The sequence below is a fragment of the Sminthopsis crassicaudata genome, chromosome 5, assembly GCF_048593235.1.
Source record: "Sminthopsis crassicaudata isolate SCR6 chromosome 5, ASM4859323v1, whole genome shotgun sequence".
In the NCBI taxonomy this organism is placed as follows: Eukaryota; Metazoa; Chordata; class Mammalia; order Dasyuromorphia; family Dasyuridae; genus Sminthopsis; species Sminthopsis crassicaudata.
In genome coordinates, this window is record NC_133621.1 from 127940067 (window position 1) to 128084245 (window position 144179).

Genomic DNA, 144179 nt, shown 5'->3' on the forward strand with positions numbered 1-144179 from the left:
ATTAGAGAGCAGGAGGACTATAAGACTGGAATGTTGCACATGCTAACAAACTGTCAGATTCATTTTGTTTCACTTGGTAATTTGAGATCAAGGTCTGCCTTTTTTTGTACCCTCTGTGCTTATCATGATTCTTGTCACATAGTCGATATGAAATAGATGCTTTTGGACTGAATGGATACACTGAGAAGTAAGGGGGGGATACTAAGAAATTAAATAAAAAGGCATAATTTTTAAGACAATAACATAAACCCAAATATCTGAATGAATTGATCTGGTGAATGGTATTTAATATTTTCCTTTGAAATTAAAAAAAAAAAATCTGTACTTAGAGAGTATAGTGCATAGAATGGATAGCCTTGGAATCAAAGAGACTTGAATTTAAATTCAACTTCAGGAGTTTACTTGGACAAGTCACTTAACCACTCTGCCTCAGTTCCCTCCTGTGTAAGATAGGGTTAATACTTATACCTATTTTCCAAGTTGTGATTAGATAATGAGATATTTTGCAAACTTAAAGTACTGCATAGAGGTTAATTGTGTGTTATTGTTGTTGCATTCTGGATATGTTGGTGTTCAATGGGGATCCCAAAACGATTGGGATTTCAGACCAGTGTCACAAGGTGTCTCAACAGAATTTGCAGGCTCAGACACATCTCCAAGCCAAGAGGCAAAATTTATTATAATTGCAACTCTAATTAAAGTGGGTAAGGCAAAAAGACAAATTTGTATGGAAAATTAAAGAGACTAGGTACTTCATATCACTGATATGCTAATTTTATAGTTTAAAGGTAAAGTTGAAGAGCAGTCTGGTTCTGATTTTGTGTGCAAATAATTCTCTGAGCAGCACTGGCCAAGGACGAAGAACCTTCCAGAGGTATGTTTTTAGGCTTGAAATATCACTAGGTCAAGTGACAGGCACCCAATTTTGTTCTGCACCTGTGTCAACTTTAAGCACCTCATTATTGTTGCTCTCAGAAACTCTGTTATCAATGATCAACATGGTTAACTGATAGCTAGCAATATTTGTGGGCTCAGCATCCTGCTCATATAGAATAAAGTAGGGCAGGATAACCCAGAAGGAGAAATATGTCATTTCCAATTACATCCCTTCCAAGGCTAGGTGGCTTCAAGGCCACTGCTATATTTTTCCTAGGAACTACACCACATCACATCCATAGATTGGGCCATGGATCAGTGTTTGGCAATAACTGTTAAAAACAGAAATATACTTTTCAAATTCACATATAACAAAGCTTAGAGGATAGGACCAGGGTACCAAGAGAGTTCTTGATGGGTTAAAACATTGGACCAAATATAAAATAAAAAGTAATAGTGATAGTGATAAATATCAAATCTGAAACAGATTTAAAAAATCCATTTCTAGCTGGGGGAAGGATAATCAGAGAGCATTTTGTTTTTTACTGGAGGCAAACTCAAAACAGTCAACAGTGTGAAAAGGCAGCCAACATAAAAAGCTAATGAGAACTTGGATTGTGATAAAAGCAGCAAAAATATAAAAAATATTATAGTCTCTCTAAACGCTGCCCTACTCACTTCATAGCTATTCCTTTGCATTGAGTTCTGGATGACATTTAAAAATTGTTGCATTGGTTTCCCTGCTTGATCTCAACTTCACAAAACAAAATGGCTCTCCAAGGACAAGTTCATCATTTCTAAACTCACCATCAAGCTGCTGTTAAGCCTTGATTAATTCCACCTCTTTCAGCCTCCCCTCTCCTCTGATTGGAGGATTGGAAAATGGAGAACTATACTCCTCCCATTGCCCTCTTTTATGGAGGACAGAACCTGACCTCTCATATCACTCCACTTCCTATCTGATGCCCTACCTAGTTTCAGTCCATGGAGCAAAATGTGCCCATATTGGTATTTCTGATGTCCCTTCTCCTTGTCTCCTGACACTGCCCTCCTGCCATTTTCATGCCTCCATTTTTGTGTTGTCTTCCTCTTTAGATTGTAAATTCACTGAGGACAGGGACTGGTTTGTTTTTTTGTAATTGTATCCCCAGAGCTAAGTAGAGTACATTGCATATCATAGGCATTTACTAAATGTTTATTGGGTTGGATTTATCGAATTATTGTAATGCTATTGGATTATTGTAATATTAGTATCCACAGAAAGGCAAACAAAATAATAAATGGTTAAAGGATACAAATAGACAGTTTTCAGATGAAGAAATTGAAACTATTTCTAGTCATATGAAAAGGTGCTCCAAATTACTATTGATCAGAGAAATGCAAATTAAGAAAACTCTGAGATACCACTACACTCCTGTCAGATTGGCTAAAATGGGGGGAAAAATAATGACAAATGTTGGAGGGGATGTGGCAAAACTGGGACACTGATACATTGTTGATGGAGTTTTGAATGGATCCAACCATTCTGGAGAGCAATTTGTAATTATGCCCAAAAAGTTATCAAAATATGCATACCCTTTGATCCAGCAGTGTTACTACTGGGCTTATAAACCAAAGAGATCTTAAAGAAGGGAAAAGGACCCACATGTAGAAAATATTTGTGTCAGCCCTTTTCATAGTGGCTACAAACTGGAAACTGAGTGGATGTCCATCAATTGGAGAATGGCTGAATAAATTATGGTATATGAATGTTACAGAATATTATTGTTCTGTAAAAAGTGACCAGCAGACTACTGGGCTTATATCCCAAAAAAAATACTAAAGAAGGGAAAGCAACCTGTATGTGCCAAAATTTTTGTGGCTTTTTGTAGTGTCTAGAAACTGGAAGATGAATGGATGTCCATCAATTGGAGAATGGTTGGGTAAATTATGTTATGGAATATTATTGCTCTGTAAGAAATGACCAGCAGGAGGAATACAGAGAGGCTTGGAGAGACTTACATGGACTGATGCTGAGTGAAATGAGCAGAACCAGGAGATCATTATACACTTCAACAATGATACTGTATGAAGACATATTCTGATTAAAGTGGATATCTTTAACATAGAGAAGATCTAATTCAGTTCTAGTTTATCAATGATGGACAGAATCAGCTACACCCAAAGAAGGAACACTGGGAATTGAGTGTAAACTGTTTGCACTACTGTCTTTCTACCCAGGTTACTTTTACCTTCTGAATCCAATTCTTACAGTGCAACAAGAAACTCGGTTTTACACACATCTACTGTATGTAGGATATACTGTAACACATGTAATATGTATGGTATTGCCTGTCACCTAGGGGAGGGGTCAGAGGGAGGGAGGGAGGGGAAAATTCAAAAAAGAAGTGGGTACAAGGGATAATGCTGTAAAAAATTACCCATGCATATGTAATGTCAAAAAATTATAATTATAAAATTAATTTTTAAAATAAATAAATTAATAAATAAATTTTTAAAAATTTAAAAAAAAAAAAAAAGAAGTGACCAGCAGGATGATTTCAGAGAGGACTAGAGAGACTTACATGAACTGATGCTGAGTGAAATGAGCAGAATCAGGAGATTATACATGGCAATAACAAGACTAAATGATGATCAATTCTGATGTACATGGCTCTCTTCAACAATGAGATGATTCAAACCAGTTCCAATTGTTCAATGATGAAGAGAGCCATCTATACCTACAGAGAGAACTGAGGGAATTGAGTGTGGACCACAACATAACATTTTCACTCTTTGTTATTGTTTGCTTTTTTTTGTTTGTTTTCTTCTCAGGTTTTTTTTTTCTTTCTAGATCCTATTTTCCTTGTGCAGCAAGATAACTGTATAACTATGTATACATATAGTGGATTTAACATGTATTTAAACATATTTAACATGTATTGGACTACCTGCCATCTAGGGGAAAAGGTGGGGGGAAAGAGGAAAATTTGGAACAGGTTTTGCATGGGTCAATGTTGAAAAAATTACCCATGTATATGTTTTGTAATTAAAAAGCTATTTAAAAAAAAGACTTAACTGAAATATCTGAGCACTTACATTCTACTAGGAATCAAAAGTAGATTCTTAGGGCTTTTGAAACTACTAAAGAGACAATTTCTAATGCAAGCCACTGATTAGCCAAAGTCAGCAATCTGATAAGATTTGAAAACCAGCTTTCCATAATGAAGAAAGTTTCTTTCCAAGTTCATTTCCAAGATAATTAAAAAACTGAATCAAATTTCTAGGAATAACTGATAGTCAAAAGATATGAATAAGTAGTTCTCAAAGGAAAATATCCAAACAATAACCATATAAAAAATATTCCAAGTCATTATTAGAGAAATGCAAATTATTGTGACTGTGAGATTATACCTCATGACCATGAGATTGGTAAAGTAAAAAAGAAAAAAATGCTAGTGGGAAAAAAAATGGTGGGAAACAGGTATATTAATATATATTGGTGGAGTTGTGAGCTGGTCTAGTCATTCTAGAGAGCAATTTGCCAAGTATACCTCAATGTCTTTGAATCATGAATACCTTTGACCCAGTGATATCTATTCTAAGTTTATATGTGAAAGGGATCAAAGAAAGTGTTAAAAGAATACACATGAATAAAAATACTTATGAACACTTTTTGGGAGGTGGGACAAAGAAATGGATGTATTCATCAATTGGATAACAGCTGAACAAACAATGGTATGTAAATATATCAGAATACAATTCTACCCTAAGAAGTAATGAAAGATGCTTCAGAAAGATGCTTTTCAGAGAACTTGGGAAGACTGGCATGAACTTATGTAGAGTGAAGGAAGAAAGCAGAACCCAGAAAACAATTTATACAATGATAGCATTATGAAAACAAATAATTTTGATGCACTTAAGAAATATTAACAATGCAATGACAAAGCATAATTATAGAAATGCAAGTGACAAATTAAGGAAAGTAACAGAAAGGTAATGAATTAAAGATGTAGAAAAAATGTGAAATTTAGATTATTTATTAACACTAAGAGTTTTAATTATTGAATTAATATCTATGGATACAAAGTGGAAGTAATACAATAGAATTTGTAAGAGTTTAGGTTCCTTAATTTTAAGGGTTACAATCTATTCTCTTCTCATGAAGGAGAAAAGGAAAACAAGTAGAAGATGAATCAAACTGGTCAAATGTTTTGCCTAGCAGTATGTGCCTTTATTTAAAGTGATATCTGGCATGGGACTCTCCCAAAAAAAATTGCTCAATTTAGTTTTTTTCATTGTTTACATTCTAGGGACTCATCTTGAAAGTCAGTATGATTTGGCAAAATGAAAGCTCACCCTCAACTCCAGCATCAAATCACAGTCTTAGTTTAGTTTGTGTCATTGCACCTTATATAGCCAATTACATAAAAAATTGCTCTGAATGTCAGATGCATCTCTAGCTAAGAAGGAGCCATTCACCTCCTTTTAATGGTATTTGCTTTGTTAACAAATTGATCATGCTCAAAATCTTGGACTTCAGTCTTTCTTTGTTGCAAATTTTTATTATGACAAAAAGACAAACATCTTTAGGCACAAGCAATGTAGGAATTGATTTGGTTTGGTTTTCATATTTGATATGTTGGTTTTGTTTTTCTTTCAAAGAGGGGAAACTACTAGGAGGAAGAGAAAAATAATTCTTGACAATAGAAAAACTAAATAAAATGAAGATTAGGAAATGTTTTGCTATTATATAAATTGTTCTCCTAATTCTGTTCATTTTACTTTGCATAATTTGATATGTCTTTTCAGGCTTTTTTTTTTTTCTTTCCTTTTCTAGAATTGCCATTATCGCTTCCTTTCAAACAGAATAAAGGTGTTGGTTGAAAATCACAATAATCTGGGTTACAGTTAGGTGTGTAGATTAATAGGAGTGGGACAGAGGGAAAGGAAAGGCTGAGAGAAAAAATAAGGGAGGGATTCATGGTAGAGACATATTAAGTAATAGCAAGGCAAGTTAAGAAGCAGATTTAAAGAAGAGTTTACAGGGATAGGAAATGAGATATATGGAAATACTACAAGAATCAGAAAAAAAAAAGTAGGACTAGTAATCATTGATTCTAGACAAAATCAAGCTAAAAGATTCAATTAAGAGAGAAATAAACATTATGTCAGCCATATTACTATTGTTTTAGATGTATGTCTATATATAAGTAAATGTATATGAATATATATATCTATATATGTCTTGAATGTATATGGGTAGGTAGACATGTAGTTCTGTGTATGTATATATATATAGAATATGTATATGTGTGTGAATAGGTATGAATATTTATATATATATGTAAACATAAATATGTATACATTTGCATATATATGTATGTATATGTATTTTTAAAAATAATTTTATAATTGATTCCTAATTTTCTGTCCAGAAATTAGACACTATATAATATGCATATAATGATAGAGTACATTACTTGCTCACTAGGACTTCTAACTAGCCAAGTCATAGTCCAAATATATTTAGAGTACTGGATCATGGTGCTAGATAGTAGAAAATGTTGTGGAACAGTAATATACCATTTAGAGTAATGTACCAACAGTAATAGACCAATATGTCACTTAGAGACAGTATTAAAATTCTACAGAAATCAAATATGGCAAATATAACGGATAGAGTACATCCTTGAAGAGATATTGACAGGAAATGGCACAGGTACAACCAATAACATATGTACCACCAAATTTATACACTGGGTTACAAACAGTCCACTCCTGAGACCAAAAAACCTAGAAGATGACCTTACAGTTTTGGTTGTCTGGAAAGGAGAAAGAGGAGGAGGGGAGAAAGCAGGGAGAGAGAAGGAAAAGGGAAAGAAGGGAGGAAAGGAGGAAGAACAGGGGAAGAAGATTACAACAAGTAGTAGCAACAGCAGTTGCAGCAGCCAGTCATCAGGGTGGGTATGAATCAGTGACCCTGGAGCTGAAATGACAAATCAGTGTGAGCTAGTGGTGCAGAGGATGCATTTCACATCTATGTAAAGGAGAGGAGAAAAAAGAGTGGAAAAGGCCAAGGTCACTTAGATAATAGCCTGTAAAGTTCTCCTTTGCAGAAATTTCCTTATGATTTGGAGCATAATATCAGCACAATAAAATACTGCTAGCTTCTATATACCTTAAAAACAAAGCCAACTTTGATGATCTATCCTAATGGAAGCTTGCAACAGTATGATATAAACTAATATTGAGAATAAGTGTCCCTGTTGGATATTCAAATTAGATTTGTTTTTCCTTAATCTTTTCTATTTTAATCATTCTTAATTCATCCATAAATCATCTCGGAATTCATCAAAGTCCCTCCTAAAATGTAGCATTCATAAGTACAATATTATAGACAGAGTCCCATTAGCCTAGAGTTGAATGAGACAATTATCCTCTATGATTGAAACATTATTATTCTATTATTATAGCCTTAGAATATGTTTAAATCTTTTGCAATGAACTCCTTCCCCCCATTAATAACAGTATCAATATCGCAATTTACATTCTGCAGAGTCTGGGTTTGAACTCAGGTTTTCCTGGATGAGGCTAGTTCTTCCCTCCCTATGCCAGGCTCTCGTCTATACAAAGGCAGTAAAGGGGAAAGGATAATCGCAAGAGAAACATAGACTGCCTTTGTCTCAGGGGGTCTATTAGGGCCCTGAAGACCTCGTTTCCATGCTGGGAGCCTTGCACAAGAGACTTGGGAGACTATTTAGTAAAAAACCGAGGCTCGGAGAGGACCTGCTTTATCCACCGTCACAAAGGAAAGCACCAGAGTCCTCGAGCTCACCCATCCTCATGGTGAGAGCTAACCGACCCTACACAAGCGCACTCATCCATGCGTGACTTGACAGTTGGGTCCACCCTCGTGGCCCCCGATCTAACTGCGTTCTCAGTTCAGTTCCCCTCCAGGAGTTGCCGGGGTTGCCACCGGCTCTAGGTTTCAATTGGTTATAACCTCCGGCTTCGGGTTATTGACATTTCCCTCTAATTCTGGAATGGAATCTAGGCCTCCGAGCAGGCTGAAGCGCCAAGAAAGGACTCCCTCGCGAGTTCTTTCCACGGCCCTGAAGTCTGTCCCCAGGATGAGAAAGACTTTGAGCTTCAGCAACAAGAAAGGGCAGTCTCCATCTAGCTCCTTCGCCAATCCTCGGAGGGACTGCTGGTTCCCAGAGTCCGACACCAACGCAGGATATCTCATTCAGGACAAGGACCTCGAGAAGCGCCACAAAGCTGCCTCGGTCGGGGATGTGGCGAAGGTACAGCAGCTGCCACTAGTCGGAAAGTACGACGTGAAAGAGCTGGATGAAGTGAAACAGTAAGAGCAGGGGTTGGGGGAGGGGGAAAAGAAGGAGGGCCCCCTTGGAGAAGCCTAAGACATCCCCCCCCAATCCCTGCACGGGGGTGTGTGATCTCTCCTTCCCTCTCCCCTTGCCCCGGTTCCCCCCTCTAACCCTATAGCTTTTTATTGACAAAACATATGCATGGGTAATTTTTCAACATTGACCCTTGCAAAAATTTCTGTTCCAACTTTTCTCCTCCTTTCCTCCACTCCCTCCTCTAGATGGCAGGTAGTCCCATATATATTAAATATGTTAAAGTATGTGTTAAATACAACATATGTATATATGTTTATATTGCTGTCTTGCTACACAAGAAAAATCAGATTTAGAAAGAAGATAAAAATAACCTGGGAAGAAAAACAAAAATTATGCAAAATAGTTTAAAGAAACCTGGCTAGTTTATAAATTAAGGAATTCAATACGAACCCAGAGGAAGCTGAGCCCACCACTCCAGCCTGTGGGGCTATTGTAAGTGTTCTTTTCTTTCACCTCCCTCCACTCTGATGCCTGATGTGGTTTATGATGGCACCAAAGGACATGATTTGAGGACCAAACTGATGTATGTGATGTAGACACTACTTGATGGGAAACACGAAAAGGTGGAGTTTGATCATGTGAAGAATTTACAATAGCCATTCTCTTTGACAAAAGGTAGATTTATTTAGGAGAAGGGGTTATAAAGTAAAGGGATACAATATATACCTGGAAGGGTAAATATGAAACAGAGTGGAAAGGCATATGAAAGACAAGTACTTCAGCAGAACTCACAATTACCCAGTAAAAAGGGATCAGGGGCATGTCTTTAGCTGGTAGGCTAAATCCTGAAAGGGACTTAGCACCTTAGCATCTTAAAAGAGTTATTAGCTAAAGATGACAGGAACAAATAATAATGAATGTTGGAGGGGATGTGGGAAAACTGGGACACTGATACATTGTTGGTGGAGTTGTGAAAGAATCCACCCATTCTGGAGAGCAATTTGGAACTATGCCCAAAAAGTTATCAAACTGTGCATACCCTTTGATCCAGCATTGCTGTTATTGGGATTATATCCCAAAGAAATACTGAGGAGGGGAAAGGGTCCTGTTTGTGCCAAAATGTTTGTGGCAGCCCTTTTTGTTGTAGCTAGAAACTGGAAGTTGAATGGATGTCCATCAATTGGAGAATGGTTGGGTAAATGAAGGTTATGGAATATTATTGCTCTGTAAGAAATGACCAGCAGGAGGAATACAGAGAGGCTTGGAGAGACTTACATCAACTGATGCTGAGTGAAATGAGCAGAACCAGGAGATCACTATACACTTCAACAACAATACTGTATGAGGATGTATTCTGATGGAAGTGGATGTCTTCAACATAAAGAAGATCCAACTCACTTCCAGTTGATCAATGATGGACAGAAATAACTACACCCAGAGAAGGAACACTGGGAAGCGAATGTAAATTGTTAGCACTACTGTCTATCTACCCAGGTTACTTAATACCTTTGGAAGCTAATACTTAATATGCAACAAGAAAATGGTATTTACATACATATATTGTATCTAGGTTATATTGTAACATATGTAAAATGTATGGGATTGCCTGAAATTGGGAGGAGGGAGTGGAGGGAGGGGGGGATAATTTGGAAAAAATGAATACAAGGGATAATATTAAAAAAAAAAATTATTAGCTATAAGGAAGAGAAGTGGGATTGGGAAGTTTAGTGGAATTAGAGGAGATACTGCTGCAGTTCTGGGCTAAGGAACCAAATGATGTGGTTAGTGGCAGTGCAGAGAATAGTGGGAACCCCTCTTTGGTTGGCACAGGTCTAATGTGAAAGAATTCATGAACCTGAAATATTAAACTGGCAAAAAGGAAGTTTATTGTTGGCACTACAAAAGACAGCTTCTGCTAGGAAGACTGACTTCTGAGTGACAAAGTCCTGGCAGAGAGATAAAGGTCCTAGCAGAGAAATCCTGACAGAGAGATAATAAAAAGGTTTACCACTAAGAAGAGAATGTCTCTTCATAGTGGGCAGGGGTCCTGGTAGGCACCTGGGCCAAGGGAAGAAAGATTCCTTGGCCTGGCGTGATTCCTACTTCAGGCCTCTGCAAATTATGAATTTAAAATTGTGTGTTTTTATAAGGAATCTGAGTCTGAGGTTTCAATTGAATGAGATTCCTTCAATGTTGTTACTGCCCCTAGGCCTAGATTTCCAGTTGAATGAGACCACTAAGTGGTCCCGAGCGAATTTTCAGCTCAATAAAAGGTGCAGCTAGTCCCACCAAGATAACACAATGAAACTACTTCATCTTGATTCCTTGAGGCAGGCCTCTCCTAGAGGAGAGTTTCTCCCCCCTGAAGCCAGGACACTTTCAGGGGTCCCTCCATCAATATCATGTGGCATGAGGAAAGAGAAAAAGACACCATGAGGCAGAGTGCTGTGGCAGACTGACCCAGAGGAGGGATGGTCTATAAATAGATTTTATGAGAAAATTTAATCTCAGGGACACGACTGGGATTTCTGACATTGGCAGAGCAAGATGAGAATCTGTCAGACTTCTACAAAGGGTGGCTCTCAGGACTTTGGCATAATTTGGATTTCTGACTGGATGACCTCCCCAGAGGGTGGGACCATAGAACTACACAAATTTCAATCTGAGCCTTCTTCCTGCTAGCTTCTGGGATTAAGTTTGATCAATTCCTCTGCTAACCACACCTAACATTGAAGACTTTTATCACTGTTTACCCTCTAACTCCAAGTAAAACCAATCTAGATAAAAGTTTTCACCTTATCCCTTCCTTTCTACACACTGGAATTACCAGCTTTGGTTTTAAAATTGATAGTACTTTCAAATAACTTAGTTTAACAATCATAAAATTTTTCTACTACAATTTTGGATTTTAACATCAAGAAAATAACTTCCAGTAATTTAATTAACCATTATGAGAATATTAGAATTTTCATGATAACAAAAATTTTCTTAACTGTAACTTCCTCTTAAAGTATTCCATTAAATAAAATGGTAGGACTGGTTTTGAACAAATTTCCCTCCCACTTTTACTTGTTTTGTTTATACTTATGACAAGCCAAATATCAGTTCTGTAATCTCAGAAAGAACTAATTTCTTCATAGATGCAGATGCCAAGATTTGCTTTCCCACACTATCAGTTTTCAGGAGGAAAGCTTGGGTTTTCCCTTTCATTCACTTAAACAAGTGTCTTTATTTTGGGGAGAAAACAAGAAAATTCTTAAAATTCAGATAGAATATAATCTATTAGAAAAAATGGTTAGGAGTTTCTTATAATTTACATTGAAATTTAGTTACAAAATACACAAATTAAATATTAACTTAAAATAACCAGTGCTTTAGTTTGTGAGATTTCTTACTTTCTAACTAGATTTCTAATCCCAAATATTTATGTGTTTATGTGTGTGTCTTGAGGGGTGAGAGATACCCAACAGTGATAGGGGTCTCCAGGCCTGTGTCAAGGATTTTGTGAAAGAATTCACAGTCCCAGTCTACAAGCCAGGTTTGTGGCAAAATGGGTTTATTTCACCTACAAATCCTTTCTCAGTTCTTGATTAGGAAGATAGCAAAGGCTTGAGTCCAGAATCTTGTTTTTTATTTAGCCTTCTGTGGTTTGGGACTAGGGAATTTTTAGGGGCTAATTTCCAAATCAATAAGGGTAGTGATTGTTTCCCAGACCAAGGTGATTCCCAGATCATTTTGTGGGAACCATTTAGCTTTCCCAGGGGAGATTCAGATGGGTGGGGATCATTTTTAGGAATTTCCCCAGGCCAGGTGACACACCCTCCACAAAGATCAGGAGGTCACAGAGTCCTATTATATCATGTGTATATAAACCTTTTCTTTCTTTGTGAGCCAGGAAAAGGATTAAGTGCCAGTTTTATTTTTAAGTGCAGACCTTCACCTTGAAATTTTCACAGGTACAGCTTCTACCTGTCTCCTGGGTCCCAAAAGTGTGGTGGGTTTTTGTTTGTTTGTTTGTTTGTTTTTTAAGTAGCTGCAAGCTGCTTTTCTATTTTTCCAGTTATCACACTCTCAAATCCTTTGTTCACACAGTGTGAAAGAACAAATTTATGTAACTTTTTTGTTCTTTGCTCTTCTCATTCCTATATACTTCCTTTTTATTTTCTTTCTTTCTTATTCTGATTCACCACTCCTACTTACTTCTGCTTGCTTTTTCCATCATATTTCAAATAATATCCTATTAATTACCAATCAGATAAGTTGAATGTATTTTCAAATCATCTCAAAAGAAAATCAAAATTATCTCACACATTTACTTTAACAATGGCAACATATGGTGGTCACATCTAAAAACCCATATATAGTTATCAAGTATGAAGCTAAGTTTGCCTCATGCCATAGCAATTTTACAGTCATCCTGTGATCCTTCAGAACAACCCTGAGAGATGGTTTCAATTAAATACAAGGTAATTTCAATTTCCATTCTTTTACAGCAAGCAGTGATTTAAGTGTAAGAGTGAGGTCCTAACTATTCCCCAGAACTCATTAAAATATTACAAAAGGCTTGACTACTTCTTTAATACATTTTTTTCAACTGAAACATAGACGGGGTTTACCAAGGACAGGCTGGCTAATTCTTGTTGCCGAAGACACAGGCAGAGGGAAGAGAGTGTTTTACCTAGAGAATTTGTCCAGAGGAGTGAGAAGCCCTGGGCTTCAAAATGGAGGTTGGACACTGAGATCCAGAATCAGGTGGGCACTAATGCCCAAAATTAGAGGGGTTGGCACCAGGGAATAGGAGGGAGGTGTAAAGACACCCTGGATACCTTAAAATCAGCTGGAGTCAGAATAAGCAAAAGTCCTTGATCTTTATTCTTGTTCTTTTGGGGTAGCAGTCAGGGGAAAGAGGTTGTACTAGGGATATGAGCTGTCCTTAAAAGAATTTTACAGAGTGGTATCCTAAAACTTATTCAGATGTTTCAGAAGGAATGCTCTTGCCATCTTAAAATGATTAATCTCAAAACCTCCATAATCTATTAAGATGTTTTTAACAATTTTTTTTCAGTTTTAGCTTTATCTTTGTAGCCTGGATTATAAGAACCAGAGGCTTTCCTTTTCTTTAGTAATGCTAATAAATCTGTTAAGCATACCTCTGAATTTTCATTTTTTTTTTTTTTTCCCTGTTTGGCTGCTTCTAAAACTTTTCAAGGCAATTGAACCCAGCTCATTGTAGACAGAAATGCAAACACACACTGAGAAACAGGACAGATCACTGAACAAAGCATGAATTTTAAATCTTTAATTGGGATACCCATTAATGGGACTTCTTTCTGATCTTTTATAGTGAACTGAAGTCAGTTTTCATTCCCCTTTTTAATTTTAGGGAACATAAGGATCTCCAGTCCCTTTATCATACTATGACTGATGGCTACTATCTAGCATTCTCAGATCATGGAGTCTAAACCAAATGAGAAATAATCTCCCTTGAGTTGTCTATAAAAGAGATCCAGTATATTTCAAAGAAATATACCTCGTGAAATTTCTGGGATTCCCAAGGGCTTAACTGGGGTAAAGAAGCAGGACTTATTAAAATCAGGGTAACCTTATTTTTGTATCTTTAATAAAGCTGTACTTTTTTGAGAGCATATGAGGTATCAGAGAAATGAAGTGCACAGGTACCAAATGAAAGAGCAGTTTGAAATTAGATGAATTCACATGCGATATTCATCACAATCACAAAGGATACCGTTTATTAATGTGAAACAGTTCATGGAATCAAATATTATCAATCAAGGGTAAATCATATATGATTAAGTGTAAGAAACAAAATATATTGCCAAGAACTTCATTGACTCTCTGATGAATTCAGGAAATTTTGCTATTTTACATTCTTGTATGAATAGGTGCTTAGGTTTTTAGACACAGTTTCTAAAATGCAAAGGCAGGGTTTTATTTCTATTCTGAACTCCAAGTCCCTCTCCTGATTCTCCACTAATTGAATATTATAGAACTTACAGAATGTGAATCTCCACTCCTCATTATATGGCCAGGCCCTGCTCTCAAGGAGCTGGTTCAATTCATTACTGCTCTATTGGAACTGATTTGGTTCATCTCATTGTTGAAGATGTCCACATCCATCAGAATTGATCATCATATAGTATTATTGTTGAAGTATATAATGATCTCCTGCTCCTGCTCATTAAACTCAGCATCAGTTCATGTAAGTCCTTCTAGGCCTTTCTGAAATCATCCTGCTGGTTATTTCTTACAGAACAATAATATTCATATACTACAGTTTATTCAGCCATTCTCCAATTGATGGGCATCCACTCAGTTTCCAGTTTCTGTCCACTACAAAGAGGGCTGCCACAAACATTCTTGCACATACAGGTCCCTTTCCCTTCTTTAAAAATCTCTTCGGGATATAAGCCCAGTAGTAACACTGCTAGGTCAAAGGCTATGCACAGTTGGATAGTTTTTTGAGCATAGTTCCATTGCTCTACAGAATGGCTGGATGTATTCACAATTCCACCAACAATGTATCAGTGTCCCTGTTTTCCCACATCCTCCTCAACATTCTGCATTATCTTTCCCTGTGATTCTAACCAATCTGACAGGTGCACAGTGTTATCTCAGAGTTGTCATAATTTACATTTCTCTGATTAATAATGACTTGGAGCATCTTTTCATATGGCTAGAAATAGTTTTAATTTCTTCATCTAAGAATTGTCTGTTCATATCCTTTGACCATTTATCAATCGGAGAATGGCTTGATTTCTTATAAATTAGAGTCAATTTTCTATATATTTTGGAAATGAAGCCTTTATCAGAACCTTTGACTGTAAAAATGTTTTCTCAGTTTTTTGCTTCCCTTCTAATCTTGTTTGCCTTAGTTTTGTTTGTACAAAAACTTTTCAATTTGATATAATCAAAATTTTCTATTTTATGATAAAAAATGATTTCCAGTTCTTCTTTGGTCATAAATTCCTTCCTCTTCTACAGGTCTGAAAGGTAGACTATCCTATGTTCCTCTAATTTATTTATAATCTCATTCTTTATGCCTAAGTCATGAACCCATTTTGACTTTATCTTGATGTACAGTATTAAGTGAGGGTCAATGCCTAGTTTCTGCCATACTAATTTCCAATTTTCCCATCAATTTTTCAAACAATGAGTTCTTATCCCAAAAGCTGGGATCTTTGGGTTTGTCAAACACTAGATTATTAAAGCTATTGACTATTTTGTCCTTCGAACCTAACCTATTCCACTGATCCACTAGTCTATTTCTTAGCCAATACCAAATGGTTTTGGTAACTGATGTTTTATAATATAATTTAAGATCTGGTACAACTAGGCCACCTTTGTTTGATTTTTTTTTTCTTTAATTCCCTTGAAATTCTTGACTTTATGTTTTTCCATATGAACTTTGTTGTTATTTTTTCTAGGTCATTAAAATAGTTTTTTGGGGAGTCTGATTGGTTTAGTGCTAAATAAATAGATTAGTTTAGGTGGTATTGTCATCTTTATTGTATTTGCTTGCCCTATCCAAGAGCATTTAATATTTTTCCAATTGGTTAGATCTGACTTTATTTGTGTGGAAAGTGTTTTGTAGTTTTGCTCATATAGTTCCTGATTTTCCCTTGGCAAATAGATTCCTAAATATTTTATACTATTGGTAGTTATTTTAAATGAAATAACTCTTTGTAACTCTAACTGTTGGATTTTGTTAGTGATATATAAGAATGATAATGACTTAACGTGAGTTTATTTTGTATTCTGAAACTTTGTTAAAGGTGTGGATTATTTCTAATAGCTTTTTAGTAGAATATCTGGGGTTCTCTAAGTATACCATCATATCATCAGTAAAGAGTGATAATTTCGTTTCCTCATTACCTACTCTAATTCCTTTAATCTCTTTCTCAACTCTTATTGCCAAAGCTAGCATTTCTAATACATATTAAATAGTGATGGTGATAGTGAGCAATGTTGTTTCACTCCTGATCTTATTGGGAATGGTTCCAGTTTATCGCCCTTACATATGATGCTCGCTGATGGTTTTAAATAGATGCTACTGATTATTTAAAGGAAAAGTCCATTTATTCCTATACTCAAGTGTTTTTAATAGGAATGAATGTTGTATTTTATCAAATGCTTTTTCTGCATCTATTGAAATGATCATGTGGTTTTTGTTAATTTGGTTATTAATATGGTCACTCATACTAATAGTTTTCCTAATATTAAACCAGCCCTCCATTCCTGGTATAACTCCTACTCGATCATGATATATTATCCTGGGGATGATTTTCTGTAGTCTTTTTGCTAATATTTTATTCAAGATTTTAGCATCAATATTCATTAGGAAGATTGGTCTATAATTTTCTTTCTCTGTTTTTAGTCTACCTGGTTTAGGTATAAGTACCATGTCTTTGTCATAAAAGGAATTTGGTAGGACTCCTTCATTCCCTATTTTTTCAAATAAATAGTTTATATAGCCTTAGGGCTAATTGTTCTTTAAATGTTTGGTAGAATTCACATGTAGATCCATCTGGCCCTGGGGATCTTTTCTTAGGGAGTTGATTAATAGCTTGTTCTATTTCTTTTTCTGAAATGGGACTATTTAAGCAATTTACTTCCTCCTCTGTTAAGGAGGACACAGAGAACAATGACATGCTACAACTAAATTTCAGGTTTTTAGTGATCCTATGATTTTTAATGTTCCTGTGTTCATTTGCCAACTTTAGAGGAATATAAAAAATAAGAAGTGAGGTTATTCTAGAGGATAGACCTATTCATTGCTTCTAAATCAAAATTTTCTTTTCTGCTAAATTGAATTTTGGTGTGCAAATAGTTGACATACCCTGTTCTATTAAGTCATCCTTTACAATGTAAAGCACTTTTCAACAACTAAAACTTGATGGTTGCCTTTTAGAAATAAAACTACTATTTTTTTTGTTTCTTTTTAAAAGATTCTCTGACAAACCAGGGGCTGATGATTCCTGGCCAATCACAGATGAGGAAGAATTAGATTTTACTGAGAAGGTAAAGTTTACTTATGTAATTTTTTTTCTACTCTTAAATTTTAGTTTGGAGGGTGCTTTGTTTTATTAAAAAAAAAAAAATCTTGTAAACATATTAACTGTTGTAATGCCAGAGAAGCTGAGGCAAGATAGAGATTAGAGGTTTTTAATATTTTATTAGAGGGAGAGTTTGGACTAGCTGAGCCATCTTAGCCATCTGGGTGAATGGGATTATTGTCTCAAAGCATCCAACAATGAGTGAGGGATTCCTGAGACTCTTAATAGGGTTCCAGCAATCAGGGAAACAAAGGCAAGAGGGGAGAGAGCACTGGTGAGCTGGAACTCCAGGAAAGGACCATAAATTCAGTTCTGACAGGTTGGAGATAAGGAGCAAGGATCATAAATTCTAGGAGCCAAGATGTCTGAGGCAGAAGATACCCAAATTTTTGAGATGAGCCATGTGGAGTTTTATGACTCTTTGGAATGCTGGTGGCTAAGTCCTAATTATTTCAGTCCTAATGGCCAGGAAGGGGGTTTGTAGGTAGACTGAGGCTAAACAATTCAGGGAAACTGAGGCATAACACTATCAATAAAAGCAAACAAAATAGAATTTTAATAACTTTAGGATTTAACACTAAATTGTGTGGGATGGGTTCTAGACCCCCTTTCCCAAATTAACTAATTAGAGACATCTTCAGGAACAAAGAGAAAGCTTTTATTTAATCCCTGCAAGAAGAGGCCCAAGCACACCTGGGAATTATCCCAACTCTAGCCATGTGCTCCTAAACCTGATCAGCTGGAAGCAGAACAGCTGGGTAAATAGGAAAAGATCCAAGCCTTTTCATTGGATAGACTAAAAGGACGTAATCATCCTTGATACCAGTGTTGTCTGTTTCCTATGGATCATATCATTTCCTGTTACTTCACTCTGCATCCCAGGGTTCAAGATCTGGGAATGGGAATCATGTGACTTAGGCCTAGTCTCATAAACTTAGAAAACTTCATCCAATCAGTTCCATTCAAAATGAATTGAAGCATTTGAAATGAGTTAAAAGCTAATAAGTTTTTATTCTGTGTCAGGCTTTAGGTTTCTTTCAAATTACCTCGCCTCTAGCTTTGTTTTTTTAACTGAAAAATGAGATGAAATAAATATGTATACAATGGTTTTTCTGCTGATATCTTTGCATCACTTTCCATATTTCTTTGTAGCTTTGTATTTATCTGGGTGCTGGAAAGAATATCATATGCCAATGTTGAGGAGAAAGACACCTCAACAAGATTAAGGCACCCCTGGTTGGTGGTATGGGTTTGGCAAAAGAATTTACACATTCAGTCTCCAGTTAAAGGGCAAAGATTTATTGTGCTGCCTGACAGCAGGCTAAAGTTCCAAAGAAGTTTAGCCAAGGGGCAGAAGCAAGACGAAATTATGCTGCTGCTTGATAGCCAGCTAATTCCAGGGGAATCTAGCAGAGTCAGAATCAAAGCGATAATTGTGATACCAATTGAAGCTCACTAAAGTTTTAGGGGAAGCTAGGAGAGAGTCAGAATCAGGGAGATGACTTTATGGGAAAGAGAAATAAAGATTAAATTGATATGCTAATATTGTGGTTTAGAAATACAATTGAGGAATGGTGGGTGTGTTCTAGTGCCCATCCTTGAGTTCTACAGCTTACTGACCAACAACATCAGGACTGAATTAGTGCTATTGGCCAGAATTGTTTGTGGCACTCCAGGTCAGATAGCCTCAAGGTTTTAGGGGAAGCCAGAGTTGTTTGTGTCACTCCCAGGCTGGGTTCTCAGGCCTTGCCATTTTCTTGCCACTATGATCTTTGAGGTAGGGGGACTGCCTAGATGATATTTAAGGGACTGTTTAGCTCTTAAACCTATGATACCATTCCATAATAATGCTATTCTCTAAATGTTGGGTTGAGAAGTTGTTTCCAATTTTTTGCTCTTACAAATAGAGCAGCTATTGTAATGCAGGAGAAACTGAACAAGATAGAGATTATAGAGTATTCAATACAGAATTTATTAAATGGAGAGATTTACAGGGACCAAATGGATCCAGGGTTGGTCCCAGGGCTGAAGGAGACTATTATCTCAAAGAATCCAGCACTGAATATTGGATACAGAATTCTTTTATAACAAAAACAATGACATAATGGGGGAGGTACCTGGATGTGGCTGACCTAATGGGGAGAGGCACCTAGGATGACAAAATGGGAGGTACTGGAAGGCTCCTGATATTCTAATGATGTGTAAAATGGATAAAGACCTTTATCTCATCAAACATTAAGAGGGAATGAGTATAGCCTAAGTTCTAAGATATAAAACTTTTATCCTAACATTAAGAGGGAATGATTATAACCTGAGGCAGAGTAACTGAATAGGATAATTAGGGAAACTGGGTCAAGACATTAAAAGAGAACTGTGGCACAACACTGAATATTTTTATATGGCTAGGTACTTTTTTCCTTCCTGTGTTCTTTTTAGGATGAATTTTTAGCAATGGAATCATAGCAATGAAATAAAAATGGTATAGTGTAATATAGCTTCTAGGGATATAGCAGTAATTTTAAGGTCCCCTGACTTTAGGGGACTTTTGTTCTCATAATAAGTCAGTAATTCTAGATCTAAGAATGCTATTGTTCTGTCAATGACCATAAAAGTCCTCTGGCCTAGGAATATAATGATATTTCTTCCCTTAGACTTGGGGGGAAGATATATTAGTGATGCTGATTGTTCTAACAATCTGTCTGTCAATGATTTCAAGATTTCTGGCCTTAGAATAGTGCCATAAACATTGCTGTGTGTTAGTCAGTGATAAATTCTTGAGACCACTCCTTGGTTCTCCCTCCAGGCCATAAAATTAGCATATATACAACATGAATAACTAGATAAATGTGTCTCTTTGCTTCTGTTTTTTTGCTAAATTTTCTTGGAATTTAGCCCACTTCAATTGACAGTAGAATAAACTTTGCCCCTTGACTTGGAGATGGGTTCAAGATTTCCACATAGGTCTATGACCTCCAACCTTTTGGGGTCCCTTTCCAATCTGAACAAAAAGATAGGATAAATTTTATGACTCTTATGTGCATTTGTACCAGTGGTATAGTAGAATTTCCCACAGCTCTACCAATTTATGATTTTGTAATTTTTTACCCTCTAGTTGATATAATAAGCTTTATTTATTGAGGTATTTTACTAAATTTAAAGGTAAGTATCAGATATAGTTGAGTGGGATAGCAACCCTTAATATCAGAGACTCTCAGAGAAAAAAACCTTAAAAATAATTAAGATCTCATGAGAAACAACAGTGTACATGTAGGAGTAGGAAGTATATACTGCAGATAATGGATTATAGTCCTCCACCTTTCTGACCTTTTCTCCCATGAGTTGGAAGTCCAGGCCTTAAACTCTAAAATGTGGAAATCTACCCAGAGACAAAGAATATTAGCCAATGATACACTCTTATACATATTAGAAATGTAATGCTATTCGAGGTGAAAAGGACTGGGGGAACAAGAGGGAAATTCATGTATCTAAAAGATAAATGAACACTTTTTGCTTTGGGGGATAGCATAACTTGTTACTGCAAAATTTCAAGTTTAGCTTGAGGCTTCATTATTATGAAAAGTCTTCACTCAGTTTATACCATTCACAATCAGTCTTCAATTTTTCTGCAGATAATATTCTTAGAAAATGACCAGATGGTCAAAAACTTGAATGTGTATACTTTGAACATATAGGAAATAGAGCATTAGGTTCCCATGACCACTAAAATCTATAATCTTTCACTAGGGATGACTGATCATACCATTTCAAACCCAACTTAACTTCCTGCCTTTTAGACTAATTTTCTGCCATCTTTCCTCCCCCAAAGTGGATCCCTTCCCCTTGATCCTTTTCAGGATTCCTTTTATTTATTGTTTTCTCATTAGAATTTAAGCTTCTTTAAGGGAGGATTATCTTTCCTTTTGCTTATATTTGTTTTCCCAGGACTTAGCATAGTGTCTGAAATATATTAAGTGATTAATAACTATCTTTTCAAAACAAATCTTTTGATCCCAGTATTGATTGCAATTTTATTGTTACATGATTTGTAAAATTTATTTTTAGAATTTCTGTTTTTAAAAATAAACTTCTCAGGGTAGCTAGGTGGCACAGTGGATAAAGCACCAGCCCTGAATTCAGGAGGACCCGAGTTCAAATCTGGTCTCAGACACTTAACACTTCTTAGCTGCATGACCCTGGGCAAGTCACTTAACCCCAGCCTCAGAAAAAGAAAAAATAAAATAAAAATGAACTTCTCATTTCAATGTGCCTAATCTACTTTTTAAAAGGTTCTTTGTGATAGAGATAAATTTATATAATGTTCTTGTTCAGAAGGACCCTATGAAGCTTACACTTCATTTTGGAAGCATAATTGTAACATAAAACTAGGTTTTAAAAGCAGTTTCAAAATTGCAAAGGAATTCATGGGGCACTCTTTAATCTACAAAGATAGCATGAACAAGATCAGGGAAGTGCCTAGCAAATACCAGGTGTTCCACAAATTTACCTGTTGTGTCTGTAAATTACAGATTAATGTATAAATTAAGTCTTGGATTAACCGCTACTTATTTCATGAAATCTTCCTTTATCTCACTTCTTTCCCCTTTCATATATGGAAATAAACTCTCTCTCTTTTGATATCCATTAATAAGTTAATTTGCATCACATTTCCCATATTTATCACACTATTTATATTATAATTATTGGTGTAAATCTTAATAGCTCCTTGGTTAGAACTGCTCTCTCTTTTTTTAAACCTCTCATTAAATATAGTAGAATAGCTTGCATATAAAAATATGAGTTGAATGAACTTTTTTTCCTAAGTGAATAGGTAGAAATGACAAGGGGAGCCCTGAAACTCTTTTTCTCTTTCTCTGACTTTGGAGGGAACACTAAGCTCTCCCCTGAGAGGCCCACCCCAGGGAATCAAGATAAAGTGGTTTCATTCTGTTATTGAATGGGACTAGTTGAGTCCAGGACCACTATTTCTTAGCCTGAGCTGGAGATTTCTATCTAACTCTACTGAGTTGGAGATTAGCCCAGAGACACTCATTCAATTCCAAGATTATTCAGATTCCAGCTACCACTGCTCCTAGTCTCCACCAAGAACAAGCTTCCCTCATCCCAATCCCTTGCACCCTTGCAGAGGACCTAACATACTATACCAAGGAACCTTTCTCTCCCCGTGGCATAGCTGTGACTCTTTGCCCGCTGAAAGACATTCTCTTTCAGCATTATTCCTTCTTTATCTTTCTCACCTATTTTTCTAACAAGACCTTATTCACCTCTCTGTTGGGATTCCTCTGCTAGAAACCTTCTCTGTTGGAGGATTTCTCTGCTACCCTGCCACTAAGGAAGTTAGCTTCCTAGCAAAAGCTGACTTCTCAGTTCTAATAATAACCTCCTTTTGCCAGTTTAACTTTTTGGGTTCATTTACAAAGGACCTGCGCCTCCAGAAGGGGGTTCCCACAACTCTCTGTCCTGTTCCGAACCTCATCATTTGGCTCCCTGACCGAGAATCGAGGGGAGCCAAACCTCATCAGTATTAATAATGAGCCATATGAGATTAATAAAAAATAACTTACATTTACATAGCATTGGTATATTATAGACAGTGTGTTAAGCACATAATTATTATCTCATTTGATTCACACAATTTTGAGAAGTAAGTGCTGCTCTTATCACCATTTTACAGATGAAGAAAGTGAAGCAATTAGTAGGTAAATAACTTGCCTGCTGGGTCACACAGCTAGTAAATGTCTGAAGCAGCAATTAAACTCTGATCTTCCTGACTTCAGGGTTGGTGCTCTAAGGATTATTTTTGTTCAAATAATCCATTTATTACCTTTATAGAATAAACTGAGTTTTATTTGATAAGATAATTTTGGGTTTCTTACCTATATTTTTTTATTTAGTAAATATGGGGTTTCAGTTTCATTGTCCCGAAGTTCTTGTAAGTTTGCTTTGATTCTATTACTTGGTGCATGATGTATACATTTATGGCTGCTTGTAGTAAGGAAGCATTATGATATGGTGGTAGTGACTTTGGGAAATACAAAGGTCAAAAGAAGAATGAAGCAGAGATGGAAGGATGTGGTGATGGTTTTTTCAGGATATAGAAGATATGGATATGTTTATAGGCAATAGAGAATGATCTAGTAAATGGGAGAAAATAAAATTAAGTGTTAGAATTGGAATGAGATGGGTGGGGGGTGGAGGGTGAGAGGGAGATCTATTAGAGAGATTGGATGGGACAGGATCACCTGAACAAGTAAAGGGTTCAACTTGGTGAGGAGTAAACCCACCTCACTATGTGAGGTAGGGATGAAGGAGATGATGAGGTGAGGAGAAAAGAGGGAGTTCATGTTAAATGGCCTCAATTCTTTTTTGGAAAATGTGAAACAATTTTCTTAGCTGAAAGTATGGAGGAAGAGGAAACCATGGAAGGTATGAGAGAGGATGAAAAGGTATAGAAAAGCTGCTGTGGAAAGTGGGTTAGTGACTTGATAAGAGAAGAGTTGTAGGATTTCCTAGAAGTAGTGAAGATCTAGTTGAGGTTATCTTAATAAATTTGTGGTGGTCTCAGTCAGAATGACTGAATGATTTTCTAATTTCTAATTGGTTTCCTATTTAAGCTTATGCATTTTAATTAATGTACTTAAAAACATTTCTTTGAGTAGTGATGCATAGATTTTATTAAACTGCAAAAGAGGCCTATGACACACACAAAAAATGTAAAAGTTCTTTTTAAATCTTTGTTTTAACTGTATTTTTTTCTTCAAGTGTATGTAATAGTTGATTTTTAAAAGCAATTTATTAAAAGAAATAAAGAGTACATAATACAATACTTATTATTAAACAGCTTTTCCTAGACCCAGATAATTTCTAGAGGGTAAAACCCAGTTGTCCCAAGTGCATACACAAAACACAAAACGTTCAAATAGTACAACACAGTTTGTAGTTGATATTCTGATGTGAGATCTGAATCAAGATCACAGCTTTTTCTCAGTAGTGCAATGCAGGCATTCAGGATTTTGTGTGAATTAAAGTTTTTGTGGTCTCTATATTTTCTATATTTTCAGTTTAGTGGCCTCTTGGTTAACAAAAGCCTTTGATTTCTTTCTGCTGAAGATGTCAAAAAAAAATGAATGAATCCAAAAACCAAATCTAGAAACAGAGGACCCTGACATCAGCATTTCTCTAGTTTCTTCACTCTTGAAACCTCTACCTAGATGTCTCTTCCTCCCTTTAGTTTTAACAACAAAACAAGTAATTCAGGATAATTTTTACACATAAAGAATCTAAAACTAATGATTAAGATACTTTAACTTTCTTTGTTATCAGTGGTGATTTACACTAACATACTAATTTCTAAAACCAAGTATTTTTCAATATGGCAAAGTTTTGATGTAAAAAAATACTTCTTAGCGTATTGATTTTTGGTGAACAAAATAGTTCAGAATATTTTGTTTTCCATGTAATGATCAGATTAAATGCATTACAATAGCAAACCTCAAATAAATGTGAACTATTAAATATTAGTATTGATAATATTCTTATCACTTTTTTTTCTTGCAGAAGCCCTCTGATTTGAACTTAACCAAACTAATAAATGCTTCTCAGCAAATAAGAAAAAGCAGTAAGCTATTTTAAGAACTTCCACTCATATTATTAATTATTGCCTTGAAATGATAGATTTGTTCATGTACTCTTTTATTTGTTTTTAATATAGTGGATGAAAAGAATAGCACAGTGAGCACAGAACAAATATCATTTCTTGGGCACCATCAGTCAACTGTTGAAAAAGAAGATATGGCAGATTCCCTTCCTAAGCCTTCATCCCAAGCCCAGAGCTCCCCTCATCCTGTCCATCCCTCATCTGGCTCCTTTTTGAAGCCTTCCTGTATGATATCCACTCTTCTGGCTATTGATAAGGTAATTACATTTGTTATGTAATGCTATGTTTCTTATCTTTTTTTCCATATTTGTTCATGCTCTGTCCCATCCTCTCATGCTCATGACCACTTCATGAAGATGGGAAGGATTCTAGAAATGAGAGTCTTCAAAACTCAAATCACAGGAAAATTCATGGCTAATTTACATATCGAAGATAAAACATTGATAGGTCCCAACAATTCTCTCACAACTTCTAGAAGAAGAATTAGAAATCACTCAAGAGCAAGGACTATTAGAAGCTTATGAAGATGAAGTAGCAGAGGAGGAAGAAAGTCAGGAAGACATGGAAGAAGAGGAAGAATTCAGTCAAAATGGCCAGAGTGATATAGATGGAAAAGAAGAATCAGAACATATAGTTTTAGAGCATGAAGAAGAAAATCAAGGTAAAGATGATTTTTTAAAATGGAAGGAAAAAGAGGGTGTGAATAATCATCAGAATCTCAATCTTCCTACTATTAAACACGATAGGAATGAAGTTGAATGTAAAATAAGAAAAGCAAGTAATGAACACTTCTACAGAATTTCTTGTGTTAATTATTAATGATATTTATGGAAACTCAGATGCCACTTCTCAAGGTAAAAAACAAACAAACAAAAAAAAAAACAAAAACAAAAAAAAACCCAGAATATTTTGTTTGGTTAACAAACCCCTTATTATTATTACTATTTTTTTAAAGAAGTACAAAATTTAAATCTAGAATGATCATTCAAATCGTGATTCAGCTCCTTAATTTTAAGTTCTAAAACTTAGTTCTATTCTTATAGGTAAATTAAAGTAAGTATATATGTGAAAAAAAAAATAATTTAGGCCATAATAACTTTTATTTCAAAAACTTAAGTATTGACTACCACATATTACTACTTAAATGTATAAAATTGATGAAAATGGAATTTTTTATCATAAAGTAAAAAAAAAAAGTTCACTAATAATAGAATTATAAAAACAGAAGGAACTTTGAAAGATTCAAGCCACATGTATATTTATGCTTATTTAAAATGCATCTGTAGCATCCCTAATATTCTATTTTTAAATGGAAAAAAAATGATTCCAGAGATTTTTCATCAAAACTTTGTAATTTTAATCTGAAAAGCTATAAAGCCCCAAAATGGAATTCCTTTATTTGTGACTAATTTTTAGCTTATCTCTTTTTGTTCTTTAAATGGACACTGAATCTGTAAGGTAACTACTAACATGTAACAGAGAAATTTAAATCAGAACATGAATAATAATCTATTGTAATTCTGTATCTTTTAATCTTATAAAATTAGATCTAGTTCCAAAACTTTAATTTGTTACATACAGTAAATATTATTAGCAACATTGCATTATGACCTCATATAGAAGTGAAAATGTAGTATTCTCAAATTCCAAAATTTTATTTCCAATTTCTCCATTATATTTTAATAATTAAGTTCAACAATTTACTGCATATTTATAAAATATATATTATATTCAAGATATTTTATTAATATGGCATTCAGAAATAACATATTCAGTCAAAGCCATTATGTACTTTATAATTTGAGAATCTAACAGGTGATTGGAAAAATCTTATTCTTTGCATAATTTGATTGTTAACTCCATCAGCATCTGGCACTTGTAGTTATGGTTGATGGGTTTGCATTATTTCTACTAGCAATAAGGTAAAGAAAAATTTTGGAGGACATTGCACATGTCATTCTCATTAATTATAGGAGGAAGAAATGAATGATAATGTATTAGTTGATGAGGAAACTAGAAAACAAACATCTCATAAAACTCCAAATATTCCTAAAGAACACAGTACATCAGCAAAAGGTTGGGTTAGAAAAGGTAAGTTATTATTTTCATACTTTTTTTTTTTTTTTTTTTTTCTGAGGCAATTGACTTGCCTAGGGTCAGACAGCTAGGATGTGTTAAGTGTCTGAGACCAGATTTGAACTCAGGTCCATCTGACTTCAGGGCTGGTACTCTATCCGCTGGGCCACCTAACTATCCCTTGTGATTTTATCATTGCAAGAAATTCTCAATGAGAAATTTTCTAGCAATGCAGATTAACAACTGTTCTACAACTGAGTCTTTCTGAGTATTCGGAAGCACTAAGAGAAGCTCAGTATCTTGTCTATGGGGTCACTGCCAACATATTAGAAATGGGACTGCAGGGAGAGCTAGGTAGCACAGTAGATAGAGCACCAGCCTGAAGTCAAGACAACCTGAGTTTAAATCTGGTCTGATACAATACTTCCTAGCTGTGTGACCCTGGGCAAGTCATTTAATCCCAATTGCCTCAGCAAAAAAAGGTAAAAAAGAGAAATGGGATTGCAGGTGTGCCTACTTCCAAACTGGCCCTGTATCCACTATGCTGTGCTATCCCTCAAGCTGTACAATATGGTTACAAAATTTTCTTTTTGTAAAATGCCACTGTACACCTATAAATTCATTATATGTCATCTAATGATGAAGGATATTAAATATGAACAATGTTTCTTTTTCTTTTTATCCATATTAAGTGTCTTTGGGGGGGAAATTCTATATTCTCACATAAAATTATCACTTGGTGCCTAAATTTTTTCTTTACAGGACCCTCTTTTGCCCATAATACCAAATGTTGCTCTTTTAATGTTTTGGTCTCCTAGAATTTTTTCCATTGTTATTTTCATTTAATTTTTTCTGAATATGAATAGACATATTTGAACAGTTTCATGTTTTCAGTAGCACATGTTCCAATTATTAATTTATTTTATAGATAGAATGTCAATATCAGTATTGGAAAAAGAAGAAGATACTGAATCTTCCCCTTGGGATTCAGAGGTATTTTTATTAAGTTACTTTGAAGTATAAATATTGATGTTTCATTTCAGATTTGCTTATCTATTTATTTATTTATGGTCTTTTAAAAAATCATTTTATTGATTTTTTTAATTAATTTTATGATTATAACATTTTTTGACAGTACATATGCATAGGTAATTATTTACAACATTATCCCTTGTACTCCCTTCTGTTCCGAATTTTTCCCCTCCTTCCCTCCACCCCCTTCCCTAGATGGCAGGCATTCCCATACATATTAAATATGTTATAGTATATGCTAGGTACGATATATATGTGTAGAACTGAATTTTGTTGTTGTCGTCATTGTTGCAAAGTAAGAATTGGATTCAGAAGGTAAAAATAATCTGGGGAGAAAAACAAAAAATGCTAACAGTTTACACTCATTTCCCAGTGTTCCTTCTCTGGGTGTAGCTGATTCTGTCCATCATTGATCAATTGGAATTGGATTAGCTCTTCTCTATGTTGAAGATATCCACTTCCATCAGAATACATCCTCATACAGTATCATTGTTGAAGTGTTTAATGAACCCCTAGTTCTGCTTGTTTCACTCAGCATCAGTTAATGTAAGTCTCTCCAAGCCTCTCTATATTCCTCCTGTTGGTCATTTCTTATAGAACAATAATATTCCATAACATTCATATATCATAATTTACCTAACCATTCTCCAATTGACGGGCATCTATTTATTTTCCAGTTTCTAGCCACTACAAAAAGGGCTGCCACAAACATTTTGGCACATACAGGTCCCTTTCCCTTCTGTAGTATTTCCTTGGGATATAAGCCCCGTAGTAGCACTGCCGGGTCAAAGGGTATGCACAGTTTGATAACTTTTTGGGCATAATTCTAGATTGTTCTCCAGAATGGTTGGATTCTTTCACAATTCCATCAACAAGCATCAGTGTCCCAGTTTTCCCACAGCCCCTCCAACATTCATCATTATTTGTTCCTGTCATCTTAGCCAATCTGACAGGTGTGTAGTGGTATCTCAGAGTTGTCTTAATTTGCATTTCTCTGATCAATAGTGATTTGGAACACTCTTTCATATGAGTGGAAATAGTTTCAATTTCATTCTCTGAAAATTGTCTGTTCATATCCTTTGACCATTTATCAATTGGAGAATGGCTTGATTTCTTATAAATTAGAGTCAATTCTCTGTATATTTTGGAGATGAGGCCTTTATCAGAATCTTTAACTGTAAAAATGTTTTCCCAATTTGTTACTTCCCTTTTAATCTTGTTTGCATTAGTTTTGTTTGTGCAAAAGCTTTTTAATTTGATGTCATCAAAATTTTCTATTTTGTGATCAATAATGATCTCTAGTTCTCCTTTGGTCAGAAATTCCTTCCTCCTCCACAAGTCTGAGAGGTAAACCATCCCATGTTCCTCCAATTTATTTATGATTTCGTTCTTTATGCCTAAATCTTGGACCCATTTAGATCTTATCTTAGTATGTGGTGTTAAATGTGGGTCCATGCCTAGTTTCTGCCATATTAATTTCTAGTTTTCCCAGCAGTTTTTGTCAAATAATGAATTCTTATCCCAGAAGTTATGATCTTTGGGTTTGTCAAATACTAGATTGCTATTTTTATTCACTATCTTGCCCTGTGAACCTAACCTATTCCACTGATCAACTAGTCTAATTCTTAGCCAATACCAAATGGTTTTGGTGACTGTTGCTTTATTATATAGTTCTAGATCAGGTACAGCTAGGCCACCTTCATTTAATTTTTTTTTCATATTCTAGGCCCTTCATTCTTTTAATGTGGACGCTGCTAGATCCTGGGTTATCCTTATTGTGGCTTCTCCATATCTGAATTGCTTTTTTCTAGCAGCTTCCAGTATTTTATCCTTTGTCTGATGGTCCTTGAACTTGGCCATTATATTTCTTGGCACTTTGATTTTAGGGTCCCTTTCAGTAGGTGATCGATGAATTTTTTTTCAATGCCTATTTTATCCTCTGTTTCTAAAATGTCTGGGCAGTTCTCTTTGATAATTTCTTGGAAAATAGTGTCACATTTTTCAGGGAGTCCGATTATTCTCAAATTGACTCTCCTGGATCTGTTTCCCAGGTCTGTCGTCTTTCCAATAAGGGTTGACAGTCTTTTCAATGGTTTTATTTTTCTGGTTTTGCTTGACTACTTCTTGGTTTCTCCTTGAGTCATTCATTTCTACTTGTTCGAGTCTAATTTTCAATGATGTATATTCTTCACTCACTTTTTTTATATCTTTTTGTAATTGTCCAATTGAGTTTTTATCTTCTATGGAATTTTTTTCCATTTCATCAATTTTATTTTTGATAGAGCTGTTTTCTTTTTCCAGCTCACTAATTTTATTTCCCAATGATTTGATTTCTTTATCCACTCTGTCTTTAAATGTGTGAGATGACTTCTCCAGGCTCTCTTGCCAAGCTTCCCTTTCCTTTTCCCATTTCTCTTCTAGCTCTCTTGTGAGAGTCTTTTTGATTTCCTCTATGAGAGTCCTGTGTATTGAGGAGCAGATCATAATACCCCTTAGGGGATTTCTTTGGAGACAATCTGCTTTTAGTCTCCTCAGTATTTGAAGTCTGCTCTCTCTCCATACAGAAGCTGTCAATGGTTAGAGCCCTTTTAAATTTTGTGTTCATTTTATGAGAGCGGGAATCGAAGAAAACAAATTGACAAGAGAAACAATTGGTCTGCTTGAGGTGGGGGATGGGGCTGGATGGTGTTACTGGGCTTCCTCTACAGACTGTGGGAGACTGCAGCAAGGCACTAACAGGACAGCGATGGCTGTGCTGGGTCTGAAGCTAGCTTTCTGGGGTTTTATTCTTCACCTCCGGTATTTACACCTTCTTTGCTGCTCCTGGCTTGCTGCCAAGACGGAACATCTACACTGTGGTAAAGGTTGTTTTGCAGAAACAGAAGAGATCGCACCCCTCCCCCCTCCAGTCTGAGCTGAGTGAGCTGCCTGTCTTGCTCTGGCTGCCTGCCCTCAGTCTGTGCCCAGTCTGTTTGTCCCCTCCCCTGAGCAAACATAGACCTTCTCTGGTGAATTTCAAGGATGTCTTCTCTTGGTGATTATTTGTGGGTTTCTTTTCCGGTCAAGCATTAATTCCGAGGCTTATCATGAAGTAAGTCCTGCAGCTGTCTGCCTCCTCGCCGCCATCTTGGCCAGAAGTCCCGATTTGCTTATTTATTAATCACTACAATAGCCTGAGTGAAATTAGAATCGGAATTTTAGAACTGGAAAAGACCTTAGAGATAAGTCCAATTACTAATTTTACACATGAGGAAGAGAAACTCAGAGAATTCAGATAACTTACCTCTCACAAGTAGTTTAGTGACCAAGCCAAGTATAGAATCTAAGGGTCCTTACTTTCAGGACCTCACACTTTTAACTCAACTCCCATCTTATCGATTTCAAAATGTCATAGATTAGTCAAGTTAGTCATTTAGTGAACAAATATTACAGTAACATATACTGCTCTAGTTAGTAAGATATGTTCCAGCAAAGAAAGAGATTTTAGGTAAACATTTAGTATACAAATTTCTCTACTACATGAGTAGCTTAATTTTAATTGAGAGGATAGGACATTGATTTTATTCTTAATTGTTAGCAGATTTTTGTGCAACTTATATGTACAATTCCTGAGGCCAATTCAAAGGAAAATGGCAGAGTAGATTGTATTTAGTTAATCAGAAAAGACATCATGAGAGATAATAATTAAGGTATAATGACAGGATCAAATTGTGATTGGCAGAGAGGAAGGAGGAAAACATTCCAGGAGAGAGAATAGGCAGATAGAAATAAGGATGCTTGCAAGGAATGTAAATTGTGGAGTTTAGCTATGACAGCAGTATAATTTATTTTCTATAAATAAAATAGTTTTTGAGTTGAGGTCTTGAATGAATACCTTTAGGATTTGGGATTTGATTTGCATTTAGGAACCATTGTTGTTTTGTATGCATTATGATACTATTTTTAAATGTATTTTAGGAAAACCTTTTGTGATCAGTATAGAAAATTATCTGGAACAGATGTACCTTATAAGCAAAAAGATGTGGTTTCAATAGGTGTAAGATGATAAACTGGAGTAATTGTGGAAAAAAGACAAGTTAAACAATAATTTGTTTATTTTAGAGAAATTGTATTTCATCATGTAATGATTACTTAGCCACATAAAATAAAGGAGATAAATGATTTTTTTAAGCCTAAGAATCAGGAAAAATGTAGAATCACGAATAGAAATGAAAGAGTTGGGGGGCTTACATGATGATAGACTAAGGTAACTTTTTAATATATTAGGTCTCAGGAAACATTTCAGTGGAACTTGCTCATAGATTGCTTGAATTTTCGGAATTTGAGAATAAAGTCAGATTGTTTTCCATATCTTCTGGCAAAAGGGTATCAGAAATCTGTTTCACACTAGATCCTCTTGTGATTGAGATCAGCAGAGTTGAAGGGATTAACTGTCAGCTTTTATATTGAAAATAACCAAAGGCAGATTCATGAAATGTGAAGATAAGAAAAGAGCATTGAGTATGCTTATGCTTATTAGTGTATGTAAAATGTAAAATGGAGGGGCAGCTAGGTGGCAGCTAGGTGGCACTGTGGATAGAGCACTAGCCTTGAAATCAGGAGGACCTGAGTTCAAATGGGGGGGGTCAGACATTTAACACTTCCTAGCTGTGTGACCCTGGGCAAGTCACTTAACCCCAACCTCAGAGGAAAAAAAATGTAAAATGGAGAATGGAGACTGTTTTTTACATTATAAAAAAAATCATGATCCACAAGAGTTTTTGAGGCCATTATATGTATTAAAGATATCAAGCATAAGGACAGGAAATTAGATGAAGAGAAAAAAAACATAATCTAAGTGAGAGACCTCTAGAGAAGATGATAATTATATTAAATATCCAATTGTCAACAATTATTCAGTATAATAGGTATGGATTGTGAATAAGCTAAAATTTTTTTGCTTGTGTAATGTTTGGAGAAATGTCATTAGGGAGAATTTATTCAAGATAGTTCCAAAAGACTTGTGATGTAATGCCAGAGAAACTGAGGCAAGATAGAGATTAGAGAGAGATTTATTTGAAAGGGAGAGATTTACTGGTTCCAAATGGATCCATGGTTTGGTCCCAGGGCTGAATGAGACTATCATCTCCAAGAATCCAGCAAACAATGTGAGTTCTCAATGACTATATACATGTGGGTCAGATACAGGATAGAAGGAGGCAGGGGTGGAGTCAGAGCACTGAGAGTGGGAACAAGGGACTAACAATCCGCTTCTGACAGGGTGAGGGGAGGCTTGGGGACATCTGATAATTGGGATTACAGAATGGGGAGAGGCACCCAACATTCTGATGATGCCTAAGATAGAAGGTCTTTCTCCTTATATGGATCATCATGATTAGGAGGGAGGGGTGGTTGAGCAGAATAATTATAAATTGAGGAAGAACAATTAGGGAAACCAAACCGAGGCAGTACAATTTAGGGAAACTGAGTCGGGACAATAAAAGAGGCATAACATTCCATACTCTCTCTCTTTTGAATATTCAAATCATTGAATTACCTTCCTCTAGAAAATCTTAACACCATAATTTTGACCAACCTTCTGTAAAGCAAATAAACCAAAATAAAACTAGAGAAAAGCCTGATAATCCCAGAGTTATTAGCATAAAACCAGCTTTCCTTATTTAGGGAAACACACAGGCCTCCCTATTGCAGAAATAGCAGATCCTCTGCAGTTGGGGAGCTACTCCAAGTCCATCAGGGATTCCAAAAGAGGGAACAAGTGGGGCCTGGAGTAGCTCCACCTGTCCCCTCTGATAGAACAGGAGCTGCTACCAGGATCCAGATTTCTGAGTAGATTATGCAGTTAGACCAAGGCAGGCAACCCTGAATTATTAGAGGCCTGATACTAAACTGCAAGGTCTTTTGAGAATGTTGAAATACTAATTAAGGAACTGGAGTTACAGGAGTGGAGAAACAGATCAGAGAGACTGCCAGTCCCAGGACAGGTGTCTGATTTCTGGTTGTTTCTTAAAAAATAATCCCCAAAACTAAGTCTTCCAGGGCAATTACAACAGAATAAGGGATTTCAAAGTTAAAACATAACCAGCAAATCATAGTCCAGTAAATTTTAAGCAAGGATTAAAAATGAAAAGGACTATTTAAATAATTTCCAACTCAATCTTAACTAATGAGATAGGGGGTGGGGCAGAAGTGCCTAAGAAAAATACATCAGTTTTCCCACTTTCCTAACCAGTTTCTTCCTCCCTTTTTTTCTCATGGAAAGGAATTATCAAATAACCATTCCACATATAAATCCCAAGAGTGAATCAAAACTTTTATACATAACAGACTAGTATAGTAAGTTTCCTAAAAATCCCTCAAACATATAGCAATAGTTAACAGAGTTTTAACAAATTCCAGTTTTAACAAATCTTAAACACAGTAATACAGTTAAAAATTTAACAATAATTCAACTACTTATCCCAATATCAGTCCAAATTATATCAAGAACAGTGGTTTCTCATACACTGCTTCCTGATGAGTATGGTCTCGGATGCTCAGTCCAGGGAGGGGATGGGTGTGGCCATGCTGCTTGCTACCAAAGCTTCAGATGGGCTGATCCATGTTTCAGAAGCAAGTCAATACCTGTAAGTTGTCCAAAATCCAGAACAATAAATACAAATCTTAACAAATAAAGGTCAGAACAGACTGATACAAAATGTGAAGGGGCCAGTATGAATTGGCCAGCAGCTTAATAGATTTTATTCACAGGACAGGCAAACAGCTGTCAGCTATATTCCAATAGATAAAATGGCAGTTAAGCTTTTGTCCTTTCATTAGTTAGAAACCTTAAAAAAAAAAAAACCTTAAATATCCAGACACAATATTCAATAACAGATAAATGATCAGACTAAATACTTATTTGCCCAAGTATTTAGGATATAATGATTACATATAACCAGACTGGAAATAGCAAGGTATGACATATTGAATTGCATTAATGATTTCTATTGACCATTGCTCTGATCATAGAAATCAGTCACAGGAGGAAAAAAATGCAGGGACACAACTATAATATAACATAAGCAGTTTAAACTTAACTTTCAGCAAAACAGGATAAAATAGCTTTAATTAATTTTTTTCTTCAGTTAATTGTCCACTAACTGTCAGAGGGTGGAGCTTTAAAACTCCCAAATAGCATTAACTGTAAGCCCAAGAAATTTTACTTCCATCAACAAATTCCATTAACCAAAATTTCAGATAAATCCTAAACAGATACTTACCATAACCTTATATTTATAACAGAATTTATCTCAGTAAGTTCACTTTCATATTTAAGTAGATGTTTCCATAAGTGAACATTATACATACAAATCAGTTTGCTTTTAAAAGTACCCAATACATAGATAAATATCCCACATTACATATTGTCCATAACAGAAACATTTTCAAAAGGACAAAAAAATATTATTTTCAGCGGCTCTTTAAATGACCTTAGGATACAGAATATCCCCATATCACATAAAAGAATCCAAGAGGTTCTTAAAATTATTTTAGAAATTTTTAGAAATGCCATAATCTCATTGATAACAATAATAAATTTGTTTTCAGTAAATTCACAAGTTATTTCAAGTAATTCATAATTTCATAAAACTTATACATATACCCAACAGAGCTGACAAATTTCTTAAGGCATAAGTCATAGTCTGCAAATTACCCAATACTTCTAGAAAACAACATACCATCTAAGTAGGGAGATACAAACATGACCTCCCAAGGTAAGCTACTGGTATTTTGTTTTAATAACCTATATTTTAATCAAATACAGCTTTAAATTCCCAATAATATATAAAACTGCTTTTCCTATGATATTTCAAATAATGAATTTCACTAAACAGCATAGTTTTGTTCCCCCTTCCCCTCCCCCATACCCCACATGACCATTATTCCCAATGGACTTCTTCTAAGCTCCAACTTTGGCCAGAGAAAAACTTTGGCCTTCAGAAAAGTCAGACCCTTCTTTACCTAATAAAGAGGCACGTGACCCCTTTCAGGTAAGGTAACAGAACTTCACTTCAACAAATTAAGATCTTACACTCAGAGATAACTAAATCTAGCCTGCATGGGCAACAGTAAAATTATTTCCCACAATTTTAAAGCTGCCCAAAAGAATACTCAGAACAAATCTGGCACGCAAAGGCAACAGTAAAATTATTTTCCACAATTTCAGAATCATCCTAAAATTCCTAATCACATGTTTTCTCCAGCCAGAGTTCAAAGCAATTAGCATAAACTCCTTTGTTTTCCAGAGGCCTTTTCTAGGCTAGCCCAAACCCAAGCCAAGCCTGAATTTTAAACTACTTCAAGGAAAAACCCTATTGCCAGTTTTAAAATACTTATCACAAGCAAATTTTACAGTTGCAATCTTGAAATAACCAATTCCTAATCATTGTTCTTAAACTTTTTAGCAGAGCTCTTTAAACAACCAAACAGACAAGTCACACAGAACATACAGACATAGACTGTACAGTTATAACATAAACAAAACATTTACACACAGATCAGAGGCTATCTGGAAACCTTAGAATAGCCCTGGGGGAAGTTGTTGCAGCTCAAGAGTCTTCCCTCCCAGAATCCAAATGGAGCTTTTTTTCCAAGCCCTAGTTTGGTGCATTTCTCTGCCTTCACAGAGAATGCCCAGATTAAAACCAGATAGTACCAAAAGGTACTTAGAACCAGATAGTGCCACTTACTGTCCAATTGGCACTTCCCAGAGTTGTATGGCTCATCAGCCCAAATTTTTCAAGAGACCAGATTTATTAGCAATCAGACCAAATAGAAAACTTAACCTGCAGCGGGTTTAAACCAGATTCTCCCTTAGCCAAATGGAGATGTCCACCTACAGGCACAGTTGTGGCTGGAAATTGCTTCTTCCTGGAGGCTCTGGAAAAAAATGCAGAGGGCCTTCCTCTCCAAGCAAAGAACCCAGATCCCCAGCTGTCCTGAAGCCCAAGGCAGAGACCCTAATGTTTCTATTCTCTCTGCTCTTATTTTCTAATATCTTGGTGGGAAGCCAGAGAAATTGAGGCAAGATAGAGATTAGAGAGTATTTAATAATTTATTTGAAAGGGAGAGATTTACTGGGACCAAATGGATCTATGGTTTGGTCCCAGGGCTGAATGAGACTATCATCTCCAAGAATCCAGGAAACAATGTGAGTTCTCAATGACTATATACATGTGGGTCAGATACAGGATAGAAGGAGGCAGGGGTGGAGTCAGAGCACTGAGAGTGGGAACAAGGGACTAACAATCTGCTTCTGACAAGGTGAGGGGAGGCATGGGGACATCTGATAATTGGGATTACAGAATGAGGAGAGGCATCCAACATTCTGATGATGCCTAAAATAGAAGGTCTTTCTCCTTATTTAGATCATTATGATTAGGAGAGAGGGGTGGTTGAGCAGAACAATTATAAACTGAGGCAGTAAACGTTTACCAGTTATCTCATCTAAAACAAAAGAGTAAAGTAAACTTGAAAAGTGTGAGCATGAGGTTGTTCTTTTCAAGAAAATGTTTCACAAAAACATTTTTTATTTTCTGTAGAACTCTATAAGTGGAAATTCTTCACAATTTACCAGTATAAAACATTGAGGACTTCTTTCATTGGTGGGCTTACTAATCATTTTGTTGATCTTTTCATTTGATAAGTCTATCTCTGAAAGTCTCCCCAAAGAACCTACTACGGATATGCTTGCATCCACAAATCAAACAAAAAAAGACAGTATTTCAATGGGACAACTTGAAGGTAAGATTATATCATATAAATAGAAGTTTTTTTTTTGTTTTTTTTTAAAGAAAAATAGTCTCAAGGAGTTGAGAAAAACTGGGATTTGAGGATGGAGGGCTGGAAGAAAATGTTATAAAACATGTACAAGATTAGAAAGTATATAAAGTCTCAATGCTACAACAGTGCTAAGCAGTATCACTGAAGGCTTGCCTGAGCAAAATCAGAAAAGGGAGAGATTTTAAAAAGGAATATCATAGGAGAAAATAAGAAGAGGTATTGGAAAGAGAATGCAAGAGTTCAGTGGAAAAGAGAAAAGAAATGTTTGATGTTGGGTGACAGATAAGCTCTAGTACTTGTCTCTGTTTATACTCACCCAGCCTTTGCTTGGTTGTTAAGTCTTAGGGAAAAGAATGAGCTCATTTTCAGTTTAATTAGTTGCTTATGCAGATGACTTTCTCTATGATATAAACCCATGTCACATAATTCTTTTTGTTGATAGAGACTAGACCTGTAATTCCATTGGTATGATATAACTCCCTTTACCAATGCAGGTTAGCATCTCTAAAACAGGGTCTCAGAGACTTGTTGTCCAGAGTTTCATAATCACAAAGCCAGTGTGGTTCAAAAGGACTCAAGCTGAGGCCTTTCTCATTCCCGAGTTGCCTCTCAAACTTCATTGGTTTCTCTCATCCCCAGACTCTGAAAACTTCAGTTTATTTATTCCCTGTGTCTGTTAGATAAAATGCAAACTGAAGAAAATGTGTTATAAATTTCATTTAAAAAAAATCAAAAGTATCTGCTTACTAAAACCTAGATTATTTGGTTTATGTTCCCTTGTAAGATAAGTGATTCTGTAGGGTGATGATAATAAATGGTGACAGAAAAAAAAAAAAAGTAGGCAACAGAAACTCAGAAATATAGATAATAGAAGAAGACAGCTGTATTGAAATAAAAAAGAGAAAACAACCAAAGATTCCTTGGCTTTCATAAAGGGTATGAGGGCCTCAGTATAGACTGGGAATTCTTTTTTGGTCTACTTTGTTGCATGTGATTGAACAGATAGTCTAAGAATGATAAAATTAGGTGGCTATAGCATAAAATACAAAATGAAAAAAATTTTTTTTACAGTAGCTGGGGCTAAGGGGTAAGAGGGGGTGGATTACTTGAAGCAAACATTTAGGGATGAAGAAGTGCTGACTTTCAAGGCCCTACCTCTCCAGCCTTTGCTCATCCTATTTGTCTTCAAGATCATTTTCAGCCAAACTGTTCCGTAAGTTTTTCTGCATGTGTTCTGCCCTGGATCCATTCAGGCTATCTTTTAGAAATTAAATACACATATTTCAGTTGTCCATAACTATTGGAGTATTTTCTTCCCCAATGAAAAAATGCTGCCAGCATAAGTAGGTGGGGGGGGGGGGAGAACTAAGGTTAGAAACATATTAGGCAATTTGTCTATCCTCTATATAGAAGGAGAATAAAGTCTTTTTTAGCCCACTTGAGTGAGTAAAAATATTTTTCGCAGAAGTTAGTTTAAATGTTTATATTACTGATGCAAATGGAATAAGAGGTAAAGCAATTTGATTCGTGATGTTTTGGAGGAAGTACCTATTTTAAAACTTGTTTCAATTTCTTGATACTTGGGTGGACTCACATATACTAAACCTAATTTTATAATTTAGTGTAGTAAACAATTAAGATTTTTTGGACTGATGTATAGCAAATTAATAATACTACAAAATAAGTTATGTTTCTCACAACTTTAAATTTTATTTTCCAAGATTTATTGTCAATATCTATTACATTAGCCTCGTTTTCCATTAATGTTAAATTATATTATGTTGAAAAGATTTTTAGATATGAATAACATCAAATTGTAATGCTGGAGAAACTGAGGCAAGAAAGAAATTAGAGAGTTTTTAATATTTTATTTGAAAGGGAGAGATTGTGCTGGGGACATGCTGCCCCCAGGATTGATGTCCAAAGCATCCAGCAACTAATGTGAGTTCTTAATGACATATACACATCTCCCTCCCCCTCCACATACACGGCTCAGCTACGGGGTAGATCGAGGCAGGGGCTGAGTCAGAGTATTGAGAGCAGAAACTTATGACAGAGTGCCAGGAAGCAGCTAACATTCTGATAAGTTGGTATAAAGAAGAACAATGACAGAATGGGGGGTGGCACCCGGATATTCTGATAAATTGGGATGGGGAGAGGCACTTAACATTCTGAAGATGCCTAAGATAGAACGTCTTTCTCCTTATCTAGATCATCATGATTAAGAGGGAGGGATAGTGTTGCAGGAACAAATAGGAATTGAGGCCAAACAATTTAGGGAAACCTAGGCAGGACAATTTAGGGAAACTGAGGCAGAACAATAAAAAGGAATTGTGGCATAAAAAAAATTAGTAATTGATAATTAAAACCATTTTGTCTTTTTAAAATTACTTGCAAAATTGAAAGGTTTTGACATAATTTCTTAGATTCATGAAACATTAAGATGGATAAATTCACAGTAGTATAGGTTTGCCAGTAGGGAATGCAAGTATGGAAAAAGATGTTAACTCTTCTGGAAGTGTACATCCAAGTGGATGTACATTGTTTCTAGCCATTTAGTTCTGTGATAAGAATGTGTTTTCTAGATTGTTTTTAACTCTTCTTTATATTTCCTGTTTACAAATTGACTGATTTTGCAATATAACTGAGTAAGGAATCATCTACACTATGAGCACTTGTAGTATAATTGCATTAATCTCATTACTTGGAAGATATGTTGTTACATTACAGAATCAAGTTTGTAATTAGCCTTTTCTGGAACTTGAGTATCTGTCCCTTTAAAATGATAACTTATATGTGTGTCATTGATGAGTATGTTTATATATTTGTATATGTGTATATATATATATATATATATATATATATATATATATATATATATATATATATATATATATATATATTTGAGTCCATTGACATCTGATCTATTTGGAATGTAAATTGCCTATTGAGTCAACAGTATATTTTTGTTTATTTCAAGTAATCACTGATTCTAATTACTATTAGACTAATGCCATAAGCATTATAACAAATTAAAACATTCTTTAAATCCTACAATGGGATATAACAAACTATTCGTTTTGCATGAAGTTGTGATTGAATTATACTGTTTAATTACAATTGAAAATGAAACTTTTATTCTTTTTTCAGATCAGTCTCAGGGAAATTCTGTTTGGAAGGTAATAATATGGATAGTTTTAATTTATTATCTGATATGTACTAAAAACTTTCAATATAATTATCTTGTTAAATATTTTATTTCATAGCCCATTCAACCTACTCTGGAAATCAAAGATTCTTTCACAAACCAAGAAATAGAAAAGGAAGTTAAGGAAAAACAAAAGTCAGGTATGTTTTATAATTCTACAATTTAGGAAGAAAAGAAGTATAATTTAAATACTTTTGATTTTTCAGCATTCATATTTCTTGTTTTTCTTTTCCTTCCTTGTATTCTGCATTTAATGGGAGAATTTGGTTTAAAAGATGCAGATAACATAGATGGTATTTTCTTTGTTTTCCCTTCTTTACTAGTATAAGTGAATTAAAAAAAAAAAATCACATACCTAATAGACAATGTGTTCTATAGTCTTCAGGTTTTTATTTTGTGTACTGAACATTTATTTCATGTTTTATTTTTATATTTCTTGGCTCTTTTCTATATTGCCAGAAGGCATATAAATCTAATAATGTGTTCTTTCCCAATTCAAGTTAATATATGTTAACAAACTATCACATCTCAATTGCTTATCAAATGCCTGCTGTTTGCCTTTAGGATACAAAGATAAAAACAAACAGTTCTTTGCCTCAAGGAATTTACTTTTTGCGAAGGGATACAGCTTATAAACTGAAAGTTTGAAAGGTCTAAAGTAAAGAAGGCAAAGTGGAGAGATAAAAGTGTTCTGAGAAAATTAAGGAATGAGAAAGAGCATGAAAGGGTAATTAATGATTGTAGAAGTAAGGTTTCATAACTGATGTCTCCCACACTGAGGCAGTAGGGTTCCACAGAAGACTTATAAAACAGGAGAATGGGCTAAGTTAAGTGTGCCTTGAAGGATTAGTTGAGAGCTTTGTGTAGAATGAACCAGAAAAGGTAGGAATCAGAGATGAAAAGATCAGTTAGTAATTTATTGCAAAAATTCAGATAAAAGTTTATGAAGCCATGAAGTGGGAGGGTGGATTTGGGAATATTAAAAAAAAAAAAAAAAAGATGATGACAGATGTTGTGGAAGTAGAATTAATGAGATTTAGCAACTTTTGGATATGTATATGCTTTTTGTATGCCTAGATAAGAAATGTCAAAAATGTAGGCCCAGATGACTGAGAAGATGGCTTATTTTTTAAAAAAATAAAAATATTAATGGAATGAGATGGGAGAGAAGAAGAAAGGAAATGATGAATTTAGGCTTGTTTGTATTGAATTTCAAGGTCCAGGAGAACATGCAGGCTGAAAGATCTAGGCCAGTCCTACAATGTGGTGTCCAAAAAAGAAGCACAATATCCATTTGTTAACTGACAAAAGCAGAAGTCAGACAGACTTAACATCTCCTTGCCTCTGCACATTATATCCTTTTTAATGAAATTTAAAAAAATATGCTCTAGCCTTTATGACAGCTATATTAATTGATATTGAACATATAATCCAACAAAATACAAAAATTCTGTCAAATATTTAGGAATCCCTACTTCGTCTATTTGTATTTATGCTTGTTTTTGTCATTTTGTCCACAAAGATAAAATAATGTATCAAATATTTTGCTGAAATTTAGGTAAGCTATAATGATGGGGAGATCAGTCAGTCTAGTAATCCTGTCAAAATGTGAAGATAGTCTGGTATGACCTGTTCTGGGTATTTCCCAATGAAATTATAAGAATGGAATGAGATCAACAACAAAGACTTACCAGAAAAAATTTTTATAGTGAGGCAATATTGATCTGAGGCTATATAAGATCAAGAAAAATGAAGACTGAGAAAAAGTATCAAATATAGCAAATAAAATACCATTAATTAAATTAGAATAAGCAATTTGAGTAGGATTAGGCCTAAAGCCTGATAAAAGGGTTTGAAAGTTTATACATAACTAGTAATTAGATGTTGAAAAGGAGGAGAGATATTGGACAGTAACTTGAGAAGATGGCATGATTAAATAAAAGACTGGAAAAACTTTAAAGACCCAGAAAATTAAAAGTTTATTGTATATTCTTGTATGTTTCCCTCTTTCATACATCATTGATTTGAATGAAATGCAATTACATATACCATGGAATTTTAAAAAATAATATTATTAGAAAATACATAAATTAAGATAATTGTATTAATGTAATGCTGGTTTTGTTTCAATACATTGGTTTGACTAGTGGCACATATAATTGTCTCTTACTGATCTTTAAAAGTTCTGTTAATCTTTCACCTCTAAATCTCTATGTTGTCATAATCTTATGTAGCTCTGATAACTAAAAATTTTATAGTGAATTTCAAATTAACTGCTGGAATATTTTCTGCATATCTTGTTTACATGTTTCTTGGCCTAATCAGAGTAGCTTATAGAGTTCCTGAAGGATATAGATCTCATTTACTTTTATTTCCCAGGTTTTTTTTGAGACTGTCCTGGACAGTGGTTTCACATATTAAGATTTAGATTTTGTTCTCTCTGTGTTTTGAAACGATCAGATTGATTTGGTCTTTTTTTTTTTTTTAAATTATTTATTTTGTTGCATATATATATGAAAATTCACTTTTTAAAAACATATTTCCTTGTGAATCATATTGGGAGAGAAAAACCAGGGCAAAAGGGAAAAATCACAAGAGAAAAATAAGGCAGAAGAAAGGGGGAAGGAGGCAGGGAATGAACATAGCATGTATTGATTTACATTCAGCTTTCTACAGCTTTTTTCTTTTTCTTTTTCTTTTTTTTTTTTTTTACAGTAAGCTTTCTGAATGTAGATGATGTTTTCCATCCAGAATTTTTTGGGATTGTCTAGGTAATCCTGAACAGAACCAAATCTTTCATGGTTGATCATCATATATTCTTGCTATTACTGTGTACAATGTATTCCTGGTTCTTCTTGTTTCATTCAGCATCAGTTCATGTAAATCTTTCCAGGTCTCCCTGTTTACCATTTTTAATAGAATAGAATACCATAATTTATTCAGCCATTCCCCAATTGATGGGCCTCTATTCATTTTCCAGTTCTTTGCCACCACTAAAAGAGTTGCTAAAATACTTTTGCACATGTGGGTTCTTTTCCTTCCTTTATGATTTCTTTGGAATGCAGATACAGTAGTGGCAATGTTGGGTCAAAGGGTATGCACAGTTTGATAACACCTTTGAGCATAGTTTTAAATTGCTCTCCAGAATGTTTGGATCAGTTCACAATTCCACCAGCAATGGCTTAGTGTCCCAGTTTTCCCACATCTCTTCTAACATTTTTCATTATCTTTTCCTGTCATGTTAGCCAATCTGAGAGGTATGAAATGGTTTCTCAGAGTTGTTTTAATTTGCATTTCTCTAATGAATAATTTTTAGAGCATTTTTTTCACATGATTATAGATGGCTTTAATTTCTTTATCTTCAAATTATGTTCATATCTTTTGACCATTTATCAATTGGGGAATGACTTGTATTATCCAAAGAAGTCTAATCCACTGGGCTCAAACAATGATCATTTTACTCACAAGAGAGAAGGAAGAGGTTGTTGCTAAACCCTGACTCCCAATTTCCAATTCCCATCCTCATGATGCTTTCTACTCTTTAATTTATCTCATTGCTTTTTCCCACCTCCCCAACTCTATTCTTTGTTCTCATGTACTATCTAAAACTATATTAAGGCTATTAATCTCTACCTTCTGGTCTTTGGTCATTGAGAAAGTCCATTAATCCACTTTATTCGTTACTGCTAAACTAACTGATAAATTGATCAGGCACAGACATTTATCTCTTAGTTTATTTTTAATTTTCAAATGCAGTAGTTTCAGCTAGATTAATTATATACATAAATCTTTATTAGCTTCCTGTGATTTGTTCCTGTGAAATGAGTATCTTATAAGAAACTTAGAATGTAGAAGTAGTTTGTAATTACAAAATAATCAGCAAAATGCATAATTAGTAAAGTTGACATTTGTTGCATTTTATATTTTATCTCAAAATAGATTATAATAGATAAATTATAGCTGTCATGAATGCCATTTCTATTAATAGGGTAGAATTTAACTCTTATGATAACTCTTAACTAAAATAAAATTTTACTTAAATATCAATTTAGATTCAACACAAGAATTAGAATTTAAAGAATTGTCAGAGGGAAGCCAAGAATGTTTTGATAAAAGTGATCAGAAACAGGTATGGAAAATTGATATTGGAATTTTGATATTTCAGTTAAAGTGCCATTCATATTAATTTTATTGAAAGTTTTTCAGAACTCAGTGTACTTTTAAATGCATTTTTGCCTTATTTGACGAACTAAAATTTTCTTTGGAGATACAGAGACCAGCCCCAAAACTTCAACCCTAGTTGTGTAATAATAGAGTAAAGGAAGAGTTCCTGGATAGTGTTTATGCTAGCATTTTTATAAGTTGTTTACTGATAAGACATTGATTTAAAATGTTGGATCATACTTTGCTCTTTGTAGGCAAAATAATTGTGATAATAGAATTGCCATGGCTATGGATATGGATGAAAGAATATCCTAGTCCTGATTTTTTCTTAAAGTCATGCTAAAATTATTAATTTCTAAAGGCAAGATAATAACCTGGAATATTATTATCTGGAAATTATGTCATTTTAGACAAGTACATTAAATTCTATTAATGTATTAAGATGTTAAGGTATGGCATTAAAAATGCCATTAATGATCCAAGTAATCTAGTCTATCCTTAACCCCAAATAATGTATACTGACTGTAGTATTTCCCAAAAGTAGTTGAAAACCTGTAACTGAAAAGTTATTACCCAAATGTTATGGCCCATTGTATATATCAATAGCTCTAATTGTTGGGGATGTTTTCTTCATGTTAAGCTATAATTTATTCTCTCATAACGTATAACCAGGACTTGTGATCCTGACTTAAAGAATCATTTTGAACAAATCAAACTCTTCTGCATTCTAATCCCCTAACTATTTAACCTCTATTATTCTGGCATCCCTTAAATCTACTCTTATAGGCTAGACATCCCCACTTGCTTAGGAAACCTTTCTATGATATGCATCATTGGATGACTTATAAGGCCTCTTTTAGGTCATCCAAACTGCATTTTTCCAGTGTCCTATTCTAAGCATGATAATACATGTGTTCTGACTAAGACAGAGTAGAGGACTGATATATCTCACTAAGGATGCTATACTATCTTTGCTGAAAAGATCTTGTAGCCACATCATATTAAACTTATAGCCCATTAATAAATACTTCTAGGTCTTTCTCTCATGAACTTCTATGAAAAACTGCTTTGGCCATTGTGTATATATTTAGGTGATTTTTTTTTTTTAATCCAAGGTCAATATTTTACATTTATCCCCTTTAAATTGCATCTTGTTAGCCACCAGCCCATTGTTCTAATCTATGAAGATCCTTGGGAATCTCTGTCCTGTGACTATCAGCAACCTTTTGCAATTCCATGCCATCTACAAATAATCACTTCACCCTCATCAACATCAAAATGTTGAATAGAATAAGCACTGAAGATAAAGCTACCTACTGTCCTCCAGCCTGAATTAATATTCTTTGAGTCTTTACAATGAAGCTGCTCCACACTTATCAAATTTTCCTTTAATACAGTCTACATTTTTCTTCTGGTCCACAAAAGTCTAGTGAAAAACTTTTTCAAATGATTGTTAAAATCTAGGCACATTGTGTCTTTGACATTCTATACATTTAGTCTTCTTTCTAATCTTTTATTCTTTAGTGTACTGACAAATAAGAGTATAGCCTAGCTCCCTTCTTAATTCTATGCACATGGAAACTTGCAAAGAACCAAAGGGGAATTGGCAAGCTGTAACTATTAGGTTATAGAAAGTAGTGTGGCTGTGTTTCTTTATATACCAATGGTAATTGCTTCAGTCAAAATCTTTATCTTTAAATTATATGTTGATTTTATATTGAATATGAGAAAAAGGGAAACAAATAACCCCTATTGTTTACCTTCATTTTTTGAAAGTAATTTCTTTCTTTTTTTTAACATTTCAATAGTATTTTGCTTTTAGTATTTATTATTAAATTTATTTATTTATTAAATTATTATTTTTTTATTAAATAGTATTGAATTTCATTAAAATTTCTTTAAAAAAGGGAAACTTATAAGTTGTCTAATAATAACTTTTTTAAAAATGAGCTTTAGAAAATTTCCCTCTTTAGAAAATTTCTGAAAGCATGCATGTACTATTTGATTACTTAGGCTAGAATTTCCCTAGGAATCAACAACTTTCATCCTTTTTCTAATTCCAAGGAAACTCCTTAGTAAAACTCCTAACTACTCAAAGATTTTGGATAAAGATTCTTTATTCCAATGTGCAAATTAGTTTCAGTGCCTTGTCATGCTAATCCTACTCATATAACTTGAATGAAATAGGGATAGTGTCAGGATGCCCCAAATACTAGAGCCTTCCAGCAATGTCTTTCTTAAAAGAAAGTAGAGAAATCCTGGAACCTATGGATTCAGATATTCTCTATAAATTAGAATCTTATCTTGAGAATCTTTTGATCATGTTTCACTTAGTTGGTATAACTTGCACAGTCAAGAGGCAAGAGAAATACAGGTCACCTAGTCTTATTCTCCCACACAATCTTTGTAATAACTAGGTTCCAGTTCACAACTAGGGCCTTCAATCCTATATGTTGTCTAGCCTACACAGTTTTATTCATTAGACCACTGCCCTATAAACAACAGCTAAAATCATCATTCTAATGAGATTTTTTATAAGTCAAACATTTATTACTGTATAACTTATCCTCAGTAATTATTTGTAGAACTTTTCTCAGAGGATTGCCCAAATAACACTATAATGATCAATTAATCAGCTAATTGAAATCTTTTTTAGAATGAATAGATTTCAGCTCAAGGATGCATTAATGCCATAAATGCAATTAAAAGTAGTGATGATCTACTTTTGAGCCCTTCCTGTTAAGTGAAATGATTCTATTAATTATTAATTAATTGTTAGAGAAATGAAGAACATAAATGCTTTAGAAGGTAGTATGTACCCTAACAGTGGATGTCTCTAGCTGTATGCTTACTCTCAACTCTCAAAGTATATTGAGGATGAAATTTTTGTCCATATATAATGAACTTGTTTTCTTGATCTATGTATTTGGAACATATAGTGAAGATCAGTCAAATAAAATGATGTGATCTTCACTTACATATACACTCTACACACTTTACAAACAAGCTAAGAAATTGGAGATATTCCCTTCCACATAACATCAAAATATTAAAAATGCACCTGGATAAAGAAATAAAGCATGATATGAAAAGATTTAAAAATGAGTTAGGAATGTTGTAAGTAGAGTTCTGATTTTGAAGAAAGAAAAAATATAACTACAAAAAAGTTACAGATTCATAGCCTCATATTCTACATTGTATTTTTTCTCTTCATCCTGTGTAATTGAGTTTTCATATGATTAAAATGCTACGTTTAAGTACTTCCTATGTGTAATAGAATCCCTTAATGAATTATGTAAAATATACAGAAAGCCTTTTTATGGTTTTATTTTGGTGATTTGAATTATTCCATATGATCCATAATATTTGACAAGTAAAAAAGAAACTTTCTAAAGTAGATGTGCAAACTGAAATATTAGGTAGCCAAAAGAAAGATAAGCTTAAAGATAATTAGACTCTGTTTTTTTTTTTTTTTTTTTTTTTAATTTTTGGCAAGGAAATCAGGGTTAAGTGACTTTCCCAAGGTCACACAGTTAGTATTAAGTGTGTGAGGTTAGATTTGAAGTCAAGTCTTCCTAACTCTAGGGCTGGTGCTCTGTCTACTTCACCATTTAGTTGTCCCCTACCTAAAGATAATTAGTACACAGGTCTCAAAGAAATGTAATGAACTCAGATTCTTTTTATTCAAATTCTTGTTATAATTTATATATGAAAGAATTTTGCTTTTTATGGACATTTTAATTTTCTTAACCAAGTATAAGATGTGACAAGATACTGAAAATATAAGCTAACATTGGGAAATTCCTTAATAAATCCATCTGATAGTCCAATCAATACTTTTATTATGATTTGCTTTATTCATTTTTACTGATTTTGCTAAAATAATTAGACTTTAATTTTTTTGCATTTCAAAACAAAATGACAGATTAATAAATGACAGAGTTGGGACTAAGCCTAGATCTTCTGAATACAAGTTAAATGCCCCTCTTCTTTAATTTACTTGTTTAAAAAATACTTTCATTTGCTAGATATTTATCATTTTAGCACAAAAATAACATAAAATGTGAGAAAAGATGGAAAAATAATGGCAAAAGACTGACATGATGTATTTGCATAATTGACTTTCTTTAGATACTATCCTACTAGCACAGTTCATTTAATCATTGAATTTTATTTCTTGGAAGGGGCTTTTTCAGTCAATACGTCAAACCTACTTATTTTATAAATGAGGAAACATGAAATTCAGAGAGGTTACATTACATGGCCTGGATCTCTTGGCTCATTCATGCATTCACCTGGCTGCTTTATAATTATCCTTTCACAATAATAATTCAAGATATAGCAGAGAATAGTGGTTAGAAAGCTAAGCTCCTTCAGTTATTCCTGGATTAAGTCTTGCTTTTGGCACATACTAACTGTGTTGCCCTGGAGAAGTTCATTGACCTCAATCAGGCAACCCTGAAACTAGAAGCAAGGACTAATCTACATTGAGTTTACTCATTTACTCATTACTCATTTGTAATGCCAGAGAAACTGAGGCAAGATAGAGATTAGAGAGTTTTTAATATTTTATTTGAGAGAGATTTTGCTGGGAGCAAAAAAGGATCCATGTTGCCCCCAGGGCTGAATAAGACTCTTGTCTCAAAGTATCCAGCAGTGAGTGAAGGATTCCAGGGATTCTTATAAGGCTCCAGTGATCAGTGGAACAAAGCAAGGTGAGGTTAGAGCTCAGGTGAGCGGGATCTTCTAGGAATGAACCATAATTTGGTTCTGACAGGTTGGGAGTAAATAAGTAAATCTTGATAACTTGGGAGGCTAGGAGTCAGAGGGTGTCACCATCTTCATTTTCTGGCCTTATGGAATGCTAGTAGTCAGGGATAGTTATTTTGTCCTAATTTATATCAGTTCTAATGGTCAGGAAAGGGCGTTGCCATTGAGGCAGAACAATTCAGGGAAACTGTAATAGAACAATTAGAGAATTAAAGAAAACTGTGGCATAACACCTATATTCATGAAATCATAGGTTCTGTACAAAAAATAATAGCCATTTGTATTTTTATATAACTTTTAAATTATCCATTATCTCACTTGATCTTCATTACTATTCCTATAAAGTAGGTGTGATCCATATTTAGAAGTCAGGGATATTTAAGCTCAGAAAATTTAAATGACTTTAGGAAATGGTGACATGTTATTTAAGCCTAAAGCTTCTGACCAAGCTCAATGTTGCTCCTCTTTCGCTCTCTCTCTCATTCTCTCTCTCTCTTTCTCTCTCTCTCTCTCTCTCTCTCTCTCTCTCTCTCTCTCTCTCTCTCTCTCTCTTCTCTCTCTCTCTCTCTCTCTCTCTCACACACACACACACACACACACACACACACACACACACATATAAATATATACATTTTTTTAAAGAACTAAATAATGCAACTTTATTCTTAAGGTATTTTCTGAATAAAATGTGGGGACATCCACCCAGTGCACTAAAATCTGCCACTAGTTTATTAGTATGATTTTAACCAAGTTTATTTAATGTTTGGGTAAAAAAATGTATTTTTATCTTTAAAATGATAGATTTAGACTAAGATTTTTCCCATATTAAAAAAGATTATACTTCTTTGAATATGCACAGTGAACAGCATTGATTTTCTAGAATGTAGCAGTCACAATGCCTATATCCTACTTAATCTACTCAATTTCCTATGTTGTTATGAGGGCTGATCCTATATTTCAGTGACTACCTTCAGTTTTTTCTTCATTAACTACACAGTAAGGAATAAGAAATGAGAAATGGGATGGGAAATACCCATTGTATGGTGGAAAATAAGGAAAGATAATTATTTCTGTTCTCAGCTTTTTCATTGTGGGATCAATGTAGAAAATGTAAAAAAGACTGCAAATGAATCTGAATATGTGCCATTGTATCTCTTTGTCCCTATCTGCTTGTTAAAGGGCAGAAATTAAAGAACATGAAAAAAGGATGAGAAAACAAAATGCGATAACAATCAGGCTATCATTTTGAAAGTTGAGTGAATTTTTCTTCTGTCAAGCAAAATTTATTTTAAAATGACAGTTTTTCTTCCAAAAAAAAATTGAGAATAATATATTTAGGTTGATATTTCAAAATAAAAGTAGGAAAATGAAAGGCCTCATGGCATAATGGATAGTGAGCTTCTGACATATATACAGGCAAGTCATTTAACATCTCTGTTCTAGACAACTCTGCAACTCTTTAAATTGCATTGGCAGAGGCGATTTTCTCTTCAGGTATTTCCTTGTACTATTTAAATCACAGGTTTACCACTTGTCCCTAAGTAAGAAAATAAATATTTTTTAAATAAAGTGACAATTATGCTAAATATTAAGAATTCCTTTTAGGTTAAAGAGAAAATGAAAAAGCATCAACATAATGAAGTGGAAACATTGAAGGAAAAAGATGGTGATAAGTTAACTGAAAGTATAACAACTGTCAAAGTTAATGAGCTATTTTCTATGGAGAGCAATCACCATGGTAAACATGAGGAAAATAAAATCCCTGGAGAAAAAATTCCAATAAAGACCATTTCTTTTTCAAAGAAAAATTCAGTACCTGTGCACTATTTTCTAAAGGGGTAAGTTTGTCAAAATATTTAACTGGAGTATTATTATCAATTACTAATGTTAATGGTAAGTTCAGTTCGCTCTAAAAATCTGCATTCAGATTCACTATGAATTTTCTTGTTTTTTATCAAGAAAGTCCTACGAATGTGTGTGTGTATGTGTGTGTGTGTGTGTGTGTGTGTTTGTGTGTGTGTGTGTGTGTGTGTATTTCTCTTTTGCTTTCAGTATTTTTTTTCTTTTGGAACTGTTTCATCAGTGTCTATGGAGGTAGCCGTTGATGAGATTCAGAAGAATAACATGCAATATAAGATATGGGTGGCAAAGAGCAAAGCAAGATATTTTCCAAATAAGTCCCAATGAGAAATGAAAATGTTTATAACTACCCAAAAAATCAGATGGATTGTCTTAGTAGTTAGAAAATTTCCCTTCAGTAGAAGTGTTCATGAATGAATCAATTTAAGTTCTTATCATATGCCAAGAAGTGAGGGTTGAAAAAAAAAAAATCAGGCAACCTATATTCTCAAGAAACTCCCAATTTGAATTACTGATATGCAAAAGACAAAAAAGAACTTCCCACCAACCTACCATCATGGCTGGGGCAGGGGAAGGGTTAGGAGCAGAGAAGGTTGGTAGAGGGCAGAACTGAAGAGCCACATGGAAGAGGATTCTAATTCTTTCCTACAAGGATGGGGCTGAGAAGAGAAAGGTTTAATGTCCTTCCAGAATAGGGGGGAAAAAAAAGGGAACTAGCAGAAAGATAGAAAGAAAAGGGCTCATGTAACATTAGCCCAAGACCTACTAGTGCTCATGAGTTTTGGACAAGCTGAGAAAGAGCAAAAATCAGGTAACTGCTACCAAAAATTCATAGGATCATAAGATGATTAAACACACACACACACACACACACACACACAGGAATATGGTAAAGATTTGGATTGTATTTACTAGAAGACCTCTAAAGTTCCAACTCAAAGGAGTTGGAATCTGGATTGGCATTTAGAAAGTCAAGAGAATGTTAAAAAAAAAACACCATTTATTTTATTAACATGATAGATAATTTAATAATAGCATTAAATAAATCTATCATAATTTATTTCAAGAGCAAATAAGTTCATGTTGAACTTGAACTTATTGAGCATAAGTTCAAGATGACAATAATATACAAACATAACATATTGGATAGTCACTGAAAAGGGCATCTTTCCCTGCCTCAATGCCAATATTCATACATTTTGACCTCGGGATGCAGACAGAAAGTCGTCTACTTTTCCTTTGATTAATAGGAAGTAACCATATTAAATTTAACTATAAGAGACAGTAAAGCTATGCACAGTTGAGAGAAAGAATACTTTGTTTATATATGAGCCTCATTTCCCAATATATATATATATCTCCTCACCCTTCCAGAGAAATATCCCTAATCACCACATCAGTATTTACACTGTATCACACTGATAGTCCTCTATCCTGCATAAGTGGAAGAAGGTACTTTCTCATCTACATCAAGCTTGAGCATTATAATTTCACAGCATTCAGTTTCAGTTATTTTATTGTCCTTAATATTTATGTTGCTGAAGCTACAAATTATATTTTTCATTAAAAATATTCATGCTTCTATATAATTATTATTTCTAACCAAATACAATAATCCATTACATTAACAGACCACAATTTGTTTAGCCATTCCCCAGTCAGTGATCTGCTATTTTATCTATACTATAACTATCTATACAAAAACTGTTACTATAAAAATTTTGTTGTGAATATGTTGGTTTTATCTAGGACTTTTCTTGCCATTAGGTAAAAATACCTCATTGCGGTATATGTTTTAGCAGTGGGAGAGAACAATAATTCTAAAGCATCAAAGAAATTTTTGTTCTTTGGAATTTTGACTAAAAAAGCATGGTAAATTGCAAGAGAACATTCTATTCAAATTCTGTGAAATCTATGAATAAAGTTAGGGGCTAGAAGAAATTGATATCAAGAATTATTACATAATGTGCTACATGTTTATTTGTTTTTTTCCCAATAAAATTGTTCTTTGATAACTTATCAGAATAGGAAGGCAAAGGTATATGAACAGAGCAATTGGTATATTTGTGAGGTCCAATCAAGCAAAATCAAAGAACTATCTTCCCACATTTCTGATTATTAATTGCTCACTAGTTTTGCATGCATGCATGCATACACACACAAATACAACAGAAGAATGTGCTAATTTCTAAGTTGGTCCATTCCTCTTTAAATAAGTCTTAATTGTTTGGAAGTTGATTGTTTTTTGTTTTTCATATATTAATCCTAAATGTGTTTCTCTTGACTCTAGTTCCTACCCTTTGTAAGAACAATTCAATATAATAGCCCTTAATACATATATTCCAGTTTTTCATCTTCTCTTCTCTAGGGTAAACATCTGCAATATTTTCAGTTGCTCCTTATTTGACAAGATCCTTATTTCTCTCCATCCTTTTTTCTTTCCTCTCGATAAATTCTGAGTGCTAAATTTCTTCCTAAAATATATCTTCCAGAAATGAACACATTCTTTGAATATGTTCTAACCAGGGCATAGTATAATCACCTGCCTCCTTTTGGATTCTATGCCTCTTAGAACTCAGCACATTACCATATTAATTTTTTGGACTTCATCTTGGCATTGTTGGCTCATATTAAACTTACCTTGATAAATCCTTGATATTTTGTATACAAATTGTCTAATCACAACTACTCGGTTTTGTCTTTTAGCCAAAATGTAGCCAAGAAATGGGGAACATTGTATATCAAAAAAAAAAAAAAAAAAAAAAAGGAAGAAAAACAAGCAGAACATTCCTAGACATAATGAACTAGTCAGTGATAATGCATTTCTATGTACTTGCAGTGGTGACAGAACACAGCAGGATTGACACTATTGTCCATAGGAATATGGTTTTCATCATACAAACTTAAGCACTAGTAATGCCAACCTTGGAGTCAGAAGATGTTTCCACTCTCCTACTGTCCTAGCATTGATTGAGAACTGAAAGACACTAGAAGGATCATGTAATCCAGCCTCCTTATTTAGATTAGTGGTTTTCCTAAGGTCACACAAGTGAATCTCATTGGAAGGACCCTGCATTCTGAGTTGTGGGAGAACCTTTTTTGAATAAAGAAACTAAGCTGGAATGTCAAGGAGTATCACAGCTAGGCAGGGCAGATTTGATGCACTATAAAAGACAGTGGGGGGCATTAAAGGTTTATGATCTGGGGAATGATATGATCAAAGTCTTATTTAAGGAAGCTTAAAATGAAGTATTTAAAATAAATTTCCCCCATGTTTTTGCCATGCATAGGAAAAATGTAAAAAAGCCTCAAAATGATAAATGGATTGTCAAGGATCCTGGTATGACTTCATCTTCTGAAAAGGTGAATTCCTCATCTGGCATCCTACACCATAGCTATGACAGCAGTTTAAGTGAAGCAGATCATTATGAATTAAGGTAACTACTACTACATATATATACATACATACATATATATATATATATACACACACACATATACATATACATACATATAAATATATATATGTTAGAAGTATATATACTTTTGATAGTTGTAGAAGACTGTTGTCCTGATATTGTTTGTTCTGACAGTCGGGGGCATGAGACATATGCACAATAGCACTTTTCTCTTCAGGTAACTGGATTCCAAATGTCAGGAATGCTAGTTATTATGGTAAAACTAAGGGGTCCGGACTCCCCCTTTATATATATGCCACACTACTTCCCACTGTTTGATACTTGAAATTCCTGTTTTTTCCAGCATAACAAACCAGTTGCAATGATACACTCCAATTTACTCATTGTGATGACACAATACAGCAGGAACAACATTAGTCCACAGGAATATGGTTTTCACCATACATACCTAAGTACTAGTAATACTAACCTTGGAACCAAAGATTAAAGCTGATATTTCTACTCTTCTATTGTTTTAGCATATTTTGAGAGTTGGAAAGCACTATCGGGGTCATGTAATCCAACCTTCATTTTTAGAGATGAGATTTTCCTAAGGTTTTCCTTAGGTTACTTATATGAGTGGAAAGAGGCAGAGCCAGGGTTTGAACTCCAGATTCAGTCCACAAGATAAACATTAGCAGTGGAACCTAGAACATATCACACATTTGTAAAATGAAAATGATAATACTTGGGTCATTAGCAGGATTGTTGTAAAGAAAGTACTTTGTAAAGTGTATTTTATGTATATTATATTTCTCTTGCATGCAACAGAGTCTTCTGCTAATAACTGCCATTATTATAAAAGCTTTTATTAAACAGATCATATTTCTGGAACTACTTGGCAATAGATGTAGAGACAAAGATTAGGCTATAGCTGAGTAATAGATATATTCTGTTTAATTTACAATTATTTTAGTTGATTAAGCCCCTGAATAGTGCTAGAACCCATTTTCATCATCTCCAATTCACCATAATTCACTTCTAAATTTTTTTTCTCCTCCTATATAGAATATTCTCTAATTAGGTCACTGATGTTAGAATATCTTATTTTTTTAAATACCTAGAAAGAGCCATCACTGTTTCATAGAATTTCTTTCTGAATTTTGTTCTATTTAATCGTATTTAAATTACAGAGGATTTTTATATGATCTCATCAACATGAGTAATTTTTCTAGGGGGAATTACCATAGCTTCTCAAAATGTCATAGTAATATGCACATCCTCTCATATTTCTTGCACAATCTATGCTTAAGATTAGTGTGCACAATATCTAATGTGTTGGTAAACTTATTTTTAAAAAGCAGTAATCACATACAATGTGAAGAGTATTTTTCCAGGCCCTAAGAAAGGTGAATAACACAATATCTGACCTCTTAAGAGTTTATAACATAGTATATTGAATATACATACATATGTCTTGAATTTTAAAAATTGTGATTATGATGGTTACCATGTATAATACTTTCTAACACTTAGAATGCAATCAAAAATTGCTGACTCAATTGATGATTCAGTTCATACTAACAATAGTTATTTAGTGTTCTGTCCAAATTCTTGTTATTTTAGAATCTTAACAGAGTTTGGAATATAAATAATTGAAAATCATTGGTATTCCATCATATGTTGATTTTTTGGCTCACATTTATTTTGAAAGTAATCCCTCAGCCTTTTTATTAATGGAAGAAATTCAAATGATACTTAAATAAATATTATTTGTTTGTTTTAAAAACTTTTCAGGAGGCAAAGATAAAACATTTATTATAAGTTAAGACCATGAGATTACATGCTGCTATATATTCTGTGTCTTATGTAATTGACTAGAAACATTAAAAAGCATATGATTTTTTAAAAATAATTAATTTTAAAATATTTTATTTTTTCAAGTACATGCAAAGATAGTTTTAAACATTCACCTTCACAAAATCTTGTGTTCCAAATTTTTCTCCCTCTTTTCCCCTCTTCCCCTCCCCAAGACAACAAGCAATTTGATACAGGTTAACTTTGTGCGATTCTTCTAAACATACTTCCATATTCACTGTACTGTGCAAAGGAAAAAAAGTCTATATCAAGAGAGAAAAAAAATCAGGGGGGAAAAAAGCAAGTAAAAAATAACAAAAAAAGGTGAAAATACTATGCTTTCAGACACATTTAATTGCCATAGTTATGACTGGAAGTGGATGACAACTTTCTATCACAAGTCTATTGGAATTGTTTTGGTTCACCTCATTTTTGAAAAGAGCCAAGTCTATTTCAATTGATCATTACATAATCTTGTTGTTACTGTGTATAGTGTTCTCTTGGTTCTGTTCACTTCACTTAGCAGCAGCAGTTCATATAAGACTTTCCAAACTTTTCTGAAATCAGCCTGCTCATTTCTTATAAAACAATAATATTCTAGTAAATTCATATGCCATAACTTAATGAACCCTTCCCCAACCGAGGGGTATCTACTTGATTTCCATTTCCTTGCCACTACAAAAATGGTTGCTTCATCTGGGTCCTTTTCCCTTTTTTATGATCTATTTGGTATACAGACCTAGTAGAAGAACAAAGCATATGATTTTCAAATGAAACACTTAAGATAAGTACAAACTTGATGTATATTTTATCTATCTATATTTACACTAAGAGGAATTATTTCTCCTTTAGGTCTGCAAAGAAAACATTGGCTGGGAAGAATAAGGTACTATAAAAATGCTAGAAAGATAAATTGTTTAGAAAATAATGGCTGTTTCAATGAACAAGTAGGACCTCTTTTCTGCATTATAAAGTATGAGTATTTAATCTGAAAATGGATACAAAATAGATACAATATAGTGAAATGTGCCTGTTGTAAATGCTAGAAAGCTAATTATGTTCCTAGATTTTCTTTCATCCCCCTAACCATTTTATTATATAAATAAAAATTGAGACCATTTACTATTTATAAGAGATATTGTGACTATTTGTGATTATTTTCTTAAGATTATTAAATAATTCAGCTTTTAGATAGATAATTGGCCTGTGAATCCATCCTTGGGCTATTAGCTAGCTGTATTGTATGATTCTGGATAAATCACCTAGTTGTTCTTATATAGCCTGTTAATTAATTTGTAAAATAATTATTAGTACTTATCTCACAAAATGGTTTGTTGTGAGGATGCCATGAGGTAATGTATACAAACTTCTATGAAAATCTTAGTATTACATAAATGTTAGCCATTGTTATTTTTAAAAGTTTTTATTATTTTACAATACTTTTATGTATTTTATAGGATAAAGTATTGATGTCTTCAGATTATCTTGATGATCTTACTCAGTCATCTGACATAGCTACAGAGGATTATGATTTGCCTCCCTCAAACTATAAGAATGTTATATTATTAATTGAACAACTTAGTGCTGATTGTAAAGGTAAGAATATTTTTAAATTTTGTAACAGAATACCAGTGCTAAACAGAAACCAAAGATGTGTGTTTATTCAAGAAGATAACACTGATGCCCTATTCTATTGACTGAGCAGAACAGAGGTGACTGAATTCTTAGAATCTAATCTTGCCAAGCTGAAAAGGATTTTGTTGGCTTCAGAGTAACGAATTTTTCAGAAAAAAGTGCTTAAAGATGACCTACTATTTGTTTCAATTCAAAAAGAATTATTAAATAACTACTGTGTGCCAGATACATAAATTTTAGATTAGATACATAAATTTTAGTCCTTGTCCTCATTAGGTGTGCTGTCTACTAGGCGGATAGAGCCTATATAGATAACTCTAATATTGAAAAATGCACACATACTTGAAGACTATATGATATGATGATATGATATGATATTACTCTATGAGGTATAAAGTGGGAAAGAACATTAGCTATCAAGAATGAGGATAAAAAGGGGGGACGGAGCCAAGATGGTGGAGAGGACACACATGTCTGTCTAAGCTCTTCCTTACTCTCAGACTACTACTTTTGTGGAACAGCCTCAGAATTAGTGCTTGACTATGAAACCCACAAATATTGGAAGTACAACACATTACCAATAAAAGATATTCTCAAAATTTGCCAGAAAAGGTCTGTTTTTGTTCACGGGCAGGGGCAGTTAGACCAGACTCAGTGTCAGGCTAGTTGGTAGTGAGAGCACGGAAGGCAGCTCATGCTGAGCAGACCAGAGTGGGGCGGGGTGTGATCTTTGCTGGCAGAAAATTTGCAGGGAGAACTTTACCAGTATGGCTACTTTGCTCTGGCAGCAAGCCAATGTAGATCAGCAGAGAAGCTATAAACATAGGAGGTAAAGACTGTGACACCAAAACATTGGTGTTTTTCAGGACCTGGTCACACCCATTCAGCACTGGGAGGGACTCAGTATGATCTTAGCTCACAGATGCTGATCCCAGCACAGATCACTGCTGCTTCACTGCTACTTCCTGTTGTCTGCAGAGGAAGGTTGGTAACATCACCCTGCCCCCAAAGCAGACTACAGTTGTTTTTTTTGTTTTTGTTTTTGTTTTTTTGTCAAAATGAGTAAAAAGGTAAAGTGTGCTCTAACTATAGATAGCTTCTATACTGATAGAGAGCAGACTTCAAATCCTGAGGATAAGCATATTGTCTTTAGATGAAACCCCAAAGGGGAATATGATCAGGTCCCCACCACACAAGGCTCTCATAGAAGAAATTTAAAAGGCTCTCACAAGAGAGCTAAAATAAAAATGGGGAAAGGAAAGGGAAGCTTGGCAAGAGGGCCTGGATAAGTCTGTTTACTCATTAAAAGATAGAGTGGATAAAGAAATCAACTCCTTGAAAACCAGAGTTACTGAAATGCATGAGGCAAATGGTGCACACAAGTTTAATACTGTGGAGGGGCTTAAGGGAGATAGAAAAGAGAAAAGCATACTCTGGGTTTAACAAGATGGCAGGAAATACAGAATTAGTAATTTTCCCCATAAATGTGAATGGGGTAAACTCCCCCATAAAGCAGAGGTGGATAGTAGACTGGATTAAAAGTGAGAATCCTACAATATGCTGTTTGCAGAAAACACACTTAAAGTAGGGTGATACATACAGAGTAAAGGTAAAAGGCTAGAGAAGAATCTATTATGCTTCAGGTGAAGTAAAAAAAAGCAGGGATAGCCATTCTGATCTCAGATCAAACAAAAGGAAAAATCGATCTAATTAGAAGAGATAAGGAAGGGCACTATATCTTGCTAAAGGGTAACATAGACAATGAAGCAATATCAATACTAAACATATGCACCAAGTGGTGTAGCATCTAAATTCTTAAAGGAAAATTTAAGAGAGCTGCAAGAAGAATTAGACAGCAAAACTATAATAGCAAGAGATCTCAACTTTGCACTCTCAGAACTTGATAAATCAAACCACAAAACTGTAAAGAGGTAAATAGAATACTAGAAAAGTTAGGTATGATAGATGTTTGGACAAAACTGAATGGAGACAGAAAGGAGAACACTTTCTTTTTAGCAGTTCATGGAACCTATACAAAAATTGACCATATATTAGGACATAAAGACTTCAAATTCAAATGCAGAAAGGCAGAAATAGTAAATGCACCCTTTTCAGATAATGATCCAATAAAAATTATATTTAAATATAAATAAAAATAAATAAATTAAAAATAAATAAAATGGAAAGCCAAGGGAAAATAGACTAAAAGGTAATGGGAAACTAATCTCATTCTAAAGAATGACTTGATGAAACAGGAAATCACAGACACAAAATTTCACCCGAGAGAATGACGACAATGAAATGTCATACCAAAATGTGTGGGATACAGCCAAAGTGGTAATAAGGGGAAATTTTATATCTCTAGGAGCCTACTTGCATAAAATAAAGAGAAAATCAATGAATTAGGCTTGCAACTAAAAAAAGCTAGAAAAAGAGGAAAGTAAATCCCCCCCCAGTCAAACACTAAACTTGAAATTCTAAAAATAAAAGGAGGGATTAATAAACTAAGAGGTGGTTCTATGAAAAATCCAACAAAATAGATAAACCTTTCGTAAATTTTATTAGAAAAAGGAAAGAGGAAAATCAAATTGTTAGTCTTAAAAATGAAAAGGGAGAACTTGCCACTAATGAAGAAGAAATTACAGCAATAATTAGTAGCCCAACATTACACCAATAAATTTGATAACTTAAATGAAATGGATGAATACCTTCAAAAATGTAGCCTGTCCATATTAACAAAGGAAGAAGTAACTTGATTAAACAGTCCCATTTTAGAAAAAGAAATAGAACAAGCTATTAATCAACTCCTTAAGAAAAAAACCCCAGGACTAGATGGATTTACATGTGAATTCTACCAAACATTTAAAGAATGATGAACTCCAATACTATATAAAAAATATTTGAAAAAAAAATAGGGATTGAAAGAGTCCTACCAAATTCTTTTTATGATACAGACATGGTACTGATACCTAAACCAGGTAGGATGAAAACAAAGAAAATTATAGACCAATCTCCCTAAGGAACATTGATGCAAAAATTTTAAATAAAATACTAGAAAAAAGATTACAGAAAAATCATATCCAGAATAGTATTCATTGACCAAGTAGAATTTATATCAGGGATGCAGGGCTGTTTTAATATTAGGAAAACTAACATAATTGACTATAACCAAATTAACAAAAGTCATATGACCATCTCAATAGATGCATTTGATAAAACACAACACCCAATCCTATTAAAAACACTAGAGAGTATATGATTAACTGGATTTTTCTTTAAAATAGTCAGTAGCATCAGTAAGCATCATATGTAATGTGATAAACTGGAACCATTTCCAGTAAAATCAGAAGTGAAACAAGGTTGCCCACTATCACCATTACTATTCAAAATTGTTGTAGAAATGCTAGCTTTGGCAATAAATGAAAAATGAGATGAAAAAAAGAGATTGAAGGAATTAGAATAGGTAATGAGGAAACCAAATTATCATCCTTTGCAGATAATATAATGGTATACTTAGAGAACCCTAGAGATATTACTTTTTTTCCCTAGAGATATTACTAAAAAGCAATTATAACTTATTCACAACTTTAGCAAAGTTTCAGGATACAAAATAAATCCACACAAATCCACAGCATTTTTATACATCACCAATAAAATCCAACAGCAAGAAATACAAAAAGAAATTCCTTCAAAATAACTGTTAATAGTATAAAATATAATGGGATCAATCTGTCAAAGGAGAGTCAGGAATTATATGAGCAAAATTACAAAATACTTTCCACACAAATAAAGTCAGATTTAAATAATTGGAAACATATTAAGTTTTCTTGGATAGGCCGAGTGAATATAATAAAGATGAAAATACTCCCTAAACTAATCTATTTATCTAGTGCTATACCAATCACACTCCCAAGAAACTATTTTAATGACCTAAAAAAAATAACCAAATTCATATGGAAGAACAAAAGGTCTAGAATTTCAAGGGAATTAATGAAAAAAAAAAATCAAATAAAGATGACCTAGTTGTACCTGATCTAAAACTATATTATAAAGCAGCAGTCACTAAAACCATTTGGTATTGGCTAAGAAATAGATTGATTGATCAGTGGAATAGGACAAACCCAAAGATCCCAACTTTGGGGATAAGAATTCATTATTTCACAAAAATTGCTGGGAAAATTGGAAATTAGTGTAGCAGACACTAGGCATTGACTCACACTTAACACTGTACACCAAGATAAGGTCAAAATGGGTTCATGATCTAGGCGAAAGGAGATTATAACTAAATTAGAAGAACATAGGATAGTTTTCCTCTCAGACCTGTGGAGGAGGAAGGGATTTGTGACCAAAGAAGAACTAGACATCATTATTAATCACAAATAGAAAATTTTGATTATATCAAATTAAAAAGCCTTTGTACAAACAAAACTAATGCAAACAAGATTAGAAGGGAAGCAACAAACTGGGAAGACATTTTTACAATTAAAGGTTCTGATAAAGGCCTCATTTCCAAAATATATAGAGAATTTACTCTATAATAAATCCCGCCATTCTCTAATTGATAAATGGTCAAAGGATATGAACAGACAATTTTCAGATGATGAAATTGAAACTATTTCCACTCATATGAAAGTGTTCCAAATCACTATTGGTCAGAGAAATGCAAATTTTTTTTTTAATTTTTATTTTATTTTATAATTATAACATTTTTTTTTGACAATACATATGCATGGGTAATTTTTTACAACCTTATCCCTTGCACTTACTTCTATTCAGATTTTTTCCCTTTGTCCCCCAACCCCCTCCCCCAGATGGCAAGCAGTCTTATATATGTTAAATATATGACAGTATATTCTAGATACAATATATGTGTGTAGAACTGAATTTTTTGTTGCACAGGAAGAATTGGATTCAGAAGGTAAAAATAACAGTTTACACTCATTTCCCAGTGTTCCTTTTCTGGATGTAGCTGGTTCTGTCCATCATTAATCAATTGGAATTGGATTAGCTCTTCTCTATGTTGAAGAAATCCACTTCCATCAGCATACATCCTCATACAGTATCATTGTTGAAGTGTATAATGATCTTCTGGTTCTGCTCATTTCACTCAGCATCAGTTGATGTAAGTCTCTCCAAGCCTCTCTATATTTCTCCTGTTGTTCATTTCTTATAGAACAATAATATTCCATAACATTCATATACCATAGTTTACCCAACCATTCTCCAATTGATGGACATCCATTCATCTTCCAGCTTCTAGCCACTATGAAAAGGGCTGCCACAAACATTTTGGCACATACAGGTCCCTTTCCCTTCTTTAGTAGTTCCTTGGGGTATAAGCCCAGTAGTAGTATGGCTGGGTCAAAGGGTATGCACATTTTGATAACTTTTTGGGCATAATTCCAGATTGCTCTCCAGAATGGTTGGATTCTTTCACAACTCCACCAACAATGCATCAGTGTCCCAGTTTTCCCACAGCCCCTCCAACATTCATCGTTATTTGTTCCTGTCATCTTAGCCAATCTGACAGGTGTGTAATGATACCTCAGAGTTGTCTTAATTTGCATTTCTCTGATCAATAGTAATTTGGAACACTCATATGAGTGGAAATAGTTTTAATTTCATCATCTGAAAATTGTTCATATGCTTTGACCATTTATCAATTGGAGAATGGCTTGATTTCTTATAAATTAAAGTCAATTCTCTGTATATTTTGGAGATGAGGCCTTTATCAGAACCTTTAACTGTAAAAATTTTTTCCCAATTTGTTACTTCCCTTCTAATCTTGTTTGCATTAGTTTTGTTTGTGCAAAAACTTTTTAATTTGGTGTAATCAAAATGTTCTATTTTGTGATCAATAATGGTCTCTAGTTCTCCCTTGGACACAAACTCCTTCCTCCTCCACAAGTCTGAGAGGTAAACCATCCCATGTTCCTCCAATTTATTTATGATTTCGTTCTTTATGCCTAAATCTTGGACCCATTTTGATCTAATCTTAGTATGTGGTGTTAAATGTAGGTCCATGCCTAGTTTCTGCCATACTAATTTCCAGTTTTCCCAGCAGTTTTTGTCAAATAATGAATTCTTATCCCAAAATTTGGCATCTTTGGGTTTGTCAAAGATTAGATTGCTATTTTTCTTCACTATCTTGCCCTGTGAACCTAACCTATGCCACTGATCAACTAGTCTATTTCTTAGCCAATACCAAATGGTTTTGGTGACTGTTGCTTTATAATATAGCTTTAAATCAGGTGCACTTAGACCACCTTCCTCTGACTTTTTTTTCATTAGTTCCCTTGCAATTCTCGACCTTTTATTCTTCCATATGAATTTTGTTGTTATTTTTTCTAGGTCATTAAAATAGTTTCTTGGGAGTCTGATTGGTATAGCACTAAATAAATAGATTAGTTTGGGGAGTATTGTCATCTTTATTATATTCACTCGGCCTATCCAAGAACACTGAATGTCTTTCCAATTATTTAAATCTGACTTTATTTTTGTGGCAAGTGTTTTGTAATTTTGCTCATATAATTCCTGACTCGCCTTTGGTAGATATATTCCCAAATATTTTATACTATCGACTGTTATTTTGAATGGAATTTCTCTTTGTATTTCTTGCTGTTGGATTGTGTTGGTAAATGTATAAAAATCCTGAGGATTTATGTGGATTTATTTTGTATCCTGCAACTTTGCTAAAATTCTGAATTATTTCTAATAGCTTTTTAGCAGAGTCTTTGGGGTTCTCTAAGTATAACATCATGTCATCTGCGAAAAGTGATAATTTGATTTCTTCATTTCCTACTCTAATTTCTTGAATCTCTTTCTCGGCTCTTATTGCCGAGGCTAGAGTTTCTAGTACTATATTGAATAGTAATGGTGATAGTGGGCAACCTTGTTTCACTCCTGATCTTACAGGGAAAGGTTCTAGTTTATCACCATTACATATGATGTTTACTGAAGGTTTTAAATATATGCTCCTTATTATTTTAAGGAATAGTCCATTTATTCCTATACTCTCAAGCGTTTTTAGTAGGAATGGATGTTGGATTTTATCAAATGCTTTTTCTGCATCTATTGAGATGATCATATGGTTTTTATTAATTTGATTATTAATATAGTCAATTATACTAATAGTTTTCCTAATATTAAACCAGCCCTGCATTCCTGGTATAAATCCCACTTGGTCATAATGTATTATCCTGAGGATGATTTTCTGAAGTCTATTTGCTAATATCTTATTTAAGATTTTAGCATCAATATTCATTAAGGAAATTGGTCTATAGTTTTCTTTCTCAGTTTTCGATCTACCTGGTTTAGGTATCAGTACCATGTCTGTGTCATAGAAGGAATTTGGTAGGACTCCTTCAATCCCTATTTTTTCAAATAGTTTACATAGCATTGGAGTTAGTTGTTCTTTAAATGTTTGGTAGAATTCACCTGTAAATCCATCTGGTCCTGGGGACTTTTTCTTAGGAAGTTGGTTAATAGCTTGGTCTATTTCTTTTTCTGAGATGGGACTATTTAGACTACTTACTTCTTCCTCTGTTAATCTGGGCAAGCTATATTTTTGAAGGTATTCTTCCATTTCATTTAAGTTATCGAATTTATAGGCATAAAGTTGAGCAAAGTAGCTCCCAACTATTGTTCTAATTTCCTCTTCATTAGTGGTGAGTTCACCCTTTTCATTTTCAAGACTATCAATTTGCTTTTTTCTCTTTCCTTTTTTTAATCAGGTTTACTAAGGGTTTGTCTATTTTGTTGGTTTTTTCATAAAACTAACTCTTAGTTTTATTAATTAATTCAATAGTTTTTTTACTTTCAATTTTATTAATCTCACCTTTTATTTTTTGAATTTCAAGTTTTGTGTTTGTCTGGGGGTTTTTAATTTGTTCCTTTTCTAGCAATTTTAGTTGTAAGCCCAATTCGTTGGCCCTCTCTTTCTCTATTTTATGCAAGTAGGCCTGTAGAGATATAAAACTTCCCTTTATTACTGCTTTGGCTGTATCCCACACATTTTGGTATGATGTCTCATTATTGTCATTTTCTTGGGTGAAGTTATTAATTATGTCTATGATTTGCTGTTTTACCCAATCATTCTTTAGTCTAAGATTATTTAGTTTCCAATTATTTTTTGGTCTATTTTCCCCTGGCTTTTTATTAAATGTTATTTTGATTGCATTATGGTCTGAAAAGGATGCATTTACTATTTCTGCCTTATTGCATTTGATTTTGAGGTTTTTATGCCCTAGTATATGATCAATTTTTGTATAGGTTCCATGAACTGCTGAGAAGAAAGTATATTCCTTTCTGTCTCCATTTAGCTTTCGCCAAACATCTATCATATCAAACTTTTCTAGTATTCTATTTACCTCTTTGACTTCTTTCTTATTTATTTTGTGGTTTGATTTATCTAATTCTGAGAGTGCAAGGTTGAGATCTCCCGCTATTATAGTTTTGCTATCTATTTCCTCTTGCAGCTCTCTTTAATTTCTCTTTTAAGAATTTAGATGCTGCACCACTTGGTGCATATATGTTTAATATTGATACTGCTTCATTATTGATGCTGCCCTTTAGCAGGATATGATGCCCTTCCTTATCTCTTTTAATTAGATCAATTTTTGTTTTTGCTTGATCTGAGATGAGGATGGCTACTCCTGCTTTTTTGGTTTTGCCTGAAGCATAATAGATTCTGCTCCACCCTTTTACTTTTAGTTTGAATGTCTCACCCTGTTTCAGGTGTGTTTCCTGTAAACAACATAAAGTAGGATTCTGACTTTTAATCCAGTCTGCTAACTGCTTCCTCTTTATGAGGCAGTTAGCCCCATTCACATTTATGGTTAGAAGGACTAATTCTATATTGCTTGCCATCCTATTAACCCCTGCTTATGCTTTTCCCCTTTCCTTCCCTTTTACCCTCCTACCCAGTATTAAACTGGTGAACACCATTTGCTTTTCACAGCCCTCCCTTTTTAGGATCCCTCCCCCACCTTAAAGATCCTCCCCTTATTTTACCCCTTTTCCTCAAAATTTCTGTATTCCCTTCCCCTTAGCTTACTCCTTCCCTCTCACTTTTCAATGAAGTGGAAGAAGTTTCACCATAAATCGAATATGTCTATTGATACACACTATGTTCATCTCCCTCCTTTCTTTCTCTCAGATATAATAGGTTACCTTTGCCTCTTCATGAGATGTAGTACCACCACTTTACACTTTTTTATGATATAATTTCCTTTCCACCTCTAGTTTCTAAGACAAATTGTACATATGTTCTTTACATATTTTTTTGACAGAAGTATAGTTCTCAAGATTTCTTTTTACCTTTTTAGAAATCTCTTGAGTTCTGTATTTGAAGATCAAACCTTTTATGTAGGTCTGGTTTTTTCATCAAAAATAGATAGAATTCATTTATTTCGTTAAATGTCCATCTTCTTCCCTGGAAAACGATGCTCATTCTTGCTGGGTAAGTTATTCTTGGCTGCATACCAAGTTCCTTAGCCTTTCGGAATATCATGTTCCAGGCCCTGCGTTCTTTTAATGTGGACGCTGCTAGATCCTGGCTTATCCTTATTGTGGATCCTCCATATCTGAATTGCTTTTTTCTAGCAGCTTCCAATATCTTTTCCTTTGTCTGATGGTTCTTGAACTTGGCCACTATATTTCTTGGCGTTTTGATTTTAGGGTCCCTTTCAGTAGGTGATTGATGAATTTTTTCAATGTCTATTTTACCCTCTGTTTCCAGAATGTCTGGGCAGTTCTCTTTGATAATTTCCTCGAAAATGGTGTCCAAGCTCTTTTTTTTCCTCCCATTTTTCAGGGAGTCCGATTATTCTCAAATTGTCTCTCCTGAATCTGTTTTCCAGGTCTGTTGTCTTTCTGGTAAGGTACTTGACATTCTTTTCAATTGTTTCATTTCTCTGGTTTTGCTTGACTACCTCTTGGTTTCTCCTTGAGTCATTCATTTCTACTTGTTCCAGTCTAATTTTCAATGATGTATTTTCTTCAGTCACTTTTTTTATATCTCTTTGTAATTGTCCAATTGAGTTTTTATCTTCTATGGAATTTTTTTCCATTTTATCCATTTTATTTTTAAGAGAGCTGTTTTCTTTTTCCAGCTCACTAATCCTATTTTCCTTGGAGTTGTTTACCTTTTCCAGCTCACTAATCTTGTTTCTCAATGATTTGATTTCTTTATCCACTCTGTCTTTGAATGCATGGGATGACTTCTCCAGGCTCTCTTGCCAAGCTTCCCTTTCCTTTTCCCATTTCTCTTCCAGCTCTCTTGTGAGAGCCTTTTTGATTTCCTCTATGAGGTTCTTTTGTATTGAGGAGCAGCTTATATCCCTCCCAGGGGATACATCTGGGGACAGTCTGTTCCTAGTCTCCTCAGCATTTGAAGTCTGCTCCCTCTCCACACAGAAGCTGTCAATGGTTAGAGCCCTTTTGAATTTTTTGTTCATTTTGTCAGAGTAGGAATCAAAGAAAACAAACTGACAAGAGAAACAATTGGTCTGTTTTGCGGGGGATGGGGCTGGATGGTATTAATGGGCTTCCTCTACAGACTGGGGGTAGGGCAGCAGAGAGCCACTAACAGAACAGCAATGACTGTACTGAATCTGCGCTCTGAGGCTACGAGAACGCACCGAGTCAGTCCAGGTGGGGGTTGGGGGTGGCTGGGCTCTGAGAGAAGCTGGCTTTCTGGGGTTTTAATCTTCACCTCCGGTGTTTCACCCTCTCCGCTGCTCCTGGCTTGCTGCCAAGACGGAGCATCCACACTGGGGCAAAAGCCCTTTCACAGAAATGGCAGAGATCACACCCCTCCCCCTCCAGTCTGAGCTGTGTGAGCTGCCTGTCTTGCTCTGGCTGCCTGCCCTCAGTCTGCGCCCAGTCTGATTGACCCTCCCCCAAGCAAACACAGATCTTTTCTGGCGACTTTCAAGGATGTCTTCTCTTGGTGATTATTTGTGGATTTCTTTCTGGGTCAAGCATTAAGTCAGAGGCTTGTCATGAAGTAAGTTCTGAGAGAAAACGAGGAGCTCAAGCAGCTGTCTGCCTCCACACCGCCATCTTGGCCGGAAGTCCAGAGAAATGCAAATTAAGACAATTCTGAGATACCACTACACACCTGTCAGATTGGCTAAGAAGATAGGAAAAGATAATGACGAATGTTGGAGGGGAATGTGGGAAAACTGGAATACTGATGCATTGTTGGTGGAATTGTGAATGGGTCCAGCCATTCTGGAGAGCAATTTGGAATTATGCTCAAAAAGTTATCAAATTGTACATATCCTTTGATCTAGCAGTGTTACTACTGGGTTTATTTCCCAAAGAGATCTTAAAGAGGGGAAAGGGACCTGTATGTGCAAAAATGTTTGTGGCAGCCCTTTTTGTAGTAACTAGAAACTGGAAATTGAATGGATGCCCATGAATTGGAGAATGGCTGGGTAAATTGTGGTATATGAATGTTATGGAATATTATTGTTATGTAAGAAATTTCCAGCAGGATTAATACAGAGAGGCTTGGAAAGACTTACATGAACTGATGCTGAGTGAAATGAGCAGAACCAGGAGATCATTATTTATTTCAACAACAATCTAGATGAGGATCAGTTCTGATGAGTGGCAATGAGAGGATCCAATTCAGTTCCAATTGATCACTGAACAGAACCAGCTACACCCAAAGAAGGAACACTGAGAAATGAATGTGGACTTCTTGCATTTTTATTTTTCTTCCCAGGTTATTTTTATCTTTCTAAATCCAAATTCTCTCGTGCAGCAAGAGAACTGTATAAATATGTATACATAAATTGTATTTAAGATATACTTTAACATGTTTAACATGTATGAGACTGCCTGCCATCTAGGGAAGGAGATTTAGGGAAGGAAGGGAAAAGTTGGAACAGAAGTGATTGCAAGGGTCAATGTTGAAAAATTATCCATGCATATGTTCTATCAATAAAAAGCTATAATAATAATAATAATAATAATAATAAAATGAGGTTTCAAAAAAAACCTCTCCCTGGTTGTGAAGGTAACATTTGAGTTGTTTTAAAGGATGGGTATGAATTAAGTAGATCATAGTACTATAGAGGGAATGGAATGAATACTGCAAACATGGAATTTGTGAGCAAAGAAACAGGAAAATGACACTAAAAATTTAGTTTTACTAGATAGTTTATGAGAATAATAGACAAATTTATAATAAGAATTATAAGAACACTTATAAGTAAGGTGTAAATATGGAAAGTTAAGGTATTACAGAATTGTAGAGGGCCTAATGTGTGCATACACAAATCGCCTCAGCATAGACTTTATTTTCTTAATCTATACAAGGTCTTATTTCAGAGGATTGTTTTGGAGAAGGCATTTTGTAAGCCTATATGCCCTATATTATCTATGTTATCCATATTATGCTATCTATATTGGATGCTAGGATAAGTTGTATGAATTTTATTTGGTTGATAATAGAAAAGCATTAAAGAGATGGATCTGACCAGATGGATAAAGTGATCTCTTTCATGGAAAGAATAGCCAAAATATTAAAATCTTTCACTGAGTGGCCAAAGATATCAAAAATCTCAAAATTTCTGCCTAGTTTTAAAAATTCTTCTGTAAGCATAGCATACTGGACATGATATAATATCTAGTTTCAAATTATGCCTTATTTACATACTGACTATGATTCTCAACAAGGCCTTTAACTTCTCTATGCCTCAGTTTCTTTTTTTATTTTGAATCTTTGATCTTAGGATCTCTTACTGTCAACTTCACTGCACACTATAATCAATGTATCTACCTCTAACAACTCTGTTCTCATTCTTATTGTTGTTTCAATTCTACTAAACACTGAAATGTATAAAGAATTGAAAGTTGCCAAGGGAAACCAGATAACCCAGTCTGTTAAATCTGTAACTTGATATTTTCTAACTCTGAATTAGGTCTAAATTTAGCTATGTATCTCTCTGCAAAATAAGGTGCTTGGATTTTGTGCTAGCTATTTTCCTTAATCCTCAGAAGACTTTTTTTCTCCTCCTTCTGGTTTCTCAGTTATATTTTGGTTAAAGTTACCAGGTTATTGTATGAATGTTGCTTACTAATTTATAAATCTCTAAAGAACAGTGTTTACATATAACTATTTGGGGTAAAACATATTTAAGATAATTATAAAATAATTGAGCATATTTGTATTATACATATTTAAATCTATTTTATCAAACTTATTTTTCCCACTAATAGTACATGTCAGATTATTTACTTTTCACATATTTTTTTAAATGTTGTGAAGAATGCTGATGTTTCAAATAATTTTTATAAAGTAATATGTAACTTAGAGCTTCTTTTTAACTGTCTATAGTACCCACAGAGAAAATTCAATTTAAATCTATTGACAAAATAATATTTTATTATATCCTTAGGATTTATATGTGGATAGTATTTTATCAGTGCCAGAGAAGCTGAATTCTAAGTACACTGCCACTATCCTACAGATTTTAAAATCCTAATTTTATTTACTTGTATTTTTCTCTATACAGATTCCATTCACTGTCTGAAAATTCAGGATGCAGTTCTTAAATATGAACGATCAGTGGAACTTAAAAAAGCACGATGTATAGAACTTGAAAGAAAAGTTAAGAGTTTAGAAAACAAGATTACTGGACTACTGGAAGAATTATCAGAAATAAGAAAAATAAAATCCCAGTTAGAGCATCAAAAAGTAGAATGGGATAGAGAACTCTATAGACTCAGGTATGGGATACCTAAGTTTAAATAAAGACTTGAAATCATTTCTCTTACATTGAAGCATTGTGTCAGAGGATATGAGGTTATTAGTAAGTCGGAAATGACGCATCTTTAAAATCATACTCTACTGAGACCTAGTTAATCCTTTTAAAACTCTATGGGATATGTCTATTTTCCTGTTTGGAATAATTTCCAGAATTCCCTCTATTACTATGTGATTTTACTTTTTGAAGGACAGAATAGTGTTTTAATCAACAAACATATATCAAATGTCTTCTGGGTGACAAGTACTGTTCTAGGCACTGGGCCTACAAAGACAAAAATGAAATGCCATAAAGGAGTTTACTTTCAGTACAAGAATACAACATGTAAATACAAAAGTAAATTCAATGAAGTCACAGAAATTTGGAGCAGAAAGCAAGGCCATGGTTTTCAGGGAATAGTACTAATAGCTGGAGGAGGGATTCAGGAAACCTTTATGTACAAGGAAGTACCTAAGTAGAATTTTTAAAGAAACAAATTTTAAGCAATGGGGAGGTTAGGAGAAGAGGAATATATTCTAGGCATAATAGACAACCAGGACAAAGGTGAGGCCTTGGGAAATGGAATTTTATGTTGTGCTGTGTTGAACAAAAAGACCAGTTTGGACTGCAGAGTACAAGAAGCATGGTAATGTATAAGGTTAGAAAGGTAATGTCTATTTCTGATATACAATAAGCATCTAATTATTCAATTTCCTCAACAAATTTATTATTACACCGTTATATGTAAAATACTTTATGAAACTCTAGGGGAGATAAGAGATGAACATTACTTGAAAGCCTCAGCTGTAATTGAGTTTACAATCTTGTAAGGTGCATTATTTCTCTTGGTAATCTCATCTGCTCCCCGTAATTTTATTTAACATCCCTATGAAATAAATTATTTCCAGGTCTTTATATTCAGCCCTAGTCTCTCTCTTGAGCTACCTCCATACATTACTAATGTTTTTATGAACTCCCCATATTCATCTTGACCTTAACAGAATTATCTTTCTCCCTAAGTCTCCCCTCTTCTGAATGTCCCTATTACTATCAATGATACCACCTTCCTCTGATTTACTTACACCTGCAATTTAATAACATCTTTAACTACTCCTTTTTATTCTTCATATTCAATCTGATGACAAATTTTCTACCTTTGTAGCATCTCTTATAGATGTCCATCTCTATCTATTTATAAAGCTACCACTTCAGTTCAGACCTTCATTATTTCTTGCTTATATTAATTATTGAACTAAATTTCCACTTTTTTTTTAACTCAAGACCTTATACACACCAATCCATTCTTCACTCAGATGCCAAAATGATTTTCCTAAAGCATAGATCTTAACATGTCATTCCTCCTCATTAAGCTGTAGTGGCCCTCTATTATCTCCAAGATCCACTTGTACTGGACTACCTGCTATTTTTTAATAGTGATTTTTTATTTGGAATTCTATGTAAAGATTATTTTGAACATTCCATTTTTTTTAAATTTGAGTTTTAAATTTTCTCTTTTCCTCCTTTTCCTTCCTCTCTAAAAGAATAAGCAATTTGATATAAGTTATATATGTGCATTCACATAAATTGTATTTCCATATTAGTCATGTTGTAAGAGAAGAAACAAACTAAAGGGGGGAAAACATTTTTTAAAAAATATGGTGAAAATAGTATATTTTGACTGCATGTATACTCTTATCAATTCTTTCTCTGCATGCGGATGGCATTTTCCATCACGAGTTCTTTGAGGATGTCTTAGATCATGCTATTGTTGAGAAGAGTTAAGTTTTTGATTGATAATTGTCACACAATGATGCTGTTATTGTATACATTGTTCGTCTAGTTCAGTTCTCTTAATTTTGTGTCATTCATATAAATCTTTCTAGATTTCTCTGAAATTCACCTGCGCATCAGTAATCATTCCCCTTAGCTTCTAGTGCCTTTTCTGATATAACCTTCCAAATATTCTGTCTGTAATATGTATCTTTCCAAAATTTGTTTTCCTCATTTAGAAAGTAAGCACCTTAGGAGCAGAAACTGGTGTTTTTGCCTTTGTTTATATTCCCAGTGCTTAGCACAGTATATGGCATAGAGGAAGCACTTAATAAAAGCTTGTTTACCAATACTGACTGACTTTTAGGGAAATCTAATATATGTAAAATTGTTTATAAACACCTTTCAGAATCTCTCTTGACTTTCTAAGGGAGTATTTGGGAATGATTTCGCTGTCATTCTTTAAAATTCTATATATTTACAATAGCAGAATCATTCTTATGATTCTAATCCATCATTTAAAGGTAATACTCTTAAGTCTTTAATTTTAATTATATTATTTTCTCAGTTGTTATAAAATTTTATAACATTATCTCAATACTTCATTCTGAAGGACTACAAAATGCTTAAAGTAGTAAGACAATAATAAGAAGAAAATATTATTTAAGTTGGTCTCCTTAGTTTTTCTTATAAATCAGTTCAAATTGTAGTTGCTTTGCCAAAGAATTGTCTTCTTGAGTATCAATAGTTTAGACAGGATTGCTGACTTCTCAGGAGTTCAAGCATCTCTATTTATATCTGCATCAGAAATGTTATCTTCAAATGCTAAGAACAATGGTAAAAGCAGACTGTAGGCAGACCCTTAGACTAGCATTGGACTTAAAATACTGGTAGTATCTTAAAATGTAAAAAAAGAATCTAGAAAATTAATTTGGAGCTTCTATATAAAAAGAGTTCACTGCAACATTTCCTTTTGGATATTTTAAAATTTTAGCCATTTTTAGTGAATTTTCAAAATTAATAATGACTTGCAATTTTTTTTCCCAAAATGAAGTAACATTATCTCTGAATAATCATTGGTAATGGGAAAATGTATGAAGGAAATGTCAAAACCATTCCCACCTTAATTTTAGTCAGGAATTTTATCAACATCCCCCTCCAAATTTTTTTATCAATCATTCAGATGTATCAAAACTCAGAAACTGAAAAAATCATTTCCTCTAGTTCTTCTTTAGTGCAGTTCAGCAAACAATTTAAAGCCCAAAAGGCAGGCAGGGAAAGGAGGGAAATAGATATATGTATCCAATTTATAGAATTTCTATCCATTGAATACAAAAAGCTAAACTATCCAAAAAGCTATATGATACATTGTTGACTTGGGGGTTTTTTGTTTGTTTTTTTTTTGTTGTGATGGTTGTGGTTTGGTTTTTTAAATAAAAATTCCCTACAATAGCCTGGATAGACAATGAGGTCTCTTTTCTGACACATCCTGACTGTATGAACCTGAGCAAGTTCAATAACTCCTCAGTGCTCCAAGTAACTATCTTAAGGCTCAAAATTGCTGAGCAATGACCAAGTTGCATCAATAGAAGAGTTTCTTGATAGAATGATGAATTCCCTACAAGAATCCATTTCCTCTTAAATCTTTTTCTTTAGAGATTCTGATGAATATACTTAAATAGCATGATAATCGTTATTTCTGCTGATCTGTGATGTTAAAACAAGCAATTTTAATCTAGGTTTACACTAAAACAAGAAAAAGAAAAGCACTCAAGTACAGAAATGCTATTTGAAAAAATTGGGGAGCAATTAAAAAGAAAAGAAGAAGAATATAGTAAAGAAGTAGAGCGAAAACATCTACTTGAATTCAAGCTTAGAACTTTGGATCAAGAACTGAGAACACTAAGAAATAATTTTAAACAGGTAAATTGGAATGTAAAAGTTAGTTTTTGTATCTTTTCTTTGTTAAGAATATTTGTGGATGCCCTGAATCCATTAAAGCCTTTTTAATACCTAAAAAAGACTGAAGTATTTATTTCTAGTATAGGCAAATCTGGCTCAATCATTCATAAATATGTATTTAAAAATAAACCTAGTTTACATAGAGAACCAGTATGGTATAGTGGATAGAACTGACCTTAGATTTAGGAATACTAGGTTTCAAGTGTTGCCACTGACATATCTTGACTGTGACCTGGCCACAGGGCAGAGGTATCAAAGTTCCCCATGGATGTTCAGTATTGGGGAGAATCTATTTGACACTACTGCTCTAAACAATTTTCTAAGACTATAAGGTCCAAAGAAGGTGTCAATCTACATTGGTAGAGGGAGTTCTTTATCTGAGAAATCTCTAGATGGATGAAATTGCAAGGTCAGTTCTTTCTCCATTCCATATATGTACCAAACATGTACCACAAATCCTTCAGTCTTTCAGAAAACTTTATTGTTCTCTAGCTCGTTTAGCTCTCAAACAATTAAATTTATCCAAGTTAAAATGGAATAAATGGAAGAATGCCAAAAGTCTGAATAGGTCAGAGCACTGGACTGAACTTACTAATAAGATGAAATTCAGTTAGAATGAATGAAAATTTTATACCTAAGACAAAAAAATTTAGTTTCACTATTCACTAATGAGTTGGAAGAAATATGATTACATAGCATTTTGTCTGAAAAAATGTAGGAGTTTTAGTGACTTCTAAGCACAATTTGACTCAGCCCTATTATTTGGCAACCAGAGAGCTAATGTAATTTTGGGTTGCATAAGGAAAAGAATAGCTTCCAAAAGTGAGGAGGTAAAAACACTTCTGTACTCTGACCCTATTAGATGTCACCTGTTCTATTTTTGTTCATTTTTGGCTACCACAGAATTGTGGTAGCCAGTAAGCAAGATGGCAAATAAGATGAGGAAGGGCCTTGAATCCATGACATATGAGGGCCAACTGGAGATGTTAATCCTAGAGAAAAGAAGACTTGAACCCCATGATAACCCTTCATAGTTTTAAAGGACATTCATTTGGAAGAAAGATTCTGAAGCTTCTACCTCAGCCTAAGAGACAACTAAGAGCAATGGATAGTAGTTGCAAAAATGTACATTTAAAAAATTATTATCAGGAAGAATTTGCTAAGAAATAGAGTCATCTATAAATTGAATAAGTTGTCTTTAGAGATGGTGTTCTGCCACCCGCAAAGATTTCCAGCTAAGGCTAGGTAAAGTCTACTGAAAATTAGGTACATAATAGTGATATTGATTGGCCCGAATAGTTTTTGAGGTCCCTTTACAACTTTAAAATTCTACTTTTTCAATATTTTCAATAGCCTACTTTTCTTACATTTTTACAGCTATTTTCCATTTTTTTCAGATTCTATATTTCACTAAATTTTTTTGCTGACTTTTGAATAAATATGATTTAAAATGTTATGAAATTGTTGTTTCTAGGTTGAAGAAGAACGAAATAATGCTCAAAGACAACTTTCTCGGGAGCAAAGTGCCAGAGTTTTACAAGATGGAATTCTGAATAATTATCTTTTGAAGCAGAAGGAAATTGAAGCAGCTGCTTCCAAAAAGATTCAGAGTTCTGAGGTATTCACTTTGGTCATTTTCAAATCTACTTGTATATTTTAAAAAATCAGGATTTTTTTTTGCATTGTTGAACTTGTGAATTGATTCAACCATTCTGGAGAGCAACTTGGAACTATGCTCAAGGGACTATCAAATTGTACATACCTTTTGATCCAGTGATTTTGATCACTAGTAGGTCTTTATCCCAAACAGATTATAAAAAAGGTAAAAAGACCCACTTGTACAAAAATGTTAGTTGCAGTCTTTTTTGTAGTGGCAAGTAACTGGAAATTGAGAGTGTATGCCCAGAAGTTGGAGTATGCCCAAAAGTTGGAGAATGGCTGAATTAGTTGCAATATATGAATGTAATGGAATATTGTTGTTCTGTAAGAAATGATGATCAGATTGATTTCAGAAAAGACTAGAAAAACTTACATGAACGAAGTGATGCTAAGTGAAGTGAAGAACACTACTCAGCAACAACAAAATTATGTGATGATCAACTATGATGGACTTTGGCTCTTTTCAGTAATAAAGTGATTAAAGAAAATTCCAATAGACTTGTGATAGAAAGTGCCATTTCATCCAGAAAGAAAGTGAATGTGGATCAACCTTTTGTTATTGTTTGTTTGCTCAGTTTTTTTTTTTCTTTTTGATCTTTTTTTTATGTGTGTGCAGCATGACAAATACGGAAATATGTTTGGGAAAACTGCACATATTTGACCTATATCAGATTGGTTGCTGTCTTGGGGATGAAGGAAGGAGGAGGGAAAGAGGGAGTGAAAAACTTAAAAAAACAAGTTTTTGCAAAGCAGAATGTTGATTTGGAAAAATAAGATACTAATAAAAAACAAATGTGAAAGTTTAAAAAAGGATTTTTATATTTCATTTTTGGACATATTTGTTACTTTAGTGAAATCCATATGTCTGCAGCAAACAAGTAGTGGCACACATAGTGACCAAAAGCAGTCCAGTTTGTTTTGTTGCTTCTTTGCTTTGAATTGAATGATCCTTCCAGAGACCCAAGTATATTCCTATTTTAAAAATTCCCTGGTTCTCAGTAGTGTCTGTCCTTTCTGACTATAGGAAAGGGATATCTCATCAGTTTCTTATGGGGGAAAAGGAATGCAATCTGGTAGGAAATGAAATCTGGAATACAAACCCCTTTTTTCTTTTTGGTTAAATATATATATTACTCTTTTAAACATATTGCCACATTTGTCATGTTGTGCAAGAAAAATCAGTGAAAAAATCCATGAGAAAGAAGGAAACAAAAGTAAGAATGCTATATAGTTCTCTCTCTGGAAGGGGAGGGCACCTTCCATCACAAGTCTATTGAAATTGAATTACTGCATTGTTATGAAGAGCCAAATCCATCACAGTTGACCATCATATAATTTTGTTGTTACTGTGTGCATTGTTCTCTTGGTTCTGCTCACTTCATTCAACATCAGTTCATGTAAGTTTGTCCTGTCTTTTCTGAAATCAGTCTGCTCATCATTTCTTACAGAACAATAATATTCCGTTACATTCATATATCATAACTTATTCAATCTTCTCCATCTCCCAGGTATCCACTCAGTTCCTTGCCACTATAAAAAAGGGCTGCTACAAACATTTTTGCACATGTGGGTTCTTTTCCCTCTCTTATGAACTCTTTGGGATGCAGACCTAGGGATGACACTGCTGGATCAAAAAGTATGTACAGTTTGATAATCCTTTGGATATAGTTCCAACTTGCTCTCCAGAACGATTGGATCAGTTCACTAATAATGCATTTTTCCCCTAAATCCATCTTAGCCAATTTGAGTGGTGTGAAGTGGTGCCTCAGAATTGTCTTAATACAATAATAATTTAGAGCACTTTTTCATATGACAAGAAATGACATTAATTTCTTCATCTGAAAAATTTCTGTTTATGTTAATTAACTATCAAATAGGCAATGGCATGTACATTTTAAATTTGAGTTAGTTCTCTATATATTTTAGGAATGAGGGTTTTATCAGAAACACTGGCTATAGATTTTTTTCCCCCAGCTTTCTGCTTCCCTTGTGCATTGGTTATTACATAAACCACTTTTCTTCTTTAATTTGTTCTTTCCAGGGCAGAATCTAAGATTTATCAAATGTAAGATAATAGTTTGGTCTGTTTCACATAAACCAAAAGAGATAAAATTATTTTGTAATAATAAATTTCATTTAGATGTCTAAAATAAAGCTCTATACATTCCAAGATTTCATTCATTCACATTCACCATTGCTTAACATGATAAAAACACCAATTCAACAAATGCCAAATTTAGGATTTTGGTTTGGAGTAAATCATCAACATTGTAGATCCTTAGGAATTGTTTGGTGCCTGGGACTGGAATGCTCTATTTAACTCAGCTGATGCCAATTCATAGACACCTCCTGGCTTTTTAGAAGGATTCTCATATGAATGAGTGGTTTCTACCCATTCTAAAAAAAGGAGCCAAATAATCCTGGAATAGATGTACTCCAGTGGGAGTGTACCATCTACTTTTGCCACAATGATTCTTTTATTATGTCTTTAAAATGTGATGGCTAGGGTTAGGTTATTGTCTACAGATCACAATCTGGGCCTTGCTTTGCTCATCCCTAAAATGAGAGACTAGATAACCTAAAAGTTCTAAATGATTCTGTAATGATGCCACAAATCTGCGAGACTAGATTCTTTTCAAGATGTTTACTTAAAAAAATTGAAATCTATTTCACTTCATTGCTCTGCAGTGAAGAAAATTGTACTAGTACAATGAGACTAAATGTAGGATAATTATATATCCTTTAACATATAAGAAGAAATAAGCTTTGTAAAAGAAACCTGGATCTAAAAGCTGCTTGTAACATTTACTAGCTGTGTGATAATGAGAAGGTTGTTTAATAATTTCTAACCTGTATTCTTATCTGTAAAATGGAAATAATGTGGCTCTTGCTTTAATAAGAGTGTTGCATGTCTTAAATGGGATAAAGTATTGAAAGTATTGGCAAACTTTAAAAAGCCTATATAACATAGTAGGTATTCTTATTTTTATCATAACGCTATGAAAAATAGTATAGTATAAAATAGATACAGAAAAAGAAATTATGGTGACAGATAGGTTTGGGTGCCTAAAAATATAGGATTTGTTAAATGTATTCTATGTGAAATAGTGAAATATCCATCTGTTTTGAAGACTTGATTATCCTAAGTACAACTCTTCTGATTGAAGTGGTACTTTTAAAACCAATTATTTAAGAAAACTGAACCTGGCATTGATGTGAAATAGGTAAAACTCCCTCAATTTATTTTTTCTTTGAATACACTGTGCTTTTTGGCACATTGGGGTTTATTTGTAATTATTAAGTAATCGCATAACTTTACCTTGGGGAGCAAATTTTTTCTTCTTCTCTTTATTGTGTTAAGGGTCAAGAAAATGAAAAATGTCTGCTACATAAAAACCAAACCCTACAGGATGAAGTTGTGAAACTTAAACTGGAACTAGAAACATTAAAAATTAAGAATCAGGAAAAAGAAAATCGATATACTGAAGAAAATGAAGTTTTAAAAAAAAACATTGATGAAGTTCAAAAGGAATTAACACTGAAAGAAGAAGCATTACAAGAAACAATAATCCAATACAGTGGACAAGTAAATGTTCTAACAACTGAGAAGGCAATGCTGAAATCTAGAATGGAAAATGAAAAACAAAATAGAGACAAACTAGAAAAAGAAATTGAATCATACCGTTCCCGTTTAGATTCTGCTATTCTTAATCATAAACTAAATCAGACTTCAAAACTAGACCTTGAACATACCTTTCAGCAAGAGCGAGATGAGTGGCTTCGTTTAAAAGACAAACTAAAAGCTAACAATGGTGTACTTTCTCAAGAGCTTTCTAAAGCTGGAAGAAAAGCTAATAGCTTAGAAAATGAGCTACACCAAGTACGTGATTCCCTCAAAGAAAAGACACTAGTTTTAGAAAACACACAGAGAGAATTAAATGAAACCCAAAATAGAGCAAAGGACCTTGAACACACAAATGAGATGGAAAAGCAAAAACTGAACAAATATATTGCCAAACAACAATCCATCCAAGAAAGATTAGTGCAAATCCAGGGTGAAAATATATTGCTTCTACAACAGCTTGAAGATAATCATAATAAAGATGTCACTATAGAAAAAGTAATAAATGATGTCCAGGTAGAGTTTAGGAATCTCTTCAAAAAACTTCTTACTGATACTGAAGAACAAATTCATGTAGTAGAAGAGAGAAATAAAGAGTTAATCAATGAATGTAACCACTTAAGAGAGCAAACACATAAATATGATAATGAAAAAGCAGAAAGAGAGGTAGGTCTTTAAGAAATATCATTTATTAGCATTTAACTTTTTGAAATGAACTTCAGTTATTTTGATCAAGATAAATTAGAAATTTGAATTTATAGCAGGTAGATGATGTTAGTAATTTTCATTATAAAAATTCTAATATGTAAGAAAGGATGATGAGGAAGCAATAACATGATAAAAACCAACCTAATGTACACATCTTTTAAATACAATGATTTACTTTGCTTATTAATACTGTGTAACTAGTCCATGAAATTTTAAAGGTAAAGTGTAGTTAATACATGTAATGCATGTAATGTATTGAAGATAATGAAAAGTATCTAGCAACTCCTTCATTACCACCACTTTCCCCCACTTTTTTTTTTTTTTTTTTTTTTTTTTGCTTTCAGCAAACCAGTACTTTTATCAAGTGTGACAAGCATATCAGTCAGTGCATATGATCATTGTCCAGGGCAAACTATGAGACAAAAGAAAATTAATTTTTTTAAATAGATGTCCTCATTCTTATAAGGGCAGGTACAAAGAAATAAGGCAGTTAACTTTTCTTAAAAATAGAAAGGAAAAACTGCTAATGTTTCTATCAGGTATAAGAAGTTATTTTTCCCTTTACAATTATACCATCTTCCATGTGAATTGCACATAAAAAGTTTATATGGCTTTGAAGGTGTTATAATGCTCAAAAAGATGTAATAATCAGACTGAATTAATTGCTTTACTGAACAAATGGGAAGATAGCATTTGGTCCATATAGGCTCAATGGAAGGAGAGTAGTATAGTCAAAAGAGGTTTGTGGTATCAGGAACTAAGTTCAAATCATTTTCTATATTACTATCTTTATGTTGTTAAGTAACTAATTTAATATCTTGAGGGCTTAAGTTTCCTTATCTGCAAAATGAGGTGACTGGATTAAATAGCCCCTAAGACTTTTTCTAGTTCTAAATCTATGATAACCATGAATATGTTCCTGAAACTAAGTTGCATATGGAAATATACCAATTAATTTTGAAGATATATTTATTTCACATAAGCTAACATTGATTTATGAAATCAGTAGTAGAAATAACACAGACATATTTCTATCAGAGTACAATAAGAAAGCTTCAACAAGAACTTGCTGATTCCCTAAAAAAACTATCTATGACTGAAGCTTCTCTAAAGATTACATCAGGTCATCGAAATGATTTGGAAGATAAGAAAAAGCAACTACAGAAGGAAGTACATGAAATGAAAAGTAAAGTATGTATGCAAAAAAATCAATAATTTGTCAATGATTAAGGGAAACTGTTTTTAGTGTAACATTTCTTTTTCTTCACCAATATTTCCTGAGCAGGATATCCATTATTTAAATTGACAGACAAGACCTATAATATCTTCCATTTCTACCCTTAAATTGGGGTGCTTATATATTCACTCTTTGGGTCATTGACAGTTTTGTTTATCACAAAATATTTATTCTTCACAGAAGGAATGAGGTATTTTTCTAAGGAATAATAATATTACATATACATACACATATATAATACATACATTAATCACACTATATGATTAGAAAGCCCTTTGCATACAATATCTCATTTAATCCCCAAAAGTAGAAGTAGCAATAGTAGTGGTAGGTGCTTGTTTTTGCTCAACGCAAATGCCCTGAGTAAGCAACTCTATTGAAAGAACTGCTAAGTAGTTAAATTTGATGACATGCATTCTAGATAATTGCATAAATATAAATTTATAAAAATCTACAATTGAAGTTTACTTTTCCAAAGGCTACTTTTCCTTAAAACATGGGTTTCTTCCTTAGAGCAAGAGTTTCAGTATACAGCTTCATAATCACCAAGCATAACTTTGCTCATTTTACATGAATCAATTTTGGTGTAGTGTATTGGTTTGGAATTAGGAAAATTAAGCTCAATTCACCCTCAGTGATTTGCTAGCGAAAACCTCCAGTAATGTTTTGTAAGTCTCAGTCAACTCTTTAGGATTTATAGTTATAGATGACTGTGATATATGAAGTTTTCTATGCTACTGAAATCATAAATACCTAATCAAAAATGCACTTAAATGGTGCATGTGTCCATGTAAAATGAAAGTAGATATTTGAAACATAAAAATACATAGCTTTGTTTATAGAATTGACTACTTGATGGACTAGTGAAATTTTTGGTGAAGTTTAATACTTATGTAATACTCATTCATTATAATTAAGAGTTAAATTTAAAATTGTGATTTTGTTTTTAAAGTTGCAAAAACTTGAGATATTTTGTTTGGAATTTTTATAGCTGCAAGAATCTCAAGAACAGCACACACGGTCACAGCGATATATTAATGAGTTAGAAGATCATATAGAAAAGTAAGAGTAAAGATTTTTTTTAATTTAGTATTATGACTAGTTATAGAACAAATAAAAATGATAAACTACCATAATGTATTCAACTATAGCATAATTTAATTAAAAATTTTTTATTCAGTGGGAGACAGGAATATTCTACTTAACTATGGTTTATTTTGAGATGATCAGATGAATGAATAAATTGTTCTTAAACATTGTGGACATTGATGCCAAAAGCAGTGATTTGCCCTCAAGGAAATTTACATCCTAATGGTAGAAAGGGAGGAAGATTTGGGTCCTTGGAGTTTCAGGGATGATAAATGGATCTATAGGAAAGTGAATTGGATTATATGCCCCCAAAAGTATTGGGACATAATGAAAATAATCAACAGAATTTGAATGGATGAGCAATATAAATTACTGCTAGAAAACTGAACCCAAGCCAAATTATATATGTATTCCTTTGAAAACTATGGTAGAAGCAGTGTAATCCAATGTATAGAGAATCTGCTTCCAAATTAGGAAAATCTTTGTTCAAGTTGTATGTCTGACACGTTATTGATTGATTGTGTGTCCTGGGAAAGTCACTTTGTTCCCCCCCACAGTTCCCCAAAAGTACACATTGCAGAGCTGGCACAGATATACACAGGTAGGAGGAGTTTCCTCATCAGGAGTTCCCCTGTTCCAATAAAAATTTCATGTTTTTCTTCATATTCAGCCTATAAATATCCTCTCAAAAAATCTTGGCTAATTGTGCCATATCATTTTTCCCCCAAAAAATGTTTTATATATATTTTTCATATGCAATTGATAGTGTGATATATATATATATATATATATATATATATATATATATATATATATATATATATATATATATATATATACATGTTAAGAAAGTATGTCTGAAGAAATATCAAAAGACATGTAAAACAGAAAATTGACTGTAATCTCCAGAAACAATCATGAGACAACCAGGTTTAGTAGGGAGAGTGACCCTGGAGTTAGGAAGACCTGGATTCAAATTCTGCTTCTGACATATACTGACTGTGTGACCCTGATCTTGTCATTGAATCTCTCAGTATTGACAGGCAACTTTGGAAAACTTGAAGTTGCAAGTTTGAATAAGTGGACGGTGTCCTCCTATACCTAGAAAATCACCGCTCCAAAACACTGTTATTATAGATGCTGATCATATATGCATGTATCATGTATAAATATTTTTATCTAAATGTGAGATATATATGAAGGTGGAGTGGGTATTAATAATATCCAAATACAATGTAAGTTTCTTAAAAAGAGTTATTGCTGTTTTTGATATTTGTATTCAGATTCCAAGTATCATCTCTCTTCAGTCTCTATGCCTTTGCACGGACTGATCCCCTCATGAATGCTGTCCCTCCTCATCTCTACTCAAAGCTCACCTCAGAAAACACTGCCTCTTGCCTAAAACTTTTCTGGATTAATTTTTAAAATTTCTTTCTTAAATAACTTTGTGTTTACTCCAAATATCTATGGATTGTTTCATTCTGTTAAAACAAAATCTCTGAAGATTGAAGCTATTTTTATATTTTTATATCCTCCAGTTTTGCAAGTAAGGTCATGAACCTTAAGAAGAACATGTTGAATTAAATTTAATATTAAAAGTCCTTAATAAGTATTGAATTGTTGACAACATATTTATGTTTTTTTAGGTTTAAAATTGAAAATGCAAGGTTAGAAGCTACAGTAAAACAACAAGTATATAAAACTGAAGAATTTCAGGAAAATATTTTGTATTCTACTTCAGTAAGTCAACTCTAGAATTTAGTTTTTTTTCATGTCAAAAACACTTTCCCTTTGTTTATGCAGTAAAATGTGGAAAAAATTCAATTGTAAAAACATCTAGTTATTATTTGATATCCAACTACATTCATATTGATTCAGAATGCTATTGGTGCTAATCATTATGTTACAGGAGAGATGAACTTTTCCCACATTAAATTAATAATATTGGCATTACAACATTAGACTAAATTGTTGTAATGAAGTTGGGGGGGAAATGTTCACATTATAAAACAAAAGTCTAATGCAGTCTTGCTTTTTTTCAATTTTGACATTCAATTAGTAGTTATAATTTATACTTATTAAATGAGATCTACATTATTAATAAGGAAGATTGCTAGTTTTTTTGAGTCTGAACTGTTTTGAAGAATGTATCAAACAAAATCATACTAAGCATGCTCACTGTGGGTATGTCTTGACAGCAATATGTGAGGTTTCATTACATCACATGCCTTTGGCCTAATGTTTATAATTTATTTGCAAGAAACAGATTTTACTTTTTAGCATTTGTTTCTTTTCTTCTCTCCTGTTTAAGACTTCATAGAAACCTAGAAAGTGGAATCATTTGCTGATGATATCAGGTTTCTTTTGCTTATATAAGAGCTCTTTCTAATTATGAAATTTATTTATGAGTTTGTTTTCCATATTCATGAAATAAATTATACTTAGATATGTTTTCACATATTGCACTCCTAAAAAGTAAATGGATAATCTCCCAAAACCTGAAACTAATCTTATAACACTATTACCCAATATTAGAAAAACAAGATAGTGAAAAGTTGAAGACTTTCTTAGTCCTGGCTGAGCTCCTTGCTGTCCATATGACAAATAGTTTCTGTCTTCAGGCCTCAGTTTCCTCATATATAAAATGATGTACTAGAGTCCTATAAATGAGTCTATAATTATGAGTGAGTGATCGACCTTCATTTGCTTATTCTTATTCTCTCATCAAATCAGCTTTCCAAATTGTACCAATAAAAATTATTTAATGCATGTCAGCTATGTCCCTATATAGTATATCAGCATAGATACTGAAATAATAACGAACTAAAATGGGTGGTGGTATAAAAATTAGAATCCAACTACAATGGCATGTTCACTGGATGCTACAGACAAAAAATAACAAAGAATGTAGTGAAGGAAGAATTGCAAGATAAACAAGAAAAGTTTTATCAAAAAATAGAACTTTGAGAGTTGTCTTTGAGGTTTGAGAAAGAATCCATAGTGAGATGATAAGAGAACAGTACAGTCTAGGAAAATTGCATGAGTAAAAGCTCAGGAATATAAGGAGGGTTGCTTTAAAAAAAGTAGAATTAAAAGATAGAAAAAATAGGTTGAGGTCAGATTTTAGTGAAACTAAGGTGAGCCAGAGAAGTTTAGCCTCAATCTGCAGACCACAGCAATCTCATTTTAGGTTCTTGAGTAGGGAATTAATATGATCTAAATATAGTGTTTTATGAAAATTACCTTAGCATCTTTTAGTAAGAATTGGGGTAGGGATAAAACAGAAAGACCTTTTAGGAGACTTTTATTTATTTTTTTATTAAATCATAGGCAAATTAGTTAATATCACTGTGCCACTTTCTTAATGTATAAAATGAGAAGGTTGGACTAAGGTGTTCATCTCTCAATTATGATACTCTGTTTGAAGTTATGAGTCTGGTCTAAGGTGGTAAGCATGATACATAAAACAAAAAAGAAACTCACTGTGAAGGGAAAAGTTACAAGGATCAACCTAAAGTTACAAGGATTGACCTAAATTAAAAAAAAAAAAAAAAAGGGTTTATAGTGAAATCAGAGGAAAGCCATTTTAAGTAAGAATAATCATTGTGACATCTTTCCATATTTATTTTGTTTTTATAAATTACACTCAAACTGCTATTGGATCTGGAATGAATGAAAAGTATTATTTTTTGAAATATAAGTTTAGTTCTCATAATATTAATACAAGCTCAGTTCTTATAATAATATTTTTCTTTTTTAAAATGTTATCAAAGCTTGGTACTGAAAAGGAAAAATTAAAGAAATTCATTGAGATGAAGCGATTCATGGAAAATTGTCTAGAGCAAGAAATTGAGAAAAATTCTCAGTTACAGAAAGATGTCAGTGGGTAAGATTCGTTTTTTCAGAATGTTTGAACCAAACATTAAATAAGCAAGGACTTAACTATTTTGTTAAATTATAAATGCAAATTCATTTTATATTTTTACACATTGATGATTACAGTGCATATAATTTTAAGAAAAGTGTTTTTAATTTTCATTTTATTTATATTAAAGATTTTTACCTACATCTTTGAAGTTATAGTAAAATGCTATATATATGGCACCTGTACCTTAAACTGTTTTTCAGAATCATACTATATAGCATTTAATAGTCTCTTATTAAAAGTATACTATTTCTGCTGATAAATTGTTTCTATGAGGTCTCTATGTTCTCCATCCTAATTTATTTCCTTTATAATTTATTTATTTATTTATTCTTTTACCATTCATTCACAAAGTAATATTAAACATCCGTTGTGTGCAAAATATTGTGCTAGTTCCCAGAGCTGCAGAGATGAATATTCTATAGTCCCTGGTTTGAAGCTGATTAAAATATAGTAAAAGAGGTAATGCTGGGACACAGTTGTACAAATAAGAATGTGGTTAGTGCTTAGGGAATGATACAAAGAAACTGAACAGAGATTGGAGGGAAAAAAAATCTCTTTTGACTTTGTGGGATACACAAGAATGCATTAAGGCTATGACTTTTGAGCTAGAACCTACAAAATTTTTTGGTCTCCAATTTAAGGTCCTTTACAATATAAACAGCATCTTGTCTTTCCATACTTATATTATTCCTTCTTATACAACCTAAGCTCCAGTTAAACTGGACTGTTCTCTGTCCTTCAAAGAATGTTATGTTCTTTCCTACTTCTGCCTTACTATGCCTATAATGTTCACCCATTCCCGTATCCAACCTTATCCAAATGCAGTTCCCTTCTGAGGCCTCCTCTGATCTTTGTAGTTGATTACCTTCACCATTATACTTCACATCTAACTATCTATTATACTTCCCTAATGCACTAACACTTTATCATAATGATCTACATGTATGTCCTATATTTTGATTGCATTAGAGAACAGACCATAGCATATCTAAATTATGTATTTTATCACAACCATTAGGGAGAAACACTTACTGCTTTTTGATTGAATCTGAATTGAATATGGCAAGAGGCCACTATTGTTGAGGTATCAGATCCTCTGACCCCAAACTAGAGGCTACTGTTTCAGAGGCAGAGCAGTCATCAAATCATCATACTTTTTCCAGGATTGTAATTCAGCTGTGTTATGGTTTAAATAGGTTTTTTGTGGGCTTATATTAAACTGTTTTTTAGAATACTAATTCTAAGAGAGGGAATACATTCCCTTCCCAAACAGTCAATTTACAAAGTAATTTTTGAGATTTCATTTTACTTTTCAAGTTAAGGATGGCTTATATTTCCATCCACTAAATAAACATTTTAAATGCAACTTTGTATTCCAATTTCCTTAAATGATATCATTTTATGTTTTGTGGGTTAGGACATTTATATACCTCACCAGCTAAATTACATAGATCAAAGATTAATATAACAGAGGCATAAAACATCACCATAAAATGTTTTTTTTAAATAAATTATCATGTAAATTTCCCTTTTCAAAAAAATATTAGAGCTTAACCAAAAATCATTTGGGAATATTCTACAATGAAGTGATATTAATGAAGAGCTGACAATGAATCTTTTGAAATAGAGATGAAATTGTTAGTGAGGCTACTGTTTCTTGGTTTTATTTTAACAAAATATTGTCTGATTTGAGTTGGATGACGTAAAGACTCTTTTTAGTTTTTTTTTTCTTTGAGTGAAAAAAAGACAATATGTCAAACATAATATTTTAAAGCATATAATATTTAAACTATAAAGATTGGCTTGATTATTCTGTTCATTCTCACAGATTTAAACAGCTGTTGAAAACAACAAAGAAGAAATTAAGAGAATATGAAAAAGGATATGTTGCTTTCCAGGAAGAACTGAATAAAACACATTCTGAAGTGGATAAACAAATTAATAGGTTAAAAAATAAGGTAATCCTTAATATTGGAAAAAGCAAAATATCTTTATATTTTTATTTCTTTTGAAATGGGTATAGATGTAGCAGGTCCTTGAACATCAGTAATTATGGGAAGATATAAATTTCCCATCCTCAAAGGCAACACTTTCTATCTAAAATCAACTCACACTGTTTTTTACTGCTCTCAGGGGCTCAGACAAGCTTGTGGTGGGATCAGGGTAGCTATTCCAAATTTGAAAATGAGTGCAAGGTGCAAAGAACAAGTGAATTCACAGTGGTGTTCTCTTTGCCAAAAGGTACCTTTATTCATGAGAACAGGATACAGGTAAAATGAAGTAGTAAAATAGACACCAGGAATTGTAAATATGAAATGGGTTCAGGATAGCAATAGAAAGAAGGTTATAGGGTGTTTTTTGTTTGTTTGTTTGTTTGTTTTTAACAATTAACAATAGAAGAAAAAAAAAAAAAAGCTCCTCACTGGAACTCACAATTAACCAGAAGAAAGGGAATATGCCATGAGATGGGAATACACCATTGACTGACAGGCTGAATTCATAGAGAAATTTAGCAGACTAACCCTAAAACGGGTTAACAAGTGAAGTAGATTACACCATTGACTGATGGCCTACCCCCAAAAGAGATTTAGTACCCTAAAAGAGATTTAGCACCCTAAAAGAGTTAGCTATAACAAGGAAAAAGACACCATGAAGCATGGAGGAGAGAAGTGAGAAGACACACACGATAAGGAGATGGAGGACTAAAAAGGGATTTTAGGGAAGATCTACTATGAGTGGATCTTTTATAGGGAAATTTAACCTTGAGGGCTTCACATCATAACTTGGCTTTCCTTTATATATTTAATACAACATATATATATATATATATATATATGATATCTTTTGGCAGAGAATGATCTTGTGAATTTTTCACGGGTCTTATGCCTTGTATTTCAAACTAGGAATCACTACTCTGACCCTCTCACTACTTTTTTATATAATGACAAGTGACTCCTTAAAAACATTTTATTTTACTATAATTAATTTGCTATCGTGCAGTTCTCATTAATATTTAATCAAAAAGAATTGGCTTAACATTTATTGAGTTTGTGCCTTTTGGATTTCAGTAGTATCACATTTTAAAATTTATCACTTATTTAGGTCATCTAATCCTTGGGGCTGAAGAAAAATAGGTAGAAATCCTACTCTGCTTGTTGGTTTATTTTGTTGAGGCATTTGGGGAGCAGTAAAAAAGACTACTATACAATAAAATCTCTGGTAAATGATTATAACATTCTCTGGGTGCTATTACTCGAGTTTTGTAGATGAGAAAGACATTTTTTTCTGGTTCTGTATTTGTACATCTCACCATGTGACATTCAGATTATCATAAATTTATTTGCTTTCTCAGTAAGATCTATCACTGTAGAATCAGTGTTATTATTAGAATGATAAAAAGAATCTCATTTTCCCAAATAACTTTTAAGATCTATTACCTGTCTTAGGCCTAGCATAACTTGAAGAAGGATGAAATCCATCTATTCTAAATTTTTTTGATATCTGCTCACTGTACTAGAAGTTGGGCAGAAAAATCACATGAAAAAATGAGAAAACCTAGAAGACAATATGGGATCAAGTACTAAATATGGATTAAACAGAACATAAAAGCTAGTAATTTCATTGTTTCAATCTTAATTTTTGTTTTTGATTTGTAAATGTACCTAAATAATCATTTTAGGCAATATATTTTATAGCTGTAATATAAGGATAATGATTTATTTCATTACAACTGAGTTCAAAACAATTTAATATTAATAATTTTAAATTAACATTTAAATTGGAAGACCTTTACTTTACTCATATAACTTATTATGCTAAACTTATTTTATACAAACAGAATGAAGACCTCACACAACAATTGGAAGCAACATCTTCGAAATGTATACAGTTGGAATCAATGAATAGAAGTCTTCAAGAAGACTTATTTTCTATGAAAAACTTAGAAAAGAAATGTGACGATTTGGACAGGAATAAAAGACAATTGGAGGAAGAAGTAGTTAATCTTAAACATCATTTAGAGATTACTAAAATACAACACAGTCAAGTATTACAGTATAAACAGGAGATTGAAGAACAAGCAAGGCAGGAAATTGCAGAAAAACTAAAAAAAGTCAATCTATTATTACAGGTTATTTTATCACTACTATGCTTTTAAAATATTTCCATATAAATGAAGGCTTAGTATGTTTTCTCCCTGTTCCAAATATAGAATTTTTTCCCCTCTGCATTCTTTTTTATGGGTCTTTGAAATTATAGTTTTTAAAAGTTATTAACATAATTTTAAAAATGAAGAGTGAATTTTTTATTCAACAGATATTTAAATGTAACAATATTCTGGAAGATTTTGAAGTTAAAATATATTTCAGAATCATACCTATTGTTTTTATATTGATCCTAGTATATTAGCCCTAGGAGAACTAGTGAACTAATATCCAGTAGAAATTAAAAAGGATTATTTAAATTTCAAAATTAATTTCAGCTGACCTTGAAAATGAGTCCTTTCAAAGTTAGAATCTATTTTTAGGAATTAAGAATTTCTTTTTGAATCACTAACTAAAATTTAAATGAAAACTAACAATATGATAACAAATCTTAAATTTTTCAGAATAAAGTATTTTTTGTAACTTATTCTTTGTATTCCACTTGGTTTAGAAACAAGCAACAGCCCAAGATTACTTAGAACAATCAAGAGAAATTAACAATGTTTCAGTAAGAAACCAAATGGAGCACCGAATTCGAGATTTGGAAACTGAACTCTCCAAAATGAAAAACTTACGTGAAGACTGTAAGGCAGAACTGGATAGATATAGAAAGCTTTATTGTGAAGAATTAAAACTCAGAGAAACATTATCAAACAAATTAGATGGGTAAGCTTAAACATAGACACTAAAAAAAAAAAAAAAAAGAACTTTTATCAGATGCTTAATGGACATATCTATTATTTCATTGGAAAATGGGGATTAATTGTAGAGATTATACTTTTATAAATATTATCAAACCAAATTTTTTTTTAAATGTTAAGTAGGTACAAAGGAATTAGTGTGTTACTTTGGAAAGATAATACTCTATTTAAAGAATCTGAGAACTCAGTTTTAAACCTTGCCTCTGGTGCTTACTTCCATATGATTTTGACAAGACCCCCTTCTGAAACCTTTCTTTAAAATCAGGTGGTTTTAAAAGATCCCTTTCAGTCTTTTATCTATGATCCTATGAAAATTATTTTAGTTTTTATGTATCTTATTTACATACAATATTATTTCTTTTCACTATTTACAATATATTAGACCTTCCAGGATGAAATTAGATAGCTTGAAAATTAGAATAACATTATTATCCTTTCAATGAGTGACAATATTAAAAGGTTTGAAGTATTTACAGAAATGTATAATAAAATCATAGCAATATATGACATACTGTAACTATTCTTCTCCTAATGGTAACAATCAAGACTACAGAACTTAAGGCCATTCTAGTGGCCTATAGCAAGTTCAACCATGTCCCCCAATTCCCTTTGTCCTAACCTTCAATTTTTTATACAGATGAAAGCTCATGGGGGGAATGATTAGAAAAGAATAGGATATAACATATATATATATTACAAAAGTGTTTAGATTGGAATGTTGGCTAGCCAAAAGATACCAGCTGTTATAAAAAAAAAGGGGGGAGAGGAGATGGATTAATGTTCCTTACTATATATCTTGGCAACAAAGTGGTTTTGTGGGCTGGCTATTTATTTTAGATCCTCTTGTGGTCCTCAAACTTTTTAAATAGGGGGCCAGTTCACTGCCCCTCAGACTGTTGGAGGGCTGGAATATAGTAAAAACAAAAACTCACACCGTCTCCGCCCCTCAGTCCATTCGCCATAACCCGCATCTGGGCCTCAGGCCATAGTTTGAGAACCCCTGCGGGAGTAATGTAAACACATTAGAGTTCCAAAATGGCTGTCCCCCCCCCCAGATTCAATACAAAGAAACTATAGAAAATAGCTCTATTTAGAAAAGCACAATAACAATATAAAAGTAAGTGATTAACACCTTGATTAAGTCAACATGAAAAGAAGAATAAATATAAAGATGATTATTTAATCCTGAATTCCAATTATGGTTTAAATGATTAAAAGGAAATTTTGTCTCCTCATATGTCATCCTCATCCTATATGCCTATGGCTATCATTTATTAAAAAAAAAAAACATGTAAAATAAACACTTTAAGGTTTGTAAAGCATTTTGCAAATATTATCTTATTTTACCCTCCCATCAGCCCTGGGAGGTTGGTGTTATTACTCCCCAATTTATGGTTAAGGAAAATGAGGTAAACAGAGATTATAAAGTTATAACTTATGTAGGGTCACACATACAGATTTGCATCTGGGACTAGATTTGAATTTAGGTATTCTTAACTAGAAATCTAGCAGTCTATCTACTGTGTACCATCTGCCTCTAAAATAAGAACCTAATTAAATTTTTTTCTAAGGAGCCACAATGGGAAAGCATAAAACCAAAGTATAACTTAATACTGTTTATATTTTTCAGGTGGGAAGATAATGAAAATAGCTTTTTATTTTATTTTCCTTTACTCTTTCCCAATACAATAGTTTATGCTCAGTTTTTTTTTTCCTCCTCCTGACATTCTATATAAGCAATAGAAGGGAAATTTAAAAAATTAACACAGTCATATTTATATTCAGTGCCATTTACCAAGACCCAGCCTAGACTTTCAAATTCTTTGTTTTTTTAAACATCTAATACTATTCTTTCTTGTTTCTACTATCATTTCCTAAAGCAGGACCCAATTTTCTGAAACAGGAGCTAAGCAGTTTTCTTGACAACAAAGGTCAAATTACTGTCAGCCACTAGAGGATTTTGAATTTGGAAGCCCTAGAAAGCAGTTTTTTTTTTTTTTTTTTTTTTTTTTTTTTTTTTTTTTTATGTCCATGCTGATAGTTGTGTCTCTCAGAGTAACAAAAAATATCCTGATAGGTAAAAAACATCTGCAATATGAATGGAGAATATTAAAAATTCACCCTTGTTAAAATATTGTATTATTTTCCTTCCAAATTGAGTGGATTAATTATACAGTTAAGCCTTAGGCACATGATATCATGATATTTTCATCAGAATCTGCAGAGCCATGCATAATTTGTCAATATTGTTTAACTATTAGATCACAGGATATAGAATCATAGATTTAAAGCTACAAAGAACCTTTACAAGTCAAATTCAACCCCCTCTTATTTTACATATTAAGAAACTGAGGCTTAGCAGATTAAGTTACTAGTCCAGGTTCACACAAATACGAAGTATCAAAGGCAGAGTTTGAACACAAGTGGTTCTGCCTCCAAGTTTAGAATGCTACAGTATGCTTCCTTTTTGCCATCCTATATAGATCAAGATGCTACAGATGATTTGGGGGTGGGGGGGAGGAAGAGTAGTCACACAATGTGGAAAGGGCTCTTTCATTGTTAACTAAGAAGAATAGAGCAAGTAGAAGCTGATGACCTGTCTTGACTTTTTTAGCCTCAATTGAGTCACCTTTTTCTTTAGAGACTGTAGTCCTGCATCATTTGGCTGCTACCTGATATCCTTAAAACAACTCTAGTAATTTTCATGTGAATTTATAGAATACAAATGCTTCCTTAAAGATCAGATTAGTAAGGAATTCCAGATTTTCATATATCTTTTGTGATTTGTTTTGTTTTGTTTTGAATTTTCTCAGGATACTCTTAAAATCTCTTTCTTCACTCAATTTCTTTATACTATTTATTAGAAAAGGACCTTAATGGAAGTAACTTAGTTATGTAAAAACTTTAATAACTTACATAATAAGTTATTACTTACTAATAATAGTATTATTAATACTTTACTAATAATTTTCTAATAGTAAAGAAACTATTTAGCAAAAAGTCACAATTATGATAGCATTAACTAAAAACACCATTTAAGAAAAATGCTTACCATTTGTGTGCTTTGAAATGTTCACAGAACTAATGAGAAATTAGCAGAGATAAGTTCCAGACTACTGAATGAAAAACAAAAAAGTCCAACTTTAATCAGCAGACTTAATACTACTACAAATCCAGCTCAAGAGTCTCCTCATGTCGGGATTCTCGATATTACTATGGTCCTTCCTAGAAGAAATTCAGTATATTCTCCTGGAAATGCAAGGTCTTCAGAAAATGGCATGGAGGCCTACTTTGCAAAGGTTAATCATTTTAAATTCTTTTCTTCTTTCATATTAAATATAGAATGTAAAATATTCATCTCAGTGAAATTTCCTACTTACATATTTTTGAATGTATCATATTGATTTTTGTGTTCTATTAAAATAAAGATGGCCCTTTTACTTAATGATAATTTTAAATGCTAGGTTATAAATTTTAAAATGTTTTTAGGTCCATAACTATCATATGTACCAGTTATATCTGGTATTAAACAATTGTAACCTTGACAAGTGGCATTCATGTAAGAACTCTAAATTGAATAGTATTTTTCTCACCAACCAGTATTTAAAGAGACTTTATCTCTGATTTATTTTCACATGCTAACATTTAAAAATATAGCCTTTGTATAATTGTTCTGGTTTTTTAAAGAATTATTTAAAACAAATATATATGTATAACTACAAACACACACACACACACACACACACACACACAATCTTTTTTAAAGTATCCCAGAGAAATCTTTTGCAAAGCAATCTCATGGAATATGAAAAACTATGAATAATTTAGTTTCTTAGTTCATATTTGTATAAACATTTTCTTAATCTAAGTATATAGTCTTAAGAAGCATTGTATATCTATGGCATCTTTCTCCCACCTCATAATATGGGCCCATTTCTAAGGACCTTCCAGCCCTGACATAGTAATGTCAGTCAACATTGTTTGGCAGATGTTTATATTTTTTAAAGACCCTGCTAAAGTGCTTGCAAAAATGTAGCAATAAATTAGTAAAGATGAAAGGATTTAGCTTTACGGGTCTATATCTTGTAAGCATCTGGGTGATATCGATAAGTTGGAAAATATGAAGATTAGTTAACAAATATATCTTTCTTCTGAAGCATTTAATTAATATGTTCATTTTAAAAACAGATTGCTTTCCAATTTTTAAGGAAAGTATACCATGTGAAAATCTTCTTATTAACTCTCAATTATCATTTCACTTCCCTTTTACTGACACAGACATTATGTTCATTCTTTCCCTTTCAGAATTAGCTTAACTTCACTACTTTTCCTTCCTTTTACCAACTCTCTTTTCTATAAAATATACAAATGTGTTCTTACTTCTTCAGTTCCTTGATCAACAATCTGTTTCTCCCTTCTCTGCAGACAGATCGGTGAAAAGGTGGGCAGTCAATATTATTTAATGTTCTTTTGGGCTCTCTCTTTGTAACTTGAACCACATAATAGTCTAATACTTGATTTTAAAAAATCCTCTATATTAATATATTTTTTGTTATCATAGTTTATTCCAATGATGCAAAGCTGATAGAAAGTAAAATGTAGTTTACACAATCAGAGGTTTAGGAAGAAGGGATTTACTTGTGTTAAAGCAATGTGTCTCTCTCTCTCTCTCTATATATATATATAAATATATTTACAATGGAGTAATAATTTCTCCAGTTAAAAATCTTTTTCTTTCCTTTTTAATGTTTGTTTATTTAAAATTTAAATACAAAATTAGAAAAAAACAGAAAAAGAAAAAAAAAAAAGCATTGTTGTGTTCCCAATAAAACATCAGGAAGGCTTCAAAATATATGTAACAATAAATTTTCATTTCAAGAAAACACATTTAATAATAGAAGACTGTATTCATAACCTTCTTTTCTTTGCTTCCTTTTTCTTTTATTTTCTGCTGTGTACATTTTATTTTATAATTTTTTTATCCTTTTCCTACCACCTACCAGGCTGTAGTTAAGCACAGATATATATGTGTATGTGTATAAATATATGCACACACATATATATGTATATGTACATATATACATGTACACCTACATATATATTCACATATATGTACATATACCTCTAAAACAATATTTTTATGGCTGACATATAATATAGATTGTGCTCTTTTAAAATTCTGACTTAGAGTTCAGTGATGACTAATTCTACTTTATTTTTTCCAATAAATTCTACTCATTATTAGTATTATATTTGTGTATATTTCTTATTTCCATCCCTAACTCTTACTTTTTTCCTACCATTTGACTTGCCTTGCTGTTACTTAGCTTCACAGTGCTACTCTTCCCCAACCACCATGGATCCCCTCCTTTTCTCCCCTAAACCTTTATCTTCCTCTTTATCTACCTCATCTCATGCCTATTAATCGACAAATCTTATTAATCTACACATCTGCTCCCATCATTTAAACATCCTCCTGTACCCCACCTTATCCCTATTCCCTCCCATTTATTTTTTAATAGATTTTGGAAAATCTTGGAAATTATTCTTGGTGTGTGTGTGTTTGTGTGTGTGTATTCCCTCTTCTACCCATTCCAGATGTGAATAGTCCCTCCTTCCTCATCTAATTTCTATGTATTGATTCTTGCTACTGTACTTCTTTCCTATAGCATAATTACTGTTTTCAATCTTTTCCTAGATAATTTTGGCTTTTTAGAATCACATAATACTCAGCTCTACCCAAATCTTTTTCTTTTTTTTTTTTTTTTTGGATTACATAATTACTGATGTCAGTCTTAGACATCTGATTTAAATTTTCACATATAAAACATAAAAAAAAAAATTTGTCCTTATTTAAATCACTTAATTAATCTTTGACATTGGCTTTTATGTTAAATTTTCTATTGAGTTCAGGTTTGTTTGAGACAAAATCATGAAAATGTGACAGTTCCTTGAATGTCCATTTTATTTTTCATTCAACACTATATTTAATTTTGCCTTAGTTCTTTTTTTAATAGAATATTTATTTTCCCTATTTTAAAAATTTAATATTTTACTTTTCCCAGTTACATATAAAATGATTTTATACATTTAAACTTTGAGTTCCAGATTTTCTTCCTCCCTCCTCCACTGAGAAGATTCATGTGAACTTATAGAAAACATTTCCATAAAAAGTTATGTTGTGGGAAAAATATATATAGATTTCCCCTTAACCTTCAAAAACAAACAAACAAACCAATCCTCAAGAAAATTTGAAGTTAAAAAGAATAAAATACAATGTTCTTTCTCTGGATAGAGACAGAATTTTTTTTATCATAATGCCTTCAGAATAGTCTTGGATTATTGTATTGCTAAGAATAGCAAAGTCATTCACAGCTGATCATCTCATAACATTGCTACTTTGTTATTTATTTTTTCTTATTTATTTTGTTTTTTTTTAGATATTCATTCTCTCATTGGTTTTTTTATGCAAAATAAGGGGAAAAAAGATATAAAAGGAAAATAAACAAAATAGAACATTGCCAGGTGCCAGCAGAACTTTAGAAAGGATCCAATTGCATAACAATAAATGTTCATTTCAAGAAAGCATATATAATAATAGAAGAAATTATATTCATGAGTGTACATTTTTTGTTTCTTGTATGTTGTTTTTTCTGGATCTGATTGAAAGTCCTGGAAATCTGCAGGTTCATTGAATGTTCTTTTTTCTTTTTTTTCTCAATCAACAGTATAGACAATTATGTTGGTTGTGATATTTTTGACCAAAGGCCTAATTTTTTTGATTGCCAATATAAATGATTCCAGGACCTACGGTCTTCTATTGTGGCTGCTAAGTCATATATAATTTTTTTTTTTCTATTTCTACTTTCTATCACTTCAGAATAATATATATATTTTTTGGATTCTTGCATTATTTTGTCAAGGTTCTATTTTTGGTTAAAGCTTTCAGTTAGTCCAATTATTGTATTTTCTCCTCTTGATTGTTCTCCATCTGTTGTTTTTATGTTTCACATTCTAGTCTATTTTTTTTCTTATTATTTATATGTTTTGTTATTTTTTGGTCTTTTGCAACTTTACTGGCTTCCTCTTGCTCTAATTTTCAAATATTTTTTTCTTCTTTAAGACTGGATCTACTTTTATAGTTTAACCAACTATACCTTTTTTTCATAATCTTGTTTTTCTTGGATGGTCTTTATTTACCTTATTTTCTCTCTTCCTTCATATCTCTCATTTGATTTTTTAAAATATATTTTTTGAGTTCTATAATTCTTTTTGAGATACTCTTTGGGGTAGAAGCATTTTTTTTATGTCACCCTCTAAAGATGAACCTCAATCTTGCCTACTCCCACATTCATTTTGTATGGTTGAGGTCTTTCTTCTTTGATTTTTTGTTTTATTTTGTAATGAAAGTGTTAGAGCTCTCCCCTGCAACCTAGAACCCCAAACCTCCCCTCTTCCTTCAAGTGCTTGCAGTCAGCAGTATCCCTACCCCCCCTGCTTCTACTCACCGAGTGTGCTGGTTCCTTTTCCCCAGGGCCCCCGGAATCGGTAGCACAGCCGGGAATGGCTTTTCTAATCAACAGAGATTCCCTCAGTGTTCCCAGACTTGGACTTCCAACTCTGGAGATGAAAATTTCTATGGTTTCTGCTGAGGCTCCAACCAAACCCAGAAAGCCCCAAGACTCCCCATGTGGTGTTTCTGTGGAGCTAGCCTAGAAATATATGTACTTTAAACTGGTTAATTCCTCCTAGGGTCTGTAGTCAAGATTGAGTTGTACCCGGAGGACCCCTGTTCTGCCCCAAATCATCTTGATTTTTCACGAGTCTTTGTTCACCCTGAGGTATAAATTTGTTTTGTTTTAATGGGAGAAATCTGGAGAGCTTGAAATTTAGCGATGTGCTCAGACATCTTCCCAAAATTATCCTCACAGAGAAATTTAGTGACTTGCCCAGAATCACAGAATTAGGAAATATCTCAATCATCAATAAATAAAATATCTTAATCCAGATCTTTCAGCATCTTATTATCTCTGATGTCTTGCTGCCTCCCCTGAAACCTCAACTGGGCTTCCTAAATAAGCTTTCTTGTAATCTTGTTTCTCTTTTTCACATTTGAATGAGTCCTCCTCAGTGTGTTGAAAATGAATCTATCTTCCAAACCAAGTTACCCTCCATTTCTCTCAGCTTCAGCAGGAACCATTCAGTGTAATCTGGTTAAAAGTCACTTCGTGGCTCTTTTGATCACCTTGTTGAGATGCCTCTTTTTAACTTGACCTTGATTGTCAACATTTCCCACAAAAATTTAATAATATATTTCAATATTTCTCATGTTTTGTCACTTGGAAGCAGCAACCAAATATTTCTCCTCTTTTAATAACTGATTTCATTTCTTGTGATTTTTTTTTTTTTTTTTTTGTACTTCTAACTCTTCAGAAAGACAACATTCAGGAAAGACAGAGAGATTCTATGTCATGTTTAAATCTTTTGTCCTCTTTTATTTCTCATACATGAGCTATGTTTTCCAGCTTACTTCCTAGAGTCCTCTTCTATTCTCATCTTCATTTTGAAGTCACTAAGCATCAAAATTAGTTCTGACTTGGTTGAGAAACTCTTTCTCATAGATTTTCTCTCCTTCAATCTCTTCAGCTATAATTGTCTTCATGATAGCTTATTATAAACATTATGATAGGAGGTGATCAGATATCATGGGAAACAATACTTCTTGTTGCTTTTGGCTTTATGTAGCAAAACCAACTATGATCCATCTTTCTAAGCCATCCTTTATTTTAAATAAAACTTTGTTTTGTCTTCTCATTTATTTCAGGGACGTCAATATGGCTATTATTGATTTCTTCCAGTAGCATGGCACATTACCAACAATTAAGTTAATGTTATAAAAATGACTAAAAACTATGATTTTAAAAACTATTCCCCCTTTTTTGGAGGAAGGATACCATTAAGGGGGACTAAAATAATTAGGTTAATTCATGAAATAAAGAAAAATTATTTTAGTCCCCCTTTAATGAATAAGAATTCATTATCATCTGTCAGTACTCAAAAGTTCTGGAAAAAGTCCTCATGACCTGGTCATTTTTTTTTTTTTGGCATTCATTTATTTAAAAAACAAACAAAACATTAAGTACCTCTTCTATAGTAGATACTGTTCTTGTACTTGGAAGAAAAGTCTCAACTATGAAAAGACTTTGAGTTCCATTATTGTTTTGTAAAAAAAGTTAATATAATTAATTAATTAATATAAATCTCAGTAAATACAAAGCATATACAAGTACTTGCAAAATAATTTGATTGTACAGGGAGGGGCCAATCAATTAAGCCTATCAAGATGGGATTACATTCAGACATGGAATTATTTTTATTTTTTTATTTTTTTTTCCTGAGGCTGGGGTTAAGTGACTTGCCCAGGATCACACAGCTAGGAAGTCTTAAGTGTCTGAGATCAAATTTGAACTCGGGTCCTCCTGAATTCAGGGCTGGTGCTCTTATCCACTGCGCCACCTAGCTGCCACCTAGCTGCCCCCTGGACATAGAATTATAAAAGCCTAGAGACAGGAGGTGGAATATCTTTTATAAGGAAGAACAGGCCAATTTGCTTAGAACTTAGAGTATATGAAAGAAATTAATTTTATTTAGTATCTTGAGTTTAACTACAGTTTTCCCTTCTCTGTCAGAACTTTCCCCATTGCAGCTTCCATATATTGTGGGTTGACATAAGAAATGGGAATTTGGGGGGAATAATACCTATATAGAAGGGATAATACTTCATATTTATTTTCTTTATAGTATATATATACTTTGTTGTTTTCCTATTAGAATATAAACTCATATAGCAGGCATTAAGTGCTTAATTAGTTTACTACATACTAAGTACTATGGGCTTAGCTTACTATGTTAGTAGGGATCATTTAGATTTTTTTTTTTAATTTAAATCCCTATGCCCTAGCATAGTGCTTGTACACAGTAAATTCTATTGATGTTCTTATCTGTAAAATGAGAAAGTAGGACTAGCTGACTTTTAAATTTACTTCCAGCTCTATTACCACATGCTGATGCTGGATAAATTTCTTACTGTATTCTTTTCAAATGTAGGCATAATAATGCCTTTAAAAGAAATAATCATTTCACATCCATTTTTATAATTACTTTGTAGTCATATTATAGAGATCTCTGTAAGCTAAGAATGTTTTACATTTTGAAATAATCTTCAGAAAATCTTGTCGTGATGACTATATGAATTGTCAGATATGTCTGTGAGAGTCTTAAAGAAACTAGAAAAGAGTCCATTGATTAGTCCATTCTGCCATCTGTGATTTATTTAAAGAACTATGATTTTATAAGGTAGTAGTTTCTAGAAAATTTGTCAATTTATCAATTTATCTTTTTTAGAAATTTAACTTTTTAGAATATTTCATCTTAGCACACATATTTTGAAGCTTTTAAGGTTTGTTAAGAAAAAAATATTAACAGCAGCTTTTCTAATAACAGAGCTTGAGTTAGTGGAAAAAATCAGAATCAGATCAAAAAAGTTATAGAATCTCAAAGGATTCTAACTTCCCCTAATAGATAGAGCCAGCTGTATCTCCCTTTTTTATACCTTCCCCTTTCTTGCATGTTTCCATTATCCTGATTGAAGAACATCATGTTAGTGCTCATGTTAGTGCTAGCCACCTACACAGCTGTACTATTAGATACCAAAACATTTCTGGCCTGGACCTTATTCTTTATTCTAATAATAGCTAAAAATAATAGCACTATTGTTGTTGTTGTTGTTAGAATAACAACTATTTTTAGCTAACAATCACAGAGCAATTTAAAGTTTACAAAATGTTTTAAGGATATTACCTCACTTGATTGTCACAAAAATCCTATGAAAATAATTGTATAAAACATGTGAGACCAAGCAAGGATCAGAAGCATTAAATGGTTTGCCCATGACTACTGTCTAGAATTTCAACTAGAACAGATATAGATGTAGATACAATATGACTATAGATACATAAAGATGGTGAGCAAGAAGAGCCTAAAGTTCAAAGTTGATTTTCTTTTTCAAGAAAAATATAATTAGGGTAAAATGTGCTTAAAGTGAAAAAAAAAAAGGGGGGGGGGAAATTTGCTTAGAGTAGAAGAACTAGGTTACTATGCTAACAAAGTTCATGCATCTTTTTGTATGATAAATTCTTGAATTTATTGATAATAGCATTACTTTGTTAGATCTCAGCTTCTATAAAGGGTCTCATACCTGAATGTGGGTGTTGCAAAATTATGATTTTATTTAATTTTTTTGCTGAGGCAATTGGGGTTAAGCCCAAGGTCACACAGCTAGGAATTGAGGCCAAATTTGAACTCAGGTCCTCCTAATTTCAGGGCTGGTGCTCTATCCACTGTGCCACCTAGCTGCCCCAAAAATTATGGTAATAAACCAGTAAATGTTTGATTTGTATAAATTTTATATACTATACACTTGGGGGTCACATAAAAATTATTCAGACAAAAAGATTGTGAGTGGGAAAAGTTTAAGAAGTTCTACATTAGATCAATATATTTTCTATGAAATGATTAAGTCAAACTAAGCTTATATCTAAAGTTTATTAAGTTCTTCAAGTATCTGAAATTTTTAAAAATATTTTTTTTGAGTTCTATGTATTATCTGTAGTTCCTTATTTCTCATTTACTTCATTGTTCTAAGTAGTTTTTTAAAATATTATTTCAGATGCGGAAGGAGTTGGACAAAACTATAAACAGGGAACTTGATGAAGGTATGTCCAAATTGTTCACAAATAAAATGTCATAATTTGATGCTATCCCTGATTTTTAAAATAAGCTTGAAAACTCCCAGAAAATGCTGTTTCAATGCTCGCTCTCTCTCTTCTCTTCACCACTTGTATACTTGTAACCATGTAGTCTTTTATGTAGGCATTCCTTATTTTCCAAATATGAGATATATCTCAAATGTGGTATCAGTGGGCATATTCATACTCTCTTTAGGACCATAGCTTCAAAATCAGAATAGAGGTCCAACTTGATTCTATCTGATGAATAAGGTTCTTGTTATATTTGACCAAAAAAAATGAGAGAAGTTACAGCTCAATGGAAGTGTGGTTCAAATTTTCCCTCAAATAGGCAAATAAAAGAATTGGCATGATTAGTTTCATTGTGAGCCCCAAAGCAATAATAAAGATAATTAAATAGTAAATATAGTTCAACAGGAACATAAGAAAAGAAACCATCATAAACATAATTATAATTACCAATATACCAACTTCTACTATAAAAGGAAGAAATAAAAACATATGAATAATTTGATGAGTTGCCTCAAAATCAGTTCATTCCTTAAATAGTGGCTGACATTTATATAACACTTTAAACTTTGCAAAACATTTTGCATTATTTGATTTGAACTTCAGAACAACCTAGTATAGTAGGTAACTTCCAGGCAACTTGATACATATTATCCATGAGACTATGGGCAAGTCCCGTCACTTTAAAGTACTTGGGAAATGCTTTAAGATTCAATTGGACCAAAGACCATTTTCATAATTCTTTGTGTGTGTGTGTGTATGTGTGTATTTATATAAATTGATTTTTTTCTTCCCTTTTTCCTCCAGGTAATGCTGAACTTGAACCTAGAACTTGCTTGGCTTCTCCCATGGGAGCTATTTATCAGTCCCCAAGAATGCATCTGAATCGGGATCCAGTTTCCAGAGCAACTCAGGAATACTTAGAGGTTTTAAGGAAAAATTACATGTTTTAAATAAAGAAAATAATGTACACTTATGAAATAAGCTGTGAGAAATAATTTTTTTAGACCCCTACTCTATTCCAATTAATATTAATTTGTTAGAATCATGTTAAAGTTTTGTATATAAGGCCCAAGAGTGGTGACCTATAGATTTTGAATTCATTTGCTTGATCCTATAAAATTAACTAGAGGCCCTCCATCTTTGTTTTCCTTGTCATGATAACCAAGCTCTGCATGGTAGAGATAACTACATGGAAAATCCCCAAAATATTCTTGTACTTCCAGATTATATCACTTGTCCAATAGGAGCAGGTGACCATTTTAGAACCACTTAGGTCACCCACCTTATGATAAATTTTACCATTTCCTCCTGCCAAATCTAAGAGAAGAAGCCTGTCCAGCTCATGTAGAGATATTTCTTACTTGACCCAACTCGTGATCTGCTGGTGTGTCATATGTCAGTCTGTGGAATTATTCTGTGCTCTTGAATGACTGGATATCTAACCCTACAAATACAGAGCCTTGTAAGGAAGAGGCATCTCAGATCTTGAGGAAGCTCTGAGATCCCACTTTTCATTAGAGGGAACCATGGACCCTTTAATAGAGTGCCATTGCTCAGAACTCTGCCTCAGTCTCTTTTATTGTAAGTGGGATAATTTTGATTCCCACAATGATGGTGACTCTGGTGGGATAACTATGTAGATCCCGGACCCAAAAAGAAAAGTCACAATGGCTGGTGCTTTACCAGTGGCTTTACACAGTTTTACCCTGTGGATACCAGTCATGGGAGGTTGGAATCTCTCACTATCTGTACTCAAATTCGCTGAGCCTGAGGTCTCTTCAAGATTAATGACTCTGCCTTGATTAACCCTAAATTAATTTTCTTTAAGAAGGGTCCCTGAATGGGGACCATTTGAATTTGTGACTATCTAAATTTATAAGTCCCAAAGCTCTATATGTATAAAATATATATATATATATATATATATATATATATATATATATATATATATATATATATATATATATATATATATATATATATAATTTTAACTTTTTAAAACACAGACTATTGGTTATTTTTCTCCGCTTTTGTCACTTTTCATCCAAGGAGATTCAGCAGTAGAATTCCTAGTTCCTCACTTTCAGCCATGTAGCCACTTAGCTAATTTCAAAACTTTCTGTTGGCAGGAAGATTTCCCCACCCCCAACCTTTTGATTCTTTTAACAAGGAATAATTAAATCATTCTTGTCATCAAAGAACTCTCTTAAATTGAGGGGAAATTTTCAGCAGCTTACAGCATGTCAAAGAACTTATCCAAAAATCAGTTCCTTGTAGAGATTTAGAGGAGAATCTATTCCATTGCTCTTATGACACCTTGACAAAGCAATAATTTGAAATAAAACCAACAGCCTTAGGGAGAGAGATTCTCCAGCACAAGAACATGTGACCATGCTGGGAACAATCCTAGCCTCTTCTGACCTAAGAAGGCGGCTAATTTAATTTTACAGAAGGGAAAGGCAATCAAGATCTAATTTTTTAGGAAGTTTTAAGGGAAAGTAGGTATACATTTTGCTGAATGTTTCCTCATTAAAAACAAAACAAAACAAAACAAAAAACCTTTAGACACTAGTTAACTGGTCTTAGATTAAGCCCAGAAAGTAAGAATTACAAATATTGGAGAATATGCCAAAACAAAACTCTGAATTTTATAATATTAGCTGTAGGAAAGATGCCCATGTAGGTAGGTCTCAGGTGGATAGGAAATTGCACCCCCTTGCTTCATGTTCAAGGGAGGTAATCTCCAATGCCTTTAATTGAGAACTTCTCTGAAGAAAAACCCAATAAAACAGTTACAAGGGATTCTAATGCAATTTTCTTATGGGAAGTTCTTCTGAAGAAGTGTCACTTCTGATTGGAGATGCCCTCAGGAGAAACGGGGTCAGACATAAAGTTGAAAATAAATCCTACCAGATCCTAATTAGGACAAGGTTAGACTCCATGTCAGGTAAATGATTAAAGAGTTATTAAACTGTGTAAAGTTTGATTTGAGAATACGAAAAATTTAGAAGATTGTTTTGGCCAAAGCATGGAACTTTTAATGAGAGAATTATGGAATCAGCTTAGAACAAATAAACTATTAATATTACTAAATTCTTCTCAGTTTTTCTTCTTGTAACTATACTTTGGGGGAAAAAAGTCTAAAGAAAGAGAACTTTAACCAGCTCTTCTATATATTGGAGACTACTATTAGGGACTCAGTACAAAGTATACTTAAAATGGGTGCATCCAATGAACAAATTAGACTAAAGCAATTTTGTACTGCTTTTTTGATAAGATTTGAAAATATTAATGTTATTAGGAAATAAAGATTATCTTAGGCTGACAGCTTAAAGGTTGGTTCTATACTTAAAGAAGAGACAAGTAAGATCTTGACTTCAAAATCTCTTGGAGAAAAACTTAGAACATTAAATCTTTTAGGCTTGTTTATATATTCTGTATGTTTCTGTTTTATAAAGGATGAAACCAAGTTTAAGAATGCTGAGTTCAAATAAAAAGAAACAATTGGGGAATCATGGAAATATTTTAAGAGAATGGGAAATATGTGGCCTGTCTGTTATTCGTACTTTGTTCTAAACTATAACTAATATGTTTTATTTAAGGCTTTTTTTTTGCAATGATCAGACAAAAGAAACAGGCTATAAAAATAATAACCTTTTTTTTTAATTTGTTTTTTTTGTTTGTTTGTTTGTTTTCTGAGGCTGGGGTTAAATGACTTGCTCAGGGTCACACAGCTAGGAAGTGGTAAGTGACTGAGATCAAATTTGAACTCTGATCCTCCTGAATTCAGAGCTGGTGCTCTATTCACTGCACCACCTAGTTGCCCTAAAAATAATAAACTTTCAAAAAAAAAAGGCTTAGAAGGGCACATTTTTTTGTTTTTTCAATATTGGCCATGTTGGAGATTGATAAAGGGAAAGATAAAGACATTGATTGAAAATTAAAATAATAAAAACAAAACAAAAAGCTTGGAAACCAAATTTCCTTTTATTTCCAATTTAAAATTTGGATGACTTTACAATATATTTTGATGAGTTTATGGGGGACTACAAAATTCTGTAGAGTTTAATGAAAACGATGACAATAACGCACAAATTGCTTCTGAAAGGGATCTTTTAAAATGACTAGCTATTGATTTAAAGCATTTTCAGAACAGCCTTATTAGTCGTTATAAGAAATTCTGTGAAATAAGAAGTCAGGGAAGTATTAAAATAGAAAAATTTTAGAAATAATTTTAAGGGAAATTAGATTAAAAAGTCTGTAAAGTTAAATAATTCCACAACTCAGAATTTTAAAAAGAAACAGATTTTCTTAGCCTAAAGAAGTTTCAGCTAGCCCACTTCTGACATTTTTGAGTATTAATCTATAAAATTGGTTTTTGTATTAGTGTAGAATAAAGGTATATTTTAAACTATACTTAATATTTAGTTTCTAAGGAAGGAATATTATTATTAGAAGGCAGAATAAAGAAATATTAGATCATCTTCAGAAAATGATAATAGCAGCTCTCCTCTGTTAGTTGTCCTTCCTCCTTCTAGAATGTAAGCTCCTTTGGGACAGGGACTAGCTATGTAAAGAGAGATGGAAATTCATTTCCTGTAACTTCTGTAACAAACAATTAATGAGGAATCAGGTGAAAGATTTGTGCTTCAGGATAGGAAATAAAATAATGGTTTTGGAGTTAAAAAAGAAAAATATAAATAGGGAGTAGAATTTGAGTTAATTTGCCTTTTTGTTATTTACTGCTTTTCAACAACCAACTTAAGGGCATTCTGATTGAAGCAAGTCTGATTGAAGGTGAATCCCAAAGTGCTCCCAGAAAATAAAAATTTCTTTTGAAATCAGAAAGCAGCTGAAGTTAAGTAGTGAAGCTTAATGACACCACCATAGCTTGTCAAATGTTTAGATAATTATAAATTCAGTAAAACTTGTGTTGAAAACAATTGATTAATGAAAATAGGTTCATTGTGTATGATAAGGCTAGTTATTATATTACAAATAAGTTAAACAACTTGAAAATTATTTAAAAACAAAAAAAATTAAGTACAGTTTTTACTATACACTAAAAAATAAGTTAAAATTGGTATAAGTTTATTGAAGGAAGAAATATTATTAGAAGGAAGAAGAAAGAAATTTTAGACCATCTTCAGGAAAAGATAAAAGTGGATAGAATTGGAGTTCATTTGCTGCTTTTAAACAACCAACTTGAGGGTACTAAGCAAACATGAATTGAGACTCCCAATTGAAAGTGAAACTTATTTTGAAATCAGAAAGCACTGAAGTTGTGAGTAATATTATTTTAGTTTAGTCTTTTGTTAAGGCAAATTAGTGAAAATAAGTTCAAAATGTATACTAATTTAAGGAAAGAATTATTGAAGAGAGAATTGGAGAATATGTATAGAAAGATACAGAAATAAAATAAGTGCTTGTATACCCGAGTGTGTTTAAATGAGAAACAATCAAATTGAGCATATGACTTATAAAGGTATAAAATGGTGAAAGTTTGAGAGGGAAAAGCAGAATTTACAAATACAATTTACAAATAAATAAATTTCAAGTGACCTGGAAGGAAATAGAGAAAAAGTTACATTCTGAACCCTTCAGGAAAGTACAACTCCATCAAGCAGTGCACTTACTCTTACTTTCCTGTGTCACAGTTAAGCTTTGGTTGAATCCCTTGGGCACTGCAGAAATAGCTGGATGAAAGCTTTTTTCCAGCATAAAAGAGGCTAATTTTGAGAATATAGATGATTCTTTTTCTAAAAGTATCCTATTTGCTAAAATCGTTAACACCCTACTATGATAGGAACTTTTTCTGGCTTCATTGTTTTTTCATCTATTTGCTTACAAAAACTTACAATGACTGTTTTTATAACTAATGATTGCCTAAAATCAATCCCTTAAAAGTCGGTATGAATTGTATCTGTGTAACCATTAAAGAACACAAGGCTCTCCTATTAAAAAGCTTAAAAGAGAGCTAGAAGAAAAATGGGGAAAGGAAAGAGAAGCTATGCAAGAGAGTAACAACTTCCTGAAACGTGAATTGGAAAAGGTAAAGAACTCCCAGGAAGCACAGGGAAATAGAATTTGTGAATTGGAAAAAATAGAGAACTCCCAGGGGAGTAGGATTACTGAATTGAAAAAAGAAAACTCAATTAAAAAAAAAAATTCGTGAAATGGAAAAAAAATTCCATAGAGCAAAACAACTCATTTAAAAACTCAATTGGACATATACAAAAAGAAGTTAAAAAAAAGTTAATGAAGAAAATAACTCATTAAAAATCAGAACTGAATGCAAAGAAATGAATGATTCATCGAGACATCAAGAATCAGTCAAGCAAAACCAAAAAGAAAAATTAGGAAAAAATGTTAAATATCTACTTGAAAAAACAACAGACCTGGAAAATAGATCTAGGAGAGATAATCTGAGGATTATTGAACTTCCTGAAAAGTATGATGAAAAAAAAAAAAAGCCTAGATACTTTTTTACAGGAAATCATCAAAGAGAATTGCACAGATATAATAGAATCAGAAGGTAAAATAGGCATTGAAATAATTCATCTTACACCTTTTGAAAAAAATCCTAAAATAAAAACACCAAGGAATATTGTGGCCAAATTTCAGAACTATTAGACTAAGAAAAAACTATTACAAGCAGACAGGAAAAAATAATTCAAATACCGAGGTGCCACAATAAGGGTCACTCAAAATCTGGCTGCCTGCACATTAAAGGATTGAAGGGCCTGGAATGCAGCCAAGAATAAACTATCCAGCCAAGCTGAGCATTTTTTTCCATGGAAGAAGGAGGACATTTAATGAAACAGATGAATCCCATTTGTTTCTAAGGAAAAAAAAAAACAGATGTAAACAAAAAAAAATTCATCTCCAACCATAGGATTCGAGAAGTAAAAAAAAGTAAAAGAAACTCTTGAGAACTGTATTTCTGTTATGGATATACATAAAGACCACGTGTATAATTTGATTTTACCAATATAACATAAAAAATGGAAGTAGAAATAGAAAGGGGATAGTGTCAGAAAAAGGGAAAAGGGGAGATAAAAAGAGGGAAACTACATCCCCCCAAAATGCAAAGGAAACCTATCATATCTGAGAGAATTTAGAGAGGGGGAAGAACATTCTATGACTCTTACTCTTATCAAAGTTGACTCAAAGAGAAAATAATTTTAAAAGTGGGAGAGGAAAAGGGAAAAGAAAAAGAGTAACAAGGGAAGGGTAGAAGAAAGGGGAAGGGATTCAAAGGAAGACAACCAAACTATAATAGTGGGAGATCTCAACCTTGCACTCTCAGAATTAGATAAATCAAACCACAAAACAAATAAGAAAGAAATTAAAGAGGTAAATAGAATATTAGAAAAATTATGTATGACAGATCTTTGGAGAAAACTGAATGGTGTCAGAAAGGAGTATACTTTCTTCTCAACAGTTCATGGAACCTATACAAAAACTGACCATGTATTAGGACATAAAGACCTCAAAATTAAATGCAGGAAGTCAGAAATAGTAAATGCTTTCTTTTCAGATCATGATGCAATAAAAACTACATTCAACAAAAAATTAGGGGTAAATAGACCAAAAAGTAATTGGAAACTAAATAAACTCATCTTAAAGAATGATTAGGTAAAATAGCAAATTATAGACACAATAATTTCACTCAAGATAACAACGATGAGACATCATACCAAAATTTGTGGGATGCAGCCAAAGCAGTAATAAGGGGAAATTTTATATCTTTAGAGGCTTACTTGAATAAAATAGAGAAAGAGAGATCAATGAATTGGGTTTACAACTTTAAAAGCTAGAAAAAGACCAAATTAAAAACCCCCAATAAAATATTAAACTTGAAATTCTAAAATTAAAAGAAGTTAATAATATTGAAAGTAAAAATCTATTGAATTAATAAAACAGTTGGTTTTATGAAAAAACCAATATAATAGATAAACATTTGATAAATCTGATTTAAAAAAATGGAAAGAGGAAAATTAAATTGTTAGTCTTAAAAATGAAAAGGGAGAACTTTCCACCAATGAAAAGGAAATTAGAGCAATAAGAAATTACTTTGCCCAACTTTATGCCAATAAGTGAAATGGATGACTACTTTCATAAATATAGGCTTCCCAGATTAACAGAGGAGGAACTAAATTACTTAAATAGTCCCATTTCAGAAAAAGAAATAGAACAAGCTATTAACTCCCCATGAAAAAATCCCCAGGACCAGATGGATTTACATGTGAATTCTACCAAACATTTAAAGAACAATTACCCCTAATGCTATATAAACTATTTATTTGAAAAAAATAGTGAATGAAGGAGTCCTACCAAATTCCTTTTATGACACAAACATGATACTGATACCTAAACCAGGTAGGTTGAAAACACAGAAAGAAAATTATAGACCAATCTCCCTAATGAATATTGATGCTAAAATCTTAAATAAGATATTAGCAAAAAGACTACAGAAAATCATCCCCAGGATAATACACCATGATCAAGTAGGATTTATACCAGGAACGCAGGGCTGGTTCAATATTAGGAAAACTATTAGTATAATTGACCATATTAATAACCAAATTAACAAAAACCAATATGATCATCTCAATAGATGCAGAAAAAGCATTTGATAAAATCCAACATCCATTCCTATTAAAAACACTTGAGAGTATAGGAATAAATGGACTTTTCCTTAAAACAGTCAGTAGCATCTATTTAAAACCATCAGTAAGCATCATATGTAATGGGAATAAACTGGAACCATTCCAAATAAGATCAGGAGTGAAACAAGGTTGCTCACTATCACCAGTACTATTCAATATTGTATTAGAAATGTTAGCTTTGGCAATAAGAGTGGAGAAAGAGATTAAAGGAACTAGAGTGGTAATGAGGAAACCAAATTATTACTCTTTGCTGATGATATGATGGTATATTTAGAGAAACCCAGAGATTCTACTAAAAAGCAATTAGAAATAATTCACATCTTTAGCAAAGTTGCAGGATGCAAAATAAACCCACATCAGCATTCTTATATATCACTAACAAAACAACAATTAGAGTTACAAAAAGAAATTCCATTTAAAGTAACTACTGATAGTATAAAATATTTAGGAATCTATCTGCCAAGGGAAAATCAGAAAATATATGAGCAAAACTACACAACACTTTCCACACAAAGTTCATACGGAAAAAACAGAAGGTCAAGAATTTCAAGGGAATTAATGAAAAAAAAATCAAATGAAGTTGGCCTAGCTGTACCAGATCTAAAATTATATTATAAAGCAGCAGTTACCAAAACAATTTGGTATTAGGTAAGAAATAGACTACTTGATCAGTGAAATAGGTTAGGTTCAAAGGACAAAATAGCCAATAACTTTAATAATCTAGTGTTTGACAAACCCAAAGACCCCAGCTTTTGGGATAAGAACTCACTGTTTGAAAAATTGCTGGGAAAATTGGAAATTAGTATGGCAGAAACTAGGCATTGACCCTCACTTAATACTGTACATCAAGATAAAGTCAAAATGGGTTCATGACCTAGGCATAAAGAATGAGAGTATAAATAAATTAGAAGAACATAGGATAGTTTACCTCTTGTACTTGTAGAAGAGGAAGGAATTTATGACCAAAGAAGAACTAGAAATCATTTTTGATCACAAAATAGAAAATTGTGATTATATCAAATTAAAAAGTTTTTGTACAAACAAAACTAACGCAAACAAGATTAGAAGGGAAGCAATAAACTGGGAATACATTTTTACAGTCAAAATTCTGATAAAGGCCTCATTTCCAAAATATATAGAAAACTGACTCTTAATTTATAAGAAATCAAGCCATTCTCCAATTGATAAATGGTCAAAGGATATGAACAGACAATTCTCAGATGAAGAAATTGAAACTATTTCTAGTCATATGAAAAGATGCTCTAAATCATTATTAATCAGAGAAATGCAAATTAAGACAATTCTGAGATATCACTATACACCTGTCAGATTGGCTAGAATGACAGGGAAAGATAATGCGGAATGTTCGAAGGAATGTGGGAAAACTGGGACACTGACACATTGTTGGTGGAATTGTGAATACATCCAGCCATTCTGGAGAATAAGGAACTATGCTCAAAAAGCTATCAAACTGTGCTAGCAGTATTACTACTGGTTTTATATCCCAAAGAAATTTTAAAGAAGGGAAAGGAATCTATATGTGCAAGAATGTTTGTGGCAGCCCTCTTTATAATGGCCAGAAACTGGAAACTGAGTGGATGCCCATCAATTGGAGAATGGCTGAATAAACTGTGGTATATAAATATTATGGAATATTATTGTTCTATAAGAAATAACCAGCAGGATGATTTCAGAAAGATCTGGACTTACATGAAATGAGCAGGACTAGAAGATCATTATATACTTCAACAACAATACTATATGATGATCAATTCTGATGGATATGGCCCTCTCCAAAAATGAGATGAACCAATCAATTCAAATAGAGCAGTAATGAACTGAGCCAGCTACACCAAGAGAAAGAACTCTGGGAGATGAATATGAACCACTACATAGAATTCCTAATCCCTTTATTTTTGTCTGCTTGCATTTTTTATTTCTTCACAGGCTAATTGTACCCTGTTTCAAAGTCTAATTATTCTTGTGCAGCAAAATAACTGTTTGCATATGTATACATATATTGTGTTTAATTTATACTTTAACATATTTAACATGTATTGGTCAATCTGTTATCTGGGGGAAGGGGTGAGGGGAAGGAGGGGAAAAGTTGGAACAAAAAGTTTTGCAATTGTCAATGCTGAAAATTTACCCATGCATATATCTTGTAAATAAAAAGCTATAATAATAATAATAAAAAAGATATTTCAGAGAGACTTAATCCCAGTGAAATAAAAAAGATTTAGAAATCTATCTCTCCAGATTGTTGGGAGAAGCACACAGTTGTGAAGAGCTTAACACAATGCCTGGCTTGTGTAAAGGATAAGCACTTCACTATTCAGACTTTGTGGAAATAAAATTGAGAAAAACGCTATCCCATTGTCATGGAATGTTAGCAGAATAGAAAAAAAAAAAAACATTTTATAAACGAAACATTTTAATGAATTACTAAAAACAGAGCCAAGCAACTTTAAAGACATGGAAAAGGCCTGGCACATGCTAAGCACTATCCAAACTACTGTGATTGGCATTAAAGTGCCAGGTGGCAATAAGATACATGACTTTCTGAATTGTTCACTTTGAAATGTATTAAACTAAATCATTATCACTTGCTTGGTGATGTTTTAAATGCAAAAAGGCTAAGAGAAACTTAAATTTCTTTTTTTTTTTTCAATTTGAATACTGTAACATTATAAATCTATTATATGATTATTGGAGTATATGTTTAAAAAAAAAAAAGAATGATGATGACTTACCATTGAGGGGAAAAAACTGCTAAAATCCTCTTAGTATTTGTGAGATTCTTTGGGATGAACTCTGCTAATAGGATACTGTGAAACTCAGTGGAGCTACTATTTGAGGAAGTAGGGCCTTTCTCCCAAAAAGTGGAGAAATGATATTTTTTAATAAATTGTATGTTATTTAGAAATTCCTCTCTTTTAATGCTAAATCAAGTATTCATTGTGTATGAACTTGTAGTGAAGAAGTAGAAAGAGTAATACAATGCTAAAGAAATCTCTTGGATTGAGTGATTGAGGAAGGTAAGACACTCCTCAAAACTTTCATTATCAGATAGTTCATAAGGAGGTACTCACAAGGAATAATAGATTCAATTAAGCAAGAGTGGGTTACTTCAGACACCATCCCAACAACAACTTGCATGGCAGCTACTTGTCTAACTTGTGGAGTGTTTAATCAGATTGCCTTTCAAGTCACATTGATTATTTAGTACCTCTCTTTGAGCACTTAAGAGAAGAAAATTATAATTGTGCACAAGTTAGTCCTTGACCAAAGTTGAACTATTCAACTATTGAACTATTGTAGCTTTAGAGCTACAGTTCCTTCTGATACCATAGCTTTCACCAAGGAAATTGTGACTAGTGGTATGACCTACATGGGATTTGTTGAAAGAATCTCATCTTATTCTCTTTCCATGATATTCTAGAAAAAGTCTGATGTTCTCCCATTTGCTTTATCTTCAGAAAAGGGGGTGGGAGAATGATAGTTGGAATTGTAGTGTCCTGTCATCTCTTCAATTATAATCCTTCTTTGGGAGGAGATCTCTTTTCTCTGTGAATCCTTTTCTCTGTGTGCAGGTATTTTGAGAGGCTTCTGGAGCCTCCAGCCAGAGCAAAGGTAGAATCTCGAATCCTCTTCCTGAATCCTGGCTCTGAATCTCCTCGAGTTCTCCCGGAAAGTCTTGTTGTTCTCCCAGTCTAGACTGCTCAATCTAGACTGCCGTCTCAACTCAATATTCCAGTCTAGACTCTCTCCTTCTAGACTGCCATCTAAAACTCAATCTCCCAGTCTAGACTGACTCTTCAGACTCAATGTTGTCCTCTTCTATCCTCGTAGAGAATGGGCCTGTGAGAACTCCCAGGCGTTTGTGGGAACTCCTTCAACCAATGAATTTACTCCTTTTCAAGGTTGTGTAAACTCCTTTTCAGAATTCCTTTTAAAAGGTGTAAACTCCTTTATATGTGCAAATCCCCCTTCAGAAGTCTAAAGGTATAAACTCCTAAAGGTGTGAACTCTGAGCTAGAGAATTGTTTAGACAACCTGAGTTATCACTTTGTAATCCTAACATCTCCCCCTTTCTTTTGATTTAGAACATATGGTGGTCATGACCTTGAAACATAAATCCATCAATATGGGAAGTATTACACATAATTTCATGAATTACATAAATACATAGTAACATAACACATGCTAGAAGTGATGTAACAAATAAAATGATCAAATAATCATAAATTGAAAATTTATACATGTTTATAAGTCCATTGTCTATAAGTCTCATCTTTTGTTAGGAAATCCAATGATTCCTGATGGTTTTAAAGTTCTTTAACAGTCTTATCTTGTGTTAGGGAATCTTTTAACAGTCTCCTTATCAGCCATGCTCTTTCAGTGTCAGATGTTTCTTAGATCTTATCCTTTGTTTTAAGGTTTTTCTCTTTTTCTGTCTCTCTCTGATGGACAAGGTGAATATGACTCATTAGTACCCATCTGATTCCTTCTCCATCTTAAGAAATACAAGCAAACCCTCTCCCCCAAGCAGTTAACCTATCTGGTCCCTTCCATTCACCACTTTCTGGGTCTCTCCACATCACCTGGTGATTATCTAAGGACAGTGGAGCTGCTCGCACTGGACACTGCCCTTCTGATGGGTTATAAAACCTGTCTGCCGGAGCCAGTGCATCTTTGTCAAAAATTAGAAAATTAATGGTATAGAGAAATAAATTTAGAAGTTCTCTAGGGCTACCTGTGGCTCCCCCTTTCTTTTGTTTTTGGAGGAGTGTCTTAATGTCTGTTTCTTCTCTCTACTATTGCCTGACCTTGAGGATTAAAAGGTATGCCAGTGGTGTGTAAAATCTTATACTGCACACAAAAGTGCGCAAAATGTTAAGAAGTATATGCAGGTCCATTATCTGTTTTTATTTCTTGTGGCACACCCATAATTGCAAATGCTTGGATAAGGAATTCAGTGACCATGCAGGCTGTCTCTTTTGCTGTTGGCACTGCAAAAGTGAATCCTGAAAAGGTATCTACTACCATGTGGATGAAAGACAGATGACCAAAAGATTTATAATGGGTCACATCCACTTGCCAGATTTCATTGGGTCTCAAACCACGAGGATTATTCCATAGAGGGAGTGTAGGAGCATGGAAAGGAAAGCAAGCTGTACAGCTTTTTACATGCTCCTAGCTTCCTCTCTTGTTATTTCAAATTGTAAACGTAAAGCTTGGGCAACCTCATGATATTTAGAATGAGATTCTTGTGCTTCCTGAAATAAAGGAGTACTGGCTAACATAGTTAAAAGGCTATCTGCCTTTGAATTTCCATCAAAAATAGGGCCTGGAAGTCCACTATGTGAGTGGACATGCAAGATATAAATCTTGCCTGGATGCTTTCTCACTTGCTCTTGAAGTTCCTTAAAGAACTGGTAAATATTAGAGGCTGCAAATTTTATTTGGGCTGTGGCAATTCTTTGTACCACACCTATAGAATAGGCTGAATCAGTAATTATATTTACATCTCCTGGGTAATAAGAGCTAGCATGATAACAAATAATTCATTCTGCTGAGTGGACTAAAAAGGAGTTCTGACTACTCTCTTTATGGTTAAATCATAAGAGTATACAGCACAAATATTTTCTTTGGAGGCATCTGTAAAGATTATTGGTCCTTTAAGAGGAACCTTAGAAACCTTTTCTTCAAAAATCCATCGCCAATTATGTAGTAGCCGGTTTATCTTTAATGGAGATCCATGTGCAAAATTTGGAGCTGTGGCCAATAAAATTTGCCATTCTGGTATGGTCTCACAGCATACATTAAGTTGTACGAGAGTATAGAATGTTTATATCCCAGATAATTGTACTACTCTCTTAATAGCCTTTAATAAAATTCTAGCCACAAGCACTGGATAAGGAATAAGGCTTTGTTCTGGTTGTGCTGGGTGGTTTACCCACTCAATCACACTGTCTCCTTGATGAAGGACTGCTGTGGGTGCCTCTTTTGTAGCAAAAACTGCTATTTCCAAAAGTTTTTGAGTGACTCCTTCAACCACATTGGATAAAGCCAGTTCAAACTTCTCTCAAAGCCTCTTGTGCTTCTTTTGTAAGCTGGCGTGGTAAATTTAAAGCACTGTCTCCCCTTAAAATGTCATATAGAGGTTGCAGTTAATTGGTAGTTAAGCCTAACACTGGACACATCCATTGGATATTTTCTATTAATTTTTGGAAATCATTTAAGGTATCCAACTTCTCTGTTCTTAAAGAAAGCTTTTGTACTGTGAGTGTCTTAGGATATACTTCATATCCTAAATATTGAAAAGGAGCATGTCTTTGAATGTTTTCTGTAGCTATATGCAGTTTGTAGTACTTTAGTGTTTCCATGGTCTTTTGTAGACATGCTTCTAACATTTGTTCCTCAGGTGCACATCCCAAAATATCATCCATATAATGTAACAATATTACTTTTGTAAATGCTTTTCTTACTGGAGCAAGAGCAGCAGCAACATACATTTGGCATATAGTAGGGCTGTTTTTCATTCCCTGTGGCAAAACTGTCCATTCATATATTTTATAAGGCTCAGCCAAATTAACACTAGGCACTGAAAAAGCAAATCTTTTCATATCCTCCTTATCTAGAGGGATAGAATAGAAACATTCCTTAATGTCTATAACCCAAAGAAGCCATTCTCTTGTCAACTGAGTAGGAGATGGAAGTCTAGGCTGAAGAGTTCCCATAGTTTCCATCTATTCATTTACTCTTCTTAAATTAGTTAACATCCTCCATTTTACAGATTTCTTTTTCACCATAAATACTGGGGAATTCCAAGGACTTAGAGAAGGCCGCAAGTGTCCTTGGTCAAGTTGTTCTTGCACTATGTCTAATAAGGCCTGAATTTTATCACTTCTTAAGGGCCACTTTTCTGTCCACACTGGTGAATCAGTTTTCCACTGAATAGGAACCGGTGAGAGTGCAGGTAGGCCTTCAACAGAAGCTCTGCCTAAAAAGCAGAAGTACTTATATGTAATCTTATCTGCTGTAAAATATCTCTTCCCCACAGATTGATAGGGATTTTTTCAACCACAAAAGGAGTAAAAACTCCCGTTTCATTTTCAAATGTCCATTTCAAAGGCATAGCACTAACTTCTGCTGCTATTGATCCTCTTACACCAGACATGTAGGTGTCTGCCTTAATCTTTGGCCAGTGACTGGGCCAACTGGCACCTCTAACAACTGTACAATTTGCACCCGTGTCTACCAATCCTTCTAATGGTATTCCATTTATATAAATAGTAAGCATAGGTCGGTCAGCTGTCACAGCTACTGTCAAATATATTCCTGGATTTTGTTCATTGGAATCAAAATCTGGGCTACTGTCACTAGATTGCTTATTAGGGGTATGTAACAATAAGCCTGATGCTACTACTTCTTCTGGTTGTTGAATCACACATTGTCTGTGTTAGTGACTGGGATATTAGCTACACATCCTCCAGTTTCTCACATCAGTGTATGGATGAACACTGTTTTGTAAGCAGTCTCAGAAATGGTCAAGCCTACTGTGCCTGGAGGCAAAGGATCCATAGGCTGAACAGGAACAGATTTCACTTCTCCAGGGAATATCTCAGTAGTCTCTACTACATATAATCCTAACAGGAATGATGATTGCAAATAGATGAGATTTGTAAATAGATTTTTTTAAAAATTCTAGATGAGATTTTGAATATATGAGAGAAACAGTTATCTAGCCCTAAGCTATAAGTAGTAGAATTTTGCTATCTGAGGAAGAGTCTCTTGAGATTTCAATTGTTGATATTCTAAATTTTAAATCTAGGTATAACCTTGTATAAGGCTTGATCCCTGTGTCTGGAAAAGTTGAGAGAATGACTTTGAAAGAGAAGGTGAAGGAAGGATTCCCTTGACTTTAGTAAATAAGTTTTCCCACTTGGCTAATTCTGAACCTGGTCATGACAATGTGTCATACAATTGGCTACTTATTACTCATATTTGAATTCAAACAGAATTAATGCTGCTATGCCTAGATCTTTCTCCTCACACAGCAAATTCCATTGATAATGACAAGTACTTACAAAAATAATGAAAAAGATGAACCCTATTGATGACTTTTGATTGTTTTGATGCCAGTAAAGTTAGGGATCATTTTAAATTATCATTTGAATAACAGATATTAGAGATTTTAGTTTTATCATTGGTGTATTATTTAGTTTATAAAATACTGCAACATTCTTTTATCAGGATAGTATGATTAGTAGTAAATGTCCCACAATTTCCACATTTAAGTTCAGAATTTTACATGTAAAAAATTGTTTGACACACCTAACAGTACTAAGAGATATATTCATTTTCAAATTCAGGCCCTTATGATGCAACAATTAAAATTCTCAAGTTTCAGATCTATTGTGTATTTTTAACATATTAATTTATCTTATACCTCTGTTTTGAGTTTGAGTTATATCTTGATATCTTGGCACCTGAGACAGATCTAAAAGGAAGAAACCCCATTACAACTTATCTAAGTACATGAATTGTTTAAGAAATATAAAATTAAATACCTTGTATATGATCCTTAATAACTCAATCCACCTAGGAAGCTATGCTTATTGGAACTTGCAGTTAGACCTCATGTTCTATGAATGATGATCAAGGAATACTTTTAGGCCAGTGATCTTTGATGCCAGTAACCCTATTGAGTTGATATTCATTAATTTTAAGTGGAATACTTCGAGAAGGCTTGGAGAACAACTCTTGGCATTAACTTGGAGAACAACTGTTGGCATTCGTTGAGGCATTTTTTTAGGTTTTCCTGACTTGATTTACCCAATATGATTTTCCTCTTAAATGAAAAATATTACATCTTTTTAGCCTGGCTCAATATAAAATTGGCTATCTCTCTGACTCAAGCCTGAAACTGACATGAAGTTACTGTTTTCTTTCTATGAAAAATTTCTATAATCGTGGCAGTTTATCAATATAAATACAATGTTATATCTTTATTTCAGAGGTTAATACTGGAACACAGATGAACTTCTTGTAATAAGATTTGAGCTATTTAGCCTAAAAATTTAGTGCTTCCTAAAATTAATGTGAGGATAAATGGGTACTGATGGAATGGGTTACAGGATCAAATTGTCCTTTTGTTTAGCATAACATATTCAGTTTGGGGTTTAAAAATGATAGATTATCTTGTGTTATCTAAATGGGAAAAGCTAGTTTTATTTGGGTTCCTTATTACCACCTCATTGTTTAGCATGTCTTGAAAGGCAAACATGGTTTATTAGTAACTTATTTGATCTGAATTGTCTTGAAACTGACTACTCAATGTATTTATACATCTTATCTATTTAGGGGAGGAATGAGCAGTTAAAAATAGCTAGAAGAGAAAATAGCTAGTGATAATTTTTCAGTTGGTTTTAATATAGTCATAACAAGATTAAATAATTAAGTTATATGTGCTGAATGTAAAGTTTGGTTGATCATTTTTTAAAGTTTTTCATGTTATCTGTATTTGTCTACCTAAAATGCATATCCTCTGTGCTAGTGATGCACTAGAAGCTGCTATGAAGCCCCACTCATTCCAGCATTCCTAAGAGGACAGCTCTTTAGAGGACTAGAAGACCACAGAACTATATCAAAGTTCTATATCAAACTATTATCGTAATGGAGCAGCTGCTCGTCAAAATTGCTTGAATCTTTTTTATAAAGAAAGGTTTCCAGAACTTATATGTAAGGCAAACTGTACTTGCATGGCTGTGCTTCATCAAATGCCCTATTCTCCCCTGATCTTCATTTTGTTGTAAGGCATATTTTACTAGAAGGTACCACTCCCTCATGATTCTTGGTTATTGAGTCAGCTCAGATATTCACTGTATATTTAGAATATTATGAGTTAATGTGTAATCAAATGAAACATAATTAGTATGTTATAAATTGTGCCTATTTCCCTCTTCTCTAATGTCACATTTGCTTCTCAGTAAGAGGACTATATCCCTTTTTGGTTTTGTATTGCCCTTGGAGGTTGTCCTCTCTGTAGATTGTAAGGATCCAAAGAAAAACTGGAAGTTTTTTCTATGGATCAAAGGGGGGAAATGTGGGAAAAAATTCGTTTGGACACTTACTCTACTCCAATCAGCATTAATCAGTTTGACAGAGGAAAAGTTGTTCTTCCTGCCCAACCTGAAAGAAGCCTGCCCATCTGTGTGGAGATATTCCTTAATCACACAATTTGTGACCTTCTGACATTTCATTTTTCTTATTTTAGTTTGTGCATCAGATGTCATTGGTATTACTCTGTATTTAGTATAGCTATTCTTGAATATCCAGACATCTAGTCCTATAAAACAGGGTCCTGGAAGAAGGGTGCCTATCAGATCATGAGGAAGATCTGAGATACACTTCATTGGCTCACAATTTTGCCTCAATCTCTATTGCAGGTTGGATAATTTTAATCTACAAAAGAGTTATATTTAAATAATAATGGTTTCTACTAAACATATAAATGTGAAAAATTTTAATATATTATAAAATAGAAGTTTTAATAAGAATCATGTAGATTATATGTGTGTGTATATATATGAATGCATATGTATGCTGCTTTATTAAAAAGTTTTATTTACATTTATAAATTGTTGTGGGTACTCTAGAAACTACTAAATTGACTAACATTTTAGTTTTCTATCTTTGAAGATTGTATTTTATATTTAATATCATTGTATGGAGGCCAAAGCATTTAGGAAATTTAGGTATAATTTATTTTGATAAATTGCTCCTATTTCTACTACCAATATTTGAATTTGAATATCTATAATAATGCCATAAAATTTATAGATTATATTTGAGTTTAAGTTCCAATGCACTTAAACTTGTTTGTTTTTAAAATGTAATTAAATTAATCAAATAGATCACTTGTCTTGCATATCTTATGATAATAGAATTTTTATTGTGAAGTCTCTACAATCTAGGTTCATTCAGATTTGATATATACATACATACATTATATATTGATATATAATATAAATTATAATATAATTATATATACATGTAAATTTTTTTCCTTATTGGACACACAACCACTAGAGGGCCAAATCTGGATAGTGCTTATTTTTGTACTATAAGTTAAGAATAATTTTTATATTTTTAAATAAAATCTTACTGTTTTTATTGTAAAAAGCACTCAACTCTCTAGTCAAACAAAACCAAAGATGAAAGGCATATAGCCAGCTTGCTGTAGTTTGCCAATCATCTATGGAGAAAATTTGCATGTCAGAGATTTCTTACAGTAATGAAATCATGGGTCTGGGCCAAGTACTTATGAAGACATGCACATAGACAGACACATATATAACACATTGCACGATATACATATAAACAGACATATCCCTTGTGTGCCAGACTTTGACATCATTCCAGATAATCAACAAATATTTATTGCTTACTGATTTGTCTGAGGGTCACAGGTTAGACAGAAAGTGTCAGAAGAACTGGGATTCAAAGTTAAATTCTTTGTCCCCAAGTTCCACACATACATTTTATGTATATACATTAACATTTCCACATACAATTAAAAATTACAAAAGAGAATTTATTTTTACATTCAACTGAATCTATTGCAATCACTTTTCAAATGTTTTTAAAGAATTGTTATGATGTTTTATTTTTACATTACACTTTCATATTGATATGTCTCGTGTAAATTTAAAGTAACAATAGTGATTTCATCTGATAAAGCATGAAAAATTTTCACATTTGTAGCTCCTCTCAACTTCTTTATTATTAATAAACTGAAATCTATTTTCTCCCACTCTTATCCCTACCTCACTAAAAAAAAGAAAAATTCATTGTAAAAACTATGCATAGTCAAACAAAACAAAATTTCTCATTAACTATCTATAAAAAATATAGTTGTCCTAAAACTCTTAGTGGTTTAAGCTTTAAAAACTTCAAGCATGAATGCTACAAAATTTTGGAAAAAAACATAATTTGAAAGTTTAATTATTCAAATTGTTCATACTTATTTAGTTTTTGAATTTTGAATAAATAATTTTAACAAGACAGCATACTACCAGTATATATATTTCTAATGCAACAATTTCTCAATGACTCTTTCCAACTGGTAGATGTCAGTGGAAGAGATCCTCCTTACTTAGCCACTGTCATCTAATCTATATCCATTATATTGTTTTCATTTGTCATTACATCAATGCTCATATATCAATTACATCAATCCTCATTCTTTGGATGTTTTCAAGACTAGGATGATCCTGCCACTTAGTAGCAGCTGAAAATTTTTTTTAAAATATAGCACAAGACAGGGATCCTGTTTAATTTTAGTAAGCATATTGATATTTTAAAATGTTACTTTTACATGTTTTCTTAACATCTTAAAGTTATTAACATTTAAAAATAAAAAATTAAAAGATCTTTGAAATATCTTGTATATAGCTTTCTGCTCCTCTAAAACCTACTTCCTCTTATGTCAGGAGATGAATAGTATGTTTCATTATTGATTCTTTGGATTCACTCGATAGTCATTGTATTGATCATAGTTCATTATTACAGCTTTCAGAGTTGGGGGGGTAGGGCATGTTATTGTTTTAAAAAACTTTTTTTTAAAGTTTTATATTTTTTTATTCCTTTTGGAAATCACTTTCCTTACTCATTTTTCTCCTCCCCAAAATATATCAGTAAATTAAAATCCTTTATGACAATATATAGTCAAGAAAAACAAAATTATACATTGATCTTACCTGAAAACATGTCACTTTCCTTTATTAGCTTTCTGACAAGATGTACTCAGCATGCTTTATCATCTAGAAATCTTTCCAATATACCATGATGTCTCTTCAACAGTAAAAAGAATTTCTCTGAAATCAGAAGTGTGGAGTACGAGCTAGTTCCTTGGAGGGCCTTGGGGTCAGCCAGAGTCAGGATAAATTAAAGTCCTTGGTCTTTAGGGGGAGAAGTAAAGGAGACAAACTGCCATGAGGCTTGCCAATGATGTATCTTGGATTTTTGAGTCCAAAGTCACCAACCTCTCTCCTCCTTGTCCTGCCACAAAGTAACTCTGACCAGTCTCACCCCACCTTCTAATTCTTGCCTACAATTATCTTAACACCAAATATTGAGCCAGCAGCAACTGTGAGAAGAGGAATTTATCCAAACATATGCTAATAGGGATTTCAAGGAACCTGTATTTGATTTAAAGGTATGGGAAATGTGTCTGGGACATATAGCCAAAGGAACAAATCTTTGCTACAGGGCATTTGCTCATCATTTACATATATTAATTGCATATTCAGGATATAAAAATTTATGCTGATCGAGAAATGAAAATTAAGACAACTCTGAGATACCACTACACACCTCTCAAATTGGCTAAGATGACAGGAAAAGAGAATGATGTTGGAGGGGATGCAGAAAAACTGAGACACTACATTGTTGGTAGAACTGTGAACAGATGCAGCCATTCTGGAGAGCAATTTGGAACTATGCCCAAAAAGTTATCAAACTGCATAATCTTTGACCCAGCAGTGTTACTACTGGGCCTGTATCCCAAAGAGATCTTAAAAGGAGGGAAAGGAACCCACATGTGCAAAAATGTTTGTGGCAACCCTCTTTGTAGTGGCAAGAAACTGGAAACTGAATGGAAATACCCCTCATTTGGAGCATGGCTGAATAAATTATGGTATATGAATGTTATGGAATATTATACTTCTCAAAGAAATGACCAACAGCAATTTCAAAGAAGCCTGGACTTACATGAATTGATGCTAAGTGAATTATTATATATGGCAAAAATGATCAATTCTGATGGACATGGCTCTCTTCAACAATGAGATGACTAAAACCAGTTCTACTTGTTCAAAGGAAAAGAGCCGTCTACACCCAGACAGAGGATTGTGGGAACTGAGTGTGGTTCATTATATAGCATTTTCACACTTTTTGTTTGCTTATATTTTATTTTGCTTCCCCTTTTCTCTTGTGCAGCATGATAACTGCATAAATATGTATGCATATATTGGATTTAACATATATTTCTACCATGTTGAATATATATTGGACTACTTGCCATCTGGGGAGAGCGTGGGGAAAAGGGGAGGTAGGAACTGGAACATAAGAGTTTTGCAAGGGCTAATGTTGAAGAATTGTCCACACATAGGTTTTGAAAAATAAAAAGCCTTAAAAAAAAATTGTACTGAAGATATAGGCAAAAGAAAAAGAGCACTAAGATCATCCCACCTCACTCTAGACACCATTTTTTTAGTGAAAATTATGGGCAGCAAGCCAGGAAGGAAAACTTCAATTATATTCCAGTGTCTCAATGAATTGGTCCTCCTGCTACTCCATTGCAGCTATGTTAGGTAGGCCTTTTATCTCTTCCCTGTATCTGTCTTTTGGGAGGGGAACTATACAATTTTTATAAAAGTTAAATGTAAATCAAAATTTAATTACTATGAAAAGAAAGATGTAAAAATAACTCTCTTTTAATGTGAAACGTTATGAGAGTAGAACACTACTAGAAATACTAACTTTAGCAACGAGAGAGAAATATCCCAATGTGCAAATAACATGACGGTCTATTAATAAATCCCCAAAAAATCAGTAAAGATATTAATGAGGATTAACAGCTTCAATGAAGAAGCAGGAAATAAAAAAACCAAAATTCACATTTCTATTTAGCTCTTTAAAAAAACTGATAGAAATTCTATTCAAAATAATTATAATAAAGTCCATAAAACATCTAGTAACTAACTTACCAATATATGTCTAAGATCTACATAAATGCAGTCACAAAGCATTTTTTACAGAAGTAAAAGAAGATAAATAATTGAAGAACTACAGGATGACTGCAGAAATATATATAAATATGATTACAGTTCCTAAATTAGATTGCAAATGTACTAAAAAAGCAAAGTAACACTTTGCAAACTAGAAAAATAGAACAATAAAATTTATTTGGTAACCTAGAATATCAAGAAACTTTTTTTCTAAAGAAGGATAAAAGAAACCTATCATTAACAGATCTCAAACTACATTACAAAACAGCAATCATCAAAAGTATTTTGTATATTTTAAAAAGTAGATGGGGAAAAGAGAAACCTATAAACAATTAATACAATAGTCCAGTGTTCAATATCAAGAAAAAAATTTCTCCAAATAAAATTATTTTTCAACTATGTTGAAATTTACCCAAAAAAAGCACCTAGAAAGATAGAAAGCAATTGAATAGTAGCTAGATTTTAGATACTATTTTATACTTTTTACCACAAACAAGCTATAAAAGGATATGTGACAAATATAAAAGGCCCTTATTTTTAAATTACAGGTAAATGTAAAGTAGTACAATTAACAAATACAATTAAGCTATAGGTAGAATTTCCCTTTACACACAATATGGTATAGTAGATGGAAAGTCAAAATTCTCATATGTATATGCTATGTATAGTCATATAGTTGATCACTCATCCTTTGGAAGTTATCTTGCTTCTAAATGCTCTAGGCAACTCTCCATGGCTGTAAATTTCAGAGACAATGCCAATTTGTCTTTGTAGAGGAAGATTTTTTTTACTTGGAGCTCCTTGTCTTAGGTCAGTGTCAAATATTTATATTAAAAAAAATATTTTATCTGATGTAAGGAATGGAAATAAAGTCCTAAGATGAGTCATTCCAAATGGAATATGGAAATATATTGCTAAAAAGAATTGCAAGCTATATGACAAAAATGCACCCCATCACCAATAAGGGATATGCTCTTGTTGTTTTACCTCTCACCTTATAAACTCGCAGAATATGATAAAAGATGGAACTGTCAGCATGGAAAAGGAAGCAAACTAATACTCTATAGCTGGACCGATGAATTTGTCCTACCATTCTAGAAAATCTAAATTTTGAAGAAAAAGGAATTGTAATTGCAACTTGTAATAATAACCATTCATCTAGACAATCCTTTCTCTCCCTAAAAAGTTTGGTACTATAGATGCTGAAGAATTAATTTGCAATCCAGATACAAATGCTATATAACTTGACTGTGCACAACTTTTTTATCACATACATATATGAATAAAATGCCTATAGCATTCTTCTTTCTTATAGCTTTATCCAGTATGAAACAAATTCTTCATTTGTATTAGAGATCTGGCTGAAAAAAGGGCAACCCCCCAAAATGGAAAACTTCTCAATGCTTGCTGGAAGAAGCCTGAAAAAAGGAAATGTAGCCTCATGGATATTTAATTTACTGGAAAAGCTGCCTCAATCCAATAAATCCATCATGTCAATCCTCAGGCAAGGAATTATTTGCTCTCACTTTTAAGGGCATATATTTAGCTCTAGGTGGCTTCAAAAGCTGCTTTGGAAGGGATGAAGTTCCATTCTCATTTTAACTGTTAACAGTTGATATCCTGGTGAAGAGACATCAGGAAAAGAATGGAATGTTCTTCCATGGAATAAGGATCCCTGTGCAGAACTTTGAGCATCCAAAAGATACATATGTTTGTGCTATTGATGATTTTTTAATCCAAATAGCATTTCTTACCAAGGAAGTGTTCATTTTGTTTCTTCTCTTTTTAATCTTTCTCCTTTTTGGGCCACCATTTCCTTCCAGCTTCATTTCTCTCACAAACTTATTTCTTTCAAAATAAATCATTGTCCAATTTCACACACTTCTGATCCTGTAATGTAAATTGTCTTTGGCAGTTTTTTTGTTTTTTTTTTAAGAGCTTATGTAATGAACTACCAATCAAATTTTGTGGTAAACAAATTAGGACCCCATAGCTACAACTGTAAGAAACCATGGAAGACCCTGGACATTTGCCTGTTCCTTGTTATGACTGGGATAAACTCCCAGATTTTCTGCTTGTAAAATGCCCATGAACAACTCACGTTTGCTTAACGGCAGTCCTAACTGCCAGACTCAGCTTGGAGAATTGACTAAAAAGAAGGGGTAATCTTGTTGTGAACTTTGTAATGAAACTTACTGGAATCTCTATTAACATTAGTGGTTTGTTCTTAGTGGGGGCTGATGAATTTATACAATATTATCATCACAGGCATCATGGATTTAGAGCAGAGGGACCTTAGATGTTATGAAATCTAAGTTCATTATTTCAGAGGAGGAATCTTAAGGATGAGAGGTAAAGGCCATACAGCTAGTATATGTTAGGGGTAGGATAGCACTATTAGATATCCATTAGAATATTTTGCTTCTCATTAGCCATAGCAACCTAGAGACCAGTTACTCGGATAGAGGCTCATAACTTTTGTCAGTGAAAATATCTGTTTACTGAAGTACCAACCTACAATCAGGCTATTTACAAATTGCTTTCTTCCAACCAACTCAAAAAAGACTAATTAATCTAAAATTTGAATACTCATCAGGCTCACTGCACTCTAACAAAATTTGTAGGGTTGATCAGTATTTCTTGGTATGACTTCTGCTTTACAGGTCAGGCCAAATAGAATCCACTCATCCAGAGCTACAATAACTGTACTTTGCTTCAAGAGATATTCTCTCCTGAGACTTCTTGGCAGTTATTTATAATTCACATTTCAGTCCAACAACCATGGTTTCCACATTGTCCTACATAGAGAATATATATGCTCTCTGATAGTTTCCTAGTGACTACCTGGCTCCTTTTGTATGCTCAGAATGTAGCTCCATTCAAAATAATAGCTTACATGTTTAAACTGACAGTTGAGGAGATCTATATTGTTTAAGAAGCATTAAGACACATGAACTCAATTAAAGCTATTAGTTCCATGTTCATTACTAATCTCTTGGCACTCAGGGTAGAAATTTCAAAATTGTCTCATGTACATAGTAGCATATTAATGCTGACATAGTTATCATCCTCAAATACAACCATTCTAGATTATAAAGCATGTCTTTCCTATATAACCAAGCAAACTGTGTCCATAGACAATAATAAAGGCTGGTGGCATTTGCTGATACTGTTATCACTAAATAAGAAATGCCATCAAAGCTTAATTCTTTCTCTTTACAGAGTCAGCTTAAGTCTCACAATTCCATGAAGCCTCATCTCTAGTTCACTAACTTCTCCCACCAGCTGATGATTGCCAAGGTTATCCATTGCATCCAGGGCTGTGTCTAGTCATCTTGATTCCTGTCTCACACTGGATTTACATAATGCTGGAAGATTGAAGCTGACAACTTTGTGAAAACACCTAACTTAAATCCAATGCTTTTGAGAACTCCTGCTCTAACACATGATTTTATAGATCACAAAATAAATGACTCTACCAGGTATGTTATACTATAATAAAAGAAAATATCAAAAATAGTCCTGATTGAGTACTCCTATAAGTTGCACCCTAGGCAACTGTCTTGCTTGCTCCTACTCCCAGCTCTCATTTATATTCAAACATCCTTTAGTTTAAGGAAGTTCCATAATGGATTTGGCCAAAGTCTCAGTACATAAAGCTAATAACTGTTCTAATTTCAAAAGGCTTGTAATGAATTGTAATATTTAAGATGACATCACTTCAGTTAGAATCTGAGATTTCCCTTTATCTTAATATTTATATCATTGTTTGAAGAAAAACAGATTTAACTGAAATGAATCTAATTTGGGGATTACATGGTATGTTTCTCCTTTTTTAACCTTGGGTCAATCAGAGGTTGATTTGTCTTTTTATTACTAAAAATAAGGGTTCATTATAGAAGAGTTCATTAACAAGGCTGCATCATACACTCACCATTTTACCACAGACAAATGAATCTTGTTCCTCCCCTTGTCCTCTCCCCCTCCCCATACCCAAATATACCCCAAATTCAGAATCTCATTTGTACCAAGTTATTTGTGAGCCTTGATAATATATTATATGCATCCAGGACACAGAGTTTTTATTTATACATATAAACAACTATGAAATTAGGTGACTTGCACTTTCAGGCATAAACATACTTTACACGATTTCATTTGACCTTCACAATAACCTATGAAGTTCTGTTATTCTTACAGATGGGATAAGTGAGAGGTTTCATTTAACCTAGTTCTAAGGGATTCTAGGTTAGTTACTGAATGAATGGGATAGTGGGAATGGCATGTGGTAGGAGTCACTTTTATTTTGGATTAGAATGCAAAACTTGATTTTTTTTAAGAATAAAGTTGCCACAAACTTCACACTTGGGTTTCCCAGTGGCATTCCCTGTAACTTAGGCTATCTGGGCAAAATTGTTGGAAAAAATAGGTTAGATGGAAAACAAAGTCGTTTGTGTTGTGGTCTTCTACTTACTGCGACTACTACTACAACTACTACTATTGTTACCACCACCACCACTACCCAAGAAAATAATTATGGATCCTTGAAGAACAACTGGCTTCAAACACACGCATACCAAAGGTTAGGAAAAGCAAAATTACACAATCATTGTTACCATAACCTTTTTAATGCTCTTAACATATCCAAGTCATTTTTACTTACCCTCCAACACTTTTCTTCAAGGTATAATGTTTTCTATTCTCCCATTGAAAAATTTTAATTCTTTATAGGCATTTACAGGCTAACCTAGAAACATAGCCCACTTAATAATACATTATCAATTATTTCTATGAGAAAAGATATTTAAAACTTCACGCCACTAAAAGTATTTTTATATTACAATCCATTCATAAATAGGGAATTTTCTTTCAAATGATTATAACTTATATATATATAAAATCAATGCACTTACACAGAAAATTCACTCCTTTGAATTATCTGTTGACACTCAATGTGTTGGAGAAAATTGTTGAAAGACTGCTCAATGAAAGCAAGCTTTGACTGGATATAAACAAATTTTCATTTACAGACATTTATAAAATGACATTTGCTAAATTGGAACAATTTCATCAACATCAAGATAATTTGGACAGAATAAGGCCATATTTAAAACATATCTCAGGCAAATTATTCATTGCAAACTTTACTAAATCTTGTACCTTATCTCTTTTACACCTTCATAACCTTTCAAATCCCTATCTTTGCTCCACATGAGAATCTTTTCTCTCACATCATCATTTTCCTTTTCAATTAAACCTCAACTGATTCACAATTGTTATAGGAAGCCACAAGAACTATCAGAAAATAGCAATTGCAGAAATAAACTAATGCCAATAGTAAAAAAAATTAATCTGAGGAACTCCAGGTAGATATACTCCAGGGAATGTATACCCTTGATGTCAGTGGTGTATAAAATTCTGTTTACAATTTTCCATTATAAAATATCAAAATTACCATGTGTTTATAAAATTCCCCAAATTATGACTATTAGTAACTACTAGATATTTATACAATATAAATAACTTACAATAAAATGCAAAATGTAGAAATATTTTAATTTACATATCAAACTGCAACACTCACAAAATGAGTAAAAATGTCATTATCACAATTTGTAAAAATTCTGCACATTATCCTCAGAATAAGTAGATCTGTACAGTCAAGATTTACAAAAGCCTAAAGTAAATAGTTTATCAGTGTGCTACCGAATTTAGAGGTTCTGCCCGAATATTTCCCAGATCAAGTGCAGAATCTGTCTCTTCATCAATTTCTCCAATGACTGCACTGTTAAAAAAATGAAAAGAAATAAGAGAATAAATTAAAATATAAGAATTTTTTTAAATTTGGGAGTAATTTCTAAAAATATTTAAGTCTTTCAAAACCAAAAGATGTTGAAAAAAAGGATATTAAGTTTTAGAACACTTAGTAATTTCATAAAATCATTTTTACAAGGAATTGAGAGTTAGGCTGTAATTGTAACTTTGAATTAAAAAAAAAAAAGAAGGATCTTAACATTTAAAATGAAGTTCTTTCCCAGGTAGAACCAAAACAAATTTTTAAAATAAAACCTGCCAGTTATATGATGGCAGATTATGTATCAAACCTTACAGGTATCATGACATTAAAATAGGTGACATAACAATAACAAAAAAGTCTATTATTTAAGATTCAAAGATTGCACAAAAATTATATTTAAAAACATTGCTGTTTTCATAACAATCACTAGACAACTGAAAGTAACTGAGTAATTTCAATAATGTTTCCTCTATGGTAAAACATTACAAAAACTATTATTTTAATAAGATTCATATTATTATTTATAGGATATTTAAATTTTTTCCCATCTTATTCACTGATATAATTTTTACATGGAAGTATGTGAAGGTGAGGGCCAGTAGACTAATGTATTGGAAGATAGAGATGTTGAAGAAGCCCTTAAAAATTTAATTTTGAAAATGAAAATAGAATGGATCCTTTCTACCTCTAAATCCTACAATTTATCATAGCAATTTGCCTATATATTTCTGATGAAATTATCTTAAAAGAATTTGCCCATTAAGGATAAGAGGAATTGTCTAAAAAATAAGAGGTAAATCCTTAAACAAATCAGATTTTTAAAAGACTTTTAAAGCCAAGAAAGTTAATTGAGAATGAACAAAATTAGTATACTTGTATGAGAACAGTGCCAGCAATGCTAAAGGACAGAAAGAGATAAGGCTGGCAATTAAAGTCAAGGACAGCTAAAAAGGGTTTTTAGTTTTTTGAGGGGAAGAAGTGTGGAGGAAAGTATCACTGAAAGCATAGGGTACTGCTTGGCATGGAAGGCATGCTGAAAAGACAAAAAGATCGAACTACTCAGTTTATTTTGCTTTCTTTTTTTTTTTTCTACCCAAGGAGAATAATGGAGGAATAAAATAATATGATTAAAACAGAATTTAAATTTAGGGCAAGCAAAGAGATATTAAAAAGCATGTAATGGTCCACAACAAATATCAAATAGCATAGTATCTAAAGAACTGACAGAAGTGATTTCTGATAGAAAATCTTTGAAAGAATATGGAAAATGGGGAAAGGACAAATATGTTTTAACCTTCAAAAAAGGATACCTGAGTGGCTTAGTGCACAATGCTGGGGTTAGATTCAGGAAGAAATATGAATTCTGCATCATTTATTTACTAGCTACGTGACACTGGAGCTGGATTTGAACTCAAGTATTTATAACTGTAGGCCTAGAATTCTTTCTACTGTGTGATCCAGCTGCCAGAAGCAACCTACTGGTTGGTACCTACTCTCAGAATTTTACCCTATATTAGTGTTGGGACTGTACCCTATTGCAGCTCAGGATTCTCCAGCAGTAGGATTGCAAGATGTACCACTATGCACTATGTCCAGCCCTAATTTATTCACTTATTCATTCATCAGGCAATTGGGGTTAAGTGACTTGCCCAGGGTCACACAGCTAGAATGTGTTAAGTATCTGAGGTCACATTTGAATTCAAGTCCTTTCTGATTTCAGGGCTGGTGCTCTATCCACTGCACCACCTAGCTGCCCCTTCCCTAATTTATCTTAAAAAAGGAAAATGTAAGAAAACCCATAGTTTTAAAGTTAACTGGAGATGATTATTAACTTTACAAAAGGTTCACTTGGAGATTATTACTTTTATTCAAGAATTACCCTTTTGGGAGGAAAAAACATAACATCCACATTAATACATATTATTAAATTACCTTTATATACACTTATAGCCCAGATTAAAAAAAATTAACATACTTACACATTGTCACCTCTTACAATGTATAATCCTAATACCACTTGCTCTACTCCCTGAGAAGAGCTGAACACTCGTTCATGGCTTTCATCCAAAATCAAATTGATGGTCTGATCAAAACCTTTTAGGGTTCCCTGTAAAAAGAATAAAGAAATGCTTTTAAGGTTATTTCAGTTTATAAATTCAAAATATAATATAATAATTAATAATATAAAATATAATAATTCTATAAAACTTGTCACTCAAAAGCAAATCAAACACATTAAAAAGTCTATCTTCTAACTAGAATTAAAAAAAACAAAACCACAAAAAATACTCCAAAAGTACCTTTATTTCACATTATAAAACCCTTTATTAAGGAAAAAACACAAGGGCTAACACTCTACAGAAAGCTATGATGTATTATAGTCTACAATAAAAAATATTTTGTGTGCTAGTTACTGTGAATTTACAGATGGAGGGTCCACAGGCACTATCTTTCAAAAGCTAATACTCAGTTAAGTTTAATAAACATTTACTCTGCACCACATATTATGGAGTAGTTAAAAATATAAAAATAAAATAAGCATCCCTGAATTTGAGGAATTTACATTCTAAATAAGATGGCCAAATGAATCAGAATTAAAATATGAAATAGCAAGCTTTACAAACAGGGCTACATTAATAATTTTTCTTTTTTTTTCTGAGGCTGGGGTTAAGTGACTTGCCCAGGGTCACACAGCTAGGAAGTGTTAAGTGTCTGAGACCACATTTGAACTCAGGTCCTCCTGAATTCAGGGCTGGTGCTCTATCAACTGCGCCATCTAGCTGTCCCATTAATAATTTTTCAAAGGAAAAAAGCTGTTTTAAAAAATAGCTGAGTCCTGGTGGAATTTGTGGAGAAGACTTCATAGAAGAAATTAAAATTTAAATGAGAGAAGAAAAGAGTTAACAGAATTTCTGAGGAAATTTAAATTATGTGGTTCTTGATAAATGTTTCAAATTTTTATTAATATTCTGTTTGTTCAGTTTTCCTCATCTGAATAATACAATCCAGAGAATAAGGGCAAAAAGAAGAAAACTAAATCTAGGGTTTGGAGAAATCATGCTTTAAAAAAAAAAACAAACCTAATTAGCAACCAATTTTTATAAAGATCAGCTTATCACAAACAAACAAACAAGAGCTTATTAGGACATACATAACTTTAAAAAGAATAACTTTAAAGAATGTTTTTGATGTATCAAATAACATGAAATAACATTTCTACAGATTGGCTTAAGCTGTTTTATTCTTTGTGTGTAAAATTTTCCAGAAAAAAAAAAAAATCTTTCCCTTGGATTTTGCTAATATTAAGAAAGAAATGCTTTTATCTTGGGCTTTCAAAAAAAAAAATTTTTTTTTCACATTACTTCATCTACATGGTACCTACCACAGGAAAAATTTAATGTACAAAGCCAGCAAGTAAAACTAATAAATATATATACACATACATACATACATATCTAAACACACAAACACATAACAACAGTAGAAGCCTACTATTGAGGTTTGTTTGTCAAGACTCTAATTCATAAAAAATTCTTGAGTTCCTCTGAATGATTTCCATGGAGTCTAACTTAATTATTACTTTACTGAATAAAATGTTTCACATTCTAATGTATACTGGGAGGCAATTATGAAATATTTAGGCAAAGGATTTGTTCCTCCTACTGATAAGATCACTAGTGCAAAATGAAAATCTACAGAAAATCTACTTGAATTACTCTTTTACAAAGCTGCTTTATCTTTACAATTTTAAGAACATAGGGTATTTATTATTATTATGTTTTATAGCTCAGAAAACCAAGGCTTAGAGATATTAATCAATTTGCCCAAGGTCACATTATATCTTTAATAGGAGAGCTTATTGTATACTTTTAAAAAAAAAAAAAATACCAATCAAAGCAGCATCATATACTCTGTAGTAGAAAAGAAACTGGTTTTTTTTTTTTTTTTTGAGTCCCTTCTAGAGCCTTCCTTTCCAGTTATATGCTTTACTGTTATTATGGTTTAAGTCCCTTTAGTTGTGTCTGATTCTCCATGACCCCATTTGGAGTTTTCTTGACAAAGATACCCTTGTCATTTCTTTTTTTCCAATTCATTTTACAGATGAGGAAACTGAGACAAAGAGGTCTGAGTCGCATAACCAGTGTCTTGAGGTCAGATTTAAGCTCAGATCTTTCTGACTTCATACCCAGTCCATTCACTGCTCCACCTAGCAGTGGATCTATATTGTCTCCAAACACAATAAAACTTTGAGGAAGTAACTATTTCATTTTTGTCTTTTTATCTGCATTGCCTAAAGAGTGTGAAGTTGGTTAAAGATTAGTTATTCAACAACCAGTGTTTTAGTTGTTATTCAGACTGATGATTACACTAGTGTAGGAAACTTTACTAGAGAAAACTAGCTCAAGGAATGCAAAAGACATATGTATTTGGTAATACATATCAAATAGAAAACTGCCTGGGACACAAAAGAGATTTAAGGGAGTTAATGATTCACAAACAAGATTTGAATTTAAGTTTTCTTAACTCTTTAAGTTTTCCACACTTTATTTATACTGCCAATTCTGCATTATCCATGAAACCACATTGTCTCCCTTAACAAAACTGCTAAAAATATTAGGAACAAAAAAGACAATAACTTTTTTTGTGATTTAAAAAGAGATTATTAAGTATTACCACCAAGTATAAGTCAAGGAAAAAATATTATAAAGATCTATAATGCCATGTCTATAGGAAACTAAAATCTGAGTATAAAAGAAATAAGGCTAGATTAGGAAACAGAAGACCTGAATTCTAATTTTAAGTATACTTCTATTTGTGTGTTCTCGGGTGAGTGATTTTTTTAAAAAATCTTTTCTAGGTTTTATTTCTTCACCTACAAAATAAAGGGCACCCAGATAATTAAGTGTTACAATAGAAAGAAGGCTGGATATGAATCCAGCCAATAAGACCTGAATTCAAATCTTGTCTCAGATAACAGATGCTTAGAAAATAGACCTTGAACAAATCACTTAATCTCAGCCATTCCTCATCTGTAAAATGAAGATAAGAGCATCTATTTCAGAATGTTTTAAGGACAAAAGATGTAAAACACTTTGCAAACCTTTAAAAGGCTATAAAAACATTTGTTTTTATTATCATGAAGGCGTTAGAATAGATCTTTTAAGGTCCTTTCCAACTCTGCCAATCTATGAAAATATATATTCATTTCCTCTTCAAGTTTCTTATCTGAACTATAAATCATGTAAGTTCAACTATTTTCATATTTACATAATGTCTTTTTGATGCTCTTGCTTCTCAATATATTAAAACTTTTTCATGCCCCTTCCATTGCTCTTTAAGCAATCCACAAGTCAGACAACCAAAGAAGGAGGTAAATTATTCAAAGTGACAGCAATAGAAAGTTTAAAGGCTCCCTTGGCATGATGAACTGTCAAAAGATTTAGGGTCCTCTAGCATATTAAAAGTCCTTGTGGGGTCTGAAGGGAAGACAAATGCAAGATCTGCACAGGATGAAAAATCGTGAATAAGTTGTGAGCTGTATATACTATGTAACTACAGACCTAAAAGAGCCACTGAAGTTTACTGACATGGTCAAATCTTAGGTTTTAGGAATTTTAGGAAATTATTTAGGAAAATTATTCTCGCCACTAAAGGAGAGTTTGAGAAAGGAGCATGATTTGAAGACTACATTACAATATTCTGAAAAAGATAAATAAGATCCTGAACTAGGGTAGCAATTGTCTGTGAGAGAAAAAAATGAAATGTTATAAAGGAAAAAAATGGCAATATCTGGCAATGGATTGGATATTTTGTAGTGAGAAGAATCAAACATGGCACTGGGGTTGCAAGTCTGGATAATGGCGCAGCAAGTTGAGTTGTTTTGAACAAGTTGAGCTTCAACATGCCTTAAGTACATCTAATTTAAGATGCCCAAAAGGCAGCTGGTAATATAGTGATGGAGTGATGACTAGAACTCAGAAAGACTAAGGAAGGATAAGAGAGATCTGGGAATAATATGCATCTAGATGACATCATCAAGTGAGATGGAGAAGGGATAACAAAAAAATGATGACAGAGAGAAAAGATAAAGGAAGCCAGAACAAAACCACAGTAAATACTGAGTTAATGAATTAACACAGATGAAGGACTGGTGAGTTGGAGGAAAACCAGGCAAGAACAATGTCACAAATCCTAGAAAGAATGGACTATCTATGGGAAAAAGGTGATCAGTAGTGTTAAATGTGGTAGAAGTCAAAAAGGGTAATGTCTGAAGACAAAGGCCATTAAGTAGATTTGTCAATTAAAAGATAACTGGCAACTTTGGAGAGGACAATTTCAGTTGAATGAAGTTTAAAGTCAAACTGAGGGGCAGCTAGGTGGTGCAGTGGATAGAGCACCAGCCCTGAATTCGGGAGGAGGACCTGAGTTCAATTCTGGTCTCAGAAACTTAACACTTCCTAGCTGTGTGACCCTGGGCAAGTCACTTAACCCCAGCCTCAGGAGGAAAAAAAAAGTCAAACTGCAGAAGGTTGAAAGAGGAATGCAGAAAGCAAGTGTGCTATAATTTATAATCTATGAGAAAAGCATAACAACTGACCTTAATACAGGGCTTTTAAGTTTTAAAAAGTCCTTTATATTCCTTATCCTTTTTTACACTTAAGACAACTAAGAGCAACTTGACTATGGTCCAACAGATAACGCAGTTAGAGGAAAGGGTTTGAACCCTGAGCTTTTCTGATACCAAGAACAACACTTTGCATGATAGTAAACTGATGATTCAATGTAAAAACGTCCCGCCATCTCCTGCTTTAACAAGTATGCTACAAATAAAATTATATGAATTATGTAATAGCACAGAGCTGAATACTTACCACAATCATTCTGCCATCAGATGTAATAACAGCAACTGTACCTGATAAAACAGGATTAAGGAAGTTTTTCTTCTTATTGTTTTTGTGCTGCAACTTGATGCCCTGATAAAAGAATGCTAACTTTGCTAGAAAATGCGAAATTTTACAATTTTACAACAAATAAATGTTTAAATTTATAAAAATAAATAAAATATATTTATATTCACAATATAAAAAGTGGATTATGGAGATCTGAAAACTGCAAAAGATCCTATTAAAAAAATAAATAAAAATCAATGCTTACAACAGTTACAAACATTATCTTTGGCTTTTCTTTGGAAATTCATTTTTAGCTATGTGATTAGAGTATTCCATATAAGATTTTTTTTTCTGTGAAACCTTAAACCAACTTTCCTCAATTTCCTTTCATTAACCCCCACAGAAATTACCAGCAAACCAGTAAAAAGAACGAATGAAACCTTGGAAAGTTTCTTTCCGGCGCACTAAAATTAAAGTTATTTTGGAGGCGTTTTTTGCTTTGAGTTTACACGCCATCCTTGCTCTCGTGCGACCTGCATCCAAACGCTCCGATCTCAGTTCTCCGGGAGTAGAACAGACAATCGCTGCTCCAGAGGCAATGAAAGGGGGCTGGAAGGGGCGGGGGATGGCAGAAGACGGACAACATTTAGAGGGGTAGAAAGGAAAACAAGTAAAGAACCATAATTAAGATCTGCCAGGAAGCGGGGCCGGACACATCCCGTCGCTCCTCCCCCTCCCGGTTCGCGGTCACACAGGGGCTCGCTCGGCTCCCTAGGCCGGAGGCACGGCGCTGCAAAGGATCGCCGGCGCAACCGGGACGGGTGGGGCAGGCACAGGAAGGAGCGGGCGCTAGTCTGCTGCCCCAGCGGCAGCTCAAGGATACGGTTGATGTAGTTCTCCAGGGCCGACGTCATGATGCTCGGACCGCGCGCTCCGGAGTCTGCGCTAAGCTCCGAGAAAGGAAGAAGGAGGTGATATTCCTAGAACCCAGGCACTCTATGTCTGAAAGGAAAACACTATCGCGAGATTAGAGGCTACCGCGGTACCCCGCCCTCACCTTCCTCAGCCTCTCGCAGGAGCTGGGGCGAGTGAGGATTTGTGCGCATGCGCCCTTTGCGTGGTCTTCCCAGAATGCCTTGGTTCCCTAGAGACCACGTGAGCTGGGAGAGGGTGGGATAAAGCGAGAGTGGAGATAGAGAAGGGTAAAGAATTCAGAGAAAATTGGTAGGAAATATGACCGAACAATAAGCTGTTGGTTTTTTTGTTTGTTTGTTTGTTTTTTAAATCACATAAGTATAAAAGATATTGAAGTTTAAACATTGAAACTATGAAGCGTATAAAAATTTAACAAACTAATAATTAATTATAATAATCATAATATTTAATTAACTAATAATTAAATTATTATAATATATTATAATTAACTAATAATGTTATTAATATTAATAATAATAATATAAGTTTTGCAAAGCACTTTACAAATGTCTCATATTACCACAGCAACCTGGAGAGACAAGTGTTCTTATGCCCATTTTATCGATGAGAAAACCGAGGTTGAGAGGGTCACATGGGAAATTATTGCCCGGAGTTGCATTTGAACTCTGTTTTTTTCCTAGCATTCCATCTGTATACACCACCACATGGATGTGGAGTGAAAGATATAGGGACCGGGGTTCTCCAGGTCAGCAGTACTGGAAAGTGACAAGTTCGTGGTTCCCAAGGGTCATGCTTTCTTGGTGCCCTCCTCAGTTCGTAGTGCATTTCAGATGCTTATTAATCACCTGGTTCCGTTCTTCTCTATTAACTTAGTGTCTTATCTGCAAAATGAGCTGGCTGAGAAGAGGTGGCTTTCAATCCCTCTGGATCAGCTCTAATTCTATGATTCCGTGGTCTTCCTAATCCAATTCTTGTTTTCACCACGATCTCCAGTTCCTTCATTCTTCATTAGTTTCCTCTGTCACCGTGTCCATCCTGGCTTCACTTTATTCCCTTCCTAATCTGTATCCAAGCACTAACTAACTTTTGCTGCCTCTACCTAACAAAAACCTCAATCCTGGGTTATTTATAACATCTCCTTGGCTTCTTTTTTTGCTACTAAGAACAGGAGAGATTAATTCAGTTATGTAAACTGAGTTCAACACAAATTTAAATTATCTAATCTATAAGAAAACAATCTTTTTGCTCATTTACTCCAACAGAAGCAGTTCCCAAATCTCTTATTCATTTTCATGACATTCTTCTCTGGTTTTCCTTCCTATCTGACTTCTTCTCCTTTGCCAGATTGTTATCCATAATTTTTTTTTTGTTTGTCACCCCCACCTCCTTCCACCTGTGATCTGCTCTGGGCTGCTCTCCTCATTTACTGGATTACCTCATTAGCTCTTATAGTTGAATTATCTCTGTATTGATGACTTTCAGATCTATGTATCCTGCTCAGATCTCTCTCCTGAACTCCAGGCAGACATCACAAACTACCCATTAGACATTTTAAATTTATGTCCAATACTTAATTCATTACTGTTTCCCCTTCAAATTCTTGCCCTCTCTTAAACTTTCTTATTTTTGTTATAGAGGCGATCTTCTTGCTAGTCTACTCAGTTTTACAATCCTAGATTTATTACCATCTCCTTGCTTTGTCTTTCCCCACATGGCCAATCAGTTGGTAAATCTTGTTGTTTGTATTTCCATAATATCTTTGACATCTGACTGCACTAACACACCTCTATCTCATAGGCCCTCATCCACTTTTTCCTAGATCATTGCAATATC

At 33.4% G+C, this 144179-nt stretch overlaps 2 protein-coding genes across 2 annotated transcripts; one reads left to right on the top strand and one right to left on the bottom strand.

Annotated features, from left to right (window-relative positions):
* Positions 1-7907: 7907 nt before the first annotated feature.
* Positions 7908-106231, top strand: LOC141543252 (ankyrin repeat domain-containing protein 26-like). Its single transcript, XM_074268192.1, has 28 exons — positions 7908-8221; positions 17189-17261; positions 24872-24932; positions 25026-25228; positions 26945-27062; positions 27976-28040; positions 37769-37865; positions 41055-41083; positions 41171-41252; positions 45165-45241; positions 51652-51884; positions 55197-55343; positions 58014-58047; positions 58619-58757; positions 72326-72539; positions 76066-76249; positions 77763-77906; positions 81309-82235; positions 83316-83468; positions 84506-84576; positions 86250-86343; positions 88377-88489; positions 90360-90489; positions 92370-92660; positions 93185-93399; positions 96514-96733; positions 105163-105208; positions 106058-106231. The coding sequence occupies exons 1-28, from the start codon at positions 7989-7991 to the stop codon at positions 106201-106203; spliced, it is 4539 nt and encodes a 1512-aa protein (XP_074124293.1). The 5' UTR covers positions 7908-7988; the 3' UTR covers positions 106204-106231.
* Positions 106232-133332: 27101 nt separating this feature from the next.
* Positions 133333-142496, bottom strand: LSM8 (LSM8 homolog, U6 small nuclear RNA associated). Its single transcript, XM_074268194.1, has 4 exons — positions 142294-142496; positions 141393-141433; positions 136500-136627; positions 133333-134508 (listed from the first exon to the last, which is right to left on the bottom strand). Exons 1-4 carry the CDS (start codon positions 142322-142324, stop codon positions 134418-134420), a joined length of 291 nt encoding a protein of 96 aa, XP_074124295.1. The 5' UTR covers positions 142325-142496; the 3' UTR covers positions 133333-134417.
* Positions 142497-144179: the final 1683 nt, after the last annotated feature.

Bases quoted from the DNA above. Each gene is read 5' to 3' on its own strand.
- LOC141543252 (XM_074268192.1), top strand. From the start codon at position 7,989: ATGAGAAAGACTTTGAGCTTCAGCAACAAGAAAGGGCAGTCTCCATCT. The intron at 83,469-84,505 runs GTATGTATGCAA...GAATTTTTATAG, and splicing joins TACATGAAATGAAAAGTAAA to CTGCAAGAATCTCAAGAACA. The intron at 86,344-88,376 runs GTAAGTCAACTC...ATGTTATCAAAG, and splicing joins ATATTTTGTATTCTACTTCA to CTTGGTACTGAAAAGGAAAA.
- LSM8 (XM_074268194.1), bottom strand. From the start codon at position 142,324: ATGACGTCGGCCCTGGAGAACTACATCAACC. The intron at 141,434-142,293 runs GTATCCTTGAGC...CTGTTTTATCAG, and splicing joins CCTGGAGAACTACATCAACC to GTACAGTTGCTGTTATTACA. The intron at 136,628-141,392 runs GTAAGTATTCAG...TTCTTTTTACAG, and splicing joins CTGATGGCAGAATGATTGTG to GGAACCCTAAAAGGTTTTGA.